The sequence below is a fragment of the Schistocerca piceifrons genome, chromosome 5, assembly GCF_021461385.2.
Source record: "Schistocerca piceifrons isolate TAMUIC-IGC-003096 chromosome 5, iqSchPice1.1, whole genome shotgun sequence".
Classification (NCBI taxonomy): Eukaryota; Metazoa; Arthropoda; class Insecta; order Orthoptera; family Acrididae; genus Schistocerca; species Schistocerca piceifrons.
Genome location: NC_060142.1, coordinates 268,165,466 through 268,309,644, shown reverse-complemented (window position 1 = coordinate 268,309,644; position 144,179 = coordinate 268,165,466). Strand labels below are relative to the sequence as shown.

Sequence of the window (144,179 nt, the reverse complement as noted above, 5' to 3'; positions counted from 1 at the left end):
GGAATGACTAGTAAGGAATGTACCGAATTTTGTTTCTTAGCCGAAAGCAATGCTACGAATGCGAAACGCACCAGGTTCGAGATACCCGTTTGGTGAAACATCGTTTCATGATGTACATGCTCGTCCGACGGAAATAGTCGATCCTCGAAGGCCTTTCCTAAGAGAACGAAGGAGTGATAGTCACATGTAAGAGATCAAGACTATAGGGCGGGTTTTCGAGTGCCTCCCACATGTGTTGGCGTAACTTAAGCGTTCCGACTCTAGGGATATGGGGACGTGCGTTATCATGAAGCATCACGACCCCAGCGTTACAAGGATGCTCAACAAACTTCATTGGCCCGATGCTACAAGTCAGCCAAGCATTGTGTCTCACAGATTAATTTACTGTTGAATTTCCTAGAGAGTGCTCTTCCTAAATATTCGGAAAACGTATTACTTCCGCGCACATACGGCCCGTTAAGTAATCGTAAAGAGAAAATTTTGTAGCTCAGAGCTCGTACGGGGGTTTCGGAAGCTGCTAAAATAATAAATCGCATTTGCCGATGACATCATATAGTATGAATCTAATTGTACATAAAGAAGTAGCCAATTTTTGGGCATTTCGATACAAATTGACACAATAAGAAACAAACTTGTTAATGAGATTACCTAAAATCTGACTGAGTGAAGAGCCCAACAGGACGCATAAATGCACGGTCGATAATGAGTCCGTACTATGCATACCTACTGTACATCAAAATTACAGCCTTGCGCGTATACTGTGGGGAAATTTCCCCACTGCTCTGGGTACTTTCAGAAACTAATTTTCGGAAAACAAACGAGAGTCGTTAATGTTGCTACGGGAGCAGAGCTATACATGTAAACCATATGTATCACAGACTTCGGACAAATATATACCGTTTAGAGCCTAGAGCCTAAGGTACGGTCTTTTACTTATTAACTTCCCAGAACGTATTCATTCATTGGCTGATGTCCTACATCTGTTTCCTTTGACATCACCCTCCTAGGTTGTGGTTTTTGTTATTGGCAGGAAATTTGCAGCCTTGATTAGTGCCCAAATGTTTCCCCTGTCCTGTATGGTGTCACCCGTGACGTTAAGTTTTCTTTTCCCTTCCAGCCATCCCGTAGTATTTTTCAGTTTGTAAAATTAATTATTCTTTTCCTTATTCTATTTTTATTGATTTTGTAAATATGACTCTAAAACTTTAATATTCTTTTCCTTATTGCGTTTGTGATTATTTCCATGTTTCTGTATTGATCTTCATTTATCCTCTTCGTGCAATTGTCATCTTCGTTCTTTTGTTGGCCTATATTGTATCTGAGTATTTTTCTTTCTTTCTTTTCGAGATATTCTTGTTGACCTATTTTATTCCGTACTAGGCATTCATATCCGTAAAGTGCTTCCGACGTAATTACTGTTGTGTAGTTTTTAATTTTTGTCTGGAATGATAGTCGTCTGTTATTATATTCGTTTTGAGTGAGTTTGTATTCTAATTCCATTTTCTTCGCTTTTTCTTTGTTTGTGGTATTATGTAATACATTTGATTGTATCGATTCTCCCACGTACTTAGTGATATGAGCTCTTTTGATGTTTCGGTGTTGGGTTTGTATGTATCTTTCTCTGTCCAATATATTCCATTTTCTGATTCTATATTTGTAGCTCATTTGTAGCTAAAATTTCGTGAAGTGTTTCTATCATTCCCCTTTGCGTGTGTTTTGTTCTTAGAAATTATTGCAGTATCGTCAGAAAAAGTGAGACATTTAAACCCAAATCTTCTCATCCTCGTCGCAGATGGATTCTTTTGCTTGTAGTTCTTTATCCGACTCTCTCATGACCTTGATTGAAGAGAATCGGCGAAAACCCCTCACCCTGTCGAACAGCTGTGTTAATTCTGAAGGGTTTAGAAACGTTTCACATGTATATATACAGGGTGAGTCACCTAACGTTACCGCTGGATTTATTTCATAAACCACATCAAATACTGACGAACCGATTCCACAGACCGAACGGGAGGAGAGGGGCTAGTGTAATTGTTTAATACAAACCATACAAAAATGCACGCAAGTATGTTCTTTAACACAAACCTACGTTATTTTTAATGGAACCACGTCAGTTTTGTTAGCACATCTGAACATATAAACAACTACGTAATCAGTGCCATTTGTTGCATTGTAAAATGTTAATTACATCCGGAGATATTGTAACCTAAAGTTGACGCTTGAAACCTCCGACGTTCAGTTGCGTGTTGTAACAAACACGGGCCACGGTCGGCGAACAGCATCTGCAGGGACATGTTTACGATGACGACCGTGTTTACGAGTGTGGCTGTAGTGCACTGTTGTGGTTTGGTCTTGCTGTCGCAGTGTCCGCATGTAGCGCTTGCTGCTATTGTTATTCTGCATTCGTCTCCGCACGCAGACCAACTGTAGTACACGGTGTTACCAGATGTCTGTGATAGTGTAGTGTTGCAGGAACTGTGACCATGGTGTATTCCAACTCTGAAAAGGCGGAGATGATACTCATCTATGGAAAGTGTCGACGAAATGCAGCTGAAGCCTGCAGGGTGTATGCAGAACGGTACCCGGACAGAGAGCATCCAACGTGCCGCACATTGCAAAATATCTACCGCCAACTGTATGCAACAGGTATGGTCGTAGCACGCAAACGGGTCCGTAACAGGCCCGTCACAGGAGAAGCGGGTGCGGTTGGTGTGTTAGCTGCTGTTGCCATGAACCCACACATGAGTACACGGGACATTGCGAGAGCCGGTGGACTGTCATGCGCATACTGCATCGTCATCGCTTTCACCCGTTTGATGTGTCGCTACATCAGCAATTATATGGTGATGACTTTAATCATCGAGTGCAATTCTGTCAATGGGCATTAACAGAGAATGCGTTGCAGTTCTACCTGTTTACCGATGAAGTGGGTTTCACAAACCACGGGGCAGTGAATCTACGGAACATGCATTACTGGTCCGTGGACAATCCTCGCTGTCTCAGACAGGTAGAGCGACAGCGACCGTGGACTGTAAATGTATGGTGCGAAATCATTGGCGACCACCTCATTGGTCCTCACTTCATTGCAGGGGCCCAAACAGCTGCAACATACATCGCGTTTCTACAGAATGATCTGCCAGCGTTGCTCGAAAACGCGTCGACGTATGTGGTATCAGCATGATGGTGCACCTGCACATTCCGCAATTAACACTAGGCTGACCCTTGACAGGATGTTCGACGGGCGTTTCGTAGGACGTAGAGGACACATAAATTGGCCAGCCCGTTCTCCTGATCTTACACCTCTGGATTTCTTTCTGTGGGGTACATTAAAGGAGAATGTGTACCGTGATGTGCCTACAACCCCAGAGTATATGAAACAACGTATTGTGGCAGCCTGCGGCGACATTACACCTGATGTACTGCGGCATGTACGACATTCATTACGCCAGAGATTGCAATTGTGTGCACCAAATGATGGCCACCACAATGAACATCTATTGGCCTGACATGTCGGGACACACTATATTCCACTCCGTAATTGAAAACGGAAACCACGTGTGTACGTGTACCTCACCTCTCATGGAAATGTACATGTGCGTCAGTGAAAAAGACCAATAAAAAGGTGTTAGCATGTGGACGTAATGTGCTGTTCCAGTCTCTTCTGTACCTAAGGTCCATCACCGTTCCCTTTGGATCCCCACGTAATTCGGTGCTCTCCGATATACACGATCCAACAGCGGAGGAGTGGTACTCAAGCGTCAACTTTAGGTTACAATATCTCCGGGTGTAATTAACATTTTACAATGCAAGAAACGGCACTGATTACGTATTTGTTTATATGTTCAGATGTGCTAACAAAACTAACGAGCTTTCCATTTAAAAAAACTAGGTTTGTGTTAAAAAACATACTTCCGTGCATTTTTGTATGGTTTGTATTAACCAATTACACTAGCCCCTCTCCTCACGTTCGGTCTGTGGAATCGATTCGTCAGTATTTGATGTGATTTACGAAATATATCCAGCGGTAATGTTAGGTGACTCACCCTGTATATTAATGGGCTACGACAGTAGTATAAGAAAAACTTTGACACATACAATTACACTACTAGACTGTAGGGAAGCATAAAAGTAATCCCAGGTAACTCAGCGTGGTTAATATGGAAATGGGATGAAGAATATTTCCCACAATCTAAGACAGGAAAGCCCAGTCACGCCTGGGCAGTTGGGTTTCCTATCTTACGTTGCAGAAAATATTTTCCATGCGAATTTCGTGTCGCCCACTTTATATTTGAATGTTTTAAAAAGGTAAATACTCTATGAGAAAACGGCTGTTCGGCAAGATCCAGGTGTTTTTAAATGTATAATACGCACCAAAACATTTGGAAAAGGTTTTGTTAAAGAAACGTGTGAAGGGGACACATGAAGTTTTTGTGCACGTGTGTTATTATTTATTTTTCCAAAAGCCGGATTTAGATCAGTATCATCTTGAGGCTTGTACCACATATGATCAATGAACTAAGTGAATAAATGTATTATTGTTCCAACACGTCATACGCTAATGGACCAGCCAAGGGAGGATACACGCTGTAAGGTGACATTCCTACTTGCGTATTCACTAAACTCCGCTACGTGTTCTGCGCAAAAGGTGTTAAACGTTGCGTGCCCCTTTTCCCACAACCGCTACGCTGACAGGTGCCCCACCCGCGGCCACAAAGCCGCCAGCTTTCTCTGCCGTTCCCCGCCCCGTTATGAGCCCTGTCGATTTTCCGACTGGAGTCGATATGGCAGCCGACGTATTGACCGGCGCCTTTCATATCGCGCGGCGCTGTCTAACCACTTTCTTACAACTTGCTGGGACTCGGCAGGGCGCAGCCGTTCTCCGCCTCGGCCGGCTCTCCGACAGACCAGCAGCATTTCTTTCGCGAGGCTCGGCTGCGCTCGCCCAGCGGCTCCGGCCGGCCCGGCCCGGCTCTTTATCTCGCATATTGTTCGCCACGCGCACAATGGAACTCGCATTCTGCAGATGAAACGGAGACGCGGCTGGGGGACGGCGCGACGCGCGGCGTTGTGGTGCGGTGGGCCCGTCCTCCACTCCACCTCACGCGGCTACAGCAGCACCACACCAGAGCAAACGGACACGGCGCACGGAGCCGCGGTGAGCTCTGGTAAGCCGACCTGCACGCTACATCCGTTTCAGCGTGGCAGGGAAGCTTCAAAGACTATCGAAAATTCTGAATTTTCTCAAAAATGTGTATCTACTCATTCATAACTGGCCAAATGTTTAGCCTTCGTACGTAGTCTGGTGATAGCTTCTTGGAAATGGGACACCTAATATTAGGTCCACTGTCGAAAAACGTAATTCACCGTGTAACACGAAGCGAAAACCACAAACATGAAAGGGAAGGAAGCTCATTGTTGAGTGATACATATACACTATGTGATGAAAACTATACGGACATTCCCAAAAACATACGTCTTTCTTATTACATGCATTGTGCTACTACCTACTACCAGGTACTCCATATCAGCGACCTCAGTAGTCATTAGACATCGTGAGAGAGCAGAATAGGGCGCTCTGCGGAACCCACGAACTTCGAAGATGATGTCACTTCTGTCATAAATCTGTACCCGAGATTTCTACACTCCTGAACATCCCTAGGTCCACTGTTTCCGATCTGATAGTTAAGTGGACACGTGAAGGCACACGTCCAGCACAAAAGCGTACAGTCCGACCTCGTCTGTTGACTGACAGAGACCGCCGACAGCTGAAAAGGATAACAGACAGACATCTATCCAGACCATCACACAGGAATTCCTAACTGCATCAGGATTCACTGCAAGTACTATGACAGTTAGGCGGGAAGTGAGAAAACTTGGATTACATGGGAGAGCTGCTGCTCATAAGCCACATATCACGTCGGTAAATGCCAAACGACGCCTCGCTTGGTGTAAGGAGCGTAAACAATGCACGATTGACCAGTGGAAAAAAGTTGTGTAAAGTGACGGATAGCGGTAAACAATGTGGCGATGCGATGGCAGGGTGTGGGTATGACGAATGCCAGTTGAACGTCGTCTGCCAGCGTGTGTAGTGCCAACAGTAAAATTCGGAGGTGGTGGTGTTATGGTGGCCGTGTTTTTCATGGAGTGGGCTTGCACGCCTGATTTTGCGTGGCACTATCACAGCACAGGCCTACATTGATGTTTTAAGCACCTTCTTGGCTCACACTGTTGAAGAGAAATTCGAAGATGGCGATTGTATCTTTCAACAAGATCGAAGACCATAATGCACAGCCTGTGGTCGAGTCGTTACACGACAATAACATCCCTGTAATGGACTGGCCTGCACAGAGTCCTGTCCTCAATCCTATAGAACATCTTGTGATGTTTTGGGACGCCGGCTTCGTGCCAGGCCTCAGCGACCGACATCCATACCTCTCCTCAGTTCAGCACTCCGTGAAGAATTGGCTGCCATTCCCCAAGAAACCTTCCAGCACCTGATTTAATGTCTGCCTACGAGAGTGGAAGCTGTCATCAGGGCTAAGGGTGGGCCAACACCATACTGAATTCCAGCATTACCAATGAAGAGCGCCACGAACTTGTGAGTCATTTTCAGCCAGGTTTCCGGATACTTTTGATCACATAGTGTATATGTAACTACAGAATGATGCTGGAGATGTATACCGACAGTTTCATTAGTGAAAGTCCAAAGTATGAGGTTATAAATTATGTGCCCGTTTGGATGTCAGATCTGGAAACTGGAGAGATCTGAAGAGATTGAATAACAGTCTCCGACCGTCCTTTCCACCAACCTGTCATCAAAAGTTGTGCCCCAGCGCAGAAGATAGCTCGTCGCTCGTGGGATTTACTTCGGCGGAGGCTGCTACTCTGTCAATTTCAACCTGTGATTGTGCTTTTTGCGGGATGCCTCTTGCCCAGGTCAGTATCTGTATCTACAGAGGGCAAGATCTGTAGTACTGACAACGATGGTAGGAGACACTTCTAATTAATGTATCCTGTTTGGTTATTATTCAAATAATCACACATTTACACTGTCTTTTACAACACCCGACACAGATTCCTTAATTGTATGGTAACTTTTCCATCATCTTCCGACTTACGATACACATGTTCGGCTCTCCATCATACACTAGACAGAGTAAGTATTACATATTCACAACTAAGTTACGCCCGATACAGAGTACATATCCGGCTCTGAAGAAAACCTGAAACAGACTGACAGTTACACATTCACTTCTAAGTAACGCCCGAAACAGAGATACGTGTCCGACCCTCCAGAACGCCCGAAACAGCGTGACTAGCTTAGCGGAAGTACTTCGACTCCCCGGCGCGTCAAAGCGACCCGAAGGCGTCCGAAGCACTTCGGATACAATATCGTTGCTGTTATCTTTCTCAAAACTAGTGACATTTAATAAACAAAAACGTTAGACACGTAGGGTAATCATGAGAGATTGTCATAATAAAAACTGGGTTAAATACAATAAAAAGTGTATAAATAATTAATTAAAGAATTTAGGCCTAGCACCTGAACGTGCCGGCCAATCAGAGGCAAGTTCGGTACAATTGGCGGACTCTCAGACTGTCCCTTGTACCTAACTCCAGTTTTTACCATATGCTACTTCACGTGTATCATGCTGCATGAAGGCGAGCTTCTAGCTTCGAGCTTCTTTCGGCCACAGCCAGGGATATCACAAGGTGATAGATTATAGTGAAACACACATCAACATACATTCGTATTTCAAACTGAAACATAAATCAACACTTAATTTCAGACTGCCGCTAATACCAAGAATATTACTGGTTCACTGTCTCCTAAAAAAAGGTAGGGTCAGAGAAACCTACTTCTCCTGCCTCCTGTGTGCCTACTCCAACATTTTGACGATGTAGTCATCCTAGCCGCCCATACGACACACTGTAAACAGTGGTCTATAAATTTTCACTTTTTATTTTTTACAGAAACGAGAGTAGCCATGCTTTTTATATGCGCTGACCACGAATATCAAGGTTAAAGTTGTTTTCTGGCTCAGAGTTACAAGTATACGAGATATTGTCGTTTCACAGTCACACTTACGGTGCATTATAAGAACTACATAAAAGGCATTGTGACAAGGGTCCTACTGCCACGAGCGAACCAGGTGGACGCTTCCAATAAAAGATGACAACATTGTTTTACTCTATGACTCATGTGCGCACCATCCAGTCGCCTGAGCATTGTCGAATGTACAAACCAGATGCGATTTTAACTGCCGTTTCTCACATCTGCTCACTCTTGTGCTGCGTTAGTTCAATTACTGGAATGGGTGTCGGGGCGGCTGGCAGTGAACGTGTATGAGGTGAAGTGCTGAAACTGAATGATTCTGTTATTGTGCGTGTGTGCGCTTTCACAAAAATGCCCCGCACCTGCAGTAACAAATCCGGATAACTGTTTCACCTGCGCAGATGTCATTGAGGTTCAAGGCCACGACCATTGATTAACGCTTCGTATTTCGAGTGTCGAAATGGACACTTATCTTGGGCTCCACATGTATGATGCATCTAGTCTTCGTCTACCCTGAAAGCTTGGACGCATGGTACAAACCTCTCCATGAAGTTTGGTGTGAATGCTATTTAGCGTAAACTCACAAATCATTCATCGATTGCCCTTTTTGCGTGGTGCTTCCCTTGAGGAAGCAGTCAGTACCAAGAGGAAGAGGAATATTCAGTACCCTGACGTTCCATCAGTCTTCGCTCTGTGGTTCATGGCCATTGTACTATCATCAAGCAGTGATAGCGAAGGTGCTGAACCGAACCATGCAGGAAAAAAATGCTGTCACCCGCCAGTGACACTGACAGTAGATCTGCGACACACATGTCAACTATAAAACCACAAAAAATGGCAAGTGTTTACTCCGTGATCTCATTAGTGTTTTAGAACTTCCAAAGCATGTTTTTATGTTTCGGAAGCGTTAGAAAAAAATTTTGCGTCATTTCAATGCTGAAGGTGACATTAACCGTTTACTGCAAGACGTGAATATTACACAGAAACCAGACAGGTGGAGACTCTTCAGAAATGGCTCAAAAACAAGCCTGAAACCACTAATGCTACGCAGTGGTAATGAAAGGCTTCCATCCCTGTCGCATATGCTGATTAGCTAAAGAAACTTATTCCACATTAGAATCCATTGTCAACTATTATTTGAAATACACACACACAAAAAAAGTTTTGCATCACCCCGGTTCCAAAAACTCCTGAAGATTGACCGCGGATATTGTGTCACAGACACAGTTCCTTTGACTGTTCAGAGATGTCACTAAACCCGCCCCAAGATGTAAACAACCATGCATGAGCAGGGCCTATTAGACGGAGGGAGATCTGAACAGCCGATCAGTTCCAGTCATTCCAGGAGGTACACGGCTCGTGTTGTCTGTAGTTCGACCATGCCTAGACGGGCAATACCGCAGATCGATAGCGTCCACATTGTTAGTTTGCGTAGGAAGGGCTCTCAAGAAGGCAAGTGTCTAGGCGTCTTGGAGTGAACCAAAGCGATGTTGTTCGTACATGGAGGAGATACAGGGAGACAGGAACTGTCGATGACAAGCCTTGCTCAGGCAGCCCAAGAGCTACTACTGCAGTGGATTACTGCTACCTACGGATGTTGGCTCAGAGGAACCCTAACAGGAATGCTATCATGTTAAATAATGCTTTTCGTACAACAACTGGACGTCGTTTTACGACTCAAATTTTGCACTATAGGCTGCATGATGGGCAACTTAACTCCCGAAGTCCATGGTGAGGTCCATCATTCCAACCACGACAGCATACAGTGGACCCAACAACATGCCGAATGGACCGCTCAGCATTGGTATCACGTTGTCTTCAGCGATTAGTGCCGCATATGCCATCAGTCCGACGTTTTTAGAGGCAACCCGGCTAGGTTGGACGCCTTAGACACACTGTACAGCGATTGCAGCAAGATGGAGGTTCCCTGCTGTTTTGGGGTGGCATTATGTGGGGTTGCCGTACGCCGCTGGTGGTCATGGAAGTTGCATTAACGGCAGTAGGATACGTGAATGCCATCCTCCGGCCTATGGTGCAACTAATATCGGCAGCATATTGGCCAGGCATTCGTCTTCATGGACGACAATTCGCTCCCCCATCGTGCACATCTTGCGAATGACTTCCTTCAGGATAACGACATCGCTCGACTAGAGTGGCTAGCATGTTCTCCAGACATGAACCCTATCGAACATGTCTGGGATAGATTCAAAAGGGCTGTTAACGTACGACGTGATCCCCCAACCAAGCTGAGGGATCTACGCCGAATCGCCGTTGAGGAGTGGGACAATCTGGACCAACAGTGCCTTGATGAACTTGTGGATAGTATGCCGTGGCGAATACAGGCATGCATCAATGCAAGAGGACGTGCTGCTTGGTATTAGAGATACCGGTGTGTACAGCGACATGGACCACCACCTCACTGTATGGTGGTACCACATGAAATGTGTGGTTTTAATGAGCAATAATAATGGGGGAAATGATGTTTATGTTGATCTCTTTTCCAATTTTCTGTACAGGTTCCGGAGCTCTCGGAACTATATGATGCAAAACTTTTTTTCATTTGTGTATGTTAATGGCTGGTATGTGGAGATTTGAAGGTCATTGTATGACTGAGTCAGTCACTGAAGAGAAAACATGGTGCAAATGACCTTCATGAAAAAAAAAACTTTGCTGAAGAATCTCTATTGAATGCGAACAAAATTGTTCCTCCACCTTTCACATGATGGCATTTATAAAGGCTGTGCACAGAAGGGCGCAGCGTTTCAGTATTTGTGTAAGAAGTTCCCATGATTCAGCACAGAGAGTATTACAAAGGAGATATTCATTGATCCACCGATACGCCGGCTGTTGGGGCACACACACTTAGATTCCATTCTAACTCTTTACCAGCAACATGCCGGGCACTGTTTCCGTAACGTGACAGCATTGTTCTTGGGAAACACTAGAGCCGAATCACAGAGATCTTGTGGACGTACCCATTCATTCTTATTACGTCAGTGGCTGCAACATGACCCTGAAGAGGTACTTCTTTATTCCTACCCCGACGTGTTCCCAGATCACTATGGTGCATTCAGTGGAGAGTACGTCCACCAGGATATCTCTCATAAAAAAGCGGTACTCGAGACGTTGGACTACTGCCATGTTGGATGAAGTCTGGTGGAAGTTACAGAGAGATTCTACAGAGTACACCCAAGAGAAATCCAAAGAAACGGCACGAATAATGTAGATAAGTTCAATTAATATATGTATTCTATTAATTACGACAAAAGTATGTGTGAAATGTAAAGTCCCTGTCTACTTGTAATTCTTACTTAGGAGACAATTTTCATCATAATATTCGAGTTAAGTACATTGAAATCTATAAAGACAAGCTACATTGGTTTCTGCAAAAAATCCGCTGTGGACCGAGTGAATTATTCACCTCAACCACATCTCCAGTTTCATCACGACTACGTAGAGGCTGGTGTTACAAAGTTCGTTCCTGGAAACTAAAAGTTGCCTCATTCGGATCACAGAGTACTGTAGTTTATTAATTACATGCCTTTACTTTTCCCTGTCGATTTTCCGAATCGAGTCTCGAAGGTGTAGTTCACATATTACATTAAACTGCAGGTTTGATTTCTCAGTTGTAAATGCCACGATATCGTACGTATGGGAGCCAGAGGTCGACAATGTAGCATCCAATTGGAAGGGTTGCACAAGGCCACAGGTCAACATGGAACCATGATTATTACTTTTACAATACCCATCCGCAGTTGATCAGCGGATTTAGATGCACGAGACGGTTACGAAACCCACGTGGGTGGATGATGTGGTGATGTGACTTCATTATGCTGAGATTTCGTTTCTCAAGTCCAACGTGGATGCCTTTTAACTTGTATCTGGTGCCTGCATCAACGAAGGCAGATATCGGTTGATACATTTATGGGGTTTTTAAATGGTTCAAATGGCTTTGAGCACTATGGGACTTAACTACTGTGGTCATCAGTCCCCTAGAACTTAGAACTACTTAAACCTAACTAACCTAAGGACATCACACACATCCATGCCCGAGGCAGGATTCGAACCTGCGACCGTAGCAGTCGCGCGGTTCCGGACTGCGCGCCTAGAACCGCTAGACCACCGCGGCCGGCTATGGGGTTTTGATAAGGCTGTCATTTAGTGGATAATGGTGGTCGATCGACATAAGTCTTTGGGAATCATAACTGATTGTTCTCCAGTTAAAATGGCTGCACTTAACCGCAAGTAAGTTATGAGGAAGATACAAAGTGGACATGAACGGCGTTGCCTTAACCTTCTTCAGTAAATTCGAATCCTCGTTACCTACGTCTGGTGCAAAGCAAACGTTATCGCTCAGGTCTGTACCCTTCCCACGATGATGGATAGGAAACTGAAACAGTTATGTTGTCATTTTTTATGGAAGAATTACATTTTTCGATTCCAAACCGAGGTATCTGCAGGTGCGCGTCCCTTCTGGGGCTTTGAACTTTGCGATATTTAAAGCGTCCGTATTATTTGTTCGGCGCACCGTGTTTACTTCCTCTCGTGCATTCCACACACGTTCTGGTATTTTACTGTCTGCGGCCGCGTAGTCTTGATCCTCCTATCAGTTTGGTCGAGTGAATTCCCTGTTAAAACACGTCCATGAATTCTGTATTGCTTTCAGTTATCTGGGTGCAACATTCAACAGAGCCAGCGTCTCACCACCACGTTTACATGGAAAGGACTGAATCTTCTGGTCCGACTGAACAGATCATTGACTGTAAGTGTGAAATAGAGTGATTGTCTGGGTCAACGCGAGTGAGGTGGAGTGAGTGACTGGGTGTCATTTTGTAGGTTTCCTCCTCATTGTGTGACTAATTTTAGTCATTTTATCTACATTTTTCTTCTAATACGTGTAAGGGTCCCGGTAACCTCGGCGTTGAGTGCCCGTGAGCACTAAATACCAACACTCACACACATGCACATACACACTGGAAATTGTTCAGCTACTTGGAGACCAGCTCACTATGTACTTCATGTTCCCAAACAACGATGGAGTTTTTATCGATGAGAAGGCGCCATGTCACAGGGCCACAACTGTTCGCGATTGGTTTGAAGAACGTTCTGGACTATTCGAGCGAATGATCTGACCATACATATCACCCACATGAATCCCATTATTTATGGGACGTAACAGAGAGGTCAGTTCGTAGACAAAATCCTGCACTGGCAATATTTTCACAATTATGGAGGCAGCATGGCTCAGCATTTCCGCAGGGGACTTTCAACGTCTTTTGTGTCCATACAACGTCGAGTTGCTGCACCATGCCTGACGAAGGAGGTCCGACACAATATTAGGAGGTATCACGCGATTTTTATCACCTCGGTGTAAATCTATCATGTTGACTTACACAATTCGTGCACTCAAGCCCGATTGTGTCTACACTCTGACCAAATTTGTACTGCTTAGTAGAACCATGCGAAGCAATATTGGAACCATTAAAATGAATAAATGAACGGCGTTATTACAATTTTTAACAATTAATACATTGTCTTAATCACGTTTCCAGCGGTCAGCGGCAGTTCTATGTAATAACTGATCCGCCCAGGAAGCTTATAACGATATGTTTACGTAATGTGTATACATAAACATACAGTAATAAATGTCCCCGTTCGTAGTCGTTAATTATAACAATATGTTTATTTTTGTGCTTTAACATATAGCTATAATCAGCGGTGGAAATATATTTGCGAACGCCGACAGTGTGCGGCTGTTTCTTGTTGGATCGTCTGATCAGTCGGAAGTTGCACTGCAGAGGAGAGTAAATGCCTATTCAAAATATAATTATTTTTGGATAGCTCAACATGAATTTCCTAAGGACAGTAGTTTATCATGCATTTACCAGTAGATTATGGCGCGGAGAAAATATTTCGCCGCATACAACTGCCGTCCGATTTCGACGAAAGAATTCGTGACTGTGAACTCTCTATCTGGCAGAAACATAAAGAAAATTAAATAACTTCACGAAGGAGTGAGACATAGATTCTATATTAAATAAATAGTCCATACACCAATTCCATTTAAATCTGAATTATAGCAATTAATAAATGATCTTACACTGCAATGAAAGATTTAACATGGATGCCGTTTTGATTGGCACTTCTCTTCTCGTAATGAAAATAATTCCTTTGACGTTTTCACATACAAGTCGCACAATAAATCTACTGCTATGCAGTATTACAATTTTAGTATTGCACATTTACTTTACACTAAAATAATATTATTTTTAACGATAATAATTCGGCGGCAAGACATGGGCGTCCGACACAAGTTACAGGAGACAAGAGAAGAATGAGTAACTGTTCATCGAGAATATCTCGTACATAAAAAAAATGTGTAAAAGTGTTCTTCTTCTGTCAGTTTTTCGCGCCGCGGTTTTCAAAGTCAATAACTCACTGCATCTCTGACGGCGCTTCGACAATAAACAAGTTACGTCACAGGTCGTTCACCTTTACATTCTCGCAACATTATTTGCTAACTGTAGCTGTTGCCGAGCGACTGCTCAATTAGTGAATGATTTAAAATGATAAGGCAATCACATAATGTTACAAACTGCTTTGTTGTGGACACCCGCGTGTAACATTTCGCAGCACCTCTTCTCTCGCGTACCTCTATATTTTCAAACAGCAGCTAATAAGAAAATTAAAAACCATTTTCGCGTTGTAGGTGAAACTACATTAATTACCTAAAGACCGATTCACCTTTAAGAGTAAATCGTGTACGACGTTTTTACATGACGTTGAGTTAATTCCTGCTTAGCTAGCCAGTTTTATATAATGTTATCGTTTTAGAGAACTGCCACGTTCCTATATACGAATGACGAAGACTCCTGTTTTCTTGTACACGTGGACACTGTAAACATGATTGAACTCGAGGACACTGTCTTTCCAAAACGAAACATTTGTGACGTGAAAGAAATTGTGGTGATTGTCATCATGCTAACGGATATCGCGCTAAATAACATACGTATTAACTGTATGCTGCGGGGTTTCAAACAACTACGCAACCTCTGACTCAGCGTTGCAACTTTAAGAGTTTTGGCTGGTTTCGATGTCTAGGGGCTGAGATACGTAGTTGCCGCATTACAGGCCAAATACTGCAGAGTCTACAGTATGCGATAATAATACACACATGAATCGAATGGTCGAAGGTTTCTATCACTCGGCAATTGTGAATTATGAATGTAACATATAAATTTATAAATGAAAGATTGCAATTAAATAAAATCTCCAGGTACTATTTTAACGACTTTAAATGATGAGTACAATAGCAGAAGTAGTTCTGAGAACGCGATATATTTCTGCAAAACACTTATTGGTGTCGATGGTCCAGCCATTAAATGGAATATAAGTTAAATAACAGGGAAACAATACATTCCTACTGCACGTAATTAGTTATGAACAACAACAAAGCTCGCGAAATATTCACTTCTAAACGCACACCACGTCTTCATTATAAAAGCCAAGTAAATCTCACACGTGCACAAGTCAGCACTACGAAATACTTCTATCTGCCGCGACCACGCGTAAACCGCTTCACACTCTCCAAGTCCCTCTCCCGACTGTGCGTCCGTCGCACCCCGTGCTTACTCCCTTGTCCTGTCCCGTACTCCCCGTGAATTCTGCAACTCTCCCTCGTGCCGCACTCTCCCATAACTACTCTATCCTCTCACCAAACGATTCGCTTCTCCCGCTTCCATCCAGTCTCCCCATTCACGAGCGCTGTGATTGCTTCAGCGTTCCGCCATGTCTTCAAGCTTACGCACCCACACAAACATAATGAAACACTTTCTAAATGCTGGATTTACAATTAAATAACTTAAAATTAAATAAATATTCCTACAGCTGGACCATAAACACGCTCTAACACACATTATTAGATACGTAAACCAATTAAATAAACACATATCAAATGAACAGAACAAACGGTAAGCCAGTAGCCTAATATCTCTGTGCTTTCTAAAACACAGTAAATATTTAACCAATTTCTTCATGACTAGTATATATCGGATATAAACAAAGACATATACGAATAAATATATTTACAAGAATGCTGGTACCGTTTTTTCGTGTAACTGTGGAGTACGTAAGGCCTGAAGCGATCGATAGTAAAATTACTTTAGGCCAGCTGTATGCAGGTTTACACACTGCCCTGTCACCTTAATGTGACCACAGACTACTTTCGACGTGCAACACAGACGACAGGTGCCAGCACCAGCAGTGGAGGGTGTATATAGCCTGTCGAGGGGACGCGGAACACATTGCAATTTTTGTCGTAACGCGGAAATGGAACCATTTACCTGATGTCCAAATGGGCGTGATCAGTGGAAGCATTTTCGAAACAGCTAAGTCTGTGAACTGTGCTGCGTGCCGCGTGCCGCCGTGGTTAAATGTATACCATGTATGTTAACACGGCGCTGTCCAAACCTAGCGCCGTGGCACCTTTGATGCAACACGCGCCGTAGACGACAGTGGTGAACGACAGCTGTGGAGATGAGCACGGGCGAATAGATGTGCAACTGCTGAGCAACTAGCCGTTCAGGTGAACCAGGCGCCTATCAACAATGTCTCTTCAACGACCGCACAGCGAACGTTGCTGCAGAATGTTTGGTTTAGTTAAGTCGTGTTCCGTAGATCGTTTTCACAATTATGTTATCGATATGATGTGGAACAAGTCAGCTTACATGATATATATACACACACACACACACACACACACACACGAAAAGTGCTAATATTAATATTACTGAAATTTTAAGTTCTACACATGCAACTACATTTAGAGGAACAATTTCTTTTACCAGTTCTGAAACAGAAACTCGTCCATGGAATAGAAGGAGTTGTCCAAAAGAAATGATTTTAAGCTAGTTTTAAAACTTTATCTGCTGTCTGCCAGAAACTTTATGTAAACTACCGGCTATTAAAATTGATACACCACGAAGATGACGTGCTATAGACGCGAAATTTAACCGACAGGAAGAAGATGCTGTGATATGCAGATAATTAGCTTTTCAGAGCATTCACACAAGGTTGGGGCCGGTGGCGACACCTACGACGTGCTGACACAAGGAAAGTTTCCAACCGATTTCTCAAACACAAACAGCAGTTGACCGGCGTTGCCTGGTGAAACGTTGTTGTGATGTCTCGTGAAAGGAGGAGAAATGCGCACCATCACGTTTCCGACTATGATAAAGGTCAGATTGTAGCCTATCGCGATTGCGGTTTATCGTATCGCGACATTGCTGCTCGCGTTGGTCGAGATCCAATAACTGTTAGCAGAATATGGAATCGGTGGGTTCAGGAGGGTAATACGGAACGCCGTGGTGGATCCCAACGGTCTCGTATCACTAGCAGCAGAGATAACAGGCATCTTATCCGTATGGCTGGAACGGATCGTGCAGTCACGTCTCGATCCCTGAGTTAACAGATAGGGCCGTTTGCAAGACAACAACCATCTTCACGAACAGTTCGACGACGTTTGCAGCAGCATGGACTATCAGCTCGGAGACCATGGCTGCGGTTACCCTTGACGCTGCATCACGACGAACCTGGTTGCACGAATGGCAAAAGGTAACTTTTCCAAATGAATCCAGGTTCTATTTACAGCAACATAATGTTCGCCTCCGAATTTGGCGACATCGCGGTGAACGCACATTGGAAGCGTGTAATCGTCATCACCATACTGGCGCATCACCCGGCGTGATGGTATGGGGTGCCATTGGTTACAAGTCTCGGTCACCTCTTATTTGCATCGACGGCAGTGTGAACAGTGGACGTTACACTTCAGATGTGTTACCACCCTTGGCTCTACCCTTTATTCGATCCCTGCGAAATCCTACGTTTCAGCAGGCTAATGCATGACCACATGTTGCAGGTCCTGTACGGGCCTATCTGGATACAGAAAATATTCAACTGCTACCCTGTCCAGCACATTATCCAGATCTCTCACCAATTGAAAACGTCTGGTCAATGGTGGCCGAGCAACTGGCTCGTCACAATACGCCAGTCACTACTCTTGATAAACTGTGGTATCTTGTTGAAGCTGCATGGGCAGCTGTACCTGTACACGCCTTCCAAACTCTGTTTGACTCAATGCCCAGGCGCATCAAAGCCGTTATTACGGTCAGAGATGGTTGTTATGGGTACTGATTTCAGGGTCTATGCAGCCAAATTGCGTGAAAGTGTAATCACATGTCAGTTCTAGTATAATATATTTGTCCAATGAATACCCGTTTATCATCTGCATTTCTTCTTGGTGTAGCAATTTTTATAGCTAGTGGTGTAGTTGGGCAAATGATCAAAAATTTTTGTTGCTGAATAATGAACTGCTTTTTGAGCAACTGACAACTTCAACAACGGATAGGAAAGGTCATTTTTTCCTCTAGTCTTGTACGTATGAACATCACTGTTCTTCGCGAATTGAGATGGATTATTTATAACGAATTTCATTACGGAATATATGCACTCTGATGGTGCAGTTAAAATACGTAACTCCTTGGATAGGTACCTACATGACGTCCTTGCGTGAACACCACTAATTAATCTCACCGCTCTCATTTGTGCAGTCAATACTTTATGTCTAAGTGGTGAGTCACATCAGAAAACTGTTCCATAACACATTATTGAGTGGAAATATGCCAAGTATGTTAGGAGGCTGATCTGTTTATTACGAAGACTAGCGATTATACGAAGAGTGAAAGAAGCTGACCTTACTTGTTTGAGAAGCTCAGTAATATGCTTCTTCCTGTTCAAGTTGTCATCAATGTGAACTCCCAAAAATTTGGTGAAATCTACCCTGTTAACTGAGCCCTGTTCATATGCTACATCAATTGTCGGTATGACTTCATTCAGTGTACAGAACTAGATATAGTGAGTTTTTTTTTTCAAAATTAAGGGAGAGTCCATTTTCTGAGAACCTATTAATAATTCTTTGAAAGACATTCTTAACAATATCTTCAGCTGCTGTTTCTGGAATGGAATTTATTATAACACTCGTGTCATCCGCTAAACGTACTAGTCCTCCTTGCTGAACGTTAAGTGAGAGGTCATTCAGATGAAAAGCAGTGGACCTAAAATTGAACCCTGTGGGACTCCCTTTGTGATAACTCCCCATTCACTAGAATTTACCAACCTCACAACATTATTTGTGTTATTCAGCACAACTTCAGCAACGGTGTTTGCAACAGGCACCTTGTTCATGTACCCCTGCCGAAAGCTGTTCATCGGCAACACATGCTCTACTTTACACGCCGATACCGCAACTGGACGTCCACTGTGTGGCTGCAGGTGGCCTTTTCGGATGAATCACGTTTCATGCTCTATCGGACGTATTATCGTTGGTGTGTTCAGCTTCTACTTTACACGCCGATACCGCAACTGGACGTCCACTGTGTGGCTGCAGGTGGCCTTTTCGGATGAATCACGTTTCATGCTCTATCGGACGTATTATCGTTGGTGTGTTCAGCTTCAAACGTCTGAAAGCAAACACCCTATAAGAATTGTCCGAGGCGTCCAGGCCGAAGGAAGGGGCGTTAACGTCTCGGAGAGTTATCGTGGCACAATGGATCAACACAAGTACGCCTCTGTCCTTGCAGACTTCCACATGGAGTTTCTTACCCCTTTGAAAAATGGCAGCCGGTCAGCAGAACGTGTCATACGTTCGTGTTTTTTTCGGATTCGATAAGTAGCAGGATGTGTACCATACTTCTCTGGCCAACAAGTTACCCAGATGTAGACTCTATCGAGAATCTGTGGGACTCACTTGATTAGGCTGATCGCGCCATGGATCCTGAACCGAGAAAAACTTAGCACATCTGGCCACATCCTTGACAATACCTTCTAGAACTTCACTGACCCTCTCCTTGCGCGTCTCGCAGCGGTCTGCGCAGTAAATGGTGGTTATTCAGGCTTTTGACAGGTTGTCACAAAATAAAATGTTGTCAAAACCTATGTAAGTCTGATACTGAATAAAGAATTAAAAGTTCGTTAAGGTGCTACGAACAACATTGTGAATGCTCTATCATATCCAGGTTCCACACGAAGACGAAACATACCAGAGTAGTACAGGTTTATGTTCCTTCTAGCTCCGTCCACGAAGAAGAGACTGGATCAATACATGATGACCTAAAATAAATTATTCAACCAATTAAGGGAGACGAAAATTTAATTGCATTGAGAGAATGCGATTCGATAGCAAGGTGAGGAAGAGAGGGACAAATGGTGAGACAACAAAGACTGGGGATAAGAAATGAAAAGGGGATCAACTTGGTACAAGTTTCCACAAAGCACAATTTAATCACTGCAAATACTTAGTTTAAGAATCATGTAAGAAGGTTGGACATGTGCAAAATACCTGGAGATATTACAAGATTGTAGATAGTTTATATAAAAGTCAGACTGGTATTAGATTTTAAACTGTGATACATATCCAGATTATGATGTGAACTCTGACCAGATTTTCCTGGTTATGAAGTCCAGACAAAAACTGAGGAAGTTACAGAAAATTAGAAAATTAGGGTAGGACATAGATACACGGAGTTACCACAGGTTGTTTAGAGTTTCAAAGGAAGCACTAAGCTACCATTGGGGGAAACAGGCGACAGAAATACAGGGTGTCTATAAATAAACTTCCGCTACTTAAGTCAATGTAGATGGGGAACTATTTATCGTATGGGTAAACATTTTTATAGCAGTGCTGTTCAGGCTCTGTGCCTCTGGGTTTGCGATGTTAGTAGTATTAGTGCCAGGTTGCCGTTCGGCGCTGGTACTAATACGGGGATGTAGGGTTGTAACACAAGCATCAATTTGCTTTACATTTGCTGTCAACTGGGGTCTGGACGAGGTGAGCAGGATTATACTCGTAACGCTGTTTTATCAACACAACCGCAACAGTGTGCTCTTCGCCAGTGTCAGCGCTTCAAAGCAGTACAGAGAGGTCCTCGTTCCGCACTGAGGTCCAAACTCGTTCCGCACTGAGGTCCAAAAACATGATTTGGAAACTTGAATTACGTATCGTTCCACACTGTATGTTTACCAACATCACCAAATTCTAAGCCATGTGATTTCAGGCTATGTGGTTACCTGAAGGACAGGATTTATCAGAAGGATACTATCACACACTGGAGGGTGAAGATGAGCGTAGCGAGGAAGTTACCCAACACACCACGTCAGATATTTGCAGTAGCATTAGGGCAATCACTAGTGCAGTCCCGAGATGCAGATGGCTGTCGCAATGAGGTTCGATTGTAGCGTGGAACCTAGTCATGGTAAGCAGTTAAAAATGTAACCATCTCTTGTGGAAACGAATATTTGTTTCTTTGAATGGTTTATACGTTATTTCTCTTCCACATGTCCTTACAAAGTTTGAATAAAGATACGTTGTCCCAGGTTCACCCTAATTTCGTGGTGGGAGTAGGGGTGGCTCTCAAGTAGTGGGAGTTCAGTTATGACCACTTTACAATGTCAAACAAATAATACACCTTAAACTGAATTCCTGAAACAATTCCGGCTAAATCGATACGTCACGTGATATAGTTACACCAAATTTCACGAATTTTATTGATACGCAGATCTAATAAATAAGCCAGCATTTCATGAATATAAACCACTAACACACACACTAGTAATTGCATGCAAGTGATTTCCCCAACCTGAGATACGAGATGCAGTTCTGAGGGAAGGAGAATTTACGACGGCACACCACACCATCCCGTGTTAGGCTGAAACCTCACAGCAAGATACCTAGCGGACACAATGAGACACCAGAGACTCTGCGTAGGCCATTAAAAATGGACGCCCCTTGTCCTTACTTTTAACGATGAACCTTCTGAAAGCCTTTCTACAGGAACATGGTCGGAGATGGAAGATAAAACGTCTGTAGAAACCCAACTAAAACTTTTGGTAACTCACTGTAGCCATCTGTGGTAGAACACACATGAGACAAAAAGCTATTTATCTCAATATTACATAGCAGAAGTTAAAATCTACCCTACGAAAGAAACGGCGCCTGTGATAGGCTACAAAAACTCTAGTGGGTGGAGCTATAACAAGTACAAACGCTCTGATTGGTCATAAATAAAATGCGTGGCCACCAGCTCTGGTATAAGCAAATTGCAGACAGAGTAATTCCCTTCTTCTCTTGCGGAAAATCGTCGTGTGTCTGAGCAAGGCGACTCGCGCCGTGCTGGGACGATTGCGATAGTCACTATGTGAACACTTGTTCACAGGCTCATCCCCTATTTCAGAGAATCGCACCGATAGGTAACGCTTGCGAGTGATTTAAGGGCAATGATGTACGCGCTATTCCAGCCAAACAGCATGTTCCATCCCAATTAACTTCGTTAGGGAATAACTAGGAGTCTCGGCTTCACCAAAGACGTTAGAAACGTATCCGATTTGTGTTTAACAGTCGAGAGAGAGTCAGAATAAATGCTCAGATTCAAAGCTCACGCTGACAGCAGCCACTTTCACCGCCAACCAAAGGTAAACACACATGCTCGCGCTATGCCATCAAGTGATAATTGACACTCAGAGCTGCGGTCATTTCAGTCTCTCCTAATTTTTGTACATTCAACCATGATCTGTGGAACACGATTATGACATTCATAGTAACGTGTTCACTATTCACCGTTTTACTTATGCCATGGCTTGAGCCTGACACTTTATTTTAGCTTCGTTACTGTAACTTTTTCGTAACCTAAATCTCTTTCCTATGTTACGTACGCTAATTATATTCACACTTTAGTCATATTTTAATGTACACTACACAAACACTTATACTTTACTGGTCTTTCTTTATGTAAAACCCAGTTACTGAAGTGTTTTTTACTACGGCCTATACTAACCTTCACGTTATAAATTATTAAAAAGCCTGCCATTACTGTTCCCTATATTATCCTACTCAAATTATGAAATTTTAGACAATATATTGTGATATTTTACATTTATTTACTACTGTCCAGACGTACAGACACAACATTCATGATCTTTCATACTTGTATTTTACTTTTCTTTCCATGTGCTGTCGTCTAAAAAAAGTACTTCTTATGGTATAACTGACGCTGTAACCTGATGTTGTAACTGTAGTCGTATGTATATAAATCTAATGGAGCAAATATTTTTTTACTTGTTGTGTAACTGTTATATTTCGACGTACAGTTAACTATAATTTAACTTTTATTTGTTTCAGAGTTATATTTCTACGCAAATATTGTTATCATTTAATCTTTATCCAATGACGGCAATTAAAATACGTCTTTTCGCATAAGTTCTACGTCGTTTGCAGAAAAAAAATCTGAGTATACTTACTCGTCGATACGAATTGTCTTTGTTTAAGCTAACGTCATCTAATGTGTAGTTTACTTATTTAACCGTTTAATACTTTATAGCCAAATCGACAATTGCGTTTATTGACTTGACAGCTATACTTACATATGCAGTCTTTATGAAATGACAATTGTATTATTATTTACATTCCACTCGCTCAGTTTGTTGAGCCTAAAATTAGATCTACATATAAGTACTCCAATAACTGCTCATTTAGTGTTTCCCACGATCATGCATAATACTGGTATGTGTTATTTATTTATTAATTTCTGTACATAGTCCCACCGTTTATGTCTGACAATGACTTTTCACAACGCACAACGTTTAATGTCGAATACTGTGCTGATAAAACTTTTCTGTAATTGCAATTTTTATCGAAGTACAACCCCACATACACACAAAGAAGCAAGTTTATATTGAACTGTTTTCCAGTTCTGAGCTATGCTGAAAGTTTCAAGTCCTTAACTCATACAGAAGCTAGTGTAAAATCAGCTAAAAGATGTGTGTCGAACAGAGAGGCACGAAAGCATCCTAATAAATACGTGATAAACAATGCATATGTATCGGTTATGCTCCACACTGAACTTTAAATATCAGTCAGAAACGTACTTAATTCACCTAAGTACTACTGTACGTGTATGGTATTCCGGTAATTACACAAAAATATTTTAATATCTTACTACAAAGAGCATCTGTATGGCCCTTTCATTTCCTAACCAGAAACTGAGCTTGAAAAATAAATATCGCTTGTACGACTTTCTGTTTGCAAATGATTGTCAGAACGTAGTCGGGCGAGTTTGCCGTGGTAGGTAGCTGCGCAAATGAAGTGGGAGCGACTGAAGGTAAAAGGGGAATCGCTTACGAAAGACAACTCTCTCTTTAGAAGTTGTGGAACGAGATTATGAGGAGAAAGTTTTGAAGGAGAAAATTAATAGCGAGCAGGACTGGAGCACCCGTTTTATCGGGCCCTGCCCCCACGAGCACTGTTACCTTTGGCTTTGTGATGAATATTCCCAACTCTGCTGCTGAAGATGAGTGGTTTTCAGAGCAAGGGATTACGAATTAATTTGGTGTCTGCTTGCGAAGTTAGCCCGCAGGAGGGAGAGCGGCAAATACTAGTAGTGAGAGGGTTGCGTCTGCTGTTTGGAATCATGTTTCTCCCTTCTTATTTCGGTCGTAAGCAGATGGTAATTTTATAGGGAAGCTTTTTCCAATATTTATGAAACTAAGTGTAAGAGGAATAGCAAACTAGAGGTTCCATTTGTATCTTGAAAACAGGGCGCAAAAGGTTGATCCACTTCACATGTCTGCTGATAATAATATTTTAATAAAACAACCGTCAGACAAGAAACACAGAAATGCTAATTCTTAATATACAGGGTGTAAATTTTAAGTTGACAAATCAGAATATGTCGAAAATAAGCTTCACACGGTAAAAATGTGTAGAATCCAAAGTTGATTATTTTCGAGGGGGACATCTGCTGGTGCTAAAATTAGATTGGCTCAAATGGCTCTGAGCACTATGGGACTTAACATCTATGGTCATCAGTCCCCTAGAACTTAGAACAACTTAAACCTAACTAACAGAAGGACATCCCACAACACCCAGTCATCACGAGGCAGAGAAAATCCCTGGCCCCGCCGGGAATCGAACCCGGGAACCCGGGCGCGGGAAGCGAGAGCGCTACCGCACGACCACGAACTGCGGACGCTAAAATTAGACCGCCACCTCAGCCCCCTAGTGGTGGGGTGGGAGGCAACTTTAAAATTTCAAATGGGAACCCCCATTTTTGTTCGAGAATCAGATTCTTTATAAAATACTACCTACATTTTGTCTTAAGCATTTGTTTCGAATCTTGGTAGTTGGCGCTGTAAGTCAAGAAAATCCATGTTCTCATTTTTGCGTGAAAAATGGTGGCAGTCAAATAAAAAATGAGTTCACTCGACAGTAAGTAGGATGTTTGGTTAGTTAGTTAGCTAGTCAGATGATCTGATTGATTATTTAAAGTTGTGTGGCCTCATGACCATGAAACAAACAAAACTTATCCTAATCTTCGGAAAAAAATACAGTATTTGGGTCAACATTTGTAAAACTCTAATTCCTCTCTCTCAAACTCCACCCTATGGGGAGAGAGGGAGAGTTTTAGTTTTAGCGAATCAAAATTTACGAAGTAAATAAATACTTGGTATTTATCCGTAACCATTTTCCACACAAAAGTGAGAACTTGGATGTTCTAGAATTACAGCGCGAACTACCAAGAATCGAAACAAATGTTTAAGACAAAATGTAGGTAGTATTTTATGTAGAATCTGATTCACCAACAAAAATGGGGGTTCCCATTTCAAATTTTAAAGTTGCCTCCCGCCCCACCCCCAGGGGCCTGGGGTGACGGGCCAATCTTAGCACCAGCAGATGTCCCCCTCGAAAATAATCAACTTTGGATTCTACACATTTTTTGGTGTAAAGATTATTTTTCGAGTTATTTTGGTTTGTCAACTTAAAATTTACGCCCTGTATATACAGTGTGTCCCATTTATCTTGACCACCCTAAATAACTGTTTGTCCAGATGCAAATTACAGAATGTTTCAAGCAAATGTTCTTTAGCAGTCAGGGACACATCAATCAGCGTGATTGCCTTCGTTGTAGTTTGTATTTTTACAAAGATATGAACAGCGGTATGACTTTTTTAAATGGCACCCTGTATTTTTTATTCGGTTATTGATTTCCTCTCCTGAAGACCTATTCAAAAATGTATCACAGTGTACCATTCACTGAAACACAACTTTATTAATTACATAACACAACTATGACTTTCAGCACAGGATCACAAACTCGTCCACTTGCTGCAGTTGTCAGAAAACAAATGAAAACCAAGTAAAAACATAACACAGGATCGACTTTGGCTCTCCTGTACCATTGCCCAGGAGCAGAACATTCAAAGGTGCTCAGAATAGTGTCCCTCGACGCCGATACACTGGTGCACTCGTTGAATGAAAGAATTATTTACTGCTTCCAGTGTTGTCGGCTGAAGCGAATTACAAGCAAGCACTATAAGTTCCTCCATGTCCTCTGGAGTTGTTGGAATATCGCGATAGACAACGTCTTTAATGCATCGCCAAAGAAAAAAGTCCAGACGATTTAAAGTAGAAGACCTAGCAGACAAAGTAACTGTTCCCCTTCGACTAACCCATCTGGCAGAATACCTTCGGTTCAGAACAAGACGTGCACGCAAGGCATTATGTGCTGGACATCCATCGTGTTGATACCACATAAGCATTATGGTTCTTAGCGGCCCATCATCCAGAAAAGGAGGAAGAATTCGTCTTTGGAAGTTAGCATACGCTGTGCCGGTTGGACTACCACTGATGAAATAAGGATCAAGAACTGTAGTACCAAGCATCCCACACCAGACGTTAACCCTCCATTGACTCTGATGTTCCACCTCTCTAAGCCATCTTGGATTGTCGCTGTACCAATAATGCATGTTCCTTGTGTTTACCTGTCCTTTGTTTGAGAAGGAACATTCATCGCTAAATAGAACATTGGAGAAGAAGTTCGGGTTGGTGAAGATTTTCCTCTGTGCCCACTGACAGAACTGTACACGATTCTGGAAGTCATTCCCATGCAATTCTTGATGTAGGTGTACACGGTAAGGAGGAAACCGGTGACGTGTAAGAATACGATGTACACTGGTTTTATGAATACAAATCTCCTGTTCAAGCTGTCGTGTGCTCACATGTGGATTCATAGCAATGGAAGCGAGAACAGTAATTTCGGCAGCTTCGTTTGTGCGAGTGCTACGATTATTGCGTTGTCGTGGGTTGAAACTTCCCGTTTCCTAAAGTGTCGCAACAGGACTAGAAAAAATCCGTCGGGAAGGTGGGTTCTTGTCAGGATATCTCTCTCTGTACAGTTCTGCTGCCTGCATAGCATTTCGCTTACGTTCAACAACAAAACTAAAAGAAACGTTATGTAGACGCAGTTCTAAGGAAGGACAGCCTTTACTTATGCCTACTCTACACAACAGTATTTAAAAGGGCTGAACTACTGTACTAAATGCGCCCTTAAATAAAAAAACAGTATTGCAATTACTGTTCTGCTAACTTACAATCCCCATAGATGAGTAGTATTTCGACCTTCTCTTTCTTGGTGTACATTCTACTCACACAACTCTTCAACTGACGATGGTTGACAGAATGACGGGGGTGCATTACTTATGCTTACATTTTTAAACGTCAGCTCGTGGATGTGTTCCATTACCCCGGTACCTGCACTAAGCGCTGGGAGCGTCAACGTCACTGGTGTGTTATGTAATTAATAACGTTGTGTTTCAGTGAATGGTACACTGTGATACATTTTTGAATAGGTCTTTAGGAGAGAAAATGTATTACCGAATAAAAATACAGCTTGCTATTTAAAAAATTCTTACCGCTGTTCATATCTTTGCAAAAAACCAAAGCTACAACGAAGCGGATCATGCTAATTGATGTGTCCCTGACGGGTAAAGAACATTTGCTTGAAAAATTTAGTGATTTGCATCTGGACAGTTATTTAGGGTGGTCAAGATAAATGGGACACCCTGTATATCAGACGGTTACCAGCTAGTGTCAGACATGGAGAAGAAGTTCTCATAACTGTCGAAAGCAACATCATAGTCGCTGATGAAACACCAGGGTTCTTATTAGAGAAAGCAAATAAAATCCTCAGGGATGAGTACTACTGAGCAACGTGTATTGTATTAATACCGAACATAAGAAAACAAACAGAATGGACTTCCGCACAAAGAGGGAAGTAGCTCCGTTGTGTAAATGATAAATCTAGATGCAGATTGTGTAAAACATACTAAGTTTTAAGGATGGATTTTGACTGTCAATAAACACAGAATGACCATACAAACATACAAGCACAAAGAATATCATCAACATGATAAGTTCGTAAGGTTCCATTACTAGTTTCTAAAAGCCACTGTGTTGTGGTGACACACCGTTCTATCGTACAGTGGATTGTCTGCTGCGGCGTCAGATCATGGAGACAACTTTTAAACAGCAGAAAAAGACCTGAAGCAAAGTAAGTAGTGATAGGCTCGTTCTAAATAACTATTTAAAATACTGGCTAGCCATCTGCATAGATGGGTACATTTTCTGTGCACAAGTGTGAAAACGTTACTCATTATTTGACTAACTATGGAACAAAAGCCAGTTTTGACTTACATTTACCAAGATAAAACAAAAATAGAATTCAGAAAATCATCAGAGAATGAAGTTTTACAATGAATTGCTCCATGAGTTGAGAAAGGGTGGGAACATACCTCTGTTTACTACACAAAGATGATCAATATTATGATCGTGCCTAAATGTCATCATCGGTATCATCAAGATTTATGGTATATGTAGGGCTTAGACAGAAATAAAAGTGACCTAAATGGGAGCACCAGGTGATGAAGCATTTAGAAAAAAAGAAAAATAACGTATCTGATGCGAAGCAAAAACCATCTAAGTTACCCTAGTTTCCAGGCAGCGAGCAGCTGTCGCAGCGGAAAGACAAAAAAAACTGTAAAGCAAATGGCTGGGGCCGATGCACTACACGGTAACTTTTCTTTTTCTTTTATTCTTTCATTTTTTACGTTAGTCACACTGCAAGTAAACCGAAATAAAGCTCAACCTATTGTATACATGTAGTTATGAAAAGGAACGGCAAAGGAAAATTTCAGGTTGCAAACAAATTTCCAAGAAAGCATTCTACTTAAAGCGTCCACGAGAATTCTGCAAATAACATTCAAATAACGGACTGTTATTAAAATGGGCAGCAATTGGTATTCCGTTAGTTTCATTCTCAGCTGCACTTTGACGGTAGACTCCTGGTGAATGTAAACCCGGCGTATTGGCCGTTGCTAACAGTTCTAGCGACGGCTAAGGAAGTCATTCATATGTTAACTGTCGACCAAGTAACATGAATCTTTTGAGAATATTGTGAGAACACAGTGAGAAAATCGTTAAAACAACCATACACATGTAAAAACGCTGCGATGAAGATCGCCCTAGTACGTGTAAACGTAGCCGGCCGAAGTGTCCGTGCGGTTAAAAGCGCTGCAGTCTGGAACCGCAAGACCGCTACGGTCGCAGGTTCGAATCCTGCCTCGGGCATGGATGTTTGTGATGTCCTTAGGTTAGTTAGGTTTAACTAGTTCTAAGTTCTAGGGGACTAATGACCTCAGCAGTTCAGTCCCATAGTGCTCAGCGCCATTTGAACCATTTTTGAACGTGTGAACGTAAACAGTATAATTACAGAAGTATCCAACTATATGTACGTAATTGTCGTGTGCGCCATACATACGCTTCCTGGGAATTTATTTTACCAAAATATTAATAAATCAACAATTATTTCGGTTCATTTGCGGCGAGAAAAAAGAATTCTGCATGGTTAGTCGACCCCACGACCATCAGATTACAGTTCTATACTCTTTCCGCTGCGCCAACCACTGCCTAGAAACTAGGTTGCCTTAAATGGTTCATGCCTCGTCCGACCCACCATGCTTACAACACAAATTTTGATGACATCGGTCATGACGAGTAGCCTCGATCGGTATGTTAGATGACTCCGCCTAGTTTTTAAAAATGAATGGGAATAACAACAAATGAACTAAAAAATAAACTCCGTGTGAACAGGCCTTGGAAGGCCCAACAGGACCGACCGACCACCGTGTCATTCTCAGCCCACAGGCGTCACTGGATGCGGATTTGGAGGGAATGTGGTCAGCACACAGCTCTCCCGGCCCTATGTCAGTTTACGAGACCGGAGCCACTACCTGTCAAACAGGTAGCTCCTCAGTTTGCCTCACAAGGACTGAGTGCACTCTGCTTGCCAACAGCGCTCGGCAGACAAGATGGTCACTCATCCAAGTGCTAGCTCAGTCCGACAGTCGGTGATCTGACGGGAACCGGTGTTACCACTGCTGCAAGGCCGTTAGCCACATTACAGTACATCACCACAATACAACGCTTTTAGAAGAAAATCGTGTCCCAGGATCTACAGTGCGCAATACCGACGTCCTCTCATTCTCCTGAGAACAACATCTCACTCGTCATGGAGGGATGCTAACTAAATTCTCATACGAATTGACTGGAGCACACGAAGACGTGAAACGGTCGTAGTTGTATTACGACTTTGTAGCCAGTTGTCATGATAAACTACAGTTGCTGCAAGGGATACAGCAGTACGTTCGTGGCGTCGGAGTCATCGGCGTTAGCCCTTTCTGTACCCAAGAATGAAGTGGAAAACTACTTTAAATATTAAAAGTTATCTGGAGCAGACTGCGTGTAAATCGAACAACTTTGTACAGTAAGGAAAAACCGAATGACGCGGTACATTTGTTAAGACACTGACCTCTCATTCACGGATGATGAAGTTTGTTCTGTTCGGTAACCATGATTCAAATTTTCCGAGCGTACTTACATATTGTGTGTTTTTGTGTGAGCTATTTATTTTCATCGCTTTATGACGAAAAGACCACCTTAAGATTTCTAGATTAATAAATAGATAAATACGTAAATGATTTCAATGATTTCCTTTCGCTTAGTTGGGTGTCTTACGAATTTTAATTTCGAACAAGTATCATAAATTAATTCTAAACTGAATATTGGAATTGTATGACTTTGCACGCTATTTCGATGCCAGAATTTGATGTGTAGAAACAGCAGTGCCACACAAACATAAATGCTGTGAGCTGTAGTGACCTTTGTTATTCCGTGACTGTGACGAAAAAGAAGATACGCGGTCATGGGATATCGATATGCACACATAAAAAATAGCGACGGTATCACGTACACAAAGCGTAAATGGACGGTTCATTGGCGGTGCTGTCATATGTACTTACGTGATTCATGTGAAAAGGTTCCCGATTTGGCCGAGCGACGGGAATTAAATGACTTTGAAGGTGGAATGGGTAGTTAGAGCTGGAAATCGTTACGAAATACAATATTCCGAGATCTAGAATGTTCATAAGCATGCCGTTAATTCCGAATTTCAAACAGAACCTCTCACCACGGACAACGCATTGGCCGACGACCTTCACATACGATCGGGAGCAGCGGCGTTTACGTTAGTGCTAACAGACAAGCAACGCTGCTTGAAATAACCACACGAATCAATGTGGGAAGTACGATCAACGTATCCATTAGGACTATGTGGCGAAATCTGGCGTTAATGGCCTATGGCAGCAGACTTCCGCTGCGAGTGCTATTGTTAGCAGCACGACATCGCCTGCAGCGCCTCTCCTGGGATCATGACCATATCGGTTGGACCCTAGACGACAGGAACACTGTGGCCTACTCGGATGAGTCCCAATTTCGGTTGGTAAGAACTGGTAGTAGGGTTATAGAGTGGCGCGGACGCCACGAAGTCATGAACGGAATTTGTCAACAAGAAAATGTGCAAATTGGTGCCGGTCCCATAATAGTGTGGGCTGTGTTTACATAGTATAGACTAGGTCCTTTGGTCCGAGTGAAATGATCATTGAGAGGAAATGGTTATGTTCGACTACTTGGAGACCATGTGTAGCCCTTCATGGGTGTCATGTCATCAGGCCACCATTGCTCGCGACTGGCTTGAAAAATTCGAGCGAAAGATTTGGTTACTGAAATCGCCCGGCATGAATCCCATTGAACATTTATTGGATACAATCGAGAGCCGCGCGGGGTTAGCCGAGCGGTCTTAGGCGCTGCAGTCATGGACTGTGCGGCTCGTCCCGGCGGAGGTTCGAGTCCTCCCTCGGGCATGGGTATGTGTGTTTGTCCTTAGGATACTTTAGGTTAAGTAGTGTGTAAAATTAGGGACTGATGACCTTAGCAGTTAAGTCCCATAAGATTTCACACACATTTGAACATTTTTTTTACAATCGAGAGGTTAGTTCCGGCACAAAATCCTGCACCGGCAATACTTACGCATTTACGAACGGTTATAGAGGCAGCATTGCTCAATATTTCTGCAGTGGACTTCCAGAGATTTGTTGAGTCCATGCCACGTCGAGTTACTGTACTACCCCGGACAAAACGACGCGACACGTTGATAGAATGTATCCCACGGCTTTTGTCACCTCGAAGTATGTTTATAGCAACAGTGAATCTAATATCATGTACGATTATATACGCACTGATCTAGACGTTTAAGTCTTCCGTCCATCATATCGTGTCTCATTTCCAAGTCTAACACAAAATACAACTACATGCTACAAAATAAAATAAAAGTATCTATCCTTAATCTGTTATAGCTGTCCGATCTGTGACAGCAGCTGAGGAGATTGAGCTGATGTTGTAAATTCTTTCTGAGACCATCGATAGCAGTAGCAGCCGAAGACAGCAGGATGGAAGTTTTATGTATGAAAGTGTAATGAACTTCTCCAATGGGCATCCGAAAGTTTACAAATATTTCGTATCATTTACAACGTGAAAGGGTCTTAAATCACACGCGCAAGTCAAAATTGTGTGCCGACTGATGTGACTTATTGATAGCTAAATACGTTTATCAAATATGACCACTTTTAAAACCTGATAGTGTCCGGTGAGGAGACAAAACGATCTGTACTGTTAGTCATAATTTTTAATGCTTTTAATCTCGATATACCGGACTAAGATTTTAATGTTAACCAGCTTCGGTTGATTAGCAAGCATCCTCAGATTTATGGAAACAAATAGGAATACTTAACAATTTTCATAAAGAATATAATTTTTTTTACAAAAGTAACTTGTGTATAATAAAAGACTGATTAGAATATCCAGAACGGATAAAAGTTTGAATAGAATATGACTATTAGCGTTACGCTTAGTAACGTTTTTTTCTTGTATTTGGGTACCAATTACAGTTCAAGGATCGAAGGTTTCTAACAGTTTTTAATATTTGAATTCCGTTACACAAATTGTATGCTCTTTAGAATTATTAGGAGCGTTTCAGATTAAATTATAGTCAGTATTTATTTTCCGTACATCTGAGAAAGGTTGCTGCTCGACCGAAACCTTTTATGATCTGATTCTTATTTTATTGTATTACTATCAATAACATCAAAGTTTATTATAAATATTAGTAGGATTACTGCTTATTTACAGCGACATCTTTAGCAATCTGCGGCTGTTTCTGCGCATGGTCATACTCACTGAAGATATGTGTTCTTTTCCGCTCTGTCCTGGTATATAGTGTAATATGAAAACTGTTGTAAGTTTGGTATGAGCACTGCAGTGTTTCAACTGGTCACCGATGACATATATTGGGAAAACTTGGCATCCGAAGCTTTTCATTGGGGCGGTATTGAAGATATAAGTCGTTTCTGTACACCTAGTTGCTGAGGCGCTAGATAAAGCATTTAGGGAACTCTTGCGTGTCAAACTGCTGGCAACAACATCTGCAACCTGAATGACTCAGCACCGCATTTAAACCACTCATTCACAGCAACCGTTGAGCATTCGTGTGAGATATAGATATTGCAAGAATCATCTATTCCATCTGTGCATCTCTCAGCTGTAAGGAGTTGGTTAGGCCTCCGTAATATGGTTCGTGTCTTCGCAGCTTCGCTACTCACCGATTTTCTCTGTGGATCCCAAGTTAGCTTAATGCAGTTGTACTTAGTGCGTGACCTACTCGACTTAACCCATAATTTTATTTATTTTCCGTCACACTGTGCACCGGCTTCTGGATGTCAAAAAACTCTGTAATTATGTGGTTTTGACAAAATGTAATTCTTTCTCGGGCTTCTAATCAGTCTCACTTTATAATAATCTTACAATTTAAACATTATTTCATTGACTTCAAGCATTTCAGTAACAGTGGCTACCAGTCGGTGCAAAATTGGAGACCTTTCTCTTCATATTTTTCTGTGTCGTTTCAGAGACACACATTACTTGTGAAAGTCTGGTAAACAGTGATTATAGAGCAACAGGAGCAGCGAGATATCAATACATGCGAGATCCGTATGCAAATGGGCTCCCTACGTAAATGAGAGATATTGTGCTAACTCTTGCCATTACTCTGATATAGATTAACCGGGGTGTATGTTTGTTTATGAGAGAAATGCCGAAACTTCAACTATTCACCCAGATATTGCCAACTGGACTCAATATGATCCTCTGTTTTTCTCTACCAGCTCGTCTCTATCAGCTCATCGGGTGTTTGTAAGAAAAATCACTAACGTTCCAGTGGGTCACTACCCGAATAGTCCACTCTACATAAAGGATTATTGAACGAAAAAGTTAAAAAATGCTGTGTTGGCCTTTTCAGAGTCAACTATTCACCAGACATGAAACAGCTGATAAAAGTAAGAATAACTTCTTGATAGAATGATTCAACTTATAACTCTGAGATGAATCCTCAATGAAATGATTTCCTCTGCACATGAAGGCCATATCTAAACAAAGAAAACTCGAAGAAAACTCACAATTGCCATATAGTTTGCTTTGTACTTCAGTTTTTGCTCTGACGGGAATTGTGAAAGTAGTAAAGATATAAAGCTGAAATTTCCCAACGGACTGAAAAGGATAGCTTTCCATTATTTTCAGTGGACTGTACTGTATTGTATGGAACTGGGGACCTAGAAACCACGTAGAGGCGTCGTCCCCACCCTATCCCTCAGTGGTCCACAACCCCACACCCCACAACCGGCTAGAGCAGCCCACTCAGCTCACCGCCGCCTCACACCAAATACAGTGTTATTGTGCGGTTCGGCCCCTAGTGGACATCCCCCACCCCCAGGGTTACGTCTGACACCAGACGAGTGTAACCCCAAATGTTTCCGTGGTAGAGTAATTATGGTGTACGCGTACGTGGAGACAGTGTCTGCGCAGCAATCGCCATCGAAGTGTAACTGAGGCAGAATAAGGGCAACCATCTCGCATTGGCCGAGGCAGTTGGTAAACGCGTTAAAAGCCATCCACAGACTGGCCGTCACACAGGACCTCGACGCTAATCCGCCGGGCGGATTCGTAGCGTGGACCGACACGCCTTGCCGCTCGGGAAGCAGTGCGTTAGTGGACCACAGTAGCCTCGTTGCCATTTCTGGTTAGTGATACTTTAGCATGCGGGACATTTTAACCACAACGGCACGCGAACATTTGCAAACTTTTCTGTTTCGGAAAAGCTTCCACCCTTTGCTCGAAATCCAATGATCATGCCCATTTGGACGTCACATAAGTCGCTCAGTTTTTTGCATTACGAAAGCGAATCCCGCACTCGCCCTCAGACTGCCCCCCCCCTCCTCCCCTCCACCAGTCGCACAATGTTGACGTTCTTGCTTTTTATTGCAGCTATTGCGATGTTGATTCTTTGAATTTTCTTTTTGTTCCTTTCCTAAGTGAGTTATACTGAACCATTTCTGCTATTCTTTCATGAACTGAACATCCTCTTTCGTCAATCAGATGCAGCATGTCTTCACTTACCATAGGTTACGTCTCTTGTACCCCTGTCTCTTCAAATTCTGTGACAGACCTCTTCACAGATGTCCATTCCTCTTCAAATGGACTGAATGCTGTGATATTCTCTGTCACAGTATTCTCAGAGAACATCAAACACACATAATTCCTCAGAATATCTGTTTTATATTTCAGTCCACAGTGATTCTTCAGAGTACACTTCATCTGCACTAAATTGTGATTTGAATCTGCATCTGCTCCTCGGAATGTCTTAAAATAAAAAAAATCTTTTATCAGAGTCTCCGTCTAGCATGATATAATGCACTTTTGGACATTTTCCAGGTATTCCTCTTCCTTTTCGCTATTACTAGCTGACTGTAACGCAGAACTCAGTAACCTTTCCCTTTTGTTATTCCTACTACCCCGTTTTTTTCCCGTAGCTTTGCCGATTATTCCTATCCCTCCTATCGCGAACCAATGCCATGTGATTATTAGATCATCATCTTTCGTTACATGACGAGTTACCCGGTCAGTGTTCTCATATACTTCCTCTTTATATTCTGTTTGTTACGTCGTAATCTACACGTTAACTATTGCTAGCGGCGTTGGTTTGCTGTCAATTCTGATGAGCACAAACCCGTCTCAGGATTGTTCATAGTAACTCACTCTCTACCCCACTTTCTTATTCACAACAAATCAATCCTCCTATAATGCTATTGGCACTAACCTTCTCTCTTCTGAGCATAAATATTTCCTTACATTTCGCTACACTGACCCTCACTGCATCCAGATAGAGATTCCGCAGTTTCTTTTTCAGGTTTTCTAGCTTCCCTACCACATTAAATATTCCGAAATTTTGTCCTTCGACACGTAGAACCCTACAATTGAGTTGGTAATTCAATCTTTTTGTCATGATTACATGTCCATGGGAGGCTACACTCGGATACCCAAATCTGGGGTTAATTGGAAATCCTTGACCAACGCAGATATCATCATAGCGCTTTCTAAACAACTGGCTACAAGTTTTGTGGAAACAATTTAGGCTTATGCCTTTTCGATATTGGTGACTGTTTCGCCTTTTAGTGATAGTTTCCCATCCCAATAAGCTGCCCTAAAACTCTGTCTACTTCCTCCACTGTCTTATAGAAGGCTGTAGGCAGAACAATGGTGACCCCTCGAAACGGAAGTCTTTGGACGATACTGCTGGTGATTTTTGCTCAAAGTTAAAGAGGTGTATGGGTTCGATTCCCAGGACCCAGGACGTTTCGATTGCTAGTCAAACACGGTGCACCTAAACCAGGGGCGCTTAGGCCTGTGTGTATTGACATACACGTTATTGAGATAGAATGGGATAATAATTGTGCCTTTCTAGAAGGGAACTGCCCTTTGGAAGTGAGAGATCTGGACATCTTGAAGCGTCGAAGTTAGAGAAGATATCTTCAAGATTTGACTAACATTGTCCATTTCTTGACCTACATTCAAATCGTTACCACCACCAAAAACATTACGTTTAATGCAACTGTAATATTCGTTTCTCATCGTAGCAGTGTTATGTACAAGTGCATTAACGTTGTAAGTATGACAAAGCCGTGGTTATGGCGTACGACCATGTTTAATGATTTTTATTATGATTCTAAAATAGCTGATAGGCTAAGTAAAGAAGTTGATGGAACTTCTTTACTTTCATAGTTTCGGGCGTGGCCCATCATTAGATGACCTGCTAAACTGATAACACAAATTTATATTACAGATGTGAGCACATGCAGAAACGAATTTCTACACGCACAACGGTTTGCAACTAAACTTAAAAAATTACGGGAATACGTTGTACAATTCAGTATGAGTACCATGCTGTGGCACAGAAGCATTTCGACTTACAATACATGAAGTTACTGTATTCAGATAAAAGCAGATAGACAGCCGCCAGACGAATGAATACAGCCACTCTCAACACTGCATAAGTAAACTACTTACGCTAGCTCTGCTAATCCAGATAATGCATTCAATGAAGAAGTAATAAGTAATAGCGTTTTTGATGAGCTGCTGGCTTCATTTCGGGCTTACATTTCTCTTCAGCACAGTTGTACTATCTTCTGTTTTATTTTTGGTGTACAGAATGCACAGCTTTAATATTTTCACTTTAAGTTTTTATCTTCTAACATTTGTCTTAAATACGTTTTACATTGCTGATACGTTGACATGTTATAAGCAGAACTTCACAGTTTGTGCAATTATCTGTTCCTGCTGTAAAATAAAAAAAACTTGAATTATTTGACCAACCATTGAGCCTGTACAAAAACGTTTGTAGTAGTGTTCAAATTTATAATGTAAAAACGTGTCAGTTTAGCAGGTCATCTGATGTTATGAAAATAAAGGAGATCCATTAACATATAATGACTACCTTTTGGGACCTGTGAGCTTTTTTGAATCATGATAAAAGTGAATTAAATTTATTTACAGTACAACAGATACCGGTACACAAATTCATAAATGGACGATTTTCTGCATCCATCTGTCAATGTGGATGTCAACTTGGAAACCTCTGCGTTGTTGTACGCTTCGATATTTTGTAACTGAACGATTTTCAATCGTCAGGCATTTGTGGAAATTATGGGAAGAAAAAGAAAATCCATATACACGAAAGAAGAAAATCTTTTTCTATTCAAATTTTTTCAATTTTTTATGAAAAAGATTCAGCATTTTTAATACAGACATTGTAATTACTGTTTAACTGTATGGATTCGATATTAATTTCTGTAGTTCATACAGCTCAAAAATAAACGGTTGTTTTAACAGTATTACACATGGGATGCACAGATCTGGTAGAGCGGATTGTGGTTGATTACATCTACATCTACATCTACATGACTACTCTGCAATTCACATTTAAGTGCTTGGCAGAGGGCTCACCGAACCACAATCATACTATCTCTCTACCATTCCACTCCCGAACAGCGCGCGCGAAAAACGAACACCTAAACCTTTCTGTTCGAGCTCTGATTTCTCTTATTTTATTTTGATGATCATTCCTACCTACGTAGGTTGGGCTCAACAAAATATTTTCGCATTCGGAAGAGAAAGTTGGTGACTGAAATTTCCTAAATAGATCTCGCCGCGACGAAAAACGTCTTTGCTGTAATGACTTCCGTCCCAATTCGCGAATCATATCTGCCACACTCTCTCCCCTATTACGTGATAATACAAAACGAGCTGCCCTTTCTTGCACCCTTTCGATGTCCTCCGTCAGTCCCACCTGGGAAGGATCCCACACCGCGCAGCAATATTCTAACAGAGGACGAACGAATGTAGTGTAAGCTGTCTCTATAGTGGACTTGTTGCATCTTCTAAGTGTCCTGCCAATGAAATGCAACCTTTGGCTCGACTTCCCCACAATATTATCTATGTGGTCTTTCCAACTGAAGTTGTTCGTAATTTTAACACCCAGGTACTTAGTTGAATTGACAGCCTTGAGAATTGTACTATTTATCGAGTAATCGAATTCCAACGGATTTCTTTTGGACCTCATGTGGATCACCTCACACTTTTCGTTATTTAGCGTCAACTGCCACCTCCCACACCATACAGCAATCTTTTCTAGATCGCTTTGCAACTGATTCTGGTCTTCGGATGACCTTACTAGACTGTAAATCACAGCATCATCTGCGAACAACCTAAGAGAATTGCACAGATTGTCACCCAGGTCATTTATATAGATCAGGAGTAGCAGAGGTCCCAGGACGCTTCCCTCGGGAACACCTGATATAACTTCAGTTTTACTCGATGATTTGCCTTCTATTACTACGAACTGCGACCTTCCTGACAGGAAATGACGAATCCAGTCGCATAACTGAGACGATACCCCATAGGCCCGCAGCTTGATTAGAAGTCGCTTGTGAGGAACGGTGTCAAAAGCTTTCCGGAAATCTAGAAATACGGAATCAGCTTGAGATCCCCTGTCGATAGCGGCCATTACTTCGTGCGAATAAAGAGGTAGCTGCGTTGCACAAGAACGATGTTTTCTGAAACCATGCTGATTACGTATCAATTGATCGTTCCCTTCGAGGTGATTCATAATGTTTGAATACAGTATATGATCCAAAAACCTACTGCAAACCGACGTCATTGATTTAGGTCTGTAGTTCGATGGACTACTCCTAATACCCTTCTTAAACACTGGTGCGACCTGTGCAATTTTCCAATATGTAGGTGCAGATCTATCGGTGAGCGAGCGGTTATATATGATTGCTAAGTAGGGAGCTGTTGTATCAGCGTAATCTGAAAGGAACCTAATCGGTATACAATCTGGACCCGAAGACTTGCCCGTATCAGGCGATTTGAGTTTCTTCGAAACCCCTAAGGTATCTAGTTCTAAGAAACTCATGCTAGCAGCTGTTCGTGTTTCAAATTCTGGAATATTCCATTCGTCTTCCCTGGTGAAGGAATTTCGGAAAACTGCGTTCAATAACTCCGCTTTAGCGGCACAGTCGTTGGTAACAGTACCATCGGCACTGCGCAGCGAAGGTATCGACTGCGTCTTGCCACTTGTGTACTTTACATACGACCAGAATTTCTTCGGATTTTCTACCAAATTTCGAGGCAATGTTTCGTTGTGGAACCTATTAAAGGCATTTCGCATTGAAGTCCGTGCCAAATTTCTCGCGTCTGTAAATTTTTGCCAATCTTCGAGATTTCGCGTTCTTCTGAACTTCGCATGCTTTTTCCGTTGCCTCTGCAACAGCGTTCGGACCTGTTTTGTGTACCGCGGGGGATCAGTTCCATCTCTTACCAATTTATGAGGTATGAATCTCTCAATTGATGTTGCTACTATATCTTTGAATTTGAGCCACATCTCGTCTACATTTGCATAGTCAGTTCGGAAGGAATGGAGATTGTCTCTTAGGAAGGCTTCTAGTGACACTTTATCCGCTTTTTTAAATAAAATTATTTTGCGTTTGTTTCTGATGGATTTGGAAGAAACGGTATTGAGCCTAGTTACAACGACCTTGTGATCACTAATCCCTGTATCAGTTATGGTGCTCTCTATCAGCTCTGGATTGTTTGTGGCTAAGAGGTCAAGTGTGTTTTCGCAACGATTTGCATTTCGCGTGGGTTCGTGGACTAACTGCTCGAAATAATTTTCGGAGAAAAAACGTTCATGCAGCTACTTTGGCTAGAAATAAGCCCATCTCTTATCCTACGTAATATGGAAGAATAATATCTGCTCCTAAATATAATAAACATAATAACGTAGGATGATGCCAGATTACTTTGAATAAATATATTTCCCGATTATAGACGGCCTTAGACCAAATTAGAAGCTTATCGATCGAACTTCACATTTGGTTCTTACAGTTAACTTTAGCCACTTTAGAGCACTGTACGTAGAATCCGTTAGCGTCTATCCAAAAAGATGCCTGTACTATAACCTCATCACAGAGATACCTTGTAAAACGCACTTTCGAGTAGTTTTTAACACCTTTATCACATTCCCTACACCTCTGTTGTTAGGGTAGCTGAGTTATAAGGTAAGTGCAAAAGGCTTCGATGTCCTCCGTCAGTCCCAGTACTCAAACAAAATTAAGTTTCGTTACACATAAATTACGCCAAAGTAAAGAAGAAACGTATGGATAAATGCTGAAACTGGAATTGGTTTGCTTTTCTACCCACCTGTTTTTAGCCTGGAAATTTTCAGTTGAAAAAGAACAGCCACTGATCAGATAGAACAGCCTCGAGTCCTCGATTATAACAATTAATAATAATTTAGCTTAATAAACGAAGGTAATAAAGGATCTGTATTACACCACAGTTACAAAGTATTATAGTCCGTAAATCCAGTGAACAGCATTCAAAATACGTGGGTCGGTAGAAGCGCTCAGCGTTGTTCGACAGATTGGTAATGTAAACAACATACATACAATAAATGAGATTCCACAGCGCTATAAAACATAAAATAGGTAAAATGTAATGAAAAATACATAATAATAGAGAATAATTAACAGATTAGCGATGCGCGTAAAGAAATTGATAGAACGAGGAAGGACAAACCTCTATAGGACAGTTTAGTATAAGTGCGCGAGTATCCAGGATTAGTTAATTTGACGAAATCTATGAAATACCGCAATAAATCCAAGGGAAAGTGCAAGTAGCTTATCTATGTACTGTCCGAATGAAGGTGACATATATTTTCATTGAATACAGTTGTTTATATTGGCAATACGGCTTTTCTTTGTGTACCTCCTGTCATTAACCCGTCTTCCAACTTTAAGGAATAACTCTTGTATTAAAATGTCAGCTACATTTTTATAATGATACAATCTGTTCTAGCATATCAGATATACTCAATGGTTTACTTTATAAGAAGTATTAAAAATTCTGTACATACGTGGTGATAAGCTTAGAACATTCAACGATCTCGTTCAACTACAATAGCTACAATACCAAATATACCAGATATCTACATACGGTAATGTACGGCTTCTAGCTTCACCTTTTCGAACACGAGACATAGAGAAGAGTAGGCTCATAAAGGTGAAGGCGATACCGACATATGCAACCGACATCCAGACATGACATGCAGAACTGTGAGGCTTCACGAGAGGATCTCTGTTTTTTAAAAAAATTCCTGGAACGCTTTGTTTGTATTTAACTTCTAATATGCTCTCCTCTCATTTCTTTCCTTTGCTCACATTTGCTTCAGAGTCGGTCTGGGGCGGTAATTTCCCCTGCTAGTTTCTTCTTTAAATTACATCAAGTCACTCCTGCTAGCGAGAAGACTGTCCCGTACTCGCATTGTCTTCGTTCCGGAGGTTTTTAGTGCTACAGTGGCAACAACTACGGAAGACTTTCCGCTACGCTCGCCGGGTGCTAATTGGTTACTGAACACACCCCTGGCTTTAAGAGGCGCACTCACGAGTACACTGCCAAGGCTTCAGAAACTGGAAGTTACGAAAGGCGGTAGCGTCACTTTTCAGAGAATCAGATTACTTCAAGAAATTCGTATATTATTGCCAGACCTACTAAAATTCATCTTACGCACCTCATTTCCTCTTCATTTAACCGTACAATTTTCTGAGATAATTTCTGGGAAAAATTTAGCTTCAGTAGTTCTACTCACCTAGGAGCCTTCTGCTTAGGTGGACCTACTTGATGAACAGATATTTTCTTATGGTTATAATGTCCAAGAGCTTTCGGCCAATTGCTCCTGGAGCAATATCAAGTGGTAGCTGAATGGCCAGGGTCTTGGCTATGACGTCTCTGGGGCTGTGTCAATGTACGAGGCAATGTTTCTCTTTACGAGTAACATCATGAGTTAGTTAGTTACACATTCCTTACAACATTTGAACTGGAATTACATCACTTACAATAATTCAGTGATTACGAGAAGCAGTTCAAAAAGTTACATATCACGGATTACTCACACGATTTGTTCCAGTTGGATTGCAATGAGGACTTATTCCATCTACTGCTTATGAAATTTTATTCTTTGTTTCATTCCTTTGCGATTTCGTCATAGGAAGATTAGCACCTACTATGGAATTACAAATACGGTACCAATAGCAATTGAACTTTTCAACCCAGAACTACCTTGCTACCTTCCAGATATTTTATGATATTGGGAAAATGATCAAAAGTAAACGTTCCTGTATTCGAACTCATTCCTGAGTCACTGACAACATTAATAATGGGTAATAAATGTCAGTTACTCTTTTAGTGCTGTAGCTGCAGCTATCACCACTCTTCCCAAACTGTTATGAATGATTTATAACGAATTTTAATGTCGAATGTAGCGCATGTATGTACGAACAGGTAGGGTAAGTTCGGGGTGAGTGGGACGACTTTTCTTTAAATTTTTTTCTTATATCAGCATGTTTGTGTATAGTGTATAGTACAGTATGCTACTGAGGCACTGCTACTTAAAATATCAGAGATATGATAATATGAAAATGTATGGGTGAGATCGAGCATTGCACTGGGAGAGAAGAACCACATAAACTTTGCTATACATGGAGTCAATTAAAGTTGCATACTTTTATTTGGAATATGTGTAATGAATACAGAAATATGAAAAAAATAAGCGTTATTTGAGACGATGGCCATCTTCAGTGGGATTATTCCGCAAGCCTTGAAGCTAAGCACCTCATCTCTTTCTCATTAAAACAAGTGGTGCATCTCCCACAAATAACACTTTGCCATCCATCCAGATTGTCTGGGAGAGATGTATGTTTGCAGGTAGCGAACTCGGCAGCCATTTTAAGCTAGTCTCATTCCCACACATTTGTCAAGGTCTCAGTAAACAAACTTCATCAATATAGTCCAAACCAAACCTTAATACTAAAATTATATAACTACACGAGAAAACCTTTCCGCTTACCAGAACGAATAATTGATTTTTCTCCAGAACTAACACGACTGACAGTAACGCTCTTGCATTATGTTTGTTCACAAAAGAACTTCCTCCCAAGTAGCTGGGAGCTGCTCTATAGAGAAGCGTTTGTGAGAAACTCCACTGGTCCGCCTCACCTAGTAGTCCAACTCACCGAACTTACTCTAACTACATGGCGACTGCAGGTGAACACCACATATTATCCTTACTGCTCGCTTGTGTGTTACCAGTACTTTTCCACTAAGTGACTCGATACAACATGAAGGTTATGCGTTGCAACCTGAAGGTGTTAGTGAGTGGAATTATGCAAAATATCAGAATATATCAGGAGGTTGACTCGTTCGTTTCCAAGACTTGCGATTATACGAACAGCAAAACTAGCTGAACATAATAGATGAAAAAAACTCGGTTATATGCTTCTTGAGTTCCAGATTCCATCACTATGTACACTCAAAAATTAGGGCCTTCTACCCGTTTACTGAACACTATTCATGTTTTACATCAGTTGTTGGTGTGACACAACTTGTTCTAAAAAACTGATTACCATGTGTTTTCTCAAAGTTAAGGGAGAGTCCATTTTCAGAGAATCAGTTAATGATTCTTTTGAAAAGTCATTAATATCTCTTCTGTAGCTTTCTCTTTAATGGGATTTATTATAAATCTATTATCGTCGGCAAAATGAACCAATTCATCTTGTAGAATGTTAAATTCACATATGTAAGAAATAAGAGTGGACCCAGAATGGAACCTTGTACGACTTGTGATTTATCCACTGTCACTAAATTTCTCTACCTTCCCTACAATGTTTGAATAGCTTTGCACACCTTTTTGCATTCTGCTTTTTAAGTGTGATTCAGACAAAGTGTGTGTAAGGCCATCAGTTCCATAAAACTTCAGTCTCTTTAAGAGTATAACGAGATTTACACAGTCAAATGCCTCGAAAAGATTACAGAATGAAGCAACCGGCAGTAATTTATAACTTGAGGCTTGTAATCTTTGGTTGGTGAATGTATAAATAGTATTTGTGATATGCCAAGTAAATTGTTTCTACCCAAACGTGTGACCAGTTTCGATTACACTTCTTCAAATATTTTGGAAAAAATATCAATGAGGAGATTGGGTTATAAGTATTTAACTCTTCCTTTTCTTGAACATTTGCATATTTTAATACATCTGAAAAATGACTTATTTCGTTGTGCATTACATATATTACTAAGGACATTTCTTGTTAAGTCTGCACCACTTTCCAGAAATCTCCTTGCAGCTCCGTTAACACGATGTGAGGTTTTGTATTTTAAGATTTTTACAATTCTCTTAATGTGAGTGATGAATGTTCGTGCTAGTTATAGCTGTTTGATAATTTGTGGAATCACATTTTAATATAGTCTCCTCTCCCTTTTGCTGAATCTTTTTGCTCTATTTTTGCTGCTACATTCAGAAAATTACTCTCAAAACTATTCTTAACTTATGAATTATTAGTCACAACATAATCATGTAGTAAAATGATATCTTTTAGAATGAAATTAAAACTGTGTGCCAGACCAAGGTCCCGATTTCGAAGAGCGGCGTGGCACACAGTTTTAATAAGTCAGGAATTTTCATATCAACGCACAATCCGCTGCAGAGCGGAAATTTCATTGTGCAAACATACCCCACGTTATAGCTAAATCATGTATCTGCTAAATCCTTTCTTCCAGGAGTGGTAGTCTGGCTGTTATCGTACGAGACCTTCTGTGAAGTCTGGGAGGTAGGAGACGAGGTGCTGGCCGAGGTAACGCCGTGAGGACGGGGTCTTACTCGCGCCTGGGTAACTCAGTAGGCAGATCACTTGCCCATGAGAGGTTAAAGTCGCGACTTTGTGTCACCTCCTTTAATTTACTCGCAAATCACTGAATCATGTTCCCACTAACAAACCTCACAGCTTCTTATGAATCTGCCTAGTCAGTTTCGACAGCAAATTTATCTTCAAGACACCATCTTTATTGAACTCACTGTAAAGTAGCAATTTTACTCCCATTATTAGGCCACTATTATCTTTTATATCAACGCCAGAGGATGAGGGAAATAGAGCTCCAATATTGTCAGGGATCACATAACGGTTTGGTAGAAGGTTCAACGTATTAATTTTCAAATCTCTTTCACAATCCAAATCGGCAAAATTATTGATCACACCCAAGCATTAACAGTGAGAAAAAGATCGGCACGTTTATAAGCATTTATCAACATTTTTCTGTATTTAACCACATTTCACTATTTTTCTTCGTTGTCTGCAGTGGTAGTACAACCTGGAATCGCACAGAACACCATCGTATCTAACTGAAAATCGTTGAGACCTTATTCTCAGAAGACGTGTTTGCGGTTAAAACAGAGATGTCTGAAGTACAGTCTGTAGTAATGATTTAATGAAACTTAACGAGCGCGCTGAGGTAGGAGCTTTTGATAGCAGTACCATAATCGCTGAAAAGAGAGTACATCCACATCGAACTTGTATGACAGACGCTGAAAATTTGATACCTTTCAGAGAAAGTGAATTATCACAAAAGTGGGCAATGATACTAAAGTTGCAGTACAATGGATACTTTCCGAATTAGCTTTACAAAAATCGGTCCATCCGAATCAACTGAAATTTATCTCGTAGATGTATATAGAGGTTTGTTGCATTCGCAGGAATCTCCTTATTCACTTCCACCTATAGAATATGCTAGACACGAAAACAACGGTGAACGCAGTCACTTACATAAGCCATCAACTAACCATCTGCATTTCCAACGATCACCACCTTTGTCAATGCCACAATCACTGGAGGAAGGCTCCCCGTTTTCTTCACTACTACTCGGTGAGAGTCTGCTGAAACATTGATACTTCTAGGTAGTTCCATCCGAAATAAAGAATTAGCACCCTACAGTGTTCGTTAGATCTTTTTGTTATATATTACCCGTGTAACTGGACAAGAGCCCAGATAATTACGAGCTAGCTTTTGTAGAAGTTGATGCGTTACTCTGGGCTCCAGATATAGCTCAATGATGTCACAAATACATGCAATTTGAACAAATTTTCTTCGTTGAATTCTTCTCTAGTTCCATCCAAGAGCATCTTCGTAGGGGGTTATTTAAGACGGAATTTTTAACGGTAAGCAAGGGGGCTTATGTAGGTACTTTGAACATGCAGTTTTACATACAGATTTCCTGCAATTTCTTATAGGAAAGTGACCACCCACCATTCGTGAAAAGCTGTTAACGTGCCAGAAACAAATTTGTAGTATTTCCTCTCTAATTCTCGAGTATAAGAAGGGCAAGGTAATAACACAAATGTACATTCTGATTCACGACGAATGGGCATTTATATAACAGAAATAATAGCAACAACGGTGGCTGACAATCCCCTACTTCGCTTTAGTATAAAAGTCAATAGAACATGAATTACCGTGGAAAACTCGTAATAACAATTATGGAAGGAGAGGAGAACACCAATACAAACGTGGCTGTCAAAACACGTCAAACGAGGACAGTAATGATGGCCACTTGAATAAAAGGCAATTTGTTCCAGGCAGTAAATGGGAAAGTAATAATACGAGTGGTCATTGTAGACCAGTGATAACAAGTTCCGCTGTCGGCGGAAAACAGTCGGTCTTGTTAAGCCCTCCAGCGGTGATCGAAAGGCAGTTGAAACCAATTTGAATATATATAAACAAAGGTAACACACTCCGCAAGAGAAAAGACACGAAATGGTGGGTAACGTTATATCACATAAACTTATGAGCCACTTGAAAGTTAAATTGTTGAGAAAATCTCCAAAAATGTAAGTTTCACTGGTAACAAATGTACCTGTTGTTAGAGGAGCAACGGTATTAGGGAAAACAGAGGATGCCACGTTGACTTATAAATGTGAGTTTAACAAAGGGTACCTTTAATGTTCATGAGTGGACACAACGCAGATTATAAAACCAACATAGAGTACGCACTAATGAATACTGTGTACAGGCAGTACTCTGCTGACATGGTGTCATTGCGTGAGTGTGGCCTCGTCTAACCCATTAGGAGCCAAGCGATTTAATTGATTTATGTAAACATTTCATTATGACATGAAGGATTATTTGTTGAATGCAGTGGCAGGACCCAAGGTAGGACCACACTGTCCCAATGTAGAAGTATGTGTTTGAATGTGTGAATGTGTTGAACACTGAAGTCATGTGGAGTAGGTGGGCACATTTGAGGAATAGCTACAAAGCATGTGATAAGTAATTTTGCTTTGTGTAGTGTTACTTTGTTTCTCTATGGAGTCAAACTAAAGTACACATTAAGCTATAATGGAAAGTGCTCTGAATCAAAACGTTATGGCCCCGATGTCCGGCTATAATCATTCATTACATTATCCTTTAACCGACTTGTAAAGGGCTTCAGCATTCAGGAAGATTTATTCTCTCACCAACACTCAGAGCTGTGACTGCTTACATCTTCAGATAAAATAATATCAGTATTTTTGTTTTGGACACTGAAGTACACTATGCAATTTCGTTACATCAGGCATAATTTAGTATCATGCTGAGAAAAATGTTCCAAAATGTAATTAAACCAAAATATTATAAAATAACTAAGTTTTGGATGTGAAACTGCTACGTGAAATTTGTAATGAGAAGTTGAAATGGAAAGCACGTTGAAAATATTGTGATAACATGCAATTATTAATGTGGTATTAAAATGAAAAAAAGACAGTGAATATAATGTGCTTGTAAGGTTTTTTCCTCCAGTATATATACACACAGTATATGAGGAGAATGTAAATGATTTTTCGTTACCATTTTGTTATTGTGAACTACTATAGAAATGTTGGAACATGTTATTTCAGAGATGTGGCAAGATGCAGGATAGTAACAAAAATTTCTTCTTGGAGAAGACTAGTCCCAATTTCTGACTTTATACATGGCTGAGTTGATTTTTGATTAGGTTGATGATTTACGTAGTAAAGGTTAGAATAAACACAGATCATGGGAATCAGTTGAGTTGAACCCACATAATCTAGATTGTTTTCTAGAAGCTCGTTAGATTTAGTTGTAAACTATTCGGATCATATATGCCATCTGCTATTATGCTATTTGCATCTGGTATAAGTCGAGTGCGAAACGCGAATGCTCCCAGTAATATACCGATTAAAGTTTCATTATATTATTCGACTTATATGATCGTCGCTTTAGTAGATAAATTAAATATAAACAGAGACAGACCGACTTTTTCTTCAAGAATAACTGTGTTAAAACACAAAAACCACTAAAACGAGTGCGTTAGTAACCTGTAACAAATCAAATACGTGTTCAGCAAATGAGGCTTTATTAAAATGTAACAGCTTGTGTCAGAAGTTTAAATTGCCATAAATTTAAACACGTTATGTAAATAAGTGGACATTGAAGGAGTAGCACGTAAACGGTTGTTTTTTGTAGTGTATCTAAATTAAATAAATCCCAGATTAGTGACACCAAACAAACATGTTCAATGGCAATAGACTCAATGAGACACGCAAACGAAGCTTCGTGTCTTTTCGGGCGTGTTGTGAAACCGACGGGTGATAAAGTGTAATTCCGTGTGAAGATTTCTGCGGACGAAAGAAAACTAAGTTCATAGCAACTTATTAGACCGAGAAGCAAGTAGTGTGTTTTGCGTCCTATCTCTTTTCGGCATACATTACGGGCTCGTGGGTCGACGTAACCTCGGAAGGAATGAGTTCGATGGCATAAGACAGATAACTGCAGGAGATGTCACTGTGTTCCGGCACTTGCTCTCAATCCCGCTACTACCGGCAACGGTATCCCACGTGACACAAACGCCAAGGAACAATCTCAGTTTTACTACACCATTGTAGAACTATATGAATGTCGTAACGAAGTTTGAACGACGCTATTTACCAATAAAGTGACTCCATCAAAGTAAAGACGTACTATCATGAAATTTACTCGCTGACTGCGACACGAAATAGAGATGAATAAAAATGATAGTTATTGTCAATATCGATATAAAGATATTAATCATGCTGTGTGGTTGATTTTCTTGTTCTCTCTCAAGTTTGGTCATTTATATGTCTTTTCCATATTCTCCTGAAGTTAAATATTTGTAATTGAGAGTTTTATTATATTGTAAAGTAATATAAACAACTGAAATCCTTACCCTCACCCCTATGACCGACGTAGAAGATTCACAAATGAAGTAAATACGTGCAGTAAGTCTACGAAGAGTGTGGATCATATATAAATCTTTTTATACATGTTTCAGGGACATTTAGTTCATGTATGTAAATCTACTAAAGGACATATTACGTAATTTCAGCACTAAGTCTACGATAAGTGTCGATCATATATAAATGACGTGTAATATATGTATCTAAATTTACTAAAGGACATATCATCTAATTTCAGAACATTACCCATACTATGTAATATGCCCTGTCATGCTGCTGAAGAAATATATTCTAAATACCTCTGAACCTTTCGATTTTTGTATTGAATATTCGCTGGCCCTTGCACAATGTAAAAGCTGATACCTCGCGACTGTCTTCTGTAGTGACTCACCTGTAGATTTTACTTCAGTTGCTAGTGGTGGGGGGTGCAACTGTGGCATATCTTCCAAATTAGACGAGTAATAGTTCAGAATTATTTCCTTGTTATGACGAATGCCAAGGAAGATGTTCGTCCTTTTGTCCAAGTAATTCGGATACATACCTCTGAACGAAAAGGAGGCACCATCTATGACAATAGATGAGGTCAATGATATTCATTTTTGCTGTAATAGGAGCACCAACAGTCTTGAGTCGTTTGAATAAGATGTGTCTTTTACGTGGTTGGGAATCAATTGTGAAACACATGAATTTTTGTTGATAGCATATTTATTTCATTGCATTATTTCCAATTTTAACAAACGTGCTACTCGGAAGCGAAGTCCGATAAAACAGAGGAAAATTGTAATTAAAGGACGTAATTATTATATACGACTATTGTAGGTATTGTTGGTGGGTAGGTGGTAAAGTATTTAAAATATACTCGTAACAAGAGTAAATCGACAAACGTATAGTTGTGACGACCATGGCGGACAGAGCCATCACACCGACGTCATCTCAGACGCGGTCGCAATCTGTTCCACCGCGCGGCCATGGCGCGGGGCGCGGACAGCGGAGGGAGCGCGCCGCGGGCGGAGGGTACTTAAATCGGCCGCCGCCGCGACCGAACCCAGTTCCCTCTGAACAGCCATAGCGTACGGATCTCCGTGCGGCACGTTCACAGGAGCTCAGTTCGTCAGTTCACCTGATGATGGCGACATGTATGACCGGCGAAATATTGTGCCCGTTGGACACTGTAGACCGGCAGTACACTCGTGGATATTTTGATTATTTAAAATAACTTTTTACACTGGCCTGCTCTCAATCAAAAGTATGTTAATAGATCATAAGAAGTTGAACGCTGGTTTTAAACACATGGGGAACTTCCCCAGCAGTAGTCAATTATGGTGCTGTACAATAGTTGAGCGTCCCAGATACATTCTTCATTTATTATTTTCCAGACTTACACCATCTAACACAAGACGTGGCGTTGGGGGATGGGTGAAGCCATACTTACCGCTATGGCATGAGAGCCAGAGCATAAATTGTGAACCGAATTCTCCGACGCCCCTGGCTTACACAATACCGCTGTATCATGTACCATTCGCCACACATATATGATGGCTTTGTGGTAGTTGTGGATGCAGGTGTGTTCATAATAATACCTTCCACAATGAAAAATAAGAAATTTATGTTTATCGTGTAGATAAGATGGAATATTATCTGTCTTTTGCAGCTGAATCTTTGTGTCCCACCAAACACGTTTCACCTATTCTTATTAGATACCGTCACTAGCGCACAAAAATTAAAAAAATATTTGATTATAATTATTTTGTTCTAAGATGTATTGTGTCTTCTGAAGCACATTTATATTATTTTACTATTTACACTATTTAAAGTTATAGGATTGTGCTATAGCAGTGATTATTACGACTCCAACTCTTTTAGTGTTGCCACTGGCTCTTGCGCAAGCACTAGATGAATGTGGCATGAGATTGCAATTAACTATGTGCCACAGTTATGCATTTTATTTAACTTAACCTTGCTTGCAATCAAATACCTAATTTGGATAAGAAGACGACATTGTTAGATGCAAGAGGAAATGAGACAAAAAATGCTGTCCCTGTCGTAATCTTAAATGAATAAAACGGAACGCGTACGATAAAGTCAATACGCAGTTTTAGTAGTTCCAAGACATCAATAGAAATAACCTTAATAAAAGTATGAAATTTTGCGAGTGTAAATGATAACTGGGCTTCGTCTTTAGCACATAGTGAACATTTATAATTGAAGACACGTCGCATCTATCAGATTTCGGGTTCTCCTCTTGATAAGGATCAAATTACCTCTGGGATCATTTACTCAGAAAGACTTTAATAGATTCCCTCGTCTTAATTATTCTCAACATACTGTCGGTTGTAGTAGCATCCAACACAATCAGAAAAAAAATATTTATTTACTTTTGTCTGTAGTCCCACTTTTATCTTGTCTGGTGACTATCAGTTTCGTTAAGACCATCAGGCCATATTACGATCAAAACATCACAGCACACAGACAGACAAGGTGATTATAATTAAAGTTAAACTTTCAAACCGCTGTAGAAATAACACCACTGGTCAGAATAACGTCAGATTGCAGCGGAATATTATCGGAGAAGGGGGAAGACGTATGTCAGAAGAAAAATAAACAGGTACAAAATGTAGCAATGAATGGCGCTGTAAGTATCATAATTTAATAGTGGTCGACTGCAAATGACAAATGAATAATACAACAATGCCTACACTGTATGTTTGACGTTAAACAAACTGTACTACTAAGTGTGCAAGGGTGTTCAGGTGTGATACTGTTAGTTACGTAAGCCCATCCACCACGGCAAGGCCATATCACATCGTATGGGAAAAATCGTTTTATAATTGTCCTGAGGCCAAAAATCGCATAAAAAGCATCACTCATATCTGTTTTTAACTGTCCTGAGGCCAAAGACGACATAAAAAGCGTCAATGACATCGGTTTTGATCGTTCTGAGGCCAAAATTCGCATAAAAAACCCCAATCAGACTCAAATCGGATTGAAACTTCCTGGCAGATTAAAACTGTGTGCCCGACCGAGACTCGAACTCGTGACCTTTGCCTTTCGCGGGCAAGTGCTCTACCAACTGAGCTACCGAAGCACGACTCACGCCCGGTCTCACAGTTTTACTTCTGCCAGTATCTCGTCTCCTACCTTCTAAACTTTACAGAAGCTCTCCTGCGAACCTTGCAGAACTAGCACTCCTGAAAGAATGGATATTGCGGAGACATGGCTTAGCCACAGCCTGGGGGATGTTTCCAGAATGAGATTTTCATTCTGCAGCGGAGTGTGCGCTGATATGAAACTTCCTGACAGATTAAAACTGTGTGCCCGACCGAGACCGGGCGTGAGTCGTGCTTCGGTAGCTCAATTGGTAGAGCACTTGCCCGCGAAAGGCAAAGGTCCCGAGATCGAGTCTCGGTCGGGCACACAGTTTTAATCTGCCAGGAAGTTTCATATCAGCGCACACACCGCTGCAGAGTGAAAATCTCATTCTCAAATCTGATTATTAATTCCCGTGTGACCGGAGCAGAACATGTTCAGTTCGCTGTCCACCGTTTCCAGCAACAAGTTGAAATCGAGAAACAGCGTGGTCCACAACTGATCGAAGTGTTTGCGGGGTGTCGCGAGAGATAGCCGCGCGGTCAGGGGCGTCTTGCCACGGTCAGCGCGGCTCCCTCCGTCGGAGGTTCGAGTCCTCCCTCGGGCATGGGTGTGTGTGTTGTCTTTAGTGTAAGTTAGTTTCAGTTAGTGTGTAAGCTTAGGGACCGATGACCTTAGCAGTTAGGTCCCATAAGATCTCACCACAAATTTCCAAATGTTCTTTCCGGGGTCACGTTCAGAATGTGTTGCGCAATGCATGCCTTCAATGCAGCTAAGTTTACATTCGGAACATTGAACACATCTTTCAAATAACCCCACAGCTAGATGTCACACGGATTAAGATCAGGTGATCAGGACGGCCAGGCTGTAGGGAAATGGCGGCTGATAATTTTAGCATTTCCAAAATGACGCTTCAGCAACTGCTTAACTGGATTTGAAACGTGCGGGGGTGCACCCTCTTGCATAAAAATGACCCCATCCACACATCCACGCTGCTGGAGAGCTGGAATGAAGCGGTAGCGCAAAAGACACTCATAGCGATTACCAGTGACGGTACAAGTTACAGGTCCGGGATCGGCCGGTGTGGCAGAGCGGTTCTAGGCGCTTTAGTCTGAAACCGCGCGATCGCTACGGTCGCAGGTTCGAATCCTGCCTCGGGCATGGATGTGTGTGATGTCCTTAGGTTAGTTAGGTTCAAGTAGTTCTAAGTTCTAAGGGACGGAAGACCTCAGATGTTAAGTCTCATAGTGCTCAGAGCCATTTGAAAAGGACCGGGAGCATCTGTCTCTTCGAAAAAAATATGGCGTCTGATAAATGATGCCGTAAACCCGCACCAAATGATGAAGTGGTACTGGTTCATTGGCATGTGGATTTTCCATTGTCCATATTCAATAATTCTGTGTACTGACATATCCTGTCTGATTGAAGTTGGTATTATCTGTCCACAAAATCTTCCGCGGCCAATCATTGTCCACTTACATGCGAGCAAGAAATTCTAAACGAAAGGTCTCTCTTGCTGGCAGATCAACAGGAAGCAACTCGTGCACATGGGTAATTTTGAATGGTTGACAAAGAAGGATGTTTCGTAAGATTTTACGCACCGTGTTCACCGGTGAGTCCAATGTTCTGGCCATTCTCCGTGCACTACACGTTTGTACACCACCACACGTCTCCTCCTGCTTTACTGTGCCCACTGCTTCCACTGGCGTCGAATCAATTCGTTTCCCCCCTCTACCAGGTTGCACACCTAAAAAACCGGTATTTTCTGCAGCCCCACGGCAGTCATCGGAACGTCGCATTATTTGAAACCCTTCAGTTTCCGGAACTCTGCAGAGTGACGTGTGCACAGTCATCATTCTTGTAATACAGCTTTACAAGCAGAGCACGATCCTGCATTGAGACAGTCATGAAGAACATGAAGAACGTCCCAGACGCGAAAGGAGGAGAAGCTGTGTACCCGGCGTGTTTATACCAACTTTAACGGGTCATGCACATGACAGGTGTTTTCATTTACGTTTTCTGAGACGTACAGCGCCATCTATTGATCAATTTTCACACTTTTTCTTTCTTCTGCCATACGTTTTCCCCCTTCTCCGATAATAATCCCTTGCAATTCGACGTAATTCTGACCGGTGGTGTTATTTCTACACTGGTTCGAAAGTTTAACTTTAATTATAATCACCCTGCATATTCTGTAGGAAATATTTAAAAACTATTATTGTCTGTAACATTAATATAAGGTACAGAGTGCAACTTTAAAATGCAGATGGCACCTGATACATTCTATTTCTTACAAAGGATGAAAGAACAAAATTGAATAAAGTACGGAATGACGGGAGATAGTTAATTAACTTAATAAATAACACAATCCCTAGCGTAACCAAACATTAACGGCAGGATAACAAATCTAAGTTGCTTTGTCTCAGTACACCATGTGAATACGGTGCGCCCCACTATAACATATCCATCTGGCGATGGATCTTTTAATCAGTTATGTGTGGTCCGTAGCAATATTATTGTTTTCAGAATGCCAAGATATTTGTATTTAAAAGATATAGAGCATACACATGGAACGCAATGTGGCTATGTTTTACTCCGTAGCTGTCAGTTGGCGCCCTCGGCAAAGGTTTCCAGGTTCCTGTTTATTCAAGGTGCCGCAATTCGCTTCACCCACACCTTTCACAGTTCACTAACTGTCATGGCCGTGGTTATCATTCCTCGCATGCAACGTTTAGTCGTAAGAGGCTGCATCAAAATTGGTTCAAATGGCCCTGAGCACTATGGGACTCAACTGCTGTGGTCATCAGTCCCCTAGAACTGAGAACTACTTAAACCTAACCAACCTAAGGACATCACACACACCCATGCCCGAGGCAGGATTCGAACCTGCGACCGTAGCAGCAGCGCGGCTCCGGACTGGAGCGCCTAGAGCCGTACGGCCACCGGGGCCGGCTGAGGCTGCATGGATGGGCCTTTGTATTAGCAGAGGACCACAAAAACATCAACGACATTGATTGATACAACCGCTTCTTGATTTGAATGTTATCCTATTGTGGCATTTAAATACGGTACTTATGTCCTAATACTGGTCTTTCTGTATGACTTTAAGTGAGAAGGACTTCTGTGCGGCTGGTCCCAGCGGAGGTTCGAGTCCTCCCTCGGGCCTGGCTGTGTGTGTTTGTCCTTAGGCTGGTTTAGATTAAGTAGTGTGTAAGCTTAGGGACTGATGACCTTAGCAGTGAAGTCCCATAAGATTTCAAACGCATTTGAATATTTTTTTGAGAAATACTTACGGCCTAAAAGACGTCGATCAGGAGTGAAAATGCTAAGCATTTCATTTAGTAAAGTTGAAACACTACAGCATGATTACCCATCATAGGGAAAAATATTTTTTAATCATCTCCTAAAGAATATTTTAGGCTTAGATGACAAAAGTTATGGGACATCTCCTCATTTGCAGTTGCAGGATGTTGTGCACGAACTGACCTCTTGATTATGTCCCCTTAAAGTTCGCTGGGCTTCATGTCGAGCTATCTGAATGGCCCAATCATTCGCGCTAATTCTCCAGTATATTCTTCAAACCAATCGCTAACAACTGATTATTTTTATTTTGGCTGGAGCCAAATTTTTGATTGATGGTGCTGCCATTTGACTGTAATTATTTTTATTTTATTATTATACAGTACAAACTTCAGTCTTAGGTCGCTTTCAAAATGTCCCAAGGCCTAAATTTGCATTGTATAATAATAAAATAAAAATTACTACAGTCAAATGGTAAAAGCCTCATAAAAAAAAGCACAGGCAGTTGTGGCCGGGTGACACACGATCGTTGTTTGGGATCATGAAGTCCATGAAAGATTCTAAATCGTCTCCACCTAGCTGAGCATAGCCACATCCAGTCGATTAACGGTTTAGTTGGACCACAATCGTTACGGACCCGCCACCAGTTCGTACAGTGCGTCGTTAACAAGTTAGGTCGATTGTTATTTGGAGTCTGCGCCACACTCGAACCCTACCATCAGCTCTTACCAACCGAAGTCGGGGCACAACCGACCAACCCACGGTTTTCCGGTCCTCAAGTGTCCAACCGATGTGGTTACAAGCCCAGGAGAGGTGCTGCAGTTGATGTCGTGGTGTCACTCGCGTCGGTCGTCTGCTGCCATAGCCCATTAACGCCAGATTCTTCTTCAGTGTCCTAACGGATAAGTTCGTCGTACGTCCCAACTTGATTTCTGCGATTATTTTACGTGGTATTGCTTGACTGATACCACTAACAACTCTACTCAAACGTCGCTGCTCTGGGTCGGCAAGTGAAAGCCGTCGACTACTTCGAATTTCGTGGTGAAAGTTAGAGCTTGAAATGTGGTTCCGTCGGCACACTGTTGCCATTGCTGATGTCGGAATATTGAATTCACTAAAGATTTCCGGAATAGCATGTTCCATGCGTCTGTCTCTAACTACCAGTCCATTGCCAGCCGTCGTGCGGCCATAATCACGCCGGACACATTTTCACACGAATCACCTGAGTACAAATGTCAGCTCTGCAACGCACTTCTCTTTTATGCCTTTTGTACGCTAGTCTACCGCCATCTATACACGTGCATATCGCTACTCCGTACTTTAGTCACCTTAGTGTAAGATGTAAAATTATTTTTTTGATCGTAAGACGGCCTGTTGGTGGTACTTGTAAACGTAATCGGTATTCATTAGACTTTAAAGTGCGAGTGTAGACTTAATCAAATTTATTTTCCCAGAGGTTGAAGATACTGCTTCAGTCGTAAATGTCTTTTATTATCACACGGCCGGTTTCGGGCTCTATATACCCATCTTCAGGTACTGTACTGAAATAACAAGATACAGGAGATAATTTTTACAGGCAGCAATACACATAAAAAACAAACAAAAAAATCATAAAAAATTTAAGAAACATTTCAAAACCGTTGGTCGGGCTAAGTGCTGCGAAACCTATGTCAATGCGAAAACCGAGCGAGGTGGCGCAGTGGTTAGCACACTGGACTCGCATTCGGGAGGACGACGCTTCAATCCTGCGTCCAGCCATCCTAATTTAGGTTTTCCGTGATTTCCCTAAATCGTTTCAGGCAAATGCCGGGATGGTTCCTTTGACAGGGCACGGCCGACTTCCTTCCCCATCCTTCCCTAATCAAATGGTTCAAATGGCTCTGAGCACTATGGGACTTAACATCTAAGGTCATCAGTCCCCTAGAACTTAGAACTACTTAAACCTAACTAACCGAAGGACATCACACACATCCATGCCCGAGACAGGATTCGAACCTGCGACCGTAGCGGTCTCGCGGTTCGGGACTGAAGCGCCTAGAACCGCTCGGCCACCGCGGCCGGCCTTCCCTAATCCAACGAGACCGATGACCTCACTGTTTGGTCTCTTCCCCCAAATCAATCCAAATCAATGCGAAAATGATACCAGACAGCACGACTTCCTGGGTGGAGAAATATACAAAGAATATCAGGACACTTACACTTGGTGCTGTGACCCCCGAGCGCCGCGGTAAGCGCGTGTTTATTTTCGTTTATCTTTACTTGTCAAACTGCACTACGGTCACGAGTGTATCTATCTGACGCACCTGCGTCTTTGCAATCGTTCCTTCCTGCTGAATGTTACCTGCGCGAATGTTTGCCGCACCGTCGTTACGTTTTGCTAATTAGCCGCCATATCCTATTACGTTGCTGCCAGAGCTTGCGGGGTCGCGGCCCGTCCGTGCGGAGGACAGCGGCGGAGAAGCGGACACCTATTGAGTCCTCCCCCTGCTCGGCGCCAGCCTGGCTGCTCTGTTCCCGGCAGCCGCGAGGGACCTGTCGGACGAGGCGCGCCTCATTACTGCAGCACCCTGAGAGCAGGCGGCAGGCGGAGCCCTGCTCGCTGCTCGACGCGGCGCCAGCGTCGCTTCCTGATGAGCACTTCTGCCTCTCCCCTGCTTCTCTACTGTCAACTAGACCTGTCACCTCACCAGTTTTTTGACGCACTTATAAGGATGCTTCATTGTCTAGACTACTGGAGCACAACAACATTCTTACCGTTACCGCGTTTCAGAGTAAGCATAATGAGCTACCTACTTGTATGGTGGATACACAACGCTTGCACGGCCCTTCGACACAATAAACAGATACAGTGGCCAATTACATTAAAATCACCACCGCCTGTCTCCTACGTCAATGTGCAAAAACACTCACAGTCGGCAGGTAGCAGCACTGGCAGTGGCGGTATATAAATCTTCTAAGGGGGGCGGGGGGGCGTGATATGTTGGGGATACGGACATCAGTACAGTCCAGAATGAGGTTTCACTCTGCAGCGGAGTGTGCGCTGTTACGCCGGCCCGGAGTGGCGGAGCGGTTCTAGGCGTTACCTGTCTGGAACTGTGCGACCGCTGCGGTCGCAGGTTCGAATGCTGCCTAGGGCATGGCTCTGTGTGTGATGTCCTTAGGTTAGTTAGGTTTAAGCAGTTCTAAGTTCTAGGGGACCGATGACCTCAGCGGTTAAGTCTCATAGTGCTCAGAGCCATTTGTGTGCCCTGATATGAAATTTCCTGGCAGATTAAAACTGTGTGCCGGACCGAGACTCGAACTCCGGACCTTTACCTTTCGCGGGAAACTACCATCTGAGCTATCCAAGCACGACTCACGCCCCATCCTCACAGCTTTACTTCCTCCAGCACCTCGTCTCTTACTGGCGGAAGTAAAGCTCACAGCTTTACTTCCGCCAGTAAGAGACGAGGTGCTGGAGGAAGTAAAGCTGTGAGGATGGGGCGTGAGTCGTGTTTGGGTAGCTCAGATGCTAGAGCACTTTTAATCTGCCAGGAAGTTTCACAACAGTGCAGTCGTTGTCGTAATGTGGAAATGCAGCGATGTATCTGACGTCCAAAAGCGCATGATCATTGGCTTTCGGGCCTAAGGTGGAAGCATTTCCCAAAGGGCTACGTTGTAAATGGTTCGCATGCCGCCGTGATAAAGTACACCGTGCATGTAAAATCGGTGCTGTTGAAAATTGGCACCGAAGCAACTGTGGTGCACCACGGGACATAAATGGCAGGGAGCCTGCGAGGCACTTGAGTGATGCAGTCATGTAACCACGCTGACTACCCTTCATCGGCGAGGAAGGCTGGAAGTTGCTCCCCAATGTCGCAACTCAAACTTCCCTGAGTGGCGGCTAGTGGCCTTTTCAGATGAATGACATTTTATGCTCAATCTGACACACGGCTGTTGGCATCTGCGACATTAAACGTTTGAAATGAAGTATCCTGCAAGCAGGAGAGTGCTTTATGATCTGGGGATTGTTTTCGTGGCACTTCCTGGGTGATCTCGTTAGCCCGGAAGGCACAATAGATCAATACAAGTGTCTGTCTACCCATGGGAAACATGTGTACCGCTAAACGCAGTTTATTTTCGTCGGCAAAGTGGCATCTTCTAGCAGGACAATGGCAAAGTGGCATCTTCTAGCAGGACAATGCAACGTGACACACAGCTCGAAGAGCACCAGAGTGAGTTTACGTACTTCCGTGGGAACGAGCTTCTCTTCTTTAAACCAGTCGAAATGTATGACACCAATTCGATCGGGCTGCTCGCGAAATGGATTGTCAACCGAGAAACCTAGCTTGCGACGGCACTGTCTACGCAGCCCTACTGTTACCTTTCAGAATGCCATTCACTTTTTTCTTGCACGTCTTGCGGTTGTTACTCATGTGGTTGTCCAGGCTTTTGACAAGAGGTCACATTAATGTGAGTGGACAGTGTAAATATTGTGCAAGCCTTTCTATTGGACGCCACATAAGCCCCTGTAATTGCAGTTTTGATCTATATTTCATCAAGTGGCTTCTCAATTGGCACCAAAAGTTCGAAAAGTTGTGGTTGCGCATCACATTTCCACAAGAAAAACTGATGTGGTTACCGTGATACCAAAGCGTGATCCCTTATTAATGTGCAGCAATACTAACCACTGGTGCAAGGAAGCGCCCACCGACTAATTACAATGTGCAAATTACCCTCGCCTCCTACCTAGGCGGAGTACTTGACTGTTTGGCACAAACATTCAGGTTTTACAGGAGAATATGTACTTTAAATTGTAAGATTCCTGTCTTACTATTTACACTAAGTCTTTGTATATAAGGAGAAAATGGAGGCTGAATCCGTGATGATCTTACAAACTTTCAGGGACGATGGAGAAGTACCACTATATTAAAGTGAGAGAGGGGAGTCGAGTCCTGAAACGACAGAGGCGAAAGTTACAAGCGAAAACGGTTCTGATACCTCTGATAGCGGATGTCTTTCTTTTGAATATTTTGAGAGGTGGTTATATGGACCAAACAAAAGATATTACCAGCCAATATGGGCTCTAAAGTGTTTAGCTTAAGAGCTATGAGTATTTGATAATCTTTGCTACTGTGAGACACATCTCTCCTACTGAACAGGTGCGAATAGGTCTTAAGATACCCATTTTAGAGCCCTTTTGATTAGACACGTTTTATCTTGTTTTGGTGTTGACTACCTTCTTCCGAAATATGCAAAGCAAAGAACTACCAATAGAAGAGATATACTGTCAGAGGAATCAGAATCATTTCCACTTGTGACTTTCGGCTCGGTCGATTCCGGAACAAGATTCTCTAGTGCAAATTGATAAATTTACCCTTCCCCATTATCCCTGTGAGTTTGTCACACAATCAAGGAATCACCCTGCGTAAGACTACTACTTTCTAATGTGAGTACTGCTCAAATGGAAGCTAATACCTACCTGATTGGTAGTGCTGTTCTTATAATCCTAACACTTTACACTGATTTAAGTCACAGATTAGTGACATGCACATATAGAGATGGCTGAGTATCACATACACAAGACATAATACTGCAATGTATTACAGAAGCTATCTTTTGTACTCACATGATTCACTTGAAAAGAAATCCGAGGTGATTGTGGCCGCATGATGGCAGATAACAAACTGTGGGCCGGCCGGAGTGGCCGAGCGGTCCTAGACGCTACAGTATGGAACTGCGCGACCACTATGGTCGCAGGTTTCAATCCTGCCTCAGGCATGGATGTGTGTGATGTCTTTATGTTAGTTACGTTTAACTAGTTCTACGTTCTAGGAGACTGATGACCTCAGAAGTTACGTCCCATAGTGCTCAGAGCCATTTGAACCATTTGAACAAACTCTGAACTGATGACCTCAGAAGTTAAGACCCATAGTGCTCAGAGCCATTTGAACCATTTGAACAAACTCTGAACGCCGAATCGTAGTCGCAACTATACACATGGGACAGCCCAAATCGTAAAGCGTTAAGGAATTCAATATTCTGACATACACATTGTCAAGAATGTGCCGAGAATACCAAAGTTAACTTCTCCCCACGAGCAATGCAGCGGCAGACAATCTTCATTTAACGACTTAGAGCAGCGGCATTCGGGTAAAGTTATCAGAGGATACGACGAACGTATCTGTTAGGACACTGCGGCAAAATTTAGCGTTAATAATTTATGGCAGCTGTCGACCGATGCCTGTGCCTTAACAACATGACATTATGTTCAGCGTCCATCGTGGCCTCATGACCATGTTACTTTTATTTTTATAATTTTTATTTTGAGTCATCAGTCTTCTACTTTGTTTGATGCAGTCCGCCACGAATTCCTCTCCTGTACCGACCTCTTCATCTCAGAGAAGAACTTGTAAACTTGCAAAATGGTTCAAATGGCTCTGAGCACTATGGGAGTTAACTTCTGAGGTTATCAGTCCTCTAGAACTTAGAACTACTTAAACATAACTAACCTAAGGACTTGACACACATCCATGCCCGAGGTAGGATTGTAAACTTGCAATATACGTCCTTAATTATTTATGGTTTTAGTCGAATCCCTGCCTTCCCCTGCAGTTTTAGCATTCTAAATCTCCCTTAATACCAAGTAAGTTCTTCAACGATGCCTGAACGGTTTTCATTCCACTATTGGATATTAAAATATTTACATCATTTCTGCTTCGATGTATAAGACCCAGATTGTCAACAAGGCTCTGAGGAAGCTGGTGGTTGCTCCGTAATGTGTTTCTCATGGGTCTAAGTGTGTCCTCTGACCCAGGTGAACCAATCACTGAATGGACGTGTTTAAGTTTTCAGCCATTCGTTGACATCGTGATCATAAATAATGAAGAGTTTTTTCATGGATTAGAATACGCCATGTCAGAACATTCTAGACAATTCGAGCGAACTGTTTGGACGTCCAGATGGTCCGACATGAATCCCATAGAATACTTGTGGGACATAATCGAGAGGTCAGTTCGTGCAAAAACTCCTACACCGGAACACTTTGGCAATCATGGACGGTTATAGGGGTAAAAGACTATACACATGTTGTAAGGGATCCGTGATCCCACGAACATAGATGCTAGTCCGACGCCCTGGTCGATAGCAGACAGGGGTCGATTGTCGAGTGCTGCAGGAGGCAGTGAGACCAGTGTTGAGTGCGAGGTAGTACTAGAAGGTGCCGAGTGAGAAGTAGTGCGGGAGAGACAGGCAAGAATGGTGGTCGAGTGAGTTGTAAACGGTAAAATTCACCGGAGTATGACGAGCGAGCACGTCCCCCTGATCGTCGTGGGGTTGACCCTCACTAATACCGATTCGCGAGTGAGATGAAACAGAAAGTGAGAAGTGCCGAATTACGTGTTTCGTGTCAACCGCGTCGGCCAGCAACAACCATGGATTGCAGTGAGGATTGTTGTGAATGTTAACCATCAGCATTGCGTGTGACGAAGTACTGAAAATCCAATAAAAAGATATAACTGTGATTAGACGTGTAAGGCGAAGGTAGCAACTGCCTCAGCATTTGTATGTTAGTAGGAAATATATATATCAGTTTGTACATCGCAACCTTTGTGGTCCTTAATAATAGACAAACTTTCTATCATTTCCACTATTCAATCTCAGAACAGCCGCACTCGGTTGAGATACCCCCGAAACCAGCAGAAAAACCGATAGCCTTTCTTCCATTAAGTACACGGTCATATAATCATAATAATTAACTATTTGGCGACTTCGATGAATTACACAAAACCCATAAATGAATTGTAAACGGGGGTGTTTCAATGTCATACACTCTATTTAAACCGAATACATCGTTGTTGGTCTTCCACTCTTATTATTCCATCTTGGTTCTTGTATTTGCTGTATATTACCCGTCTCTTACTATACCTTACACTATTTTCGACAGAATTTCGAACTTTTTGCACCATTTTGCATTGTCGATCGCTTTTTCGAGTCCGAAAAATTCTATGAATGTATTTTTCTTTAGTCTTACTTCCATTATCAACCGCAACGTCAGAATTGCTTGTCTGGGCCGGCGGAAGTGGCCGTGCGGATAAAGGCACTGCAGTCTGGAACCGCAAGACCGCTTCGGTCGCAGGTTCGAATCCTGCCTCGGGCATGGATGTTTGTGATGTCCTTAGGTTAGTTAGGTTTAACTAGTTCTAAGTTCTAGGGGACTAATGACCTCGGCAGTTGAGTCCCATAGTGCTCAGTGCCATTTTTTGCTTGTCTGGTGCATTTACCTTTCCTAAAGTCAAACTAATCGCCATCTAACACACACCCAGCTTCCTTTTCCATTCTTCCTTACTTTATTCTTGGCAGATATTTTGATTTACTATCTGTTAGCTGGTTGTGCAGGAAATCTCGCACTTACCAGCTCTTTCAGTCTTCAGAATGGTGTAGATGATATCTTTCCGCAAGTCAGGTCGTATGTTGCCTTACTCATACACTATGTCATCAAAAGTATCCAGACACGCGCAAAACATACGTTTTGCATATTACACGCATTTTGCTGCCACCTACTGCCAGGTTCTCCGTATCAGAGACCTTAGTAGTCATTAGACATCGTGAGAGAGCAGAATGGGGTGCTCCGCGGAACTCACGGACGTAGAACGTGGTCACGTAATTGGGTGTCACTTGTACCATACTTACGTTGGCGAGATTTTCAAACTCCTACACATCCCTAGGTCCACTGTTTCCAATGTGATAGAGAAGTGGAAACGTGAAAGGACACGTACAACACAAAGGCATACAGGCCGACCCCGTCTGTTGACTGACAGAGACTGCCGATAGTTGAAGAATGTTGTAATGTGTAATAGGGAGACATCTATCCAGACCATCACACAGGAATTCCAACTGCATCAGGAGCCACTGCAAGTACTACGAAAGTTGGGAGGGAGGTGAGAAAGCTCGGATTTCGGGTCAAGGTGCTGCTCATAAGCCACACATCACGTCAGTAATGCCAAATTTTGTATCCCGCCTGCAAGGCAGCGTGTGGGTCTGCTTCTGAAATTTGTAACATAAGCCAAATGAAGGAAGCAAGTACGAGCAGATGAGGTAAAGCTTTCCGTACTGCAGGTAATGTAAAAGCGGTTTCACTATAGTCCAACCAGAACTATACACTTGAATACATAACTTGGTAGAAGTGAGCAAGTAAGTGCAAAGCCGTGGCGCAGATAGAAAGTCTCAATAGCAAGTAGAGCCCAAGCGATGGTTGTCAGCCGTCTGCACTTGATGAAATGGGCTGAAAGTAGAGCGGCGCTCTTTGAGCTGCACAGCGTCTGCTGGAGGGCGCTGTGGTCAGTGTAGTTCGTCTGCACTCGTAGTGCCAACCCACGAGCGAGCGCCTACGCTGTAGTATGGAAACTATCGATACCACACTCCTCCCCTCTGAAACGGCGTACCATCGTGCAATACAGCTTCCGATGGGAGGAGGAGGGACCCAGTCGCGGCCAACTGAGGGTGCGAACAGCGGAACTGCTGAGGCATGCTGCCCACCCGCGTACCCGAATTGCTCACGTGGGGGAGAGGAAAACGCCCCGTTGAAGACCTGCCTGAGACGCGCACCACCACTGGGTATGCTTGGATGAGGAGACGGAGCAACAAACTCCATGGGCGACGGCGACAGCGGCGGTGGTGTGAAGACAGCTTTAGCATCCATCAGTTCTGGCACCGTGGAGGAACACGGCGATGGCAACGACGGCAGCGGCCGGAGGTGGGGCCTTGGCGGTGGCGAGAAGCGACCGCCCGGCGCAGGAGATCAGACCGGCGAAGAATGCGCCCCTGCTCTCAGCGCTGCCTGCCAGAGAAAAGGCGATAGAACACCAAAGCATGCAGCGCCAAGCTAGAACAAGGACCGATGAGCGGGGCCATGTAGCAATTCCACTGGGGAACGGGCGCCACGTGGCCGGGAGCAATAGAAACCAATGAAAGTCCATGTGTAACATCACAGCTCTTATGCTGTATGAATTTATTTTGCTTTTCCTTTATTTAATGTCACGTTGTTGATTTTCTGTAAGTGTGATTGAATCGATAACATAAAATTGTGTACTCTTTTCTTTGTCAAACCTTTGATGTCGTGATTTGATTCTATGCAAAGTAGTGTATCTGTAATTTAAAGTTATTTGTCCCATTTGGAGGGAACAGAACTTATTGTATGTAATTGTAATTTTGTGTGAATAATTTTTTGTAGAAGTGTTAATATGTGAGAATGTTCTGTTTTATTTAATGTATTTGTTTGCTGTTATGTAAATTGCTGATCCTCACTTAGGGCTCTTAGTTATTCTGTATGTAAAAGGTGTAGTGGTTCCCCTCGGGAACGGAACTGTGTAGCGCGCGCAAATTGTGGTTGGCCTAGGTGGAAAAGGTGGAACTGATAGTCAGTCGGAGACGAGCAGTAGTCGGAGACGAGCCACTAGTCGGAAAGGAGCTACCAGTCTGTGCATTGTCAATGTAAAGGTGCATATCATGCTGATTCAGAGAGAGGCTTTTACTGCTTCTTTCCAATGCCTCGGATGGGTGGATAAATAGCTGGATCTATTCTGGAATTTGTACGAATCATCGCCAGGAAGATACGATAAAGTCCGGCAATTCTACCTGTAATTCCACCTACCAACATGCAGTTGCCACCACATTGCGCAATCACTGTAACGTAATACTATATTGATGTACAGTGAAGGATCAGCCTAACGGATTTGTTAATGTGCTGAAATATAAGGTAATTCATATCGGAATTTATTTACCTACCTTGATTTTACTCCTCATCATAACACCTCTTAGGGTCCTCTCCGTTTGAAGTAAAGTGATTACCGAGTGTCCTTACTGAAAGTACGTTGAAGCCTAGAGCTTTGTTAAATAATGCCTCTTGAACTTATTAGAAAGATAGTTAAAGCTAATGTGGTAACAGAGTGAGTTAAAGCAAATGTTATTTATCCAATAATAATTTTCCTATTGAAACTGCTATTTAAAGTGCTGTTACCAACTTCAAACTTTAGGCTGAGTCTTATAAAGTAAATGATCACGTTGTTGTCTGTGGTAAATTCCAAAAGGTGAGTCAGTTTCTTGCAATTTTGTCAACATTGTGTTTCGTTGTAGTAAAAGTGAGAAAGCTGCAGTTGTGAAACGTTACATTCTCATGTATGCCAAGTGTTTGTCTCTCTTGTGTGCATATTAACAGTATAAAGACCATTCAGTTTGTGTAAACCCTGAAAGTGGTAGTGTTTTTCTGTACGTGTTATAATTTTGCAAATAGTTTTTTTTTTCTGTGCTGCTCCAGTTGTTAGCTTCAATCTTAAAATATATGTGTGTCAGAGTTCATTGCACTCGAGAGTTGCTAAGTCTAGGTTGTGTTTGTTGTGTTGTCCATTATAGTTACTTATACCTACTTTCATAAACGAGAATATTAATCTTTCTCTTGCCTAATTAGGCTGGCGACCGTTTCCCTTATTCTATAAACAGTATAGCTAGGCAAAATTTTGTTTGTCACTATTCCAATATTAACATAATTCTGACTTTCTTTTCCGATAAGCCACTTCCATTAGGAACAATACGGTCAACTTAACAAAATTCCTCTCAGAGGGTAACACTGCTCTGTTGCTTTGTGCCATAGTTACTTTTACAAAATTGTTTTTTTGTTACAACCTGCTTCTAGCATTGAGGTTATGGTACAGTAGTTAGCAGACGGGGAGTGTTATACGTGGCTTTTCCGTGACAGGACTAGTTTGTTCTGCTGGGGCATAATACGTAATAAACCAAATTTGGTATTTCATAGTATTAGCTACGTAAATACGCTGTTGCAGTGTTATACATGGCGCGCACTGGCGAGAGTGTATGGGGCGCAATTTGTTCATCTGCGACTGAAACGTACGCACAAAGCGTTCAGCCTCGCCGTTCGACTCGGGGGGGGGGGGGGGGGGGGACAGGTCAGATGGTGAATGTCATTAGCAGCACAGCACGCTTCAAACTCCGACACAAATTGGAGGTCATTGAGACAATAACTTCAGGAAGGCCCTCAATGCAAAAAATAGATGTCAAAGTCCGAATAGTGCTGGCACAAGTAGTAGAAACATAGGCACAACAAAAGGGAAGTTGCTGTATGCATCAATAACAATCAACCAGCAGTCGCCCCAGATCACATTGTGCCAATTCCGCAATATTTCCTTGGAGCAACTGTCCGACATCTTCAAGGGTTCAACCTTGCTGATGGCTAGGTAAGACTGACAGTATCCGCACCTCGACTCCTCGTTTCTAGAACACGCGTGCAAAGAATGCGCATGCGCAAATGATGGTGCCATATCCAAAAGCCCTCTGCCGAAAATCGCAAAGCGATTCTCCTGCGCGTGAGCTGTACGCTGAATTTACTAACAGTGCGGCCAGACGTTACTGACCAAAGAGGACTTTCAAGAAAAAACACTACAGTCAGCCACTCTCAAACCCTCTTGTTTTCTGCGGTGTGTGGATGATACATTTGTGGAGTGGCCACATGCACATCATAATCTACCTACATTTCTTGAGCATCAGGATTCGCTCCATCCGAACACAAACTTCACTATGAAAGTGGAAAAAGAGGGTACTTTACCTTTTCTTGATGTTTTGGTACGAAGGAAAGCAGATGGAACCTTTGCACACACCGTGAACTGCAAGCTAACGTATACAGATCTTTATATGCAGTCCACAAGCTGCCATCATCCTGCACAATGCGGTAGTGCTTTACGAACGTTACTTCATAGAGCACATGTGGTATCTGATCCTGAATGGCTGTCGAGTGAAATACAACATTTGAGGACAGCGTCCCGACAAAACGGTTATTCTGAGAGACAGCTAAGTGATGCATTCAGGCCCAGGCAAGGTCAAAATATGGAGCAAAACGAAGATACGAGGGCACCCACCACTTTTGCCTTTTTGACATATTTTGGTGCCGTGTCGTCAAGAATCGGAAGAGTCCTCGGAAGATATGGCATGAAGTGTGCTTTTCAACCATGGGCAAAACTAACAAACCTGTTGGGATCGGTTAACGATGATATTGGCCTGAGGAAATGTGGTGTGTGCAAGATTCCATGAGGCCAGACATGTTTCGCAGTACAAGAACGCTGCGATGAACGTCAGTGTCATACACGCCTTCGTCGGCCGGAAAAGTCGGTAATTGCGGAACACTGTATAAATATAGAACATAGCACGATTTATGAAAAGACGGAAGTCTTATCCCCGGCATCATGTTTCTGGGATTGCGTTATTAAGGAAGGAATACATATCTGTACAGACGATAATCACACCAACAGGGATGGGGGATTTCAACTGAGCACAGCCTGGAATCCTACATTGGGTGTTATTAAATCACGAAGCGAAAATCAAGATTTTTTGATAACAGACCCGTCGTAACATGGGTCTAGTACGGTCTTTGGTTGACCGCACTGTTAGTAAACGCAGCGTACAGCTCACGAGCAGAACTGCCCTGCAATTTTCGGCAGAGGGCGTTTGGATATGGCAGCATCTATCTGCAAATCATTTGCACATGCGCGATTTACACGCGTGCTCATTCTTCGCACGCGTGTTCTAGAAACGGGGCGTCGACTTGCGGATACCGTCAGTCGTACCTAGCCACCAGTGAGGTTGAACCACCTGAAGATGTCGGACAGTTGCTCCGTGGAAATATTGCGGAATTTGCAAAACGTGATCCCGTGGCAAACCTGTCAAGACTATTTACAAAACATCAGTCTACAAAACGTCAGTATAGGCGGCTAGCTACATACATAATTTATAGATTTACAATGTGACAGGCAGTAGCGTGATAAATTTCGTAATTATACTAGTCTTGTATAAGAATTTTCGTCGTTATAATTTTCCACGACCACACAAACTTGCAACTACTGTTTTATCGCTGTTTGGTGCTACATACATAGGCGACCTAGTGTTTCCACAATGGACAGTACGAAATATTCCCACAGAAGCTCACTCACAGCCTGCAGTTGGGAAGATTATATTCGAATTAACAATGCTCGGATAGCGGTACCAAGTATTGATGCTTTCGTGAACTGAAAAAGAAGTAGAATTCATGGAAATCCAGTGTTATTATACATACCATATGAATGAAATTGTTACGAAATACAGGTTGATGCAAATTTATGCGTCGTCATAAGGCGATATCGGTAGTAGGAAATATCGTTGTTTGTACTTTGCTCCTCCACCAATTAAAAAAAAAAAAATGTTAGTTTCATTCCACTGTCATTTCCCATCAATGCAATTTAGGAAATCGATATGTGACGAAAAGTAACTGAAGCGAAAAATATCCATAGAACAAACATTAGTGGTCCTAGATTAGATTCATTGACAATAGTTTCTCGAGCCGAGTTGGCTTGTTCCGATTTCCCTTTCCCTCCCTTCCAGTCCTGGCCCATTCCCACACAATTACTTGCCGTTAGCCGAAGCGTGGGCGCGAGCCGGCTCACACGAGCGCGTCGGTGAACAGACGTGCACTACGTCAGAGAAAAACACACGGGATGACGAGTAGGTACAACTAATCTGCGTGATATCAAGTTCAGTTAATTGATTAGTTTAAGTTTAAAATATAATTAGATAAGTAAGCCATGGCCGGCTCACGTTGATGCCTTGTTCTTGGGCTTTTATCACAATCAAGTGGCATCTTATTTCTCCCAGAGTTACTGCCATAACGAGTTGCTGACTTCCCGCCGTCAGTGGCAGAAGCAGCACGTTTCGATACTATCATCTTTGGTGTGACTGCTACATTTCAGTGTGTGGTGTGTGTGGCAGTCGGGCGGCTGGGACAGAGCAGCAAGGAAGTCTCCGCAGAGCGAGGTCAGGCTGGGTCCGCTGGCGGCGTGCACGCCTGGTCAGATTCGTGAGGCATTAGCTGCGAGAGCTACAAAGTTCGTTACCCACCAAACCTGGACAATGTAGTTGAGTGATCAGTTAAACTTGTTATGAAACCTCAACTGCTGTGACATCTCTTTGTTCATTGCCAGTTCTTGTTTTCTGCGTCGTTCTCGCAGGCAGTAACGTATGGTGTATTGGAGTCAGCGAAATTTTGCAGCAGTCTTCTTGTATGGTGTTTAACAATTTAATTGATTAATACTCAGTAGTGAAGTGCCCCAGCGGTATGCTCTGCCTTGTGATCATCAACGTTCCAATTACCTGCTCTGGTCGTTAGCGTAGCTTTCCGGCAGTGTGTTATCCTCGCCGTGTTGATGCTGTCCATCATGGCATGTAGTTCAACAGCCTTTGGTGTTGTTCATATTTTTGAGTGGTTATTGTGTCTTGACTGTACTTAGACACCAATTTTATAGACGTAATGCTGCTGGTATCTTTTTCGTCGCTGATTTTTCCGTTGTCATGCTGTTGGTCGGGCGGAAGGGAATTGATTAGGTTGTTGGTCGGTCATGCAGCCGTCACTGGTTCGGTTTGCAATCCGATTATTTAGTATAACGCTTGGCTGCCTGTCTCACCTAAACTTGTGTTAGAGTTACCTCCTCAGGCTGACCCTTGAAGCAATTCTGAGCACCACTGTCCTGTTGTTTTAGATTTTTTAGATTGTGATTTTCTTTTAGTCTCAAGTACTGTGCGAGGACTTCAGCTATCTATTAATTTAGTTTCTTTTAATATTAAGATAAGGCCTTCAACCATCTTAAATTAAAACTTTGAAAATTCTTGCTTAAACTATTTTTTTAATAAAAGGGGATTTTGCCCATTGGAAATTCTTATTATTAATCAGGCCTTAAGCTTTGAGTTGTTCTATGTTCAGTATGTGACTTTCAGCCGATCTTTTTGAGAAATGTTTTAAGATAAGGCCTTCAGCCGCCTTAAATTAAAATTTGAAAAGTCACTTGTTTTAAACCTTTTAAAATATTCATCTCTATCTAAAATTCTTGTTATCCAGGTCTTACGTACTCAGTTCTTCTATCTCTAGTGTGTGGCCTTCAGCCGAGATTTTATGTAAAATTTTGTAACTAAGGCCTTAGGCCGTGTGTATTCCATAAGGCAATTTTAATAACTAGTGTTCTGGCTCTCAGCTGTATTGTTTTTGAATGCTTTTAAGGGCATGTGTGATTCAGTGTTTTAGGAAAATAAGGTAACTGTCATGGCCCCTTTCCACAACTATAACCTGATCCGCTCTGTCCTGCGAAATCAGATTTCCATAAGTTTTGATTACGTAATGAAATATAATTTTACTACTTGTCCATCCAGACTAGAAGGAGAGAACGATCTCTAATTGGACTGAATTTATGCCCATGCAATGTATTTCACGATATTCTCATTTCAATACTACATTAATTCCATGAAGTTAGAGGCCAACGCTTCCATAGAAGACTTAAATTAGGCATGATGGCACTTAAACTCATTCGACCCAAACTCCATACGTGAATGGAATGGTAGAAACGTCTAATAACTGATGCAGTGGGAAGTGTCCTCTGTCATGCATTTCGAAAAAGCTTTAGAATCATGGATGTAGACGTAAATGTAAACGCTAGAAATACGCAAGAAGACCCTTGATAAGTAAAAGGAAGTAGATCCCGTCTTCAGAGAACTCGCATGTAGAGCCAGGACATTATTCGTTCACTATCAGTAACATTTATTCATATCCCTAATAGCAGGGTGGAATTCTTGCTTATAGATGGTCCCACATATTCGGGTGAACAGTATCCATGATAATTTAGGGACAGCAGCTTTTTTATTTCAAGGGAGTCATTATATTCGAGAGCAGAATACGCTCTAGAATTCTGCAACAGCCCGGTGCTTGGATCACTGGTCTATAATTATGTACATTCGTCTTTTGAATGTGTTTTAATCCTGAGTAACCTGGGAATTTTTCCAGTCACAGGGTCTGCATTCTATACCAGAGTTTCATGATAAACGTCAGATAAAAATGCCATAGAATACAGTCTGTAGAACACCAATAGCGCCTGGTACCTTACACGGTATCAGGGAGTTTAAATTCCATGTAATTCATTTCAGAGTTTGCGCAGCGATCAAAGAATAGAAACGTAAGATCTTTCTGTAAATGGCCTCGTGTCATTTAAAGAAAGCTATGGTAACCGAATGCGAATGTACAGTCTAAACCAGTGCATAACTCATCCAGGGCCTCTTTTGTTTCATTTTGCAGATATCTTTGTATTCAGAAGTTAGTGACGTGGTTACGTCTCGCAAGAAACGATGTGACTGTGTCTTCCATGAAACGTAATTCCTTTGATGATGAAAAGGATGACGAGGATACTGAGTTTCTTCAAGGATGTGGCTCTAAATTTGTCAGAGAATTTGACATTGGCCCCACGTAAAAACTAAGAGGAGGTTAACACACGGCCGAGTTTTATCTGTTCACTGTGACGTGCAACTCCAATTAACTGAAATCGCTTTAGCGGTTCATTCGGTTATCTGCAGCAAAGCTCTGCTCGAGCAAAACAACCTCGAAATATCGGCTGATATTTTTCACCATCGATAAGCTGCTCCTGGTCAGCGCCAGTAATCTATTTGACGGATTATTCCCCATTTCTGTTAATAACTTGTTTTATTTATACTAGGCCAATGAAACCTAAATAAACACCAGATTAAATTAAAATGATACAATAAATATCAAAGCGTTTATCTAGTGCTGTGTCTCTAAGCCTCCATATCTGAGGCTGTTCAGTGTTGACAGGAATGATGACGTACCCCTCAACTGAAGCGGGGGTAGGTTAGTATTTAGGAATAAGAAATGTCTGAGTCACGACAGATTATTTATGTACGGGGTCTCTCCAAAAGAAATGCACACTAATTTTCTTAAAATACATCTTTTATTCCACATGTTTGAAAGTTTTACAGTGTGTAGACACATCCTTTAGGAACAATATTTTCATTTTTCCACATAATTTCCATCCCTCTCAACTGCCTTACGCCGTCTTGGAAACAGCGCCTGTACACTCGCACGGTAAAATTCTGGACCAACCTGTTGGAGCCACTGTTTGGCAGCGTGCACAAGGGAGTCATCATCTTCAAACCTTGTTCCACGAAGAGAGCCTTTCAATTTCCCAAAGAGGTGATAGTCACATGGAGTCAGGTCAGGACTGTAAGGCGGGAGTTTCAGTGTTGTCCATCCGAGTTTTGTGATCGCTTCCACGTTTTTTGACTGACATGTGGCCGTGCATTTTCGCGCAACAGAAAAACATCCTGCTTTTGCCGATGTGGTCGAACACAACTCAGTCGAGCTTGAAGTTTCTTCAGTGTCGTCACACATTCGTCTGTCAGCAGTCACGATTTCGTTAACTCTCTGCTCATTGTCTGGCGTGTGTGCAGTACAAGGCCTGCCGCTGCGAGGACAGTCCTCAATATTGGAGTGCCCACTTTCATCACGTGACCTGCTTGCCCACCGACTAACTGTACTACGATCGACAGCAGCATCTCCATACACCTTTTTCAACCTCATGTAGATGTTTCCCACTGTCTCGTTTTCACAGCACAGGAATTCTATGACAGCACGTTGCTTCTGACGAACGTCAAGTGTAGCAGCTATCTTGAAGACAAGCTGTGATGGCGCCACTCACGGAAACAGGTTGAACTAAGTTTGAAACCAAGCGGGAAGGATGTATCTACACACTGTAAAACTTTTACACTAGCAGAATGAAAACTGTATTTTTACAAAAATAGTGTGCATTTCTTTTGGAGTGACCCTCGTAGTATCAAAAGACGTAGTAAGATTCGAAGTAATTCATAATTACGAGAATTTAAAATCATAAGAGAGCTCCAAATACGTTTCCTCACTTTCCTCATAACTTATTGTGGAAAAACGTATGCGAATCATGATTTGATAGGACTCTCTACATGTCGATGTTGTTAGTACATGCAAGGAGGTGGCATACGAACTGGACGTGAATCCTTTGCGCCCCAGTGCTGAAACAGGTTTTAATTACTGGATTTCCATCAACGGATGGAAGAGGCAGTAAACAACTGTAGCTTCTCCCCACGTCCTGTTTCGTAACTAAAAGATCGTCCCAATGCTTTACGGTATGACAGCTTCGGACACAGTTAAAAGTTCCTTTTCTATCGGAGCTCACCGTGGAGACATTCGAGGGGGAATAATCAATTTGTACATGAAAGAATACTTATTTCCACTTGTCTATGAAAAATATATACAGCATACTACTGTCTTCGTTTACTGTGATTAGATTTAACACGCAATGAACATACCTGACGAATGAAAGGCGTAAACGCGCAGAAGGAAAATTGTTCCAGTTAGATGCCAAACTTTCCATTCAGCTTTAGCATCCATGGGACATTACACATTTGTAACATGCTGAAACTGTGCGACGGCTGATACATTATCCGAAATCCTTTGTAGGTTGCGTGTTACCAACTACACTATGAGATCATCAATAACAGACTGCCGCGTTCTCGCTTCCCACGCCCGGGTTCCTGGGTTCGATTTCCGGCGGGGTCAGGGATTTTCTCTGCCTCGTGATGACAGGATGTTGTGTGATATCCTTAGGTTAGTTAGGTTTAAGTAGTTCTAAGTTCTAGGGGACTGATGACCATAGATATTAAGTCCCATAGCGCTCAGAGCCATTTGAACCATAACAGACTGTCATAGCGTCAACTTGTCACCCATTCCTCCACATAGCTTCCAATCCTCCTCAGACGATTTTCCATGAAGCTGTGACATTACCGCGTTTATGAGGAAGTGTACAGGACAGAAATCTACCTGTCCATAATTTCGAGGATGTTAATGAAATGATGTGTTCTCATTGATCGGTGAGATGAAATCTGCCATGGGTACTGTAATGTGCTGATCACACAGGACGCCTCACTGTCCTCACACAGATGATTACGAAATGAGCCTGGAGCCAAAGGAAAGCGCCCTTAGGGGACGTCTCCCAGTGCCAGTTGCCGCTGGGATACCTGCAGAGAAGTTCTTGGAGACCGTGTATTTTATCCAAGGGAAGAGGCATTTACGTTGCTGTTGAATGTTTCAGTTAGTGAGTCAAGATGGACAATTAGATGAACAGGAACTTCAAAGAACTCTAGATTGGAGGTACACAGACTATGGGGCTGGCCGCGATTGGACCAGATGTACTGTCACAATGAGCATAATCAAATCATAGAAAGTAGAAAGCTGCTTAAAGGTAGTCCTGGCCAAGACATACATTCGCAGCAGCCCTCTTCACATCCATCGTCCAGGAGAGATGCCTACCGACTCTTGCTCGCTGTCAGTTACGTTGATGAGTCAATGGCTCACACACAACAGTTTCTCTAGATAGGACCTACGTCGAGCCAGAAAATGCACGAGTCCATTACACGAAGTAACAAGTGACACAGCGACAACGCCGGTGAGGGTAGAGGACATAATTAGCAGAATGTCACTTGATTTTATTGTAACGTTATTTACACAGTGCAATGGAAAACTAGCCAAATCTGCAAACTTCATTTGAGTAACCTTTATGCGGTGCAACTGCTCATTTTCACTTCATAGTACTTATATACGAGGGTGAGTGAAAAGAAAACCTTAAATATTTTTTAAAAAAATATTATTTATTGTGCAGAAGTGGTACAAAACTGTATCACTTTTCAACATAATCTCCCCACTCTCAGTGTAAGTCCTGCAGCGCTTACAAAGTGCATAAATTCCTTTAGAAAAAAATTCTTTTGGTAGTCCGCGCAACCACTCATGCACCGCGTGGCGTACCTCTTCATCAGAACGGAACTTCTTTCCTCCAATTGCGTCTCTGAGTGGTCCAAACATATGGAAATCATTTTGGTGATGAGAAGTGGCACCATTCCTTGCTCGCTCTCTTCGTTTCTGGTTGGTGGAGGTGAACCCAGGTTTCGTACCCAGTAACGATTGTTGCAAGGAAGCCATCACCTTCTCGTTCAAAGCGCTGAAGAAGCTCTTCACAAGCATCAACACGTCGTTCTCTAATTTCAGGAGTCAGCTGCCGTGACACCCATCTTGCAGACAGTTTGTGAAACTGGAGCACATCATGCACAATGTGGTGTTCTGACCCACGACTAATCTATCGCTTCAACTGCTGCAATATTTAGTGGAGTCACAACTCGTTGTGCCTGACCTGGACGAGGAACATCTTCCACTGAAGTCGCACCATTTGCGAACTTCCTGCTCCATTCGTTGACTTGCTGCTGTGACAAACATGCATCACCGTACTTAACCTTCACTTGTCGATGAATTTCAATACGTTTCACACCTTCACTACGCAAAAACCGAATAACAGAACGCACCTCTTCCCTGGTGCAAGTCGCAAGTGGGGCGGCCATATTTATATTGATACTGCGACGGTACGTGTGCATCTGCAGTATGCTGCCACCTACAGGCCATTCTTTGCGCTATATGTAGCACGCTTACCAACTTACAGGATAATGGCGCGAAATTTCGATTTGTTATTACAAATTTAAGGTTTTCATTTGACACATCCTCGTACATTTGAGATTGTTCTTCCGTATTTGGAAATACCATATTGACTATCAGGATGGCGTGAAAATGGGTTCCTAGCCGAAACTAGTAGTCAAGTAAATAAAGTGGAATTGGTAAATTTTCTTGTTTTTCCGGTGTACTGATTAACACGAGTTGCTGACTTGTAATTATTCCACCTTGCCGGAAATTCGTTAATTTTCCCAGTTGTAAGCACAATTCCTGGTGCCATATCACGAAAGACATAACTTTTTTACAACTGGTTCGCAATAAAGCTGGATCCAACAGCTTTGAACCGAGGTGTTAGCTACCCTGCATTGCAGGTGTCTGACGCAGCTAGCTGGAGCCGTCAGTCCTCCGGTACGTTCAGGGCATTGTGTCACCCTGCCATCACTTGGCCAGGTCCGCTAAGGGCCCGTTTAACCGAGCTGTTTCTGACTAGGACGGCACTGTGAGGACAGTGCACTAGGAGACACTGTTGCAGCAAATTGCCACCCTCGCCGATGTACCAGGGGTGTACTACTGTGGGCAAGCCCGCCCGGTTGGCCGTGCGGTCTAACGCACGGCTTACTGGGCGGGAAGGAGCGCCGGTCCCTGGCACGAATCCACCCGGCGGATTTGTGTCGAAGTCCGGTGAGCCGGCCAGTCTGTGGATGGCTTTTAGGCGGTTTTCCTTCTGCCCCAGCAAATGCGGGCCGGTTCCCCTTATTCCGCCTCAGCTACACTATGTCGGCGAATGCTGCGCAAACAAGTTCTCCACGTACGCAATCATATGGGCTACACTCGGCTGGTGTGAGACATTTCCTGGGAGGGTCGACCGGGGGCCGAACCGCCCAATAACCCTGGCTTCGGTGTGGGGCGGTGGAAGGGTGAAGTTGACTGCGGTAGGCGTCGTGGGGTTGTGGACCACTGCAGGTGCGGCGGGGCGAAGCCTCTCCGTCGTTTCTAGGTCCCCGGTTAATATAACATAACTGCGGGCAAGAAGGAGGAACGATTTTAAATAATAAACAATGAACAGCTTTCTTCTTCTGTTGCACCCTGACCGATCTCTGGCAGAGACTCTTTAGTCCAAGCCATGCCAACAGCTCTACATAATTGTTCAAATTCATGGTAAAACCTCAGCTATATTCTATTTTGTACAATACGTCTGGCTACTGGTTCCGGTCAATTGACCATTATTAAGCATAAGCTGACATGAACGGTTGGAAAGTTACACCATAATAAGAATAAGTCCCCACACTATTAAGAACTTTTTTACAGTAATAGCTGCATACAATAGTTTTCACAAAGAAGCAAAGTTTGCAACGACAGCTTATTAGGGTATAGCTTTCCACCAGTACATTTGACCGAAACTAGCAGCAGAGCGCATTGTGCGAAATAAAGGACAGCTGATGATTCACGATGGATATCCCCACTTTCAGATATACTTAAAACTACACAATTGTGTTGAAGAGTGCAATTTTTCTGAGAGGGGCGCTTGGTGGTGGTGATGGCGATGGGCCGGAGGGACCAGTGGAAACAGTGATGACCATAAAGAATCATTTATTTAAGTCCAGTTCGTAGCGTGTCGTGACTCAGGGAGGCAAACATGTCTCCGCTTGTGGTCTCTGGCCGGCGCTAGCGTATGAGCGGCGGCTTCCGCAATGCTTCCTTATCTGGTGGCCTCTGATGCTGGTTGCGGCCCCATGGTATGTTTGCAGCCTCTTCAGGCCACGGTCGTTGACGCCAACGTCGTCGTACTGCTTCCCCCGTCCGGGTGGAGCCGTGGCGGACCCTCGGCTCCTCACGCGTCACTACAGCAGCGAGTGGAGACGACTATGCACGGGATTCAGCCCACTGCCCTCTGGTAGGAGCCGGTCGGTGGCTGGCGCTTGAGACACCAGATCCCACTAGGAACTGAGCGTTGGCAGCAGCATGCACGGAAGGCAGGTCGGCGGTGCTCTAGCACCAAGTGCCGTGGAGAACTATGTTTCGATGGCACCTGACACAGCACAGTCTTGAGCTCATGGCTGTATCTGCTGATGCCCAATCGTCTCGCTGTCAACATAGCCTTGGCATTAAAAATGGTTCAAATGGCTCTGAGCACTATGGGACTTAACATCTGAGGTCAAATAGTCCCCTAGAACTTAGAACTACTTAAACCTAACTAACCTAAGGACATCACACACATCCATGCCCGAGGCAGGATTCGAGCCTGCGATCGTAGCGGTCGCGCGGTTCCAGATTGTGGCGCTTAGAACCGCTCGGCCACTTCGGCCGGCCCTTGGCATTAGATTCTGGTCTCTGGTGACATTAGGTGCCCTCTTTGTGAAAAGACAAACTTATTTAAATTCGCTAGGTTTGTATTTGTTTCACAAAAACCCGACACCTTGTCACCTCACCAAAAGAGGTCTTCTCTGATATGCGAAATTGACCGGCCCGCTACAGTCATAATCGCTGTGCGGTGTAATTTTCCAATGAGAGCGGCTGGTCTCGTCTTGCATCTTCTTATGTGTTAGTTATTGTGATCCAAGGCTGCTAACACATTACTTCAGGGCTGCGTCCTCGCTACTTTTTATAACTTTTGCTACAGACATTACTTTTACTCTAGTACAAGGTAGCGACATTACACTAAGAACATTTATGGTGTCGTGCTTCCATTTGTCTACATGTCAGTGTTTCACTTTCACTCATACTGAAGGCAAGAACTCCTCTCACCAAAAATAGTAAGAGCACTAGTCTTGCATTAGGTCGTGCTGCTGGTCCCCTGCCCTCGCCGTGTAGCTCCACAGGCAAGCGGGACAAACTAACGCATCATCCACTTCCGCCTGCCGTGGCCGGTGCGCCTTATCTGGCCGTAATGGGAGCACTCGAGACGCGCGCTGGAGGACAGCCGTGTTTAGCGACACTGCTAGTTGACGGCGGGTCCGCTGGCGGCGCTGGCGTCCGTCGATACCGGCGCCGGACGTCGCGGCGCTGCCCGCCGCCGCCGCCGCCGCCGCCGCCGCCCAGTCGAGTGAGCACCGCGCGACGAGCCGGAGACTCAGCCCCGGTGGTCACCACGTGTCCGGCCGCGCTCCGTGCGCCTCCCACCCGTCACCTGTCAACTGTCACCGGCTGCAGCCTCTGCGGACTCCGCTCGCAAACGACCCCCTCGCGTCCTCCGGCGCCGCCCCGAAGCGCTGACGAGCACCCCGGCGGCCTCCGCCACTGCCGGGCGCGCGGCCACGAGGTGCAGGTGCGGGGTTCGAACCCCGGCGGCCGCGCCCATGGCCGGCCAGTAGTGTCCAGCCGGCGCCTCGCCATGACTGGCCGAGCCCACCCCGCGCTGACCGCCACGGCGGCTCTGCTGCTGTTAGCCGCCGCTAGGGAAGTCGGTGAGTACCTGCTCCACTGTGCCCGTCACTTTGGTTTGCTGTCGACCGATCGCTGCACGAGACTCGTAACAACGCTGCGAGTACTACGTCCTACCTGTCACGAAGTGGCCTAATACTATGCCTAAGCCCTACTGATGCCGAAGTTTAAAATCACGCGAAATGTGGCAGGTTCTACACCTTCATAGGATGCATGTGCATACCCAACTAAGAAGATGGAAAACAAGCGCTGAACACAATGACGCAGACTAACATTGAAGCCACGTGCTGCTAACGACATAGACGTCACTGTAAATAGCGGGACTGTTGTTGCATAAATAGCGGGACTGTTGTTGCACAGTGTAACAAAATCCTCCAGGTGTGCTTCAAATCTGTAGCGCGTAGGATCGATGTCCACACAGTCCACGAATATTCTAAATGTGCTTATCCGTTTGGCATGAAAGCCACCCGGCCCTTGATATCAACAGCGTTAATTCGATCATGTGACTGATGCTGGAATCAACACACAACAAAATATGTAATGACACTTCGGCTAACTACGTGGGAGTGTATTGATTACCGTGACGTGTGTCGTGGTAACAGTTCACACATAGTGAAATTATTTGAAGAAAGTCACATATTGTGCTACGAGTCTGTGGGCGGACTTTATGTTTTCCGGCGACACCAATTTGAACAGATAGAGACTGGGTTCCCTACACTGTAGGGTTCACTCTCATACGTCTGTCTACTTAATGTGTGGTCTTCTGATTTGCTATTTTCAGTAATTCCATAGTTACTAGTTTATATGCTCGGTGTTTTTTTCCTATATTTTAAACAGCTTTCTAAAAGAATAATCTTTAATTTCTGTTACTCGGGACTCATCTTATGTGTCCAATTTTAGACAAATAGATGTCTGTTCATGAATTTAAGATGGAAAACTTAAAATCGAAATTGTTCGCAAATCACGGAAAAATACGGGAAAAAATTAATAGACCACAGCGTAACGTTTGTAAACACCTTCGATTCGACGTAGTGACGGATAAATGCAATCTAACATGTTTGACGATGTTCGCAGTATTTGGTAGGTGCAACGATACACGCAATAAATTTTTGTTATGTGGTTGTAGCAAATGATATGACAAACAACTGTGGTATACCTGCGAAAAACGCATAGTGACACATTACTCTATATCTGTGTTTCTGAGCAACATATCTGCATCCTGGCCTTGTAAGTAGATCGAAAACGAACGAATTTAGGGTGGATAGTGATGTTAATGGCATGCTTCTAGGAAAACGATTGAGATTACCTGATACAGATGAATCGAGTTCTATCGCAAAAAGCGTTAGATACCGAACAGGGTCTGTTTCGGTACTCGCTATCTCAATGAAGGCTGATTTGTTGTATTTCTTACATTTAAGTTTGTGACTGTACTGCTGTTGAAGTGCCTGCACACCCGTATCGGAAGGGGCGAAGAGTATTTAACTGTTTTTTCACGGGGAACTTTACAAGCACGACTCACATGCAGGCATTCTGCGAGCAATGCAAAGGTGTTTGCGGTAACAAACCGAAGGAAGTTCTATGTAACGAGACCCTGAAAATTTTATTCGTCAGACGAATGTACGTTAAAAACAACCGTGATTCGCTTTGTGGCGTTGTGCTGTTTGTGCACTACCTTCACACCACTGTTGTGTTGCAGAAGAGGAATAGGGGACTTCCCGTTCGATTTCTGCTAATGGTCGACAAAGGACACAAAGGCTTTCGAAGAATCTGAGAGCATCTCATCTGAATTCATGCAACATGTGAATTTTTGATGTCAGGTGAAAACAGACACGATGTGAAATACTTACTGTACATGTCTAAGAACTGTACAAGAAAACTCGACGGCACACACGTGGTTTTCGTTTGATGTTACAAAAAAACAGATGGACTTCCAGTGTGGTGTACTATAAAACAGGACAGAGGTACCTTCTAAATTACGAATAATCTTTTAAATACGCTGAGAAGAAACTTAGTTGCCAAAATTGTTGTATTCCATGTCGATTTCATTGACCTTAATATTCCTCGCAGTAAAGTATAAATATTTAACCTATTTTATTACTGTAATTAATCCATTACTTTCATATATGTAACCATCTTAAGATATGAGTCGTTTTTTTGTTTTGAGAGTATTTTCTAACGTTGAAGATTAAACTGAGATAATATTGGTTAGGTAACAAAATTATTATGGTTGAAATTAGCTTCTTGTATCAAGGCGAATATGTCACTAACGTTCGGCAACACAAATCCTTTCATTCTCTAAATTGAAAGAATGGTATAAAAATTCCTATCAGCGATGTCCTATAATTCAACCGAAAATCATCACAAAACATTTGGATGTACGTTTTAGTCTTTCCTCTTGCGACGACGAACACAGTTTAATACCATAGTCGCATATTCTAATGTTGTAACTTGGAAGTATAATAGAAGTTTGGTGGGGCATGATATGATTTTCTAATATAACTGAAACATTTCGAAATATAACTTAGTTCCTTCTTCTACATTTTTATAGTCCCGGGGTACCATTAGTTGCAGATGAAAATCACTGGCGGAATAGTAAATTAAATTTTATTGCGAGACGGTAACAATACAGGATGTGAGATAAATGTGACGGCATTCTAAACTTTAATTACTGTAAGAACAGATATTGCAGTTTATCCTTATCTTCCCGACTATACTGAGAGCGTTCGTGTAACCGTGCTGTTGTGAATGGAAACCCTTGCGACAAACTACGAACATTATTAGCAATGAGTAGCCTTGTGACCAGGATTTCAATAATTCTTACAGAAACATACGTGCGTGATATCACTCAGGGTAAAGTATACCCATTTAAATAGAACTATCAATTCCTATGGTGAAACAGACCTTTCTACAGTACATGCTTCTGTGTCTCCCTTACATGGAAATACAACTGGCGTCCTAGAAATGAATTCTATCCAAGTACAAAGAATAATCATAATTGTTATTCATTTATCACTTGTTCGCCTGGTAATCTCGCGTACGAAGCAGTAACAGAGACATAAACCTTTGGGGAAAACGTGTAAAAATGAATATGGCCGCTAAATGGAATTCCCCGTGATTTGGTTGTCAAAATGAGAGCTGTGATTGCATTACTATTAGAAAATCACTGTCCTTTCCGCTATCAAAAAGAATATTAAAAATTAATTGCTTGTCGATAGTGCTGAATCTGTATACGCTCAAATACCTATCATTCACTCCTTTGATCCAAAGAACCGTTACTAATTCCAAGAAGCAGAAACTGTTCGAACACTCTAGCACATGGTGAACGAAATACACTTCGCTAACTTTTATAACCAATTCTACGCATCGAAACAAGGAAGCAAGTGCTTGGAAAACTACGTCCGAAATCGTTCGACTCGTAAAGAAGGAAACACGCAAAATGCATTTCATTTACTTCTACACCCGAAAACACTCTTCCGATCATTGATTATTGCACCAACTCCCATGGGTGACGTCGAAAGGTGTTACATACTTGCGTGACGGATGAATAAAGCGTTCTTTCGGTAGTAATGTCAGCTGCCTTTAGCAAATTGCTCCGCGTGGACTGCGATCGTTGATATCTACGGGTCACGAAATTTCATTACTACTCTTTTCTTCCCTCGTATTGATCTATCATGGTAGATATCATCCTATGACTAATGTGTCGGAAACAAATTTCAAATGGGGTGGCATGTTTCCTGCAATTGTCCTATCGCTTGTCCGAAAGGGCGTTTTGAATAAAGACGTCGTACAAAGCGTACCTAAGTGAGAGGCTATAAGGACGAACTAGATTCTCTGCTACAGTTTTCAGCACAAACCACGTTTAAACTGCTGCCACGGTACAGCCTGAATCAGTTAGAGAATATTCATGCGCTGATAAATGTTTTTGCGCCAGTTTTCGAAGAAAGTATTCTTCAATTCCTTGTTGCACTTTTCATTTATTCGATTTTACCACGAACGGCTTCGAACGAAAAGTTTTATTTAAAGCTCAAATAGAAAATTCACTCTAATATGTTTATGCTGATGTGACGTTTATTTCTATGTGAGGAATATATCACCAAACCTCATAAAAATATTTATGTTAAAAACATAAGAAAAGATGCGTAATATCAGCAGGTGTAATATTATCATTACAATATTATCACTCAGTCAGCAGTGAGAGACCCTAATGTTATCGTCACCAAACTCAATGGGCCGTAGTCATCTACAGGGAGCTTCACAGAATTCATATACCATTATAACAGAAACACAGTCCTTGTAAGCAGACAAGGAGAGAGTATTTTCGATCATCCTTGCTGCAGTTAAAAGCGTACGGTTGTACAAAAGATGCAACCTGTTAAGTCATTCAAAAAAAAATGACAACTTTCACAATAATAGTGATCTCTACCAAACAGTAATTTTTAATTTGGTTGAAAATTACGTATTGCATACAGATGAAATGCAGAGAATATCTGAAGTCGTACATACCTCGGAAGAACCGTTCTTAGCGCAGCCCTGGCATAAGGAATTCCAAATGGCTAAGCTCTTCTGAAGCACAGCAAAATATACCTCTAAACAAGAAATTTCTAAGAAACACACAAGTTTCTCTTTTATGATGTGGAAGGCTGTCCCCACCGTCAATGAGTTTCATTTCTAAATCGAAATCCGTAAGTTCTAACTTAAAATATATCGCTCCATACGGTACTAAAATGAGCTGTTTTTATCATTATATTCATGGTTCACAGTCCGCCCCAACAGCTGAGTGGTCAGCGTGACGGATTGCCGTCCTCCGAGCCCGGGTTCGATTCCCAGCTGGGTCGGGAATTTTCTCCGCTCAGGGACTGGGTGTTGCGTTGTCTTTATCATCATTTCATCCCCATCCGGCCCGCAGATCGCTCAGTGTTGTGTCGAATGTAATAAGACCTGCACCAAGGCGGCCGGACTTGCCCCGTAAGGGGCCTCACGGCCAATGGCACCAAACGCTCATTTCCATTCCAATTGTACACAGAACATGTATTACTTTTTCCTTTGATTACTCTTTAATTTCACTGGCGTTTGTGATTACAGTTCTCGCTTTACCAGAAAATTAGCACAGGAATCACCAAAGGTCTTTGTTTACAATCTTTCTTACTGATAAGCTTATCTCGCGTAGTTGAATAATTTTTTTTATTGCTTCAAGCAAGAACACAGTGGCTACATTTGTTTGTGGCTCTGCGGTAGTTTGGCGGTTATTCGTATACAAACTACTGACAAACTGGGACTTCTGTCATGTTGTATTGGTTATTTGACGCAGTTTGACTGATTCCCATTTGTTATTCGAATCAGTATGACTGATTTCTACTGAATAAATGACGCTCTACAATGGAAAAGTATTTTACGCGATACAAGTAATTAAGACTCTAGGCTGACAGGCACCAAATCAGATTAGCGATTCTGCACTACACGCCACGGCTCCTGTGAGGAAGTTGGTCCCCGGAAACAAATTTTTGTATCTAATATCAGGACTGTGGAATCATACAGAATGCGCATCAATCCACTGACGTTTACATTGCCAACTCTAATACCTGATGTGCCATACTGATACAGAATGTGTACAACTCGTCTACAGTTGGGATCATTAGTACGAATTAGAAAGTGGAGAAGAATTAAGGAAATTATATAACGGAAAAGGTAACTTCACTTGTGTACTTAGATAACGAAATCTGCAGTGCTGCAACGGTGACATTCTTTTGTCACGTTATCCTTCAATAACAGCATTTGAACATTGTAAAACACAAACTTTTCTTTCGTTTCTGTCTTAATTGTCCGTGAGAAACTGTCGTTGAGAAATAGTTCTGAAGTTCGGACATCTGTTACAGTCGGTTTCAGTGCACTTGAATTCGGCGTCTGACCTATGTGAAATGTTGCTTGCATATGCAAAGTCATCAGTATTGTAACCACGCGGATGTTGTTTTTGTTTAGGTTCCCCACACACAGTGTGGCGATAAAATAAATATATTCTACTTACTAAAGTTTTCTTATTCTCTAGTGAACTGCTGACTTGTTTTCTAGGAAACTTTTGTCTTATACCTTAGTAAAGTAGTTAGCCTACCGAAAGAAACCGTTTTCGTTCTGTAAGGGGAAAGAAGTATATGTTAAAGAACCACCGTAGTTAGAAGCGCTCGTTTTTAGAGCGACAGATGAAGTATGGGTGTTTATTTAATATTATACCCAAAATTACAAATCTTTGTAAAAGTGACTACTGTTTCTGTTGATCTGTGGTTGTTAAAAAACACCCTAGGTTTCAACACATGCCTCAACTTCTGCTATGACATCTGTAATGTTATCAGAAACACTTGCAACTTATCTTTAAGAGTCACTTCTGTTGTATTCGGAAAGCGTATCCAACGCTGTCGTTTTATACGATGTACAAAATAATGCGTCGATCGCTTCATGCTGTAGGGATGATAAACTCAAGTTTCAAGTAGTTCATTACTTTGTGAGAAAGAATTTCACTTACAAGCGGAATAGCTGCTTCCTCATTAGGGTGGAGAGTTTATCTAGCTCCGGCACCTCAAGGAAAAACAAACATACTAATAATGTGTAAGGCTTTCGACGATAATGTTGACAAAAAATTCACACTTTCATATTACGCACAATGGATGTATGCATCTGTAGAGCACTGCCACATTTCGAACCCCATTCTAATGTTTCTTAAGATTCAGCTCAATTTTTGTCGGTATTAATATGAAGTGACATTTTCATAATTTTTCGTTTAACGAAAATAAATTTGGAGGTATTTACGTATTTGTATTTTGAAAAATTACATCAGCTGTTTTGGCACGACCTGGTTCTTATATTAAAATGGGCATCAATTAGATCGTGAAACTTGCAGTTTTTCCGAGGATATGAGACACAAAGAGTTTGAAATTCAGTTGTACGACTAACTTACGGTAAAGTGACCAGCTATATCGAACTACTATGGATTAATTGTTTATAATTAAAATAAATGAGAGACGCTTGATTTATAATCATAGCTGGACCTAATTTAATAATACAAAGGGCGTTCAAAAAGTTTTACACAGTCGTCTCTACTTTTTTTATTTTTTGCAGGACGAGAATGAAATTTTTTTTAACATACTTCGAACATTTAGCTATACATTGAACCCACTCAATGTTGCCACCATCAGCTGTGACGCATCTGGCCCAACGTTCTTTCCATGATGTAAATGCACTTTGGTAAAATTCCTTGGCACGTCGTAGCTTGTCCAACGAGAAACAGTAACGGTCCAGGTAATTTCTGCGCCAGTTTCCAAAAAGTCAATGAAAATGACACCACACTGATCCTAGTAGAAGCAGCCCATTACCTTCAGCCTGCCTTGTGTAAATCTTGGCTATTCCTTCCGAGGGGAACCCGGATGATGCAACTCCTTGAATTGGGTTTTTCTCTCAGGTACGGACAAAAACAACCATGTTTCATCCTGGGTAATGGCGGCGTCAAAACTCTGTTTCCACTCTTTAGTAAATGTCTTCATGAGACCCTCGCAGACATACATCATCGTTTTCATTTCTATTGTCAATAATCTAGGCACACAACGTGCACAGATTGTTCTGTACCCTAGTGACAGTACCAGTGATACCACATTGCCCAATGACAAACGAGTCTTTTGAGCAAGCTGTCGTGTCGTCACACTTCTGTCATTTTGGATGATTTGATCAGTGGTCTCCTCATTGTCATCGACGGTCTACCGCATCGTGGATTGTCCAGTAGAGAGAAATCACCTTCTTTGAACCTCTGCAACCACCGCTGGATAGTTCTGAGATCTGCTGTGTTCTCCCCATAATCAGGGAGCAACGTCCTGGGAATCGATGTGCCAGAGTCATTGCCGGTCTTGAAGAGGAACTCCATCACCGACCATTGTCGCAACCTGACATCTACTTCACGGTCCATTATGGCTCACCTGCAAATAAAGGAAAATACTTTTGAATACCAACTTATAGCTAAATGTTCCAAGTACATCACAAACAATTTCGTTCTCCTCCTTCAAAAAATAAAATAATTAAAAATGACCTTGCAAAACTTTTTGAACGCCCGTTGTATCAAAGAAAGTAGCTGGTGCATACGAAAAGTATACTTATGTATTACTAAATAGAATCTTACACGTAAAAGATATCGCTATCGCAGTACCAGTGTTCTGAACATAACAGATAAATGAAAAAAATCACATCTGAAGTGAGGAGTGGGCAACATTTATCTTATTTATGATCATACCTGGGCACATTTACACATCGTAAACTTCTATAAACGATCTATGGTAACATTCTATTACGCAGAGAAATAATTTTTGTAGGTTATAACATCGCATTTTTAATATTTTATCGAATGCAGTAGAAGCTTATCTGGAGTGTATTATCGTCATTTGAAGGACCTAACGCTTCGAACTATGGGATTAACAATATTTTTCGTTTCATAGAATTATTACTCGTATTTTATTTTACAAGGTGTTATCACATTGCTTGATTACCTACGACGATTATTTCGTTCTTTTTCCAGATGAGAGTTATAAACGTATTTATGTTGCAAAACGCTTCCAGATATGTTACAGACGTTTGCTGTAAAGAATATATTAATTCATGAATTAATTATAACTCCGCTTTGGAAAAACAAATCAGTGTCCCAAAACTGAAAACGATAATCATGCTGTATGGAAGACAACCTGGGTATAGAAATCAGCGTAATGCAATACTATTCACAAAATGTACACTTTTATTTTGAAAGAGATTGGTTTAAATTTCTAATTCTGCATTCAAGTAATGAGAGCTGAGAACGGAACGGTTTTCGTAAAACTGAATCAAAACTCGATGCATAATGTATTTCCATCCCACCAACGGATAGCTGAAACACAAAAGCGAGACTTAAAGAACCCTATTTTGAAATTAGCAGACACAGAAGCAATGAAAAGCTAACACTAGAACGAAACAATGACTAACGAAAATGTCATGGTAATGAAGGATGTGCACTGCGTAATTAGCTCATATTTATGCTGTAACAATCAATTTTTGGTATAACAGGATAGGACTGAATGTTGAACGCCGATCTCTTACATGATTACTTCGTATTTAGATGGCCTAACCAACACCAAGTGTCTAAGGGCTTATATCTCATGCAGAAGATATCTGGAAAGTCCGTTTTTCTCCATATGTATGAAGCATTTCAAGACGAAAGTTTCATTTGAATATATTTTAACGGCAAGTCAAGTATAGCGTACCGCATTTCAACGACGGTTCTACATCTTCTCAGCTGAGAATTATTCTGCTGTATGTCTCTCTGGGAAGTCGTTCTGACGGCCGTGTAGATGGACGATATGGACGTAAAATACGGTAGCCAGAGCTATAAACAAGGAGGAAAGCAACACCATTCTGCTCTGCAGTCGGGCCAATCGGGTCTGAGCAAACGCTGTGTCGTCCTCAGGAGATGGCCTTATTTCTAAGCGGCACGAAGAGGGGAGTAGGTCATCGTAGCGCTCTCCCGGACGTTGTCGTCTGTGCAGACCTAGTAGCTGCTATTTCTCGTTCAAGTAGCTCCTCAATCGGCATCACGAAGCTGAGTGCTCCCCATTCCAGTCCTCGCAGCAAGGAAAAAAAAATCGCTCGAAGTACCGGGAATTGAACCCACGTTCTTCGCATAGCATTCAGCTACGCTGAACAATCAGCTGCAGTGGCAGACTGTGAATATAGAAACGGAGTGAGTACGAGTGAAATATTGCGGGTTGCGTACTTCACAAATAAAGACGCCGCTGTTGCGTCAGAGCTAACCGTCTTCCTTCGTTCCTGCTGTAGTTCCGCAAGTATGACGAGTCTAAGAACTGTGGCGCTGCGGTCGCTTCATTCTCGTCGGTTCGTTTTCTCTTATGCTGTCGGCAAACGGTACGAGTAAGCTAATGTTGGCCCGTCCGGTTAGCCGTGTGGTCTAACACACTGCTTTCCGGGCGGGAAGGCGTGCCGGTCCCTGGCACGAATGGGCCCGGCGGATCAGTGCCGGGGTCCTGTGTGCCGGCCAGTCTGTGTATGGCTTTTAAGGTGGTTTTCCATCTGCCTCGGCGAATGCGGGCAGATTTCCTTATTCCGCCTCATTTACACTACATCAGCGATTGCTGCGCAAACACTTTCTCCACATACGCGTACACCATCATTACTTTACCACGCAAACATTTGGGGCTACACCTGTCTCGTATGAGACGTTCCCGGCGGTGGACTGCTGTTGCCTGTTATCAGGTTATGAACCACTGCGGGCTATGGTGGGGACGAAGCCTCTCCGTCGTTTCTGTTCCCAGTTCCATAAAGTACAAGCTAATGTTAACGTGGCGCTCTACGATTTTTATGTCACTTCCTGCTATTTCCCGTTGAGAAGGCATTGCGTCACATTAAAAACAAAATAAGTTCTGCGATATTTCGGCAACGTACCTCGTAAAGTCGAACCAGTAGTAAGGAAGAAAGGTTCATAAGCAGAAATAAAAATGCCGTACTGTATCTGTCGCGTTCAGCAGAAGCCCATATTCGATCGTTTATATTTTATACGTTCCACCATATGACTACATGCGTTTTCCAAGCACCAGCATGTTGAATGTCTCGGGGACTATTCGTTACTGGTGCACATTGTTGTAATAAAATGATAGGAAACTTCATATAAGTGATTTAAAATTTTCATATTTAGTTCTCTTCACCTTACGACCTGCTCGTAATGAGAATAAGCCGTTTTAGGTCAACGATCCTTTTAAGATTCATGGAAACGCGTCGTTCTTATCTTGATTTGTAATTGTCAATAACATTTCGGAAACGACAGTAAAGAAAAATAGACAAATCACACCATAGCGTAGTTTGTTGATGCACTGCGATGTTAAGCAGGCATATGGATGAGTGAGAGTTCGTGTTCTGCTACTTTCCATATTACTTATTTATTTTTTTATCTTCGTGTTTGCTGAAATGTTATGGGAGTATCATACAAAATTAATAGAACTAATTCCTGAAATATTTGATGTGACGTAAATAGAAGTGTGTTCTCTGTCAGGAGTTAGTCTCTTTGATTTGGTGAACTTATGTAGGTTGACGTCTTTCCTGCGTGGACAGGGCTCTTCCATTTTTGTCTTATTACACTTCCACGGATATTAAAGTTTTTATTTATGTACACCACAGAGAGATAATTTTACTAGCTTACGGTAAAGAAAGCAAATGTTCGTTTTAATAGATCTAACGTACGAATTCTACGAGTGTCAATTTTTGTGAACGAACTGTATGGTTTGCGGGCCAAATAAATGCGACAACCGTCGCTGGAGAGCGCTAAATCACGTCAGCCAACTCTTGTTGTGTGCCAGTGGCGCTGTGTCTCGTGATGTGGAATACTGTGCAAACGAATTTATTGTAACAAGTAGAAGAGCGGGCTAGTTGTGACAATATTATGCAAGATGACTACGCCATCTTGATGCTGTAAAGTCGCATTGGCAAGGCGAAATGAACGTTTGTCGGAATTAGGTGTCCTTTAACGAAGCTGTGTTTTGTAAGATGAAAATTAATTTGATGCAAAGTACACATCTGCAAATGTGTTCCATTAAAGTAGGAATGATATATGGGACACGTTCCATGCCATAGTCTACGCTTCAAATGAAAAACATACAAATTTGGTCTAACACACACAAAATGATTGTATTCCATCTCCGCCATGATCAGGCATAGGTGCTACATCAGAGTAATATTGCGCACAGAGCGACGTCACTATTCTATCCCTGCGACAAAAAAGTATCCTTTGAGGAAAAGAATGTTTATTTGGTCATTGAAACTTGCGTTTATGGACTAACAGCTATCTGTGTAACTTATCATTCATTTCTATAATTTGTTTCACTAATATGTCACCATTTAGAGATACTTATCTCACTAGGGATAAGATAGATACTGCCTACAGGAAAGTTAAAGAGACCTTTGGAGAAAAGGGAATCACTTGTATGAATATCAAGAGCTCAGATGGAAACCCAGTTCTAAGCAAAGAAGGGAAAGCAGAAATGTGGAAGGAGTATATAGAGGGTCTATACAAGGGCGATGTACTTGAGGACAATATTATGGAAATGGAAGAGGATGTAGATGAAGATGAAATGGGAGATATGATACTGCGTGAAGAGTTTGACAGAGCACTGAAAGACCTGAGTCGAAACAAGGCCCCGGGAGTAGACAACATTCCATTAGAACTACTGATGGCCTTGGGAGAGCCAGTCCTGACAAAACTCTACCATCGGGTGAGCAAGATGTACGAGTCAGGCGAAATTCCCTCAGACTTCATGAAAAATATAACAATTCCAATCCCAAAGAAAGCAGGTGTTGACAGATGTGAAAATTACCGAACTATCAGTTTAATAAGTCACAGCTGCAACATACTAACGCGAATTCTTTACAGACGAATGGAAAAACTGGTAGAAACTGACCTCGGGGAAGATCAGTTTGGATTCCGTAGAAATGTTGGAACACGTGAGCCAATACTGACCCTACGACTTATCTTAGAAGAAAGATTAAGAAAAGGCAAAACTACGTTTCTAGCATTTGTAGACTTAGAGAAAGCTTTTGACAATGTTGACTGAAATACTCTCTTTCAAATTCTGAAGGTGGCAGGGCTAAAATACAGGGAGCGAAAGGCTATTTACAATTTGTACAGAAATCAGATGGCAGTTATAAGAGTCGAGGGGCATGAAAGGGAAGCAGTGGTTGGGAAAGGAGTGAGACAGGGTTGTAGCCTGTCCCCGATGTTATTCAATCTGTATATTGAGCAAGCAGTAAAGGAAACAAAAGAAAGCCGGCCGCGGTGGTCTAACGGTTCTAGGCGCTCAGTCCGGAACCGCGCGACTGCTACGGTCGCAGGTTCGAATCCTGCCTCGGGCATGGATGTGTGTGATGTCCTTAGGTTAGTTAGGTTTAAGTAGTTCTAAGTTGTAGGGGACTGATGACCACAGATTTTAAGTCCCATAGTGCTCAGAGCCATTTGAACCATTTGATTTTTATAACAAAAGAAAATTTCGGAGTAGGTATTAAAATCCATGGAGAAAAAATTAAAACTTTGACGTTCGCCGATGACATTATAATTCTGTCAGAGACAGCAAAGGACTTGGAAGAGCAGTTGAACGGAATGGACAGTGTCTTGAAAGGAGGGTATAAGATGAACGTCAACAAAAGAAAAACGGGGATAATGGAATGTAGTCGAATTAAGTCGGGTGATGCTGAGGGAATTAGATTAGGAAGTAAGACAAAGTAGTAAAGGCGTTTTGCTATTTGAGGAGCAAAAGAACTGATGATGGTCGAAGTAGAGAGGATACAAAATGTAGACTGGCAATGACAAGGAAAGCGTTTCTGAAGAAGAAAAATTTGTCAACATCAGGTATATATTTAAGTGTCAGGAAGTCGTTTCTGAAAGTATTTGTATGGAGTGTAGCCATGTATGGAAGTGAAACATGGACGATAAGTAGTTTGGACAAGAAGAGAATAGAAGCTTTCGAAATGTGGTGCTACAGAAGAATGCTGAAGATTAGATGGGTAGATCACATAACTAATGAGGAGGTATTGAATAGAATTGGGGAGAAGAGGAGCTTGTGGCACAACTTGACAAGAAGAGGGGATCGGTTGGTAGGACATGTTCTGAGACATCGAGGGATCACCAATTTAGTATTGCAGGGCAGCGTGGAGGGTAAAAAGCGAAGAGGGAGACCAAGAGACGAATACACTAAGCAGATTGGGTAGGTACTGGGAGATGAAAAAGCTTGCACAGGATAGAGTAGCATGGAGAGCTGCATCAAACCAGTCTCAGGACTGAAGATCACAACAACAACAACATTTCATGTTTTCTCGTGCTGTCGTTAGACACCCCATGACACCTCGAAAGTGAGTGTATGTCAGTGTAGTCGTCGGACTTTCTCTGAATAGATTTTAAACATTAAAATAAACAAACAGCAGTCTTCGAAAAACTTTTATCTGTATAAACGTATGTATAAACCGAACAAATTCCCTGAAAATTCAACAATAGTTATAATGCTTCTGTAATTTAGGCATTTCGAACATTTTCGGACGTTTCCCTTGCACTTGAGAATGGCTGTAAAGCCGAAATCACGACTGTGTGAAACAAACGAACAGTGATTTGGAGCCCAACAGCGAAAATTTCTTTCGAAACGATTATGTATGCAGCGGGAATGCCGTCAATCTGTGGCTATACCTGCGAACACGTGAACTCGCCCTCCGTACTGAGCCAGTCGAGTCCAGTTGCACCCGACAGCAGATAAAGGTGACGGGTCGGTTGCGGTGGTGACTCACGAGTCATGTAAGGGCACGCCGAGTTCTGGAGTTGGCATGTGACCTCACAAGACTCGATGGCGACTTTAATGCTAGTATACGGCGTTCATTTGTTATATCTAGAGCAGGCCAATACTAAACTCCCCGTTTATATCTTTTTTTCCTTTTCATGAAGTGTAATGTGTGCATTCGTAAATCCAAATCTAGGCCACAAATTCATGTCTAGTTCAAGGCATTAATAAATGTCGGCTAAGACTGGAGCTTCTATTTAAGAGAATTATGTGCCTAGATACTATCACCTACTGAAAAAAATGCAGTGTAAAATTTAACCTGTGACCAACAGTTACTTTCTGAATTGTCATCCTCGTAGCCTTACCTCAGTATGTTTGATTCATCTATCACCGGCGATGCTAAAGAGTGAGGTAACTATACAGAAGAAGTCTCACTCTGCTCGAGTTGAAAAGGATTTCATTAATAATAAATCTACGATAACATAGAGGTAATACAGAAACTAGAGCAAATTTCTTCCCACAACCGTATTATAACTACGGCCAATTACAGACACAATCTCTTTTATAACTGAAATATTGTAATTACCGCTAGAAAATTTAAAATCTTTTCAGTGCAGAAATGGTGGGGTGTTCCGCTTAACTTACTCAGCAGCAATACAGAATCGTACAGTTCCTAATTACATTAGAAAGGTTTCTCAGCAAATATCTATTGTTTTAGTTGCGAGAAGATTCTTCAGATTAAACAATATAGGGTCAAAAATCGTTTCAGGTAATTTTATATAATCGGCATTACAAATTCACGATTATTATGCTTCCGGTTCATTTCTGCGATGCGCATCCACTGCACTCCGCTTTCCTATTGAAATACGATCTGACTATCCTGGCTGCAGAAATAAATCGCAGTTGCGTGGAGAAGTTATGACCGAGTTGTGCTAAGAAAGAGAAGCTAATGGTTGGTATGAAAGTGGCTGTAGCTTATTCCAAGGAAGCAACCCTGCATTCATTATGAAGTAATAATCTGTCAGTGCTTGACAGAACAGATCAAAAAATTTAAAACCGCGACGACAGTGTACATCCCATTGCTACACAGTGTGTTTTGAATGCAACGAAAATAGTTGAAGCAGTCGTCATCAGAGTCACTTTCCTCTTATTTTAATTTTATTATCGGGCTAGTGACATCTCTGGCTTGCAGCTGTTGCTGTAAGGACTAATAAGTTGCTTTTCACCGTTATTTAAACAGATTTTTCGGCTCCTGAAAGTGGGAACTAGTGTACGCTGTACACTTCCACTTTTCTTTTGAGCGATAAACTGTGCCACATCCTACGGAAACATGTATATCAATTCAGATGCTAACAGTGATTCATAAATGTAATTAATTGGCCATTTTTATTTGTTTAGCTTTTAAATAATACCATGTCTTATATATTTCATGGATAATAGTGCCTGGAACTGTGATGGGAAATTGACATATTTATAACGGCAGACATCCAATTTAAAGTGTACTTTGAACATATTTATTTCTTTCGTTCTCACTACTCGGTCATTTGGAATGTCATTACATTTATAAATGTCAAAGATCAGGGGAAAATGGAGCGTTTACAAACATGTCTGAGCTGTAGTTATTAATACCTTATTGAATAAGTTACAAGTTTTCTGTAGAACTATGCCATTAATAATAAAAGAAAAGAAATTTTCAATAACTGATGACATACATAAGTGTAAAGTGTGTACGAATCAGAATCAGAAAAATTGGATAATGGGATATATGGATTGTTGTGGCCATATACACTGCACCACGTGAATGAAGAATGTGAACTCGTACACAGCACTCATTCACTGTATGCAGGTAACTCACTCGTGCTGATAATGAGACTTTAGCAGATATGAGCTACTAACAGGACGAACGGAGCGAGTATTCATAGTGTGGTGCGGAGCGCGGGCATAGTACGTTGCGGGCAACAGCCTTAACGAGGCAATTAGATGGCTTAACAAAGCAGACAGTTCCTGTCGACTGTGAAATCCGGACAAGGGAAACCTACGTCATTTCGGACAGCTCGTCATTGCGTTTAAAGGTTTTCTCTGAACTTCATATTTCTAGAACTGTCGCTGTTATAAGTGACGTTTCTACGAGGCAAAGCTGCCCATCGATAAAACCTCTCGCATTGTCGGTGACAGTGTAAAGGCGTCGTGATGGAGAAAATGTTATTCCGATTGCCTTAATGGAATTATACGTTTGTACTAGAAGTCCGGTGGAAAGACAAGAAATGCAAACGCATAATTTTATTTAGTTCATTCGGTAACAGCCTTCCTTCATACTTTGAACTGACATTCATAGTGCATTCTGAAGACTGGATCGATAATTTTAAAGTGAAAATATCAAATTCTTTATCGTCCTCCGGAGGGATTACTCGTTTAGCGCCTTTTCCGTGTGTGACTGATTCGAGTGTCTTCCTCATGTTTTCTTTCTCTCTCTTTCTTCATTGTTCTTGTATCCCACTTCCACCCCCACACCCCAACCTTTCTATCCTTCTGTGTGATGTGTGGGTGTTTGTGGGTGACTGTGTGTAGCTGTAGTTGAAACCAAAGTAAGATAAATATGTTAAACTGTCGACGACAGAAGTTCATGTTCAACATTGCTTGCTACATGCCAATACCAGCATGTGGATCGCATTGCCCTACATGGAAGTTTAGCAATGTCCATAGCCCCGAAAGTAGGGGTCAGGAAAATTTGAGCTACTGAGTAAACAATACATGTGTCGATTTGTATGGCGGACGATTCATGTTGCAACTGCTTCTTCTTCTGAAACGAATGAAAATAAATAAATAAATAAAAATAAACAGTGTCAAACCGTTGCAGGGAACTAGATCCTATGTGTATGTCTACCTCTCGTAAATGACACGAACAGTTTATAGTTAAGAACTGTACCCTAGATAGGCTGAACTCCCAAAATATTTCATAAACCACTCAATGATCTGATCAATGAATATACTCCAGAGCACTTTTTCCCAGATACCTCATACATGTATATTATTCGTAAGTATTGTGAGAGTCAGCTTCATTTAAAGACATGTATAGCTTGATGTCTTTCGTTCAATGCATTTAGAATTTCTTGAAATTTGAACTTTTTGTGAATGTATAAGAAATATGTTTAGTTTGAAATGAAAGTAGTGGAATATAATAGTTTTCGTATCACACACTGAGACGTTAGGCAAAGTTTATACAGATATGCCGGTAGTGTCTTCCGTTTCTCTGGGATTGGTCTCAGTTTTTTCGGATTTACCTCTTATTTTTCTCGCATATTATTTTGCAGTCTCAATAAGTATAATACAAATGTAGCCACCCCAATTTAAGTTAAAAATGTATTAATGGGAAAGTAAATAAAACACTTTCGTTGATACATATGACTTTTTAAAACGCAAAAGTTGTGTGCGCCTTGCATAGAGTCAGTTTGTATATCATTGAAAAAAACAAGAGCATGACTTCAACAGATATGTCTACACACACTAAAATATACTGTACCAGGATTATCGTCCGCTGTGTCATACCGAAATAATTTTATTTTGGTCGCAGACGGCATAAAACAGTTTACAGCCTACTTAAGATCTTCTAGGTTTGAAATACGTAATTTGAATAGTATTCAGCAATTTCGTTTATCCTGTAGCCTCCATATTTCGTTTATTTCCTCATTAAAGTAAATACCCTCCCCCCCCCCACCCCCATGAACCATGGACCTTGCCGTTGGTGGGGAGGCTTGCGTGCCTCAGCGATACAGATGGCCGTACCGTAGGTGCAACCACAACGGAGGGGTATCTGTTGAGAGGCCAGACAAACGTGTGGTTCCTGAAGAGCGGCAGCAGCCTTTTCAGTAGTTGCAGGGGCAACAGTCTGGATGATTGACTGATCTGGCCTTGTAACATTAACCAAAACGACCTTGCTGTGCTGATACTGCGAACGGCTGAAAGCAAGGGGAAACTACAGCCGTAATTTTTCCGAGGGCATACAGCTTTACTGTATGGTTAAATGATGATGGCGTTCTCTTGGGTAAAATATTCCGGAGGTAAAACAGTCCCCCATTCGGATCTCCGGGCGGGGACTACTCAAGAGGACGTCATTATCAGGAGAAAGAAAACTGGCGTTCTGCGGATCGGAGCGTGGAACGTCAGATCCCTTAATCGGGCAGGAAGGTTAGAAAACTTAAAAAGGGAAATGGATAGGTTAAAGTTAGATATTGTGGGAATTAGTGAAGTTCGGTGGTAGGAGGAACAAGACTTTTGGTCAGGTGAATACAGGGTTATAAATACAAAATCGAATAGGGGTAATGCAGGAGTAGCTTTTATAATGAATAGGAAAATAGGAGTGCGGGCGAGCTACTACAAACAGCATAGTGAAAGCACTATTGTGGCCAAGGTAGACACGAAGCCCACACCTACTACAATAGTACAAGATTATATGCCAACTAGCTCTTCAGATGATGAACAAATTGATGAAATGTATGATGAGATAAAAGAAATTATTCAGGTAGTGAAAGGAGACGAAAATTTAATAGTCATGGGTGACTGTACTGCGACATTAGGAAAAGGGAGAGAAGGAAACATAGTAGGTGAATGTGGATTGGGGGAAAGAAATGAAAGAGGAAGCCGTCTGGTAGAATTTTGCACAGAGCACGACTTAATCATTGCTAACACTTGGTTCAAGAATCATAAAAGAAGGTTGTACGCATGGAAGAATTCTGGAAATACTAGAAGGTATCAGATAGATTATATAATGTTAAGACAGAGATTTAGGAACCAGGTATTAAATTGTAAGACATTTCCAGGGGCAGATGTGGACTCTGACCACAATCTATTGGTTATGAGCTGTAGATTAAAACTGAAGAAACTGCAAAAAGGTGGGAGCTTAAGGAAATGGGATCTGGATAAACTGAAAGAACCAGAGGTTGTACAGAGTTTCAGGGAGAGCATAAGGGAACAATTGTCACAAATGGGGAAAAGAAATACAGTAGAAGAAGAATGGGTAGCTCTAAGGGATGAAGTAGTGAAGGCAGCAGAGGATCAAGTAGGTAAAAAGACGAGGGCTAGTAGAAATCCTTGGGTAACAGAAGAAATATTGAATTTAATTGATGAAAGGAGAAAATATTAAAATGCAGTACATGAAGCAGGCAAATAGGAATACAAACGTCTCAAAAATGAGATCGACAGGAAGTTCAAAATGGCTAATCAGCGATGGCTAGAGGACAAATGTAAGGATGTAGAGGCTTATCTCACTAGGGGTAAGATAGATACTGCCTACAGGAAAATTAAAGAGATCTTTGGAGAAAAGAGAACTACTTGTATGAATATCAAGAGCTCTGATGGAAACCCAGTTCTAAGCAAAGAAGGGAAAGCAGAAAGGTGGAAGGAGTACATAGAGAGTCTATACAAGGGCGACGTACTTGAGGACAATATTCTGGAAATGGAAGATAATGTAGATGAAGACGAAATGGGAGACACAATACTGCGTGAAGAGTTTGACAGAGCACTGAAAGACCTGACTCGAAACAAGGCCCCGAGAGTAGACAATATTCCATTAGAACTACTGACGGCCTTGGATGAGCCAGTCCTGACAAAACTCTACCATCTGGTGAGCAAGATGTATGACACAGGCGAAATACCCTCAGACTTCAAGAAGAATATAATAATTGCAATCCCAAAGAAAGCAGGGGTTGACAGATGTGAAAATTACCGAACAATCAGTTTAATAAGCCACTGCTGCAAAATACTAACGTGAATTCTTTACAGACGAATGGAAAAATTTGTAGAAGCCAACCTTGGGGAAGAACAGTTCGGATTTCGTAGAAATATCTAAACACGTGAGGCAATACTGAATTATCTTAGAAGAAAGACTAAGGAAAGGCAAATCTACGTTTGTGGCATTTGTAGACTTAGAGAAAGCTTTTGACAATGTTGACTGGAATACTCTCTTTCAAATTCTAAAGGTGGCAGAGGTAAAATACAGGGAGCGAAAGGCTATTTACAATTTGTACAGAAACCAGATGGCAGTTATAAGAGTCGAGGGACATGAAAGGGAAGCAGCGGTTGGGAAAGGAGTGAGACAGGGTTGTAGCCTCTCCCCGATGTTATTCAATCTGTATACTGAGCAAGCAGTGAAGGAAACAAAAGAAAAATTCGGAATAGGTATTAAAATCCATGGAGAAGAAATAAAAACTTTGAGGTTCGCCGATGGCATTGTAATTCTGTCAGAGACAGCAAAGGACTTGGAAGAGCAGTTGAACGGAATGGACAGTGTCTTGAAAGGAGGGTATAAGATGAACATCAACAGAAGCTAAACGAGGACAATGGAATGTAGTCGAATTAAGTCTGGTGATGCTGAGGGAATTAGATTAGGAAATGAGACACTTAAAGTAGTAAAGGGGTTTTGCTGTTTGGGGAGCAAAGTAACTGATGAGGGTCGAAGTAGAGAGGATATAAAAGGTAGACTGGCAATGGCAAGAAAAGCGTTTCTGAAGAAGAGATATTTGTTTACATAGAGTATAGATTTAAGTGCCAGGAAGTCGTTTCTGAAAGTATTTGTATGGAGTGTAGCCATGAATGGAAGTGAAACATGGACGGTAAATAGTTTAGACAAGAAGAGAATAGAAGCTTTCGAAATGTGGTTCTACAGAAGAATGCTGAAGATTATATGGGTAGGTCACATAACTAATGAGGAGGTATTGAATAGAATTGGGGAGAAGAGTAGTTTGTGGCACAACTTGACAAGAAGAAGGGACCGGTTAGTAGGACATGTTTTGAGGCATCAAGGGATCACAAATTTAGCATTGGAGGGCAGTGTGGAGGGTAAAAATCATAGAGGGCGACCAAGAGATGAATACACTAAGCAAATTCAGAAAGATGTAGGTTGCAGCAGGGACTGGGAGATGAAGAAGCTTGCACAGGATAGAGTAGCATGGAGAGCTGCATCAGTCTCAGGACTGAAGACCACAACAACAACAACAATAGGTGAATGAGGCGCATAAATAATTTTACATTCGCTCAGTTGCATTAAAGAGTGCCTACTGTCAGTCATGTACTTAGTACGACTTCGGTAATATTCGCAGAAATTTTCTTCAATACATGTAACAGATTCTTAATCAGATGTTCCAGAGAGCGATCTTTGTAAGTTATGTCTCCACAAAACGAGCCATACTGTTTGCTGTCGCCATTGCTCTCTGAAACAAAACTCATAATGAATATTTCACTGAAGTGAGCTGCGTATGGTGCTGATGTCATTTTGAGTGAAAGCTGCTTCATCATCGAACAGTGCTATGTATTTAAATTCGAGTTACAAACATACGCTTCTTTTCGGGGTTTCAGAGGAAACAATAGTGGCTGGCAAAGTACTATTTCATAACTGAGGAAACTGATGTCCGCTCCGTTGCAGAACTCTTTTCCAATCTTTCAAAGTGTCTGCCAGCTTCGGGAATGTTTCGCGATTGGAAATAATGAAGTACCACAATGATTCGACTAGCATTTAAGCTGCAAGTTGCCATGTAGGGCGTATAAAGTTTTTCAGAGAGTTCCTAGATCATACGAAAGAAAGGTAGTACCTTTACCAGAACCGAGGCTCTTAAAGCAATAGTGTATTTAAACAAACCCTTAGATCTATGCACGCTTTGCTTTAATTTTCATTTTAATTTGTAACTAAAATATAGATACATATATCTGAATTTTATTCATTAAGTTGTTGCTATTTCCAAAGTGAAATAGTTCCGACTGCTTATTTATTCTACATGTATACATACAAATAGTTGTTTCTATGAGTTGTTCATAGTAATAAATACTAGATAATTACTGTATTTTTTGCAATTCTGCATTAATACATTTTGAGGAGCCGATAAATTTTTTGGTAGCATTGAAACTAGTAATTTAATCACCATGCGCTGAAACACTTGTCACACGACAAGTACATCTAGGCTATTGTTTGTCCAAGATGATTCACACTGGTTAAAATGCAGCCATGCTCGGAAACAAATTGTCTATGAATATTCCTAAATCTCGTTAAGAGTTGTGGGGTATATTTCCCTTTTTCACAGTTTCCCTTGCGGCGGGGCGGGTGTTCTCTCAATATACCTTAAACAATCAGTCCATGAACGAGGATAGGTTTCATGTTGTCTGCCTCTTCACTCAGCGGTGGCAGATATTGGTTTAGCCGATAAAAGCAAAGTTGACGAACATTTGACTAAATACCTACAACACAAAGGCCACAGAACTCCAGTCGTTGGCCAGTAGCTGTAAGTTAGCTAAACTATGGAGCATTCGGGATTCTTGCATGAGTCGTTTGAAAAATATGTCAAAATTTCCTTTAGTTGGTTATTGTCTTCAAAACCAGCAAAATGACTATAAAGTCCGAATTTAACATCCAGACATCAATTATGCAGTGTTAGTGACTGTCTCTGTTACAAGTTCACACCCAAAAGCAGCCAGAAGATATTTAGTCCGTCCCGGTAATTTAACGTCCCAAACGGTCACTGATCCACGATTACATACGCGTTAACACGTTCAGTCGTTGAGTAGGCTCCTTGTAGCGAAGTTCTCGCCATAATGTCTCGTAATTTGCACGAAACACGCCAAGTGTAGTTTATGTACGACATGAAATGTTCACATGCGAATATCTCCTAAAATAAACAACTCACAAAGCTCAAACTTTCACAAAATACTCAGTACTGTAGTCGCTCAACGACACGAAAACCGATCAAACCCGTGAGTTTCTTCATTTTTGTTGAAATTTGATCAGCGCGGTTTATCATAGGTGTTTACCAGAAGACACCCCTCGAGCGACTATATCGATTCATAATGCTGAGGCACAAAGCCCTACTCCAACGCGCGGTAAATGCTGAATTCCTATTGACTAGTATGTTAAGCAGCCTATCGGATTATCTCAAGCACCTCTATACTCGCAGTATTTCTGATGTCAGCCAATCACATTACCACAAGTGATTTACACTAGAAATGTCGTAATTCTGTAAATAAATGAAATTAAATGAAAACAAAATACTATTCCCTTCCACAAAATAAATTACTAATAAATTTAATACTCCACGCGTCTTCTGGGTGCCTTGTACAACATCAAACTCCCTCGGACATAAGTCACAGATTCCCCTATAGCACAACAACTTTCTCACTTGTAAATTTATATAGTTTTAATAAAATATCACATTACCACTTCACATATGTCTTCCATTCATTCTCTCACTCACACCAAAACATACAAAAAGCCAAAATACGATGAAACAATAATTTTCCAAAGTACTTTTAACTCCGTCAGAAATCTGTGGTAATTAAACTAAAGAAAATTCGAAAAAATTATATTTTATGAACCTATCCTGTTGGTTGTACTTTCAATTGATACTGTAGGTGAATAAATTACAGTTCCTCAGTTTCACAATGCCAGCACGGTTATTATGTATTTTGGGTAAAAATTTACCACAGGAAATACTGCAGTTATAGATTTGAAATTTTAACAGTATGGTTGTGCTATCAATAGAATTCGGTGTACAAAGTATCAAAAAGATCGATTAATATTTAACAGTACTTACACAGATTCATAGAGTATGTGTAACGTACTACACGCAGCATCAGTCAACTAAACCACTCGCTCTGCCCACTAGTCAGCGTCAGCTGTGCCAGCTTGAGAATCAAAATCCGCAACTCCTTCCGGCTTCACGGTAAGCAACGCTTTCAATGCAAGATGACAACTCATAACAATTTGCTGCGTTACAGCACTTACGGTTCGAAAATATTCGCTACGCTACTTTCATCCTCTGATTGAATGTCTGATAGTTAATCACACTTAATTGGTCAGGTGGCCAACACGTAGTTTCAGCCATCCGCAGAAGAATTTCTGATGCCGAGGCATTCTTAATCACTGTGTTTGATTTCTCACTCTTACGAGTGTTTTAACGTCGTCCTAGACACCTTATCTCCTGTTAGATTCCTTCGTTTATCTTAGTCTTCTCATCCCTACACACCTTCTACGTCAGATGCACTCTGCAATCTTTTGCGTATTCTGCTCTCCTAGAACCGATCCAACATGAAGTTACCTATTCCTTGCTGTGTGTGACAGATGTACCACTAACTTGCCTCTTTCTCTGGGAAGAATTTATGACGTCTCCCCTTCCTCATCTAATCTTGTAACAGGTTATTCATTTCATACGCTAAGTGAACAGCAAGTTATACAAAAACACAGCAAAAGAGTCCTGCCTTAGGTAGCTTTCAAGGGGTTTGATGGTATGTATCAGAGACGGCAGCAATATGCATCCAGAATGAATTAGTACTTGGCAGTATTCAAGGTGACGTCAACTGACCCACAAAACTTTCCTTCACGCAGCAGTAGCTTCGCCTCTGTTCTTCTAACTGCAATGTCAGTGTGATTGCTACCCTAGACGTTTCCTTCGGATGAGGGCAGGGAATGGTGCAGAAGATAAGAGAAGTATGTTCAGACAGAGACGTGCTTTGGAGGGAAGGAACTAATTTCGAGAATATGGTAATGTAAAACGTAAATTCCCCCCCATGAACCATGGACCTTGCCGTTGGTGGGGAGGCTTGCGTGCCTCAACGATACAGATGGCCGTACCGTAGGTGCAACCACAACGGAGGGGTATCTGTTGAGAGGCCAGACAAACATGTGGTTCCTGAAGAGGGGCAGCAGCCTTTTCAGTAGTTGCAGGGGCAACAGTCTGGATGATTGACTGATCTGGCCTTGTAACATTAACCAAAACGGTCTTGCTGTGCTGATACTGCGAACGGCTGAAAGCAAGGGGAAACTACAGCCGTAATTTTTTCTGAGGACATGCAGCTTTACTGTATGATTAAATGATGATGGCGTCCTCTTGGGTAAAATATTCCGGAGGTAAAATAGTCCCCCATTCGGATCTCCGGGTGGGGACTACTCAAGAGGACGTCGTTATCAGGAGAAAGAAAACTGGCGTTCTACGGATCGGAGCGTGGAATGTCAGATCCCTTAATCGGGCAGGTAGGTTAGAAAATTTAAAAAGGGAAATGGATAGGTTAAAGTTAGATATAGTGGGAATTAGTGAAGTTCAGTGGCAGGAGGAACAAGACTTTTGGTCAGGTGACTACAGGGTTATAAATACAAAATCAAATAGGGGTAATGCAGGAGTAGGTTTAATAATGAATAAAAAAATAGGAGTGCGGGTTAGCTACTACAAACAGCATAGTGAACGCATTATTGTGGCCAAGATAGACACAAAGCCCATGCCTACTACAGTAGTACAAGTTTATATGCCAACTAGCTCTGCAGATGATGAAGAAATAGATGAAATGTATGACGAGATAAAAGAAATTATTCAGGTAGTGAAGGGAGACGAAAATTGAATAGTCATGGGTGACTGGAATTCGTCAGTAGGAAAAGGGAGAGAAGGAAACATAGTAGGTGAATATGGATTGAGGGGAAGAAATGAAAGAGGAAGCCGCCTTGTAGAATTTTGCACAGAGCATAACTTAATCATAGCTAACACTTGGTTCAAGAATCATAAAAGAAGGTTGTATACCTGGAAGAATCCTGGAGATACTAGTAGGTATCAGATAGATTATATAATGTTAAGACAGAGATTTAGGAACCAGGTTTTAAATTGTAAGACATTTCCAGGGGCAGATGTGGACTCTGACCACAATCTATTGGTTATGACCTGTACATTAAAACTGAAGAAACTGCAAAAAGGTGGGAATTTAAGGAGATGGGACCTGGATAAACTGAAAGAACCAGAGATTGTACAGAGTTTCAGGGAGAGCATAAGGGAACAATTGACAGGAATGGGGGAAAGAAATACAGTAGAAGAAGAATGGGTAGCTTTGAGGGATGAAGTAGTGAAGGCAGCAGAGGATCAAGTAGGTAAAAAGGCGAGGGCTAATAGAAATCCTTGGGTAACAGAAGAAATATTGAATTTAATTGATGAAAGGAGAAAATATAAAAATGCAGTAAATGAAGCAGGCAAAAAGGAATACAAACGTCTCAAAAATGAGATCGACAGGAAGTGCAAAATGGCTAAGCAGGGATGGCTAGAGGACAAATGTAAGGATGTAGAGGCTTGTCTCACTAGGGGTAAGATAGATACTGCCTACAGGAAAATTAAAGAGACCTTTGGAGAGAAGAGAACCACTTGTATGAATATCAAGAGCTCAGATGGCAACCCAGTTCTAAGCAAAGAAGGGAAGGCAGAAAGGTGGAAGGAGTATATAGAGGGTTTATACAAGGGCGATGTACTTGAGGACAATATTATGGAAATGGAAGAAGATGTAGATGAAGATGAAATGGGAGATAAGATACTGCGTGAAGAGTTTGACAGAGCACTGAAAGACCTGAGTCGAAACAAGGCCCCGGGTGTAGACAACATTCCATTAGAACTACTGACGGCCTTGGGAGAGCCAGTCATGACAACACTCTACCATCTGGTGAGCAAGATGTATGAGACAGGTGAAATACCCTCAGACTTCAAGAAGAATATAATAATTGCAATCTCAAAGAAAGCAGGTGTTGACAGATGTGAAAATTACCGAACTATCAGTTTAATAAGTCACAGCTGCAAAATACTAACGCGAATTCTTTACAGACGAATGGAAAAACTGGTAGAAACGGATCTCGGGGAAGATCAGTTTGGATTCCGTAGAAATGTTGGAGCACGTGAGGCAATACTAACCTTACGACTTATCTTAGAAGAAAGATTAAGAAAAGGCAAACCTACGTTTCTAGCATTTGTAGACTTAGAGAAAGCTTTTGACAATGTTAACTGGAATACTCTCTTTCAAATTCTGAAGGTGGCAGGTATAAAACACAGGGAGCGAAAGGCTATTTACAATTTGTACAGAAATCAGATGGCAGTAATAAGAGTCGAGGGGCATGAAAGGGAAGCAGTGGTTGGGAAAGGAGTGAGACAGGGTTGTAGCCTCTCCCCGATGTTATTCAATCTGTATATTGAGCAAGCAGTAAAGGAAACAAAAGAAAAATTTGGAGTAGGTATTAAAATCCATGGAGAAGAAATAAAAACTTTGAGGTTCGCCGATGACATTATAATTCTGTCAGAGACAGCAAAGGACTTGGAAGAGCAGTTGAACGGAATGGACAGTGTCTTGAAAGGAGGATATAAGATGAACATCAACAAAAGCAAAACGAGGATAATGGAATGTAGTCGAATTAAATCGGGTGATCCTGAGGGAATTAGATTAGGAAATGAGACACTTAAAGTAGTAAAGGAGTTTTGCTATTTAGGGAGTAAAATAACTGATGATGGTCGAAGTAGAGAGGATATAAAATGTAGACTGGCAATGGCAAGGAAATCGTTTCTGAAGAAGAGAAATTTGTTAACATCGAATATAGATTTAAGTGTCAGGAAGTCGTTTCTGAAAGTATTTGTATGGAGTGTAGCCATGTATGGAAGTGAAACATGGACGATAACTAGTTTGGACAAGAAAAGAACAGAAGCTTTCGAAATGTGGTGCTACAGAAGAATGCTGAAGATAAGGTGGGTAGATCACGTAACTAATGAGGAGGTATTGAATAGGATTGGGGAGAAGAGAAGTTTGTGGCACAGTTTGACTAGAAGAAGGGATCGGTTGGTAGGACATGTTTTGAGGCATCAAGGGCTCACAAATTTAGCATTGGAGGGCAGCATGGAGGGTAAAAATCGTAGAGGGAGACCAAGAGATGAATACACTAAGCAGATTCAGAAGGATGTAGGTTGCAGTAGGTACTGGGAGATGAAGAAGCTTGCACAGGATAGAGTAGCATGGAGAGCTGCATCAAACCAGTCTCAGGACTGAAGACCACAACAACAAAACGTAAATTCTAAAATTATGCCGCATTTGTACAAAACTATGTTATGATTCTGTCAGTGGTAAATTTTTTCACCCTGCAATATTCAGCAAACAGTTTACGTTTCTTTAGAATGGTATACTGATTACATGACTAGCGGCTTACTCGTGAGTATCTGAATATTTGCTCTTATTATTAAAGTTCGTTGTTTAAAAAGACGTATGGGAACTACATTTACTAAATATGTAAATAACTGTGATTTAGCACCTAGTAAATCTATGTAAACTAAATGTGTTCTAACCCTAAATTTCTTCAAATAAACGGCAAAGTTTCTTGGAACGTATTCATTGCCTGTTGCCTCAAACGTTGAGATAAATTATACTGTTGAACAAATCTAGATAGCAGATTGGTAATTCTTTATCGTAGTTACTTAACATATTGTCATCTTAACACAAAAAAGAAAACTAAATGTACTGTGTCTGTGCCATCATACCACTTTTAATAGTCAGTTATCGAAGTGTTCTGATGCACGCTGTGTGCATTCATTCGAGAATCACAGTCAAATAAAATTGTCAATAAACAAATGTGAATCTAACTGCATGTTAGAATAGCAGACTTTGCGGACGTTTCTACAGTGAAGCAAACAAAATAGATCTTTATTTTATTCATAATACGGAAGGAAATATAAATTACACTAGTAAAAATGTATTTACTGCCTGACGCGTGTGAGAGTGTATCTGCCTGCCATGTTGTTGGAGCATAATGTACTGTGGAATGTAAGAAGCTATAAGCTAATTTTGCGACTAATTTTGTTTTCAGATGGAATTTGTGAATTGACATTATGCTCTTATTGATATAAAAGGGACCAAATAACATTTTTCTTTCTTTCCTTTACCCAAAGATAATTTAGGGTCGTGGTGTGCAAGGCACCGCTAATTTTTTCTTTTGTTCCTTCTGTGATTTTAAAATATCTCCGAAATTTTTTCTCGTCGGGATGACGATTAATTTTTTCTATGGTTGACCACCATCAGTTTCGTAATTGATATAGCATCTGTATTTTTATTAGCTAATGCTAATCAACTTATCGCGTCTCCTTTTCACAACACAAATTGTCAATAGTCTGTAAGTCACTACGAATTGCTAACATTGTTATGTCATATGGGCATCAGAAGTCGCCTTTCAACCAGTTACTAACAAAAGAAATAAATTTTCTGAATCAATGCGCGATCTTTGTGTTTATTTTGTAAATAAAACAGATTACATCGCTCAATCAATGTCTCTTTTATAACGTTGTTTCGGCTTCTGCCACTGTTAGACATTATGCAGTGCATGACAGAGAGTACGTCCCACCTTGCCCTTCAAATCTCCTTTTCGATTCGCAGGCGGGGTTAGATGGAAATGATTGCTTGCACACATCCTAATCTTTCCTGCATGCATGTGGTACGTACGCAATGGAAGCAGATGAATTTTTACATTTCCCCCTCGAACATCTGTTCTCCACATTTCCTTAAGCGGATCTCTGGGGAAAACGTCTGTCTTCCAACGTTTTCCATTTAAGTTCCATGAGCATTTTCCTTGCAGTGTAAGTAGAACCCTACCAATATGTATGAATTTCTTTGACGCTTTCCGTATAGCCGTCTTTATAAAAATCCCGAAAATGTAATCAATATCATAGAACAGATGGCACGGAAGTTTTCTAACAGATATACTGCAAATATTTCTCACGTAGGTCGAAGTATTAATTTTAATGATCCTATTTAAGACATATGCTAGGTTACATTCGTTGAACAACAACGCTAAAATGATATATTATAATGAGGGTTTCCCTTTTCAGCTTCATTGTATTGCATATATGAAGATTTAGGGAGAAGCGACTTTCATTCAAATAAGTGGAAATCTAGTCTTTCTAGATATTAAGTAGCTACAACCCAAATAAAGCTACAAGACACTTCAGATACCAATCATGCGAAATGGAACACTAATCAACAGTAGTTCATATTTAAATTTCCTTTCTGTCATTGCGTCTTTCACAGAAATATTGTAAACAAATTCCGAGATTTTTCCTAACGTAAACAAAGATCGAATTCTTTTCCTAGTTTTTATACCCGGTTTTGGAGCTCCATTTATAATGACCTTTACGAGCCACTGAACCATAACTTCCCTTATTTCCTATATTCACAGTTACCTTACTTTGATCAATGACATTTAACACACAGCACATATATGCCATGCAGGCCATGTGCCAATGGCACTAGTCACAGATATTTCTAGAACAGTCCGTTTACAGGAAGACGAAGGAAGTGTTTCCAGCAACTGCGTGATCAATGACATTTAACACACAGCACATATATGCCATGCAGGCCATGTGCCAATGGCACTAGTCACAGATATTTCTAGAACAGTCCGTTTACAGGAAGACGAAGGAAGTGTTTCCAGCAACTGCATAGTTTTTTTCCCATGTCGATCTAAAAAACGTTTTGAGAATTAGCCATGAAAGGTACGTTCTCCGTTGCGTGCGCACTATTCGAGATACTCAGCACGACTGATTTCACTGGTCGCTTGAGACGTTGTAGCATTTAAAAAGAGATAAAGATAACTGCTACAACACTTCAAGCTGCCAGTGCAATCAGTTGCGCTGAATACCTAAAACAGTGCACGCGCAACGGTAGAACGTATCTCTCATGGCTAACAGTGACGACGTCTTTAAATCGATACGAACAGGTCTCTACGTAGGCACTCGAAAAGATCGACTTTCATTTAAGGTCTGTAAAACCAAAACGACTGTTGTCGAATTGCATTGTGAAAGGCAACAAAACATTCTTCAGTGAGCGTGTGACGACACAGGAATACGTCTTACAAAACTACCAATGGACACTTGCGAGTTACAGAAGAGACCGTTTATTTAAGAAGTGTTAATACAATGATCCATAAGTTAATGACATGGACAACTGTATCATTAGACGAAACATAAAGAATGTAATGAAATGCGGAAGTTAATACGGACACTACTATACCTAAGTAAAAAGAAAAGCGGCTTGAATTCTCTTGCATCAAAGAAACTACGAATACCCAAATTTTGTATCTGAGTATATGTCATCTGTCTTCTGATTAGTTTGATGTGGCCCGCTACGAATTCTTTGAATTCGATCTTGTGGTAACGTCTCAGTCTCAAGTAACAATTGCTACCTACGTCCTCAATTATTTGCTTGATGTATTGTAATCTACTGTTTCCCTAAAGTTTTACCTTCTACAGCTCCCTCTAACACTGTGGAAGATATTCCCAGATGTCTTAACACATGTAATATCAAACTCTTCGTCCTTCTTGTCAGTGTTTTCCATATATTCCGGTTTTCGAAAATTCTGCAGAGAACTTTCCCCTTCTTTATCAGCCCACCTAATTTTCAACATACTCCTAGAGAACCACATCTCAAATGCTTGGTTTTGCGATTTTCCCACAGTCCAGTGCCGTAGTATGTTGCAGTAAAAACATACAGGGTGACAATTATTGATCGGATCGACCTCCGTCTTGGATGAACCACTTGGATAGTGCGATAATATCACACCGATTATTCCGTGACTCGACATTGCACTCCACACAGTCACCAGCTGAGGGTGAAGAGACTTCTAGTTTGCGAAATGCGGATTCCCAGTCCCCCAAATGTGTCAGTTTTGCTTATTGACGAACCCATCAAAATATAGAGGGTTAAAAAGTACTTCACTCACAATAATAATAATTACTGTTGCAGTCATTAGCCAACTCAGCATTAAGGTGTTACTAAAGACATCACGAGACTAAATTTGGGCATAAAAAGAGTCCTGGTTTAGTTAACGTATAGGTACCGAAAATGGAGTTAAATAACACTACATAAACACTTTTTATACTCTCACTATTATGGAAGTGCGTCAGATTTCTTTAGTTTGTCTTTCTCATAAAAGAAAAGAAAACAGGGGGGGGGGGGGGGGGGGGGGGGTCATAAACTGAAACTGTCTTGACAGGCAAATTCTGTGACTATTTCAGAACCAAAATGCAGTTTGCCAATATTGCTTTCTAAACCCGCTTGAAATTGTTTATATGTTCATACTTTCAAGCAAGTAATTCAAATATTAAGTTCAATTAATTTCAGAAAATTGTTCATAGTAGTAATCAAAGCAAAATTACTTTTCATATAGGTTCAATTTGTGTGCCTTATCCATTACCTGAGAAGCAGCTATTTTTATGATAACACTACATACTTTGGAACTGAACATTAGCACATTTAGTACAGAAGAAAACCATTAATTAGTTGGAAACAGGATACTCGGTTTCTGCACATTTAGGACGGGATCCTGCGTTGGTTTCATGATCAGGACAATTTTAAGGTTCAAACACATGTTTATACCACTAGGATTATTACTGAAAAACATTCACACAAAAATACTGGTCCATACTATGATACATATTTAGGTTCCTGAATTTTATGAGGCAGTGGCGCAATAGTGGTGGCAAGCACGTGTCGTCTATCTGGTCTCACACTCTTGATGTTGAATGTTTTTTATAAAGTCTTCTTGGCGACGTATTATCCTCGATTTAGAGCCATTCCATAATAACAAGAGTACCATACGACAGCCGAAACCACTTCTGAGGCAATTTCAATATAAACTGGCTTTCAAAGGCCTCACTTGGCCCCACGATGTTAACTGTACAACGACTAGCCACTAACTGCGTAGCGTGCTCACCGCGTAGCTGCCCAGATCGACCGCCAAAACCACCTTTTACTAAGCGCCAAGCCACTTCCGTAGCGGAGAGGGTTATCTACATCTTTTATTCTACACAATACAAATTCCCTAAGCATGAACCAGCATTCAAAGCACAATTTATCTTTTATGAGCAGACACATAAAATTCCATTATTTTTAAATATCCTTTAGTCTTTTATTACAATACTTATAATACAAATTTCAATGACCTTTATTAGTGAAGAACAAACACTGCATAGTTATATACGTACAGTGGATGGTATAACCTACTTACAATCGATATTGGTGTTACAATAGGAACTGTTTTTATCCATTCCGAGACAGCTGGGAGCTGTTCTGAAAGCTAGCGGGTTTGCTACGCAGTACTACACACGGTGATATCTTGTGTTTTTGGTATTTCTATATTCTTGTCTATCCCGTCCATCTACATAAAACCTTCGGGCGACGTTTACAACTATGTGTAAGATCAATGTTTCCTTATACCTTTCAGAAACTGTTTCCATCGGAGGCACAATGAACATCCAGACGATAGTCAAACTCGCTCTTTATACATTCTGGGGCGTGGCTAGTGTTACTGCTGTTGATCTGCGGCGCCAGAGTTTACACAAAGTTGTTGAAAGAGGAAGTACTTGCACGAACTCTTTTAGAAGCTCCGCCCCACAAAGAGAATAACGTATCGTGAAAGAAAACGTCCTTGGAGGCAAACAGAGCAATGAGAGACCCGTACGACCGATATACCATTGATGCAAATTTTCTTGTATTCAGGCGCCATTGAAGTGGTGCTCCATGATGCTGACAGATGAAATTTTCGACCCGTTCTCGCAATATGGGAAAAACCCATTGAACTGCCTGGCCTAGCAGGACAGAGCGGATTAGGTTGTGTAAAAGGGGCCAGAATGAGTTTCTGTCAGTTGCACTCAACATACTAACTTTTTATCAACACGCAAAATTACAACAAGAATGAAAAACACTCAAAACTTTAATCGACATCCTTGATAAAACTTAGATCGGCTGAAGGTCACATTTAAAATGGAAGACACAACGCCTAAGAAAAAACTGAAATGTAACGTTCTTCTGGAGGTTTCACCAAAGAATATTTTCTAAATCTTCAGCCTTGTCGGCTGAAGGCCTCAGCAATTTAATTTTAATGAAACTTGGCTGGAGGTCGCATATTAAGCGTTAAAAGGCAGAAGGCCTTATCTTAAAGCATTGAATGCAAAATTAGGCTGAAGGCCCATACAAAAGCATCACTATCTTATGCCTTAAGCGCAAGACAGGAACATTAATTTATGAGATATTAAAACTCGGCTGAAGGCCACACATCAACCAAATAACTAAAACTGGGAGGTTACTGTGTAACAGACATGGAACATCGCTCAGAAATTTACAAGGGTCGACATGGGATTGTGACACTAACGCCCATTTAGGTGAGACAGGTAGCCTGTCCACAACTTCTTAATCTGGAAGCAACCAACCGGCAGACATACAGACAGCCGTCCAACCAATCAACCAAATCAGTTCCGCTCCACGCAACCAGCAAAACGACCACAGGAATTCAGTACAACGACACACAGAATACTGGCGCCCTCAACGACTAACAACACCTCAGCTGTCGAACTACATGCCACGCTGGACGGCAATAGCGCGACGAGGAAAATACACTGCCTAAAATTAAGTCAACGACCAGGGCAGGTAACCGGAACATCGATGGCCACAAGGCAGAAGATACCGCTGGGAGAACTTCAATAACAGGGAATAAATTAAGTTAAATTCCACAGGACGACAGCCGACTTAAATACACACACGTTGTTGCTTGCCGGAATGTCCCAAATGCGACAACCAGGATCAAACAATGAAATGTAAACAGTTGGGGCTCGATACTAAGTCAAGATCTTTGGGCGACTAACTTCGTAGCACTCGCAAGCAGCACCTCACACTCCAACCGCGCCTGCACGCTGCCAGCGGCTCCAGGCTGACGCCTTGCGACGGGGGCTTGCTTGTTGCTCGACGCTAACCGACTGACTAGACTGCTGCTCCGAACGCGACTGCTGCTCCGTCGCGATTGCGCTACTGTTGCGTCTCCCACTCAATGACCACCATCGGACGGACGACATCCCGGAGACACTGGCTCGGAGCCAACCATGCAGAGGGAACACAACCGACATCTCTGCACAAGAAGGAACCGACCCAGACACACGTCGTCGATGAGACGAGCGACCGAACGACCAACCAACGGTCGTCCCCACTGGTACTGGCTGTGCGGACCTCACTGGGGCTCCGTGCCCGACTGCAGTGGTGCTGCGTTGTGGCCGCCCTGCTGGTCCATCTCCGACTGACTTCCAGACACACGGCGACCCGTATATACTATCGGTCGCCCGGAGATAGTACGACGGTGCACTTATCGATAAGCGCTGTTGCTGCCACTCACAGGAAGCAAGACAGCAATTCAGTGACACCAGTAATTGAAATTAAAATGACGAGGCGGCCGTATGGTAAAAACAAATTGTTAAATAAAGATGGCACGAACATGAGCCACGCTCAGCTCACCCATAGCTCCGGGTACATGTTCCCCTATCCGGGCGAGCGAACTAGCTCTGCTACTAACACTCCTACCTGCAACCAGATGAACTGGCAATTTGCAAATGGCGCCATTGGGATCCTTTAATTTCTGTGAGTAAAGATTGACACGAAGTTCTACTGTTTATGTTCTTGTGTCTCAACCACTTTGCGAGACCCTGTAACTGGCGGCGTCTCGGTACCATCTGAAACTGATCTCTAAGATTCAAGACAAGTCTTAATGTAGCGATGAATTTCAGGTTTGGAGAAAATCTTACAACCAATGTAAAAATAATGATTTTAAGTCAGTACTAACTCAATGTTGCTGTGTAATGAGCTTTACTTCAAAAATGGTTCAAATGGCTCTGAGCACTATGGGACTTAACTGCTGTGGTCATGAGTCCCCTAGAACTTAGAATTACTTAAACCTAACTAACCTAAGGACATCACACACATCCATTCCCGAGTAGGATTCGAACCCGCGACCGTAGCGGTCACGCGAAATGGTTCAAATGACTCTGAGCACTATGGGACTTAACAGCTGAGGTCATCAGTCCCCTAGAACTTAGAACTACTTAAACCTAACTAACCTAAGGACATCACACACATCCATGCCCGAGGCAGGATTCGAACCTGCGACCGTCGCGGTCACACGGTTCCAGACTGTAGCTCCTAGAACCGCACTTCCACTCCGGCCGGCAATGAGCTTTACTCCTTAAAATAAGTGTAGTGAACAATTGAACAATATCTAAGGCAGCAATAAGTCATCAAGCTACTGCAGAAACGTAGTGACTGTAAAAAGCTGTTGCTTGCAAACTGCGAACTGATGTTTTCACACGGAAATATATCCAAAACAAGTAATGTGAGCAGCACAAAGTGAAATAGCTAAATAATATTTATTAACAAAATCTGAGAGTGGTCTTCAATAAATAATGCAGCACACTTTTTTTCTGAAAGAAGATTAGTTTTATTGAGAATTCCAATACACAAAATTATTCCCGATTATTTTTGCAACAAAACCCATTTGTCAATATAATCTTCGTTCAATGCGATGGCCTTACGCCGCCTTACTGCGAGGGCCTGTATGCCTGTATGGCTTCACTCTACTGTATAGTACATCAATAATCTCCATATCATCCACGTACTGCTTACTGCGTTGTGCATCCTTCATTGAGCAATACGGGAGGTGCGAGATCCGGGCAGTAGGGTGCAGATCGGGACGGTTTGCACTATTTGGTTGCGCTGAATACAGAAGCCACGCCCAACGACTCGCCGTGGTTTTGTTCACTGCAAGGTCTCCATAGACATTCTGCAAGCGACTATGAATGTCTGGAATGTTCAAATTTTTTCCCAAAACAGTTTTATAGGGTCCTCTCTGCTGGGGATTCACCCAGTAATTTTGAAAGTGGTGACGTAGCAGCACCTGTTATTCTGACGCACTGTAGCGCTCTTAGGTGAAGTTTCCAGACGTAGATTCCATTCTCAGTTCCTTCTACAACATTTTGGAATCGTTTAAAATCATTTTCTGACATCCTATGGACTTGGTGATTCGTATCAGTACGCATTCCCTCTCGATGAGTGATCATAATGAAACGTATTTAGCTCAGTATTTCTCATTTACTCGGGGCAACGAAGTAGCTCTCTCTCTCAATCTGCAACGAGTAACAATTTGAGCTAAGTGGCTGGGGACATATTTCACTTTTCCCGTCAGTTTTGTCTGGTACACTCTAATCTTGCTTTTTCCCATTTACAGCGTTGCCTTCTACGTACAGTGCTCTGTGACGCTGTATAAGCGCCTCCCATTCCCGTCTGGTACTGCGCCTTTATTTGCCGAGCGCTAACCCTGTTACAGGGGACGTGAGCAAACCGCGCGCGGGACGAATGCTTCTGGGGATTAGTGAGGAAGGCGCGGCGAGACGGCAGATATGTGAGAGCGCGGCGTGCGCACCGGCTGACGAGATTATCGCGCCCTGGGACGCGCTGTCAGCTCTGCGGGCCGCGCCATCCCTCAGCCGCCGCCGCAAGTAACTCCAGAGGCGCCGCAGACCGGCAGTCCTCGTCGCCAATTCGTGCGTCGGCTGGGAAAGGAACTCGAGACGCGGTCGACTAAGAGCTCAACTACCTAAAGAATATGTTTCACCGGTGGCATTGTACTCCGAGCTCAATCCACTCACCAGAAGCCGCATTACGAAGACTGGCGTACGTTATTTGGTGCACCACTGTTACTTATGCGTGCTCTAGGGGTAGCGTCGTTGATTAGTAGCGCAAACGTCGTGGGGTCAAGAGTTCGAAACCCGCCACCATTTAAATTCGTCTGCCACCGTAGCTGAGTGGACAACGCGCCGGCTTGTCATGCCGGAGGGCCCGGGTTCGATTCCCGGCTGGGTTGGACAGTGTCGCCGGCACGGTAGCTCGGCGTGTTCGGTAAGAGGGATAGCTACCCTCTGGATCCACGATGAACTCGAACAAGTGCATGGGACGTCAGCCCCGAACCAATAAAATTAACAAAAGAACAAAATGAGATAAAAAAATATAAAAGAAGGGTAGAGTCGTTGATAGCAGTGCAAACGTCGCGAGGTCCTGGGTTCGAAACCCGCCACCATTTAAATTTTGATTAATAATCAGCATTGGTGGCCGAATGCTTCTGGTATAAGACGATATTGCAAAGCCTATGATTTTTAATAACGATGCAACTTTCCTTCGGACATTCATGCATCACCTAAGAAACTATGCATCCTAATCAGCATAATACAGCCACTGATACCGTATTTATCTACCGTTACCGGGCAGGCGACTTTCAAGTAGAAAGTCTGACCTGTACAGGTATATACATAACGGATGTACGAGTACAGTTTGAAGACGCAGTAGTAGACCTCAGCAGTAATTAGACATCGTGAGAGAGCAGAATGGGGCACTCCACGCAATTCACGGACTTCGCAGTCACGTAATTGCGTGTCACTTATCTCACACGTCTGTACGTGAGATTTCCACACTCTTAAACATCCCTAGGTCCTCTGTTTCCTACGTGATAATGAAGTGAAAACCTGAAGGGACACGTACAGCACAAAAGCCCACAGGCCGACCTCGTCTGTTGACTGACAGAATCCGCCGACAGTTGAAGAGGGTCGTAACGTGTAGTAGGCAGACGTCTATCCAGACCATTACACATGAAGCCCAGACTGCGTCAGGGTCCACTGCAAGTACTACGACAGTTAAGCGGGAGTTGGAAAAACTAGGATTTCATGGTCGTGCGGCTGCTCATAAGCCACACATCACGCTGGCAAACGCCAAACGACGCCTCGCTTGGTGTAAGGAGCGTAAGTATTGACGATTGAACAGTGGAAAAACGTCGTGTGGATTGACGAATCGCGGTACACAATGTGGTGATCCGATGGGAGTGTTTGGGTATGGCGAATGCCCGGTGAAAGTCATATGCCAGAGTATGTAGTGCCAACAGTAAAATTCAGAGGCGGTGGTGTTGTGGTCTGGTCGTGTTCTCCATTGAGGGGGCTTGCACCCTTGTTGTTTACGTGGCACTATCACAGCACAGATCTACATTGACGTTTTGAGCACCTTCTTGTTTCTTTCTGTTGAAGAGCAATTCGGGGATGGCGACTGCATCTTTCAACACGATCGAGCACCTGTAAATATGCACGGACTGTGGCGAAGAGGTTATATGGCAATAACATCCCTGTAGTAGACTGGCCTGCACAGAATCCTGACCTGAATCTATAGTACACCTCTGGGTGTTTTGGAACGCCGAATTCGTTTCAGGCCTCAACGAGCGACATCGATATCTCTCCTCAGTGCAGCACTCCGTGAAGAATGGGCTGCCATTCCCCAAGAAACCTTCCAGTACCTGATTGAGCGTATGCTGCGAGAGTGGTAGCTGTCATCAAGGCTGAGGGTGGGCCAACACCACATTGAATTCCAGCACTACCGATGGAGGGCGCCACAAACTTGTCCGTAATTTTCAGCCAGAATTGCGGATACTTTTGGTCACATTGTGTATGTGGGAGAAATAACTTTTATATACGGAGCTTTAATAGGTATAAGTGCAGATATTTCTAACGGTGACTGTGGACAGTGGACTGAAAACATTACATTAATATTTAAGCCATTTGATGACTAATAATTGCAGCTACTACAAGTCATATGTTTTATGTCCGATAGTACACGCAAGTACTTGTGTTAAGAGCAAGTCATTAATGCTTATTTTCCCCTGGGCAGCAGGTGAGGTGGGGAAGTGTTGCAGCAAAATGAATAGTCAGTACTGCCAAGCATTGTTCATTTCACCGTCCATGTACGACAATGCAGGAAACATCAGGTCTTAAAATCTGTGATACATTTATGGGATAGCTGTTCGACACAGAGAAGATCCAAGCCAAAAAAATATCTGTACATACACCTGCATGTGTACCAATAAGGTGTGGATGTACACTGAGGCCGATCTCTTATGGGGATCCGAAATAGCATCGAGGGGTTCGTGGTTAGGTGACACTATGCTAGTAATATGGCTAGTAATTTACTTCGGCTGGGAGGCGTGCTCGAATGGTTGAGGCGGTTAAGGTAACTGCTTGCTTAAGCAGATGATTCGTGTTCGAGGTCCTTTCTGGTATAAATTTTCACTTGGTGCCACTGAGTCATTTTAATGCCCACATGAGCCTACTGTCGTTGAAAACGTATGAGTAGAAGAAAGTTCTTAGTAACTTCAGCTACAGCTAGAATCTGTCTAATGTTACGTTCATGATCTCTTCGCGAAGTATGCAATATCTGATCAGAAGTATCCCGGGATGTCGCAAGGGCGAACGCGCCATTACAAGGGGAGGCGCAGTGCATATCTTTGTCAGTACAGAAGCAGAAGAATGGATCAGTCAGAAGAGCTTCGAACATGGACTAATCGTCGTGACCTGAGTGACAAATCCATCAGGAACATTTCAACCCTTCTGAAGCTCGCCACGTCGACTGTTCGTGATGTGATTGTGAAGTGGGAACGTGAAGGAACCATAACTCAACCCAGACCAACCAGACCTCGGAACTGTCGAGCATTATGCATGATGTCTGTAGAAACAGCATAAAATCAGTGGAAGGAATCACCTTGAGTTCCAAAGAGTGAGTTCCAAAGAGCTAGCAGCAGTGAAGCTGGCAAAGTATCAAAAATGGGGTACAATATTCGAGCAGCTCCTCGACAGCCACACACTGCGGTAGTCATTGCTAAGGGACGTTTGAGATGCTGTATAGCGTATAGCCAGTGAACACTGAATGACTGGAGGTGGGTGACTTGCAGTGATGAACCACTCTAAGTTAGGGAATCGCCCCTTATTGTGCATAAGGAAAGGCTAAATGCGGAACGATATGAAAACCTTTATACAGCATTGTATACCTCGTACAGTAGAGAAACAGTTCAGAGACGACGACAGTTTGTACACCACGACAGTGCATCCTGTCACAAAGCAGCTTCTGTGATAAAATGGTTTGTAGACATCTGTTTTCTTCTCGTGGATTGGCTTGCCCAGAGTCCCCACCGGAACCAAAAGTCCAGTCTTTGGGATGAATTAGAAGATCGAATTTGCTGCAGTCCCCATCGTGCAACACTAGTACATTCTCTTGATGAAGAATGGGCTGCCATTTCTCCACAAACATTCAGACACCTCATTCAGTGGGTTGCCAGTAGTTTCAGACGTCATGAAGGTGAAGGGTAGCCGCATGCCAAATACATAATCAATATCAATGAACTTATAGTTTTGATTAGACTTAGGGGGGGAGCTGTGTATCGGTTGATACTTCGTTGGATATACGCTCTAGGTAAAAATACCGACCGCATCGCGATGACCGCTTCTCCTGAAGCACCTGCCATTTAAACTGGCTGAACATTTCCGTGACGCTCTCGTGCTTACCGTAGCGCGTTATTCTTCTTCGGACCTACTTCATTTTCCCTACCAGTCCCATCTGACACAAATTCCACGTTGAGGAGCGATGTTCAGTTACTGGTCGAACTAGGGTTCTGTAACTCGCCTCCTATGTAGGCGGACCATAATCTCTTATGATCTTTTCAATCAATATCAGACTCGTATCTGTCTACCGGCTGTTAGTTTTACGTGATAGTAAAATCACAGAGATTTTATGGATGTGGCTTATGCCAGTACTTGTCATGCAATTCTGTAATTATACAGTAATGTGACTTTCTATCTATATCTTCGTAATGGGTTACGTTTGTTTATGTTGACGGTCAACTGCCAATTGTAGCATCAAGTGATGATCCTCTGCTGGACTTCCTCCGTTTCGTTATTACTTTCTAAAGCTGCGGCTTCTCTGTATACAACAACATTATTCACGAAAAGCTTCATGGGACTTCCCATGATGCTTGTACTACCAATGTTACACTGTAATATGTGTCGTTATAACGGTGGTGAGTCCACATGAGTACCTATAACGCAGATGGCCGTTGTGGCCAAGAGGATCTAGGCGTGTCAGTTCGGAACCGCGCTGCTGCTACGGTCGCAGGTTCGAATCCTGCCTCGGGAATGGATGTGTGTGCTGTCCTTAGGTTAGTTAGTTTAAAAGGAGTTCCAAGTCTAGGGGACTGATGACCTCAGATGTTAAGTCCCATAGTGCTGAGAGCCATTTGAACCATTTGAACCTATAACGCACTATTGAAAATTGCACTGTTGGCTGAAATCTAGATCTGCAATGAAATACAGATGACATTGCGACCGATGCTGACCTTCTTTCTACCACGTTTTATAGGGCATACTAATCTTTCCTTCCACACTTTATCACTGACTCACGAGAACACGTTATGATACAACTAACGTAAATCGCCTCTCTGCACTAGGTACCTACCACACTCAACCACCGCCTTGATTCCGACGTACATAATAGTATTTCAAGCAAAATGCTGGCCTAAATTATTGTATGGTATTTTCTGCACTATGATACCCTAAATAATATATATTTTAGGATAGTAACGTACGTACGCACTTTGCAGCACGAAAAGAAATTATGGTAATTTAGTTAGATTCTTTACATCTTAACTACAATTACATGTACACACATAAAAAAAAAAAATTTTTGTATCACCTCGGTTCCGGGAGTTGCGGAACCTGTACAGAAAATTGGAATATACGTCAACATAAACTTCATGTTCGAACTTTTTATTGCTCATGAAAACCACACATTGCATGTTATACCATCATACAGCGAAACCTTCAGAGGTGGCAGTCCAGATTGCTGTACACACCCGTCCCTCTAATATTTAGTAGCACGTCCTCTAGCATTGATACGTACCTGTGTTCATCGTGGCATACTAACCACAAGTTCATCAAGGCACTGTTGGTCCAGATTGTCCGACTCCTCAACCGCGATTCGGCGTAGATCCCTCAGAGTGGTTGGTGGGTCACGTCGTCCATAAACAGTCCTTTTCAATCTATCCCAGACACGTTCGATAGGGTTCGTGACTGGAGAAAACTCTGACCACTCTATTCGACTGATATCGTTATCCTAAAGGAAGTCATTCATCAGATGTGCACGATGGGGGCGCGAATTGCCGTTCCTGAAGACTATTGCCTCGCCAATGCGCTACCGATATGGTCGCACTATTGGTCGGAGGATGGCATTCAGGTATCGTACAGCCGTTACGGCGCCTTTCATGACACCCAGCGGCGTGCGTCGGCCCTACATGATGCCACTCCAAAACATCAGGGAACCTCCATCTTGCTGCACTCGCTTGACAGTGTATCTAAGGCGTTCAACCTGACTGGGTTGCCTCCAAACATGTCTCCGACGATTGTCTCGTTGAAGGAATATATGATACTCATCATGAAGAGAACGTGGTGCCAATCTTGAGCGGTCGATTCGGCTTGTTGTTGGGCCCATCTATACCGCGCTGTATGTTGTCATGGTTGCAAAGATGGACCTCGCCATGGACGTCGGAAGTGAAGTTGCGCATCATGCTACCTATTGCGCACTGTTTGAGTCGTAGCACGACGTCCTGGGGCTGCACGAAGAGCATAATTCAGCATGGTGGCTTTGCTGTCAGAGTTCCTCCGAGCCATAATCCGTAGGTAGCCGTCTTCCACTGCAGTAGTATCCTTTGGGCGGCCTGAGTGAGGCATGTTATCGACAGTTCCTCTCTCTCTGTATCTCCTCCATGTCGAACAAGATAGCTTTAGTTCACTCCGAGACGCCTGGCCACTTCCCTAGTTGAGAGCCCTTCCAGGCACAGAGTAACAATGTGGACTGGATCGAACCGTGATATTGACCGTGTAGGCATGATTGAATGGTTGATCTACAGACAACACGAGCCGTGTACCTTCTTCCTGGTGGAATGACTGGAACTGATCGACTGTCAGACCCCCTCCGTCTAATAGGCGCTGCTCGTACATGATTGTTTACATCTTTGGGCGGGTTTTCCATATTTTTTCCATAATCTTCATTTTGCATTCTCCCTTATATTGTACATTCTTCTGTAGTACCACGTTTTGAGTGCTTTATATTCTCTCTTTCCACTTTGTCATGTGTTTCCAATCTCGGAAAATTCATAGCTAGGCATCGACTGGGAAATGTAATTAAATGAGACCGAGTCAATTTCGGGCGTAATTGAATTTTACTTTTATTTGCTTGCATTCTTGTGCAAAGGAATCTTTTCGCTGGTTGAAGTTACGTTACGGCTTGTAATGTTCTTCGTGAAGTAACCCAGCGTCATTAGTTCCATGCCATTCACGTTTAAAAGGAGAAAGGTAGAAAATGTCATACGTTCATTTTGCGAGGAAAGGAAACAAGTTCGAATTATATAAGTTGGAGAACGAAACTGGCATTTACTTTTTAAATGCATCAAGCAAATAATTGGGCAAAATCGCGGGAAACGATGATCTGGATAACCGAATTTGATCAGAACCCTGTTCCTCCCAAATGTGCGGGTTTAGTATGCTAACATCACTCACTAGTCACGTTATAAGTAATCTATTTCTATTAAATAGTCCTAAACAAGGAATATATTCACCCGGATCAGGCAGTATAAGGTAGTTCTTACCGTAATTCTCCGAGAAACCGCTGCGGTTATATACACCTCGTTCCTTTCACAAACAAGTCTGTACTGTTATATAAAAACAAGTCATTGTTAGGTTGAATAATGATAACAAAACCAGACGATGTATTTGAATTTAACGTAATTTTTTCTTTTTAACACATGCTACCATGGTCTATCCATGCTGGACTTTTTGGTGCCGCGGAAGGTACGGAATCGAGCCAATTTTGGCCCCCTGCATACCATTCTGTTCATTGTGCATGAAAACGGTTGGGGATGGCAGGTCACGTTCGGGGCCTGAAGATTACACCATGTTGTTTTGAAACTGGTAGCGTGTGTTAAAAAGAATAAACGACGTTAGACTGAAATACAGCCGCTGGTTTTATTATCATTATTCAAGCACTATCCGGCTGCAACCCCACTTTTCTTGATGGATTATCAGAAAGTCCTTGTTAAGTCTCAAAAGCTACTCAACCATTTACTTCAAATTTTTACATCAATCCGTGATGAAAATACGGACGTACATAGACTATATATTTTAATATGTGTAATAAAAAAATGTATATGTAATATATAAATGCCAAACTTTACCGATTTACTACAGGTTCTTACACGATACTCTTAAGGAATATTGGGGCGGACTTTGGACGTATATCGTTTGATGTGTATAATATGTAACTATATATTTAATATATAAAGGGGAAAAGTTGCTAGCAAAAGTCTCTAAACGTTGCTGACTGATTTACTTCAAACTTTTACACGATACTCTAACGAACGTTCAGACGGACATAATCTATTTTTTTAAAGACAGTGTACAGGTTTTCTGTTAAAACCGACTAGGACAAATAAAATTCTATGCTGCGCTGTGAAAATGTGCGGTTTTGTTTTCTTCCTTGCTGTCGGTTTCACTTTGACTCATTCCGTATCACTTATACTCTTCAAGTATTACCCTGCTGTGCAAAATGTAAGAACGAAATAGATAAATTAACGGAACATATTATCTAATGTATAAATGGACGGGAGCATGTTCCCAAAAGTATCCCGGTCTTGCACAATAAACTGTAAGTGATGTCAGTGCGACTATAACGGCAAATAGGGCTGGCCGCTCAACACAAGGCAGTCGAAGGAACGGGAAAAGACAGTGTGTGTGTTAATTAGCGAGTAGTTACGGTGCACTGCGGTGTTAATCATCATCAAAACATAGCGCGGGGACCACGTTTGGATGACTTCATTCGGGGAATATTTCATTGGCAAGCTAGAAGAAGGACAAAGTGTGACGAATGTAGCCCATCAGTTTGGTATTGTTCAAAGCATTGTTTCATGTACATAGGGAGCGTTCCGAAACACACGCACTGCTGCCCGATGGAAAGGAGATGGTCGACTTCGGCCAGTCACAGCGGCAGATGACCGATACATTTTGCAGCAGGAGAGAAGGGGCACATGTCAATCTGCGGATGCGTTAACAGGACTACAAGGCATGCAGTGTCACGTGGCACATCGACTGCATTCGGGTGGTCTCTTTCCCCGACGACCAGTACGCTGAGTTCCATTGACACCCAACGGCGGCTCATTTGAGATTGTGCCAAGTGCATATGGTCTAGACCTGCTAGTAGTGGGGCCACGTTCTCTTCCTGGATCACCTTTAGTGATTCTAGACGTAGGCTTGTGCAGCGAATGCTAGGAACATGGACTGCACCCAGGAATATGGGGGAAGCGGGGGTGGGGGGGGGGGGGTGGAGGGAGTGGGGGGAACGTAACTTTAGTGGTGATACAAGTGTTGTGGTGTGGGGCTCTGTCCCACTAACATCCAGATCTTTGAACACGGTACACTCACCGGTCAATGTTATTCTCACACTGTACTCCTTCCCCCACGTCCGTCTTTTCCAAGGGTGAATTTAGCCACGAATTAATTCATCTTCCTCGTCTACCAAAAAATATCAGCTCTCAGAACTGAAGATTAAGCCGATGTTGATCGAATTTTGCGACAGCAAGGACTTGATGCATTACGAATTTATTGCAGAGAGTACACCTCTATAGCACAGATTTTTCCGGAAGATGGCGTACATCGCAACCCGTTTTTAGATAACAGCATTATGATTTACTAAAGGTTTCAATAAATATATAAGTAGACAATGAAATAAATACGGCCAGAATCAGAAATGTTCCTATCGCAGCACACAAAAAGATGAATATGTCCTCAGGAGAGTTTTTCGACTTATCTGGCAGATTCAAAGATATTTAAATCAAAACATCTTGACTTATTCGTGTCTTTTTACTTGTTAGTATTAGTACCCATTTCATATAATATTGTATTGTGTGCAAATAAAGTTGCCCCAAGTAAATATGGACTGTTGCAGCATTTCTCCCATTCATATACAGGAAAAGATTTACCGCACATTGCTCCACCTCATGAATGGGTTGCACCAGTCTCTGTCGACCCTTCTAGCAGAGGTTTCACCGTCTACCAGGAGTTCGGTTGTTACCCTCAAAGTTAATACACACAGGGTGAAAAGTATTTAAACCGACGTAGTCTGGAAGGTTGTAAGGGACATCAAAACAAATATTTTTCCCGAATGTCAATTTTTCCTATGAGGAATATTGAAATCGCTAGAGGAAGATTTCTCTGGCGGCAAATTAATTAAACCAACAAACACTTTTCCGTTTTTTTTATGACCAAGAGACAACACATTAACACAACCCAATTTCAGTTACAGTTGATTTTCGAAAATGCCTCCATTGACAAGTAAACAAAGGTTACCACGTCGGATCATGTTCTGCCTGACACAGGCAAAAACCGCACAAGTATCCTGAATTGTTCCTGCTGCTGCTACTATCCGGGCAACCAGATTTTCTTCTGATGCAACTGGAGTTGCGTAAACAAGGTTGCGCATCTCTTCCCACAAAAAGAAGTCCAGAGGGAACATATCTGGGGATAGAGCAGGCCACGGTACAGGACCACCTGCGCCAATCCAGGTTTCTGGGAACCGTCGATCCAGGAATCGACGCACACGACGACTGAAAGGTGCGGGCGCCTCGTCATGTTGGAACCACATGCGTTGTCTTATAGAGAGCGGGACGTCTTCCAGCAATTCTGGCAGTGCACTGGCGAGAAAATTGTATCAGCGCCTGCCATTTAATCGCCTAGGTAGCAGATACGGCCCAATTAAACAGCCCCAACAACACCGACCCATACATGAACAAAGAACCGCACTTGATGAGCGTAAGTAACTGTGGCATGTGAATTATCGTCACTCCAAACATACGAATTGTGCATATTGAAGACTCCATCATGCCTGAACGTTGCTTCATCGGTAAACAACACAGAGGATGGAAATGTAGCATACATTTCACACTGTTCCAGGTACCACTGCGAAAACTATGCTCTGGGTGGAGAATGAACTGGTTCCAGGTTGTGTACACTCTGTAAGTGAAATGGACGTAACAATTGCTCTCGAAGGACTGTTCTGACATTCGTCTGATTCGTCCCCATGTTACGTGCAATTGCACGAGTGCTGATTGAAGGATCTCGCTCCACATTCTGCAAGACAGCTTCCTCAAATTGCAGCGATCTTACCGTGCGACGGCGCCCCTGTCCAGGTAATCTGCTAAATGACCCGGTCTCACGCAGACGCTGGTACACTGCAGCTAAGGTCGTATGATGCGGGATACGGCGATTAGGATACTGTTGTTGATAAACCCGCTGTGCAGCTCGTCCGTTGTGGTGCACTACGTAGTACGCACCAACCATATCAATGTACTCACTAGAGGTGTACATATTCCCCTTGCAGCCTGCTTGCCCCTAGCTCCTCTGCAACCATTCATGCAGGTCAGCCTGCCGCGACGTAAACACAGGAGTACGCATGTACTGAGGCATAGTGGGTAATGCGACCGACTTGGGCTCCCGAAAGCCCGGGCTACCTAGGTTCCCGCAGGCCTGCCAAGCTTCACGGGACCCGCTCAGCTTGCTGATCCTCACAACAGGTTTCGCTGTCAAGCTACCGTGACTAAAGTAGCCAGGTAGTTAGCCCGCAGTTCATTTATGGCAACGGTGGGGGCAGCACAATGAATAGGTCGGACTTTAGTGAGATTGAAAAAAAATTGACAACTGTCGAATACATGCTGGTAACGAAACAGAGCACAAGTGCCGCATAGGAAACGTTTTCGTGTGTTTATGAGGCCGCTTCAAATAAATCGGTAGGTGTGTCTCAATGCAAACTATGTAAAAAGCTCTTAAGTACTTATTCAGGAACCTCGAGTATGTTACGACATGTGTGCGAATTTGACAAGCAGTTGCCTTACTCCGTAAATATCTTGAGAGAGGACAAAGATTTAGTGACCGAAAAGGGCGTTGAAATGTGTGCTAAGGACCTGAGACCATTTAGCAGTATAGAGGGAGAAGGATTTCATGGTAACCCGCAAATGATGTCAAAATCTTTTGTAAGGTACTCTATTCCATGCACTGTCCGAAATATTATATAGATAGTGATGTTCCTCTTGATGGTCAAAGTGTGCAAAATTTCTTCAAGATCGGAATAAAACTGTAGGTTAGTGTAGAAGTGTGTAAGTAAAGTACCCTCCGCCATGCACCATTCAGAATTTTAAGCAGACAGCGCCCTTCATCCTGCTTTGAGTATCAAGTATGCCAAATTTCATCAAGATCGGAATAAAAACGTACAATTTGTCGAATTCCGTTAGGTAAAGTAACCTCTGCCATACACCCTACGAAATTTTAAGTAGACTGTGACCTTCCTCTTGGTTTCAAGGTTTAGTGTGCAAAATTTCATCAAGATTATATGCAATACAAACACACGGACACAATGAAAACACACTTTCAGTTTTTCTCAAATTTTCCAATTTTTCGGTCGATTTTCGAAAAATTTTATTTCATAAAAACCTTGTCCTGAGAATTACGAACACAGCAAAAAAATAAATAAAAAATTGCCGAATTGGTCCAGCCGTTCTCGAGTTTTACGCTTATCAACGCATTTGGCAATTCATTTTTATTTATATAGATAATAAGCCCGAAATATACGCGTAAAGGAAGAATGTACAAATAAAACCCAATATTTTTTGACCTGAAATTAATATATAGATGTTAGAGTTTCATAGTATGACAATGAAGCGCGCAGACTAAATGGCTGCGTAGCACAGCTCAGCGGTAATATGGGCAGGCAGGCAAGTTTCCCGCAGCCTGCCAGGGTTGGGTTCTGCTTGGCCTGGCTGGGAGTGAAGCAGCCTGCCCGTTCTGTCGACAACGCGCGGCGGCCTGCCCGCCTGGCCACCGGGCAAGCATGGGCGGGTTAAAAGCGCAACATGTACACCTCTCGTACTCACTTCAGATGTATCGCTCCATTAGTAAACAGAGACAATGCACTACTACACTGGTGGACAGCAGTTGCCTACAACTGAAGAGCGTAATACGCCCTCTAACAATTGAAGACCGTAATACGGCCTCTAACAACTGAAGAGCGTAATACGGCCTCCACTGGTTTAAATAGGAAAAAATGACATTAGGGAAAATATTTGTTTTGATGTCCCCTACAACCTCCCAGAGTTTGTCGGTTTAAATACTTTTCACCCTGTAGAGTCTGTGTTTAGAGGTGATAATGAAAACTTTACGTCTACTCCGCGTACGCAGGGTCATCCCGCGTCCCTTAACCCATTAGCGCCGGAATTAATTTTTTCGTGATTTAAAAAAAAATGCATTATTTTGTCTGTAAAGGCATAAATTACACAACAGAGTTGTTTCGACGAAAGTCATTACCACCATTAGCGAGATATTTGGTTTTGCCACTTGGCAACGCTAGGCGCTTTCACTACCTAAATTTATATGGACTACAACTTAAGCTAAAATAAGTAGGTTATTGAAATTTCTTATTACATATACAAGTTTTGTGCAAATTTATTATTCAGTCTTCGTCATACAATTGATACTTAATCACACAGTACAATTAATAATCAAAAATCAAACCTTGAACTCAGCATTATTTTACATGAAATGGAATAAAACATTCAATACACAATCGCACATTACACTTTGAACATATTGTTCTCAGAATAGATTTACAGTCCTTGTGTGCACACCTTTTCTTCTTCTTTCCTTCTGTGTGATGGACGAGGTGGTCAGTCTTATCAAACCTAATTTTTATATGATATGCGGCTATTGGAACATGCCCTTGATGCAGATGGTCTCCCGGCTCCTTTTGGTAAAGCTTGGTGTCTTTGCAAGTACGCTGTTGCTACTTCTCTCTTCAAATCAAACTGAGAAATACTTTGGTTTCTTGCATTATTATACAAAATCTAACTGTTTTGTATGGTGACATCTAACATCCTTGTAAAGAGACACCAGTACCATTTCTTGTTTCTTATTGGAATGCGGTAGCATGCTAGATTCTGATCCATCTGATCAGTACCTCCCATATATGTATTATATTTGGCTGCCAGTTTTGGTCTGGGAATCATTTTATTTCGCTTTTTTGGTTGCGAGAATCTCTTGACTTGGCCAACTTCTTGTGCACCACATGAAGAAGAGATCATACAATAATCCATCATTCTTCTCTATTCGGATCTGGGGGCTCAACAAACACATCACCTTCAATATCGTCATTATAAAGAATCTCCAGCGCCTCAGCAAGCGAGAAACCTCCTCTAAAACAAAAAAGAGAAAATTCGTCCTTTCACTGAGTACAAGCACCTAGCGTTGCCATATGGCAACACCGACATTCAAACGGCCTAAATGAACGTAATTTATTTCACAGCAAGCAGTAACCTCCAAAGAATATATATTTGAGTATTTAAAGCACAACCATACTAAAAAAAAATTATATGTCGTAAGTTACTCTGTAAAACATACTCACTCGAACTTATACTCCATTTTTCTTCGTCATTCAGCAAACAACGACTTCCAATACTGCTTACGCCGCAGAATTTAAATGTATTGTTAAAACTGTTGCATTGTTGTGATCTTTACAGTCTAGCGGAACGGAATCCTGTGCTGCCAACATTCTCGCTTCGTTGATGTCGTGGAATCAACGATTTTAAAAATGTGTTACAAACGTTGCCATATGGCAACGCGCGGCGCTAATGGGTTACGGACACGTCGGTGCTCCTCGCGGGCAGGACACAGTGACTGGCGCGCGCCGTGCCGGCCGCTGGTGCTGTACGGTGGCGCCTCGTGTGGCCGCGGCTGCGGCTGCGGCGTGTATCGACTGGCGACCGCGGCTAAACGGGCGCCGTAAAGCGCGCTCTTTACTGCCGCCACCAGCCCGCCAACCCGCCAACCCGCCAGCGTCGCCGGCTCTGATTTGTCGCGTTACCGGCTCGCTACCGGCCGCAGTAGGCGCCAGCTGCGCCCGAGTGCCCAACTCCCCTAAAGTAGACCAGCTGAGGTTACACTCAGCTGCCAGCGGCCGAAGAACTTCACCGAGCTCCTCAGAAGTGCTGTCCGCCAGATCTCGTCTGCACAGCCGTCTGCTGATTCAGGTGTGCTTCCTGCTGGATTTAATGGTTACCGAGCAAGATGTTTCGATGTTGTATAGAAATTTTATTCACGGGAAGGAAAACTGTAACCTACACCCAGACTACAAGCTTCACATCAACATCTACATTCATATAATTGGTTCATGTGGTGTGCGTACTGTAAGACCTTCGGTACACACACTATCAGATTATTTGACTTGTCGCTCTAACGAAGTGGGCGAGTGTCAACAATATGTCTGGTGGTCTTATCGTGGCGTGTTTATCTTCTGCCGTTAGGTCAGACGATAGAAATACCACTTGCACGCTTAGAGTAGCGAATTGACGGTGACCGACTTTAAACAGAACTTCATTAATTTTCGCACACATTTATTAAAATAATAACAAGCATAAACATTACGTAACTTCTAGAACGAAATTTCCACTCTACAGCGGAGTGTGCGCTGATATGGAACTTCCTAGCAGATTAAAACTGTGTGCCGGACCGAGACTTGAAGTCGGGACCTTTCCCTTTCGCGGGCAAAGGAGACGAGGTACTGGCGGAATTAAAACTGTGAGGTACGGGGTGTGAGTCGTGCTTGGGCAGCTCAGTCGGTAGAGCTCTTGCCCGCGAAAGGCAAAGGTCCCGAGTTCGAGTCTCGGTCCGGCACGCAGTTTTAATCTGCCAGGATGTTTCATTACGTAACTTGATTCTGGATGCTATTTACAATTGACAATCTGATGTTCCTTTGGTCTTGGTACGTTAATCTTATTCTCACATATCTCTGATACTTGGCAAAGTGTCTTTACATTTACCTTCATGGCTATGTACAGGAATATGATAATCTTCTTGGTGCAGACTGAAACTTGACTATAGACTGGTACAGACTAATGCAGACAAATGCAGACTGGTGCACACTAATGCAGACTGACTAATCGGTGGTCTGTACACTCGTTTTAAGACCTCGCGCGTTCATGTATCACTGCGCGAGTGTGATCCGCGAGGAGAAAAGGTTCTACGTTAGCAGCAATCTCCTTGGCTTCGTTACATATTAATACGCAGATCGGCGGAAGCAGAATTTGGTCCGTTTCTAAGGCAGCGCCATCTCGTAATGCGGAGACGAACGAGCGCTGCGCCTGCGCTGTTGTGCTTAGAGGGGCGCGTTCTAGTGCGAAAGTTGTGTACGTGCTGACTACGCGGAACTATGTACACAACAGTTCGTCTCGATGGGCAATGAATTCACCGCCTTCAGTGCAGATGCACAAATAACATTAGACCTCTAGCGCGAATATCAAAAGTGGTGAGGATGGAGGGTGTTGCGTCCCCGCACTCCAACCGCGCACTGATATTGTCGACGCCGTAGAGCTGCCACTGCTACAGCTCTCGCAGTGGAGTTGAGACACGATGCGCAATGACGTAGGTCCCCGTTGGTGAACGGGAGACAGAAATGCGAGGTCGTACGATCGATGCTTCTTCTGATTTAAGATTGAATGATTCATTGCCAGGATATGCTGTAGTTGTTAAATCTTATCTCATCCGCGTCGTACACACCGCCAATTGCGAGGAAACACTGTAATTATCAGTCTTCTCGTACGTTGTTGGCTCGTTGTTATGGAGTTGTTGAACTCTTTGATCACGTCTGCTACGCCGTAATGTTAAAGAAAATGTTCAAAAGTTCTCTTTTCAATTAATGAAGTAGGTATTTTGATATTCAGGTTAAATTGTCCCTGCTGAACAGTCGTTGGTTAACCATCATTCGTTAAATCACTTAATAATGTACTCCACGCTTGATATTTCACTTGAAACGAACAGTTTATTGTTCCTTGGCCACTAAATACTTTATAACTTTCGCACCACACGCGCGCACAGTTGGTTGGTAAAGTCAATTCTATTAAAATTAAGTTTCTTGACAATTACGACAACTTGACTCTTCAGCGTAATTGTATTATCTTCGTGAAGTCGTTTAATTGTGTCCTACTCGACACTAATTGAGAGTAGTCCTTTGATATACTATCCGCTCTTCTTTTAGTTCCAACTATTTGAAAGTCAAGTCCAATATTCACTAGTTTCGTCAATAAAGTTCAATTAACCCGTTATGCACGGTTAAACGCGTCTATCAGTTCCAGTCTCTGCTTAGAAAATCAGTTTCCGAAGCTCGTGAATCACGTCACGCAAGAAACTCTTCTGAACGCCAAACAATCTCGTCGCGTCCCGTACTCTCAATAACTAAGACAAGAATTGTTCTCGCACGTATTTACAGGAAGAGAGCCAGCAAGCGACTTCTTCTGTGAAAGAGTATTGTAGGCGCATTGAATTTCTTCGTTGCGCTTACAACTCTCTTCCACATAAAAGTTATCTCTGACTAACATCACCTTGGACTTAGCTTTCGCCGGCCGCGGTGGCCGTGCATTTCTAGGCGCTGCAGTCCCGAACCGCGGGACTGCTACTGTCGCAGGTTCAAATCTTGCCTCAGGCATGAATGTGTGTGATGTCCTTAGGTTAGTTAGGTTTAAGTAGTTCTAAGTTCTAGGGGACTGATGACCTCAGCAGTTACGTCCCATAGTGCTCAGAGCCATTTGAACCATTTTTGAACTTAGCTTTTAAGATATTAATTGCAGTTATCACTTGGATATTTGTCCATTAATTAAATCTGAGGTTTCTTCCTCCTCTTTTCATAACAAAAACTCTCAGTGATGTATAATGTTGTTGTCATCAAAACTTCTTGGTGTTAGCTTATCGGCAAAGATGTATTTGCCAAGACAACTCTTCCCTACTTCATATTATGATATTCCGTCTTAATTGACTTTAAGGGAGTTCTTGAGGTGTTATAAGGGCAAAGAGAGAGACTGCGGATAGGTAGCGCTAACTGGGAATATGGGTCGTCCTAGAAGCCTATCAAGATATTTCACACTGCTGCGATAAACACTAGGTCCGGACTGCGCAGTGGTTAACGCAGTTCGACTAACAGTCCGACACGTATTTTCACCCGTCATAGCTAATTCCGTATAAAGTGCACGTACAACTGACTTTACAGTCCTTTCCGCTTCTTCAGTTTATATATCGACACACATATTCTAAAAGCCACTGTGCAATGCATACCACAAAGTAGATTATCATATCAAAAGCACGCGAGAACTCTATGTAATGCGTAGTTGACCTTAAGGTGTCACAGGTATGAAAGGAATTGGTATTATTGAGTTTTCAGTACACACCTTCGTGACTTTCAACGTAGAGTAGACGTTGGATGTCACCTGAGTATCATCTCCATCGGCCATATTTCAGTCCTTCTAATGCGGCACAGATCGACTGTTGATGATGCGGATGAGAAGCGCAAAAGCCAAGCAACAACCACAACAAAAATAAGACCAGCCTAACCTCATGTCCTGGCAGACAGGGACCACCGAGCATTAGGGAGGGTGGACGTAAAAAATTGCATACAGTCAGGAGAAGGAGCCACTCGTGAGTTCCAAAGTGGTACCAGCAGTTCAGATAGCACCACAACTATATCTGTGGAGCTAACGAGAATGGAGTACAATTGTATGGGGTATCTCCTCATAAACCACACTTTCCGAAAGGAGCAAGGAGGACATCAAAAGCAGACTAGCAATGGCAAAAAGGGCATTACTGGCCAAGAGAAGTCTACTACTATCAAATATCGGCCCTAATTTGATGAAGAAATTTCTGAAAATGTACGTCTGGAGTAGAGCTTTGTTTGGTAGTGAAACTTGGAGTTGTGGTGCTATAGACGAATGTTGGAAATTAGGTGGACTGTTAAGATAAGGAATGAGGAGGTTCTGCGCAGAACTGCAGAGGAAAGAAACACTGACAAGGAGAAGGAACAGGATGATAGGACATGTGTTAAGGCATCAGGGAATGACTTCCATGGTACTAGATGGAGATGTAGAGGGCAAAAACAATAAAGACAGACAGAGATAGGAATACTCCAGCAAGTAATTGAGGACGTAGGTTGCAAATGCTTCTCTGAGATGAAGAGGTTAGCACAGGAGAGGAGTTCGTAGCGGGCCGCATCAAACCAGTCAGAAGACTGATGACCAAAATAAAAACTCTAGTCAGAAACTATTAACTTACCGAATTGTTGGTCGTGCTGGAAATACCTATTGTTATGATTACTGACAGTAGGTTGGAAGTTCTTCTTGTAAATATGATTGAACTGCTGAACATTTCCCCAACGATGCAGTGGCCACAAACAACAATGTGCCTACTCCCGCTGCTGTCCCGTACCCTGCAACACCGTCTGCGGAAGAATGGGTCGAGATAATTTGTTTCTGCCTTACACAATAGCCGGCCGGAATGGCCGTGCGGTTCTAGGCGCTACAGTCTGGAGCCGAGCGACCGCTACGGTCACAGGTTCGAATCCTGCCTCGGGCATGGATGTGTGTGATGTCCTTAGGTTAGTTAGGTTTAATTAGTTCTAAGTTCTAGGCTACTGATGACCTCAGAAGTTAAATCGCATAGTGCTCAGAGCCATTTGAACCATTTGAACCTTACACAACAGCTTCATATACAATATTCCAGCTTGCTCTAAGAAATCTTAACTATGAGAAAAACGTAAGTAATCTACCTAAACGATAGCAAGAAGGAAGAAACAAAAATAAGGAGGAAGACGTACCAATGTAAGACACAGCAGGATTTAGAGCGCAGAACTGTAAACGAATGTACAGAGTTTTGCAATAGGCATAATCCTAAATCGGGAAAAATTATCGCCTTGGTTACAAACTAGATAATTTTGTAATAGGCATCATCCGAAATGGGTGAAAATTATCGCCATGGTTTTAAACTAGCTAACTCAGCACACTTAGATCTTGACTGGATTATCGACATAGAACTTCCCTCATATGAGGGGAAGATGTGTCAAAATATTCAGCATTAATCACGTGCCACATTACCAAGAAAAGCGCTTATCGATGAATGCAGTGTGTTCAGTAATATTGGAGTGATGACTACCATTTCTCTGTCCATCATTAAAATGCATGCAAGTGGTAAGGTAAAATGATGTAGAACTTGTATTTCTATCCTGTCAATAGGTCCCGTTATAATACATAATGTGGGAAGTGCATTATTTTAAATCGTTGCTACAAAGCGAAAATTGCGGATGTCAATAAGCATTCATTTGCGATCATTGACTCCTACCCTCAAAATAATAAGAGTTTGGTTTTTTTTTTGCAATTGCCTTTGTCTTCTGATACGTTTCATGCGGCCCGTCACGATTTCTTCTCCTGTGTCATCCCCTTCCTCTCAAAGTAGCAATTGCATCCTACGTCCTCAATAATTTGTTGGAGGTATTCCAATCTCTGTCTTCTCCTACAACTTCTCTACCCTGTACAGCTCCCTGTAACACCACAAAGGTCCCTTCTTCTTGTCAGGGCATTTTATCATGTGCATTACTATAATCCTGCAGGGACATTTGTCATCATCAGCCCTTTTTAGAGTTACGATTATTACATTCTTCATGATGTTTCTGTGTATTGCGCCTACCTAATATATCTTCCATACTAGATGCAACGGTTTTGCACGTAAAGTCAAATAACATAAACGATGCTCTATTTGAAAATATGGTCATATTACTACAAACAGGATGCCATATTTCATGAGCATTGATCTACTTCTTTGTATAGCAATATCAGTAAATTATCTTCTTTGGCAGTTTCATAATCATCAGCAACTGTGAACTAACAAATGACCTATGTCTGTACAAAGACGGATTGTAAAAGTATCATCTGCATCAGACACAACGCATTTCATTTTTGTGTGCTTTTGTTTCACTGCTCCAGTAGCAAATTAATGGTGTTTCAGGTTACCTTAGTCAGCTAGTAAAACGTCAATAAAATGAACACAAAATTATATTTAACGGACATCTGAAACCATAAACTTCATGTTAATTAACAAACATGGCTGCAGTTGTATGGTTACTTTATTTAAAAAGTACGACCGCTTTCGCAACGTCAGTCACATCATCAGATGAAGTGCTGGATAGAAATGAACCGTGAAACCATACCAGAAAGTGACAACCATAGATAAAAAATTTCAACAGACCATTGGAAATAATGCCTGAGTGCAAGTATCAAAAATACCCATATTTACAATTACAACGTGATACTAGACTACAATTTTAATCATTTATTTACATTCGTGTCTAGGTTCCGGCTATTGGAACCCCTTCTATATTACTTCATCGTCAGCTGCGACATGATGTTCAGAATGGAGTGAAATTGTTGGAATCGAAGGTTAAGTTTACTATCAGTTGAACTCCAGTACCATGTTGTAATTGGGCTTTTATCTGTTGCTTTCACTTCCTAGTATTATTTCACTTTTTCTTTCTATTGAGAACCTCACCTGATGGTGCAACAAACGTTACCGGTCATACTTTTTAAGAAAAAGTAACAAAGTAGCGCGTGACATTTATTGAACTTCAGTAAAGTGATATTCTCAATACCTAATACTTGAAAGAGAGCTATCAGATACACTGCTATTACTAATTTAACTATTTTAAAAAGTGCCAAGTCTTAGCTGGTTATAACACCTGGCCCAGAAAGTGCAAAAACGTTTTCTTTCGAAATCATATACCGATATGGAAACAACGACAAAAGTAACAATCATCAGTTGTTGACAGTGCCGATTTACCAGCAATTATTTGTAGCATATTGGGTTTAACAAGTCTTTTGTATATTTCAGTATCCTGAAGCCTTTAAAACGAAACAAAGAGTTTTTTCTTGTAGTTTCTTCGTAATCTGTGAAATTCATCTCTCTGACACTAGCCGACAAATATTTGAAGAGCTCGTCGGATAACATATAGCACTCTTCGCATCATACACACCGTTGACTTACAATAATTTACCATGCTCGAAGATCGTTCCTCATCTTGTCTCGACAAGTAATGCTGTTGTCTTCCGTTGTACTTAAGTTGATAGTAACCTAAGGAGAAGGTGTTTCCTTTGTCTGATTTCTGTGCTAGTACTGCCTGTCAGCAATATACAACACCTCGAATGTGAAATGGTCACTTGAGCAACTTTGGTTAATGTAACGGTTGGAATAACACTTGCCATTGCCGTCATTCCTCGCGAAACGACTGAGGAGTGGTTTGAAACATCACCAATAAAATTCTCTACTCTAACGAAAGCAAAGTTGACAGTTGGATTGATCAGTAGACGTACTCTACAAATCTCACAAGGATATAACGAAATATGGAATCACTCTTCAGCAAAGCTGGTGCTCCGCATTGACGTCTATCGTCGATCTCTTAACCCTGCGTTCTTCTAAGGACTTAAGTAACATAGCGTTCATTTATGGTATTATATTCTCAGCTTGATAAAGATCTCCTCTATAGTTTCCCAGAGAATACGCGTTTAATTTACGTGTCCTGTATGTACACTTTTTATTTAATTCATTTCCGTTAATTTATCTACCTATGACATGTGTTTCAGAATGATTGTTCCCGTTGCGTTCCGATAACTCATTCCAGAGGAGCATTTGAAAGAAGTTACAAGCAACTGAGGAGTCATTGTTATATAACTTCAAACAGAACATCTATCGGGATTACAGCTACTGCTTATAACAATTACTTTACACATTCCTAACCGGAAGTACTTGGGTATTTTAACCGGATGCAGTTTGATTAAACTATTTTCAGACATATCCAAGGCAAAAATACGAGGGTTATTCCAAAAGTAAGGTCCGATTGATTGCCAGATTGAAACCACAGTGAACATCAGAAATGTTTTACTTGTAACAATTAGCTACACCTTTCAGCTACTTCTCTACGTAGTCGCCGTTCTGACTTAGACTTTTGTCATAGCGTTGTACCAACTTTTCAATAGCCTCATCGTAGAAGGCAGCCGCCAGTGCTTTCCGCCAATTCTCCACGCTGGCCTACACCTCGTTGTCTGTGTCAAAATGTTGTCTTCAAAGACAGCGGTTCATGTGACGAGAGATGAAACTCAGGGGGAGACAATTGCGGACTGTATTGTGGGTAATCTCACATTTCCATTTGAAAACGATGCAGGAGCATCTTCATTGCCCCTGCAGAATGCGGCTGAGAATTGTCGTGAAGACGAAACAGCACGACAGTTATGTAATGTTGGCTGCATAGCTTCAGGCGAAATTTCTCACCAGGCCCTCGTACTTGGCGGCAGACACTATTTTCTAGACATCTTTACGCACTCACTGCGAGCTCAGAAATGAGAAGAGCGACGTGATGCTAACTGGGGTTATACTAGAGACACTACCCAACACATCTGTGCAAAGCTTTATCGGATTTTCATAGTCGTTTCCATTTCGCGACCGATCGGACCTTACTTTTGGAATAACACTAGTACATCGCATCATAAAGCGGATTTTTCATCAGCTGCAGAGTTGCTATCGTGAAATGCGAGTGCGCTCGTCCACGCGCGCGTGTTTGTGTGTGTGCGCGTGTGAGTGGGTGTGAGTATACAAGACGTGCTCAACAACAATTTCACTGCACTTAGGCTTCGTAGAGTAACAGGCCCATTGTTGCGTGATGATCCCACAATATCTGGTTGGTTCCGGACGTTCAGTGTCGTTTATATTCTTAAATACTACCACGTGTCGAATTACCGGTTTAGTAAGGCACAAGAAACGAAAGGGAGCGACCAGAAGACTGGAGTTGGCGTTTAAGGTAGTACGTCCTGGATTCGCAGCTGTGTAGTACTCCAGGATCGACCGCCATTGATGAGGTGGCGAACATTGCCTTGGGTAATCCTATAGCCACTCAGTACTAATGGAAGCCAGCCATGCATAATCAAATTCCGGAGCCGGTACTAATGCTCAGACGCGACAGATTTGACTATTACAACACACTATAGTACCTGTAGTTAGGGCGTGCTGTCATGTGTCTTTGCCAAGCATGTAGCTATTGTGTAGCTCAGTATGGCGCCCTGAAGCACTGTTACCTCATCTCGATGGTATGGCTTACAAAAGAAGAAGTATGTGTAGGATCTACGTATGGTATTCTTTTCCATGTGTCACAAATACTGATAACGACATATCGAGATCTATCATAATTAATTTCTAGAGCTGGCACTGATGAAAGCATAATATAACAGAAGCAAAAACGTTCCAGTAAACGAGTTTGCAATATATAAGGGGTGATAAAAAAAAGCTGTCTTTAGAAGGCCGTACTGTACGGAATCTTTATGTCAAGGAAGTCACCGTGAGTACTGAGGCAATCATCCCACCGAGGAACCAGGTTGAAGATATTCGTTGTTTTTTCAATCTTTTTCTCGTGGTCACCTACGCTCAGCAATTCTTCCCCAGAAATTGGCGACTAGTCGGGAATCTTTCGCCAATGGAGATATCATCGTGTCACTTTCTTCAATTACAGGCAGCACGACATGTGGATACACATCATGTTTCTTTAATGCAGTGGTTCCCATTGCCTTGTGTATTCTGATGCTGTTGATCATTCCTTATTCTTCCCACCACTAGGACAAGAAGGTGCCACAAAACTCTGTCCACTCCTCTGGCATCGTTGACATGGCCGTTGGTAGAATGGCAGTCTTCGGACACCATTGCTGATTGGACCCTAGACGAAAGGAAATCCATGGCCTGGTCACATGAGTTGCGATTTAGGTTGGTGAGAGCTGATGGTATGGTTCGAATGTGGCACAGACCCCAAGAAGCCATGGATCCAGGTTGACAACAAGACACCGTAAAAACTGTCGGTCGCTCCATAATGTATTTACATAGAATGAAGAGTATCCTCTGGTCCAACCGAACAAGTCATCGAATGGAAATATTTCTGTTCGGCTACCTGAAGACCATTTTCAGCCATTCATGGGCTTCATATTGTTAGACAATGATAATTTTTTATGGATTACAATGCGACCTGTCAGTTCATTCTGGGCAATTCTAGCAAACGATTTGGCCACCCAAATCACCCAACGAGAATCTCATATAATATTTATAGGACACAATCGAGAGTTCAATTCATGCACAAAATCCTACATCGGCAACTCTTCGTAATTATGGACAACTACAGAGGCAGCATGGTTCAATACTTGTGCTGGGGGCTTTCAACGACTTGTGTTCATCCCACGTAAAGGTGCTCTACTACGCCATAAGCGGACGCGGGATTCGAACCCGGAATGGAGGACGTTTTTATAACTAACCTGTGACGCTACCTCTACACCACCCATTCCGGGTGCAATGTATATTCACTATATTAAAACTAAATCATCAACACAACTTCGTTTGATCTAGATTTTTTTCATTTTTAAATATGTACTTTTTGCCTTTCGCGCAAATGTAAAGGCAATAAATTTTAGGAACACTCATTTCATTCTGTGCGGGAATTCTTTCAATAGAATATAGCTTAAAACTGAATTTATTTACATATTTATGTAGACATCAGCAGCAGCAATGATTTCACATTCACCTACATCTACATGACTACTCAGCAATTCAGGCTGAAGAGCTCAGGAAAGCGTTCACAGAACCACATTTCGATTATTTCTCTACCTTTCCACTCGCGAAAAGTGCACAGTTAAAAGTAGCACCAAAATCTTTCATCGCGAGCTCTGATTTCTCCTATTTTCTTATGATCCCCTATTTCGCGATAACATTAAGTGAGCAGCCTTTCTCTGAACTTTTTCAATGTCCTTCGTCATTCCTGTCCGGTAATGATCCCAAACTGCGAAGTAGTGAGCCAGAAGAAGGAGGACAAGCATGGTATAGCCAGTTTGTTAGTCCTGTCGCATCATCCGCCCTTCTAATAAATGATGTTTTTGTTTCGCCTTCACC

The 144,179-nt window shown here is 42.2% G+C and overlaps 1 non-coding gene across 1 annotated transcript; it reads left to right on the top strand.

Moving 5' to 3' along the window:
* The first annotated feature begins 119,238 nt into the window (after positions 1-119,238).
* On the top strand, positions 119,239-119,315 carry Trnad-guc. The gene has a single exon. It is a non-coding gene; the product is annotated as a tRNA-Asp (tRNA).
* The last annotated feature ends 24,864 nt before the right edge of the window (positions 119,316-144,179 follow it).